The 144,179-nt window shown below is 31.7% G+C and overlaps 1 non-coding gene across 1 annotated transcript; it reads left to right on the forward strand.

The window, feature by feature from the left end:
* The first annotated feature begins 10,962 nt into the window (after positions 1-10,962).
* On the forward strand, positions 10,963-11,069 carry LOC114087506 (U6 spliceosomal RNA). Its single transcript, XR_003581841.1, has one exon. It is a non-coding gene; the product is annotated as a U6 spliceosomal RNA (small nuclear RNA).
* Positions 11,070-144,179: the final 133,110 nt, after the last annotated feature.

The raw sequence follows: 144,179 nt of genomic DNA on the forward strand, positions 1-144,179 counted from the left end.
TAAGTCTATTGATGTGGTGAATAATATTTATTGATTTCCGTATATTGAACCAACCTTGCATCCCAGGGATGAATCCTACTTGATCATGGTGCACCATTTTTTTGATATGCTTTTGTATTCGATTCGCCAGGATTTTATTGAGAATTTTTGCATCTATGTTCATTAGAGATATTGGTCTGTAGTTTTCTTTCTTTGAAGTGTCTTTGTCTGGTTTCGGGATCAGGGTGATGTTGGCCTCATAGAATGAATTTGGAAGAGCTCCTTCTTTTTCTATTTCTTGAAATAGCTTGAAAAGTATTGGTATTAATTCTTCTTTGAAGGTTTTGAAAAACTCCGCTGTATACCCATCTGGTCCAGGGCTTTTTTTGGTTGGTAGTCTTTTAATGGCTTCTTCTATTTCTTCCTTTGTTATTGGTCTGTTTAAATTGTGTGTGTCTTCCTGACTCAATCTGGGCAGCTCATATGACTTAAGAAATTTATCGATGTCTTCACTGTCTTCTATTTTATTAGAATATAGGGTTTCAAAATACTTTCTAATTATCTTCTGTATTTCTGTAGTGTCTGTTGTGATATTGCCTTTTTTATCCCATATGTTAGTGATTTGAGTTTTCTCTCTTCTTCTCTTCGTTAGCATGGCTAAGGGTCTGTTGATCTTATTTAATTTTTCAAAGAACCAACTTTTAGTTTTATAAATTTTTTCAATGTTTTTTTTTGTTTCAATTTCGTTGATTTCCGCTCTGATTTTAATTATTTCTTGTCTTCTGCTATATTTGCTGTTGTTTTGCTCTTCCTTTTCTAGGGTTTTGAGATGTAGTGTGAGTTCGTTTATTTGTTGTTTTTTTCTTTTTTTGAGGAATGAACTCCAGGAAATGAATTTCGCTCTTAAAACTGCTTTCATTGTGTCCCATAGATTCCGGTATGTTGTGTCTGAATTGTCGTTTATCTCTAAGAATTTTTTGATTTCCTCCTTTATGTCTTCTGTAACCCATCAATCATTCAGTAACATATTGTTTATTTTCCATGTGATGCAGGATTTTTCCTTCCTTCTTTTTTCATTGATTTCCAGTTTCATTCCATTATGATCAGATATGGTGCATGGTATTATCTCCACTCCTTTATATTTACTAAGAGTTGCCCTATGGCATAATATATGATCTATCTTTGAGTAAGATCCATGTGCTGCTGAGAAGAACGTGTATCCACTTGATGATGGTTGGTATATTCTATATATGTCGGTTAAGTCTAGGTTATTGATTGTGTCATTGAATTCTATAGTTTCTTTATTCAGCTTTTGTCTGGAGGATCTGTCTAATGGCGAGAGCGGTGTGTTGAAGTCACCCATAATTATTGTGTTGTGGTCAATTTAACTCTTGAACTTGAGGAGAGTTTGTTTTATGAACGTTGCAGTGGAATCTACTTTAGCAGGTGTGTGACTCCCACCCGCATCAGATACAAACAACCGGGAAACTTCAAAATCTCTCCGTGGGCGTGACCGTAAGGGCCAAAGGACTCTCGACCCCCAACTCCCAATACTGCCAGTGACGTGGGCGTGACTGTAGGGGCGGAGGGAAGCAGAGAAGACTCCCCACCCCCAACTCCCCCAACCGCCAACTGAGAGGGCGTGATGGTAGGGGCGGAGGGAAACAGAGGACACTCCAGACCCCCAACTCCTCCTACCGCCAGCGGAGTGGTCGTGATTGTAGGGGCTGAGGGAAGCAGAGGGGATCCTCGACCCCCAACTCCCATTACCACCAGTGGCGACACCAATGGTCTCAGCCGCCAGACTCCGAAGGTGTGCCCACCAAAGGGGTCAGGAAAAATTAAACTATTGACTCCCAGAACACAGCTCCACAGCACTGGGGCTTAGATGAATGACAGAGAGAGTGCTCAGTCGTTAGGGAAATAGAGCACCCAGAGGGGCTGAAATTGTAACCAAATCCTTGGAGAACCTCCTCCAGTGCACAGGACCTGGCTGGCTGGCAGGAGGAAGGGGAGGAGGGGCCGTAGAAGTGAAACAGCTCTGGACCAACAGGATTGAGAGACTCCCAGGAGCCGCCTTACAGGGATTGCTGTTGACACACTGAGGGCAAATCTCAGCCTGGAGGGACAGCTTTGCCTACGGGAAGAGAAGAAAATGGATCTCTAAGACCTAATTTTATTTCTTATTTTATTTTATTTTTTCTCTCCCTTTTTCCCTCTTTCTCTCCCCTTCCAAGTTTTATTGTTCTTTCCATTCTCCTCTATGCTATCTAACTCCCCCTCCTTCTTTCTTTTCAAGAGCACCTTCCTTCCCCTTCCCCCCAACTTTCATCCCAAGCATTACGTCCTCCATTTCGTGTAACTGTCTAAATGCAAACAGGTGAATGTTTCGAGGCCGTCTATAGTGCTCCTAAATACCTAGCTACTACCAACACCCTGATCCAATTGACGGTTAGCATCCCCCTTCAGTAGAGCAATCTTCTAAAGTAGCCAAGACATACTAACCCTTATACCTTCATAGCACCTAACCTAAAGTCCTAAGAACAAAAAACAAATCACTATATGCATACAAAATCCGGAAGCCCTTTATAAATTGAATGAATCAGCTCTAAAGTACAATAAAGCCCAACATCTATAGGCATAATCTCCCACCACAAAGGGAGTCAACTTGAAGCTTTCTTTACTCAGATGTCTGATGTAGAAGCTGATGACTCAAAGAATTCAATGAAACTGTTTGGGAAGCTTCTTTTGCATCCCTCTCTATCCATGTGTGCTTTCTCTCTATGGTATACGTTCACTGTAGTAACTTCACATGAACTGGATTCCTTATATGAAGACTCAGTGCTTTTACGGCATATAATCTGAGGAATCAAAAAGGAACAAACTACCTTTATTCTGGATGAAAAAGTCAAGTAGTATCATTTTGCCACATTTCATTTGATAAAAATAAATCAGCAAAGCAATTTTATATTTAGGGGAAAGGAATTTTGACTCCATTTTTTGTGATCAGAGAAGAGCCAACAGATATGCAGACAAGTCCAGCATCTGATTAATTCCTAACATGTGGGAATGTGGAAATATTGCCATTTCTGCTGTTACAACCCTAACAAAAATGTTTGAATGAAATGAAAAGTTGTCTTTTTATTCAATCAAAAATAGAGAAAGAACAAAAGCCAACAATGTATTCAGACATGTAGGGAAAGATGAAGACCTAAGTAAGTGTGTGGGAGAAAGAAACTTTTATACACTGTTGGTGGAAATGTAAATTGGTACAACCACTATAAAATCAAAAAGGGGACTCCTCCAAAAGAAAATAGAACTACCATATGATCCAGCTATATGCCACTCCTCAATATTTACCTGAACTAAATTTAGCATACCTCAGAGATTCATGCATCTCATATTTATGGCAGCACATTTATGAATCAGATGAAAATACTATTTGAAAGACTATAAATTTTCCAAAATTGATATAAAAAATTAAAGTACTCACAATTGAAATCCCAGCAGATTTCTGGAGCATGGGAATTTAGCAAGTTTATTTTACTTGTGTATATATGTACAAAAAATGCCACAAACAGGGGATTGTGCCCTATTATATATGAAGTTTTTTATTTGTTTGTTTGTTGTATTTTTTGTTAGGTGGCCACATTGACAAATAAAATAATGGATTTAAGGAAGAACATGGGTTCAGATAATTGAAAGGGTTCAAGAAATTCTGTAAAAAGGCAAAGAGTATGGTAAACTAGAGATGGCCTGCCCAGTCAAACATTAGTGAGGACCACAGCTAACAGGATAATCTGAGCATTTTCCCACTAGTGCAGATCATACATGATACATAAGTCAAAGGAGGTGAACAATCTTATTCCGGGAAGGATCTTTCGTATACCTTCTTGTCCAAAAGAAAACATGGCTGACATACCAGACTCAAAAGCAGGGGTACCAAAGTAACAGAAACTAAGTGGAAAACATCAGTAAGTAGATTTTCTATTAACAATGCTGATGAGCTGGTGTAGATTTTGACTACTTGATATATTTCAATCAGATTTAAGTGGGTTTGTTTACTACTCCATCTCAAGCATCTAAAATATTTTTAAGATTTCATTAAATAATTGTTGAAACAATACTTAAATGTGTATTGGGAGTGTGGTGTATTTTGAGCACTCAGCAAGTCCTGTTATGTGCACTATATTGTCCAGACACTTCAACTTTGTATGTTATAAAAACTGCTCAGAGAGTTTAACGCATCCAAATGCTTTTAAAATTGGGGTTACTGCTCAGATCTATTTCTATCACAAAAGAATTTCTACTGTTGAACAAAATTTATAAAGAAAGAACAGAAAAATAATTGTTCCCTGGGTATAGTAAATATAATATTTAAATATTTTATTGTCATAAAATTTGGTTTACCATTCATAATGTCGGTTGAACATAGAAATAACTTCCATATTCTTTATTTTTTTTTTACTTTAGTGTTTGTTAGATGATTTTGGAGATAAGTTTTCCGTATTTTCTTGTAAAATGCATATTATTAATATTTTAAAGTGGTTATTTTGTTATTATAAATTCAATTCAATAATATTTACTATTATTTCTATGTCTCTTAATTATAATACCTATCAGTGTTTAAATTCCTATCAATGATTACCTATATATTTAAATACCCTGTATTTTAATATGATTAACACTATTTGAATGAAATACATGGTCATATAAACTTCATCCCTACATACATTATGTAAAATTTATTATACATAACAATAAATTTAAAATGCATGGGGGAAATCATGATTCCAATAATTTTAGTATTTTGTTTTCTTTTTATATGTATAGGAAAACTTGTTGATAGTAAATTATTCGCTGTATATAATTTTAGAAAAAAGGTTACAGAATACACTATTACACATTTCAAAGAACATTCAAATTAATAATGTAATGACTTTGAGATCAGCTGCAATTATATGCATGTACATATGCATGCATGTATTTATCCTGTCTTTGAATTTCATTACTGGTTCATGTTGTTTTCCTTTGGTTTATGAGATTTTATAGTACATTACGATTATTATCTTACCTTCTAGTATAATTATACTAATGTTTTATCAATTTTTATCTTACTACTCTGAGATTTATAAGAAAATGGTGTGCCAACTCTCTTATTTGGAGTTCATATTAATAATTTTCTATTAAATCATTTTCAACTTTCTTAAAATCAGTATAATACTGAATAATTATATATATTTTTTAATCATTACATTTTTAATGCTAGTGTTTTCAGCATCTGCCTTTAATAAAGAGTCTCCAAACAACAGCACCGGATCCAGTTAGAGACTGGTTTGTTTCATGAGTTTATATAAAACTGAGAGTCTAAGAATATAAAGGCACATAAACCCATAGGCATAGTGCCTTACAGGTGGATACTGCACAGAGAGCACTCCAGAGTTTGGCACAGGTTCCTATGTCCTGGACTGAATATTGCTCTACCTAAGAACACTATGAAACTACTGAAAAATATATTCCATGCTTGAAAAATATTTGAAAATGTTAGAACTGAAAATGCCTGGCAGAGCAGAATTGGTGTCTGCTACATCTAGTTCATAAAGAAGAAAATATTGATGAAGCACTAAGCTGAATGCAATAAAAGGGTCCTGCCTTAGATATAGTAAATTATTTGTCATACACTAAGCATTTCCCATCTTTTCTCATAATGCATTATTTATTTATTTGTTTTATTTATTTTTATTTTTTTAAATTTTGAGACAAGGTCTCACTAAGTTGTTCTGGCTGGCTTTGAACTTGTGAATAGTTTCCTCATTCTCCAGAGTTGTTGGGATTATAGCTGTAAGCAACTCTGCCTGACTTATTATAAATCTTAAAAGCAAGACTTAAACATATTATAATGTGTCCAAGTAAATGAAGAATATCACAAACAAAATACAATAATCTTCAAAGAAATACAAAAAATTCTTTCCTCAAGTAATTTGAGTCATTTTCTAGTATCCAACAACAAATTGCCAGGAATGAATAATGCAGGAAAATACAACCACAATTAGGAGAAGAAAAAATTATAATAGAAAAAGAGATAATGACAAAGATGTTAGATTTGTAATTCAATCCATATTTTCAAATTTTAAATAGAGACATGAAGGTATGAAAGATACTCAAATAGAATATGTGGAGAGGAAACTATAAAGTGTGATAGGAAAATACCCTATATTAGATTATTGGATAATTAGATATTGCTGAAATAACTACAAGTTATAGAAAAAAAAGTATCAAAAAATAAACCCAGAGATAAGGGAATTTTAAAAAGCAAAATATGTAGAACAATTTCAAGCAATGTACAATATTTGGAAAAAATGAAGTCTCCCACCAGAAAAGATAAGAGACACAAGAAGTTTGAATAAATAATGCCTTCAAATTCTACAAACTCAATGAAAAATCTATTAGATTCAATCTCAGACACAAGAAATATATGGAAATTACACTGAAGGGATGAGCATATACATAAAGAAGAAATTTCAACAATCTGAGGAGAAAAAAAGATGCCTTAAATAATAAGAAAAAGTTAATAGATAATAGACTATTGAAAAAGGTCAAAGGTTTAAACAAATGGAAAGATGTATAATTCTATTAGAAAACAATATTTAGCAAACATCAGAACTGTCTAATTCAATCAGTGGATTCAGTGCAATCCAGATAAGACCCCAATAATCATTTTTGTATGTGTCAAAAGCTAATTTTAATATATGGAATTTATGCAAAGTGAAATAGCCAAAATAATTAAGAAAAAAGAACAAACAGAACACTCATATTACCCAATATTATCACTTACTATAGAGCTATATTTAACAAAACAGCACAGCACAGGTTAAAACAGACAGACTAGAAGAGAGAACCCAGAAATAGAGATCTGCAAACAGCCAACTAGCTTTTGACAATTTCAAAGATGATTTAGTGAATTAAGAATGATGTGATGATTACTTTTATCTGCCAACCTGAAGGGTGGTTTGGGAAATGATTAACATTTAATTTGGTGAACTCTACCTAAATAGATTGTGCCCCATAGGGAAAATCCATTGAAGAACTGAATAGAAAAGGATACACAACTGGTTAATGATTTCCAGTGTAGGGTGGTGATGCCTAAAATGGGTAAGCACCGAGAATTTTTAACACATTGGCACTTTTTTATACTATACAGAGGTTATGTCATAGCTAAACTCAGAAATTATATGCTTTGCTTTCTGAAAAAAAAAAAGCAAACAAAAAACACATTGTTGCAGGAAGCTAGGATTGACAACAGACTAATTCCATTATCATATTATCAAAAATCTGAACTGAAGTTACAGAATAATAAAAGGCTAATAATATTTGAAAAATATTAGTATTACTGAACAACATAAACCTAAAGAAATAGAAGAACTGTACACAAATATCAGATCCTGATTGATAAATATGTGATAAATATATTTTTCACAGGGGTTTGAGTTAGTATTTCTGTCATCACTTTATATGCATACAAAAAGTACATTGAGTAAAATACATTTTAGAAAATGAGACTCAAGATCATTCAAGGAAAGATGCTGTGAATAAATAATGGGAAAAGACTAAAATAAACCCTTTGTACATGGGTTACTCCATACTTCAATGAGTTTTTGCAAATACATATATGTATATATGTGTATGTATATATAAATACAAGTGGATGTATAGATATATGTAAAAATATAACAGTCTATGATTCTTATATATAGATAAAATATTTTATATATAATAAATGAATAAATATGGACAAAATATCTTAACAAAAGATTCTCAATAGTTGTAGAACACCAAGAAGCTAATAAAGAAGAAGAAGAAGAAAAAAAATTTTTAGAGCATCAAAGTAATCCATTAGTGGATAATCCATGGGTGGATGCTAAAATTTGTAGACAAACTTAAAAAAAGAGATTATTTTATAACCTGAAAGTTTTTTTCTGAAAACATTCATTAATTATTCTGGAATTTTTATATGTGTACATAAATTATTTAGTATTCCTTTTTTTCAGTCAGGAGAGCCTTAATTGTTGCCCCTTGTGTTAGAATTTGTGACCTGCCCCTAATGCTTAGAGCATGAAAGATAAACATAGTAACATACAGGGGCAAAAGATAAGAGATATCACTGTAACCAAGTGATCAAGGTTTATAGCATCCATAGTAATTTCCATTGATATCATGTACTCTGACATGATGAGATGAGAAGTCTATCTTGATCTTTGTTATTTACATTCAAATATATAACCCTAGTTTGCTTGGCCTGTATTCTTCAAAATGTCATGGTCCTTAAAGATAAGGAAACATTGAGAACTTGTCACAGATTGTCCTCTAAATGGGATGTGGAATCTTAAACTGGTTATTGAGGCAAATATTTGGTTGGTAGTAAAGCTGAGAGGATTCAAATAAAGTCTACAATTTATTGAATATTATTGCATCAATTTTATTATTATTTTGACAACTAAAATATTTTTTTTAATTTTTAATTGATTTTTAAAAAATAAATGACAGCAGAATGCATTACAATTCTTATTATACATATACAGCACAATTTTTCATATCTCTAGTTATGTATAAAGTATGTTCACACCAATTCACATCTTCATACATGTACGTTGGATAATAATGTCCATCACATTCCACCATTTTGCTTACCCTCTGCCCCCCTTTCCCTCCCACCACTCTGCTTTATCTAAAGTTTGTCTATTCCTCCCATGCTCCCCCTCCATACCCCACTATGAATCAGCCTCCTTATATCAGAGAAAACATTCAGCTTTTTTTTTTTTTTTGGAGGGGGATTGGTTAACTTCACTTAGCATTATCTTCTCCATTGCCGTACATTTATCTGCAAATGCCATGATTTTATTCTTTTATTGCTGAGTAATATTCCATAGTGTACATATGCCACCTTCTTTTTATCCATTCATCTACTGAAGGGCATCTTGTTGGTTCCATAGTTTAGCTATTGTGAATTGTGCTGCTATAAATATTGACGTGGCTGTGTTCCTGTAGTATGCTATTTTGAAGTCCTTTGAGTATAGACCAAGGAGAGGGATAGCTGGGTCAAATGGTGATTCCATTCCTAGTTTTCCAAGGAATCTCCATATTGCTTTCCATATTGGCTGCATCAATTTACAGTCCCACCAGCAATGTATGAGTGTACCTTTTTCCCCACATCCTCGCCAACACTTATTGTTGTTTGTCTTCATAATAGCTGCCATTCTGACTGAAGTGAGATGATATCTTATAGTAGTTTTGATTTACATTTCTCTAATTGCTAGAGATGATGAACATTTTTTTCATATATTTGTTGATTGATTGATTTGTGCTTAGCTTTTTGAGTTCTTTATATACCCTAGAGATTAGTGCTCTATCTGATGTGTGAGATGTAAAAATTTGCTCCCAAGTTGTAGGTTCTCTATTAACCTCTATTTAATCACAAATGAATATTATTTAGTCTAAATTTTGTAAAAAGGAGGAAAAGCAAAATAATATGAACATTTTCCATATGAAATCCACATCAAGAAACAAATGAGAATTTTTATTCCTAGAGCAATACAATAATTTCTTCATTTAAATTGAGCATAAAAGTTTTGTCTCCTCTGTTATCTTTATGGAACGTGATTAGATAACACTGAAGTCTTTTCTAACTATGACTTTATTCCATGCACACTGACAAATAGAAAATGATTCTTTATCTTCTCTCTCACCAAGCCCATACAACAACTAGAAAATGGAGTTTTTATTTCACTTAATGATATTGTTAGGGATCACTAAGTATCAATTTGTAAATCAATCTTTATTTGTAATTTTTCAACTTTCCTGATATTGATATCACTATTTATGTGTTTAAATACAAAGAAGCAAAATTACGGAAACTGCATTATAATAAAAAAACATTATAAAATGACTCTTCAAAAACACTTACATTTTCAAATATGCTTTTAATTGCTCCACAGTCTTTAGTTATTTATCCTTGAATGATTTTATAGCCAATATCTTGAAAGTAAGAAAGTATTTACTGAATAGCAATTTAAATGGCTCCTGTGTATCATTAAATCAGGTTCTGCTTTAAGAATAATTAATCTTCATGCCCTTAGGATACATTATCAGGTTTAAGGTATATCACTAGTGCTAACACTGTGCCCACACTTTTATTGTTTAAGACTTTGGGTTGATTATCAATAAATGGAAAAGGACATAGAAGCAACATAGTAATATAGCTTTCATTTATTCTGCTTTGGCTATTCTCTCAACAATGGAAGAAAACAGTTCATTTCACATGTTCTCATTTCATGCTGGTGATTGCAATTTATTTACAAGTGAGGGAAAGATATTTTTATGTACAAATATATGAACATGCACAAGACACTCTATATATGAATTCATCAAGTCTGTATATCCTTTCACACATAAACCATAAGAATTTACATCGAAACAAATTAAATAGAGAAGGGATTTAGCAAAATACTGATTTTCTGTACTTGTTCATTGTAAGATAATTTATCTCCAAAATATAAAAAAGCACCTCATATAAAATAGATTTTTGTTTTTTATTTTCTAGTAAACTGTGAAATGCAGTACCTGAAACATCTAACATGCAACTTAGATATTGCTCTATGATGTGACCCTGAAGCATAATTTTATATCTCTTTCAAGAACTATATATCACTATTCTATAGAAAGTGAAAATAAAAGTTGTATGATTGTCTACACAATATTATCAGCTCTACAAATATCTGAAATTAGCTTGAGTTGCTAGTTCCCTGAGACCAATGTGTTAATATTTAATGTTTTTGAGAGGGAAAACTAAAAGACAGATGAAATTGAAATTTATCTCCTTTGAGGGATTTATAACCTAATAGACATTTAAGTAATTTAGGACATGTTTTGGAATCTCTTAGGGAAGAGAAGGATCGCAAAATTGAGATATAATAAAAAAAGTTAGGGGTACTTGCTTTAGCAGCACATATACTAAAACTGGAATGATACAGAGAGGGTTAACATGGTCCCTGCACAAGAATGACATACAAATTCATAAGGCATTCAATACTTTTTTGATAGTGTGATTATATTTCAATAAAATCTTACTTCTTTATTCAACTGACAGCTGCTTTCTTCATTAGATAATGAAAACATGTAAAAGTAAGTTTTGTTCAGAGATTAACAAAGTTAAGAAATTATTATATTAAAAAGGGGAAATCAAGTCTGCAGAATAAAAAAAAATTAGTAATAACACGTGTCCATTTATTTGAAAAACAGTTGAAACACAATTAGCTTAGAACTCATTCATCAAATATTTATTGAATCCCTGATATGTTCCATGTTATATATTGTGAGTACAACATGGAGGAAAGTACACATGGCTTTATGTTCAGTGGAAATTGTCAGATAAAGACAAACAACTCATTTGCAAAATAAATTAATAAATTTGAAAACTACGCTATAAAAATAAATGATTGGTTATAAAATAAATCAAGAAAACAAACACATCAAGTAGTACTTAAGGAAGGAGGTATGTTAAAGTGTTTGCTGTAGGATGTTTACTTTTACCTGTTTCACTCCATTTATTAGATCTAACCAGTGCAATCAGATAAAAAGAATAAACGAAGAGTATCAAACTGGAAAAGAGGGAATCAAATTGTCATTATTTTATTGTGATATGATCTTATACAAAGAGCAATGAGAGAGAAGGAAGAAATTTTTAAAAATCTGAACTGGAAAAAGGAAATGAAATTATAACTGTTAACATATGATCACACAGATAGAAAAATCCAAGAACTCCACCAAAAAAAGTATTAGAAATAAAAAAAAAAACAAATTAAACAAATTTTCAGAATACAAAATTAACATACAAAAATAATTTGTCATACATCAAGAGCAGATTATTTGAAAAAGAAATCAAGAAATTAAACTCATTTATAACAGGTAAATAAATGCCTAGAAATTATTTAAATTCAAAGGCCAAAAATGTTTATGAACATTAATTATAAAATATTGATGAAATAAATTGAAGAGGACACAAGTTAAATGTGGTGGCACATGCTTGTGGTCTCAGATAATCAGGAGGCTTGTGAAGCAGATCATTTGAGCCCAGGAGAGTGAGTTTAGTCTGGGCAACATCATGAAAGACCCCCCGCCCCATATCAAAAACAAAATGAAACACACAAACAAAAACCCTGAGCCCACCTACAATAACAACAATGAAGTTAAAGAATGCACAAAAATAAGAAAGAAATTCTGCATCCATTTTTTGACAAAATCAATATAATGAAAATATTCATATGACCCAAAGCAATCTATATGTTCAGTGCATTCCCTGTAAAAAAGACAATGAAGTTATTCATAAAACTAAAAATACCACATGAACACGTGCAAACACAAACACACACAAACACATCAATGGAATAAAATAGAAAGCCAGGAAATAAAGCCTCACATCTTCAGACAATAGATCATTTACAAAAGTACTAACTACACACATTAGGGGAAAGGATAGTCTTTTCAAAAACGGTGTTAAGAAAATTGGAGTCTACATGCACAATAATGAAACTAGCTACCTGTTTCTTACCATTTGTAAAAATCAATCAAAATGAAATAAAAAGTTAAGTTTAAAACATGAAACTCTGAAACTACTAGAAAAACATAAGGGAGCCAGGTGCGGTGGTACATTCCTGTAATTTCATCTACTTGGGAGTCTGAGGCAGGAGGATTGCAAGTTCTAGGCTAGTCGCAGAAACTTACCAAGACCCTAAGGAACTATTGAAGATCCTGACTCAAAATAAAATTAAACAATAAATAAGTAAAATGAGGCTGAGAAAATAGCTGAGTGGAAGAGCAAACCTAGATTTAATCACAGTACCAAACAAAATAAAACAAAACAAACAACAAAAAAAAAACAACAAACTGAAAACAAAGGGGAAATGCTTCAGAACATTAGCATGAACAAGAATTTATTTGGAATAAGACATGAAAAACAAATAAAGCAAAATAGCCAGATGAAATTACATATAGCTACAAAGTTTTTCACAGCAAAGAAAACAATCAACAAACTGACAATCTAAATTCTAGGAGAAAAGATTTGCTAAATATTCATGCGGCAAGAAAATAATCAGAAAACATAAGAAACTCAAATAATTCAATATAATAATAATAATAATAATAATAATAATAATAATAAATGAACAATAACCTAAATAGGAATTTCTTGATAAAAGTTGTACAGATGACCAACTGGTATATGAAATAGAGTTCAACATCACTAGTTACCAGGAAAATATAAATCAAAACTGCAATGAGATATTATCTCCCTCCAGGTAGAATGGCTGTTAGCAAAAAGACAAAAATAAAATTCTGAGGAGGGTATTGAGAAAAAGGGTCCCTTATCCATTACAGCCATTGTAAAAAACATTATGAAGTTTCCTTAAGTAATTAAAAATGGAACAATGGTAAGACACAGCAATCCACTATTGAGCATATATCCTTAAGAAAATAAAATCAGTATGTTGAAGAAATATCTATAATTCATTGTTCATTTCAACATGATTTTAAACAGCCAGGAAATAAAAGAACTTAAGTATCAATCAACTGATTAATGAATAAATAAAATGAGATATTGATGAATAATGAAGTATCATTCAGCTAATGAAAAGAATAAAGAATTAATATTTTTAACAACATAGAATCGGAGGATAAACCAGGCACAAAAACACAAGTACAACATGATCTAATTCATATGTGAAGTTTGTGATCTCATAGAAATTAAAAATAATATGAATCTCCTAGGGAGTGGGATGAGGAAAGGATAGAGACAAACTGACAAATGAGTATCGAGTTTGATAGGAGAACTCCATTCTGGTCTGTTGAATAGCTACTTTTACAGTTGTGTGTTGGAGTGATAGCATAATTGAATCTAGGTTTAGTCAAATTTTTCTGTATTCAAACAAGAAATCTCAGGCCAACAAGCCCCTACCATATATTTGTGTTCCAGGATGCTACTTCTTTCAAATTAATCTAAGTGTTTTTCTCAATTTCAGTCACTGAGTTTCTTTCTTTTCTTTTTTTTTAATCTTTCTTAAATGTGAAAATTTCCCAATTACTATTTTAGCTCCGTTATGTCTTCCTCTATGCTCAATATCCAGTCCAAATAATTCAATATACATTATTTATTGTGTAAATATGAACAGTTCACATCTATACACACTAGTTTTGAATTTTGTTCATGTTTGTCTAGGACCAGTTGAACAATTGTCTAAAGGTATCTTCATCCCTTTTCTTTGACATAACAAAATATCTGAGACTGAGTAACTTCATGAAGATGAGTGCTTTATTTAGCTCACAGTTCTGGAGATTCAAGGGCATGGCACCAACATGGGTTCACAACCGGTGAAAAACTTGTGGTTGATGGGAGCACAAGGGAGTGGAGACAATATTTTAAAACAGGAAGTCAGAGTAAAATTAAGGGCTCTGTTGCCTTGAACTGCCCAACCGTCGATTCAAGTTCCCAGGCTGGGCAGTAAGGGGATGGAGAAAAGACAAACAGACACACAGAGAAAAACTAAGTCTAGGTAGTTGACTACAACCCTGGTAGGGGAGTAGTAAAACACAACAAAATCAGCACATTTATTACATAGGTATAAACTTCAAAAGAATTTATTGTGAGAAAGTTTTTCAGTGTAAGCAGAACCAAGGTCAAGAGTATGAGCAGCTTGATTATGATTATCACCTTGTGCCCATAACTTTCTTCTCAGGAGCAGCTGGCATTTGAATCCAAGGTCAAGAACTAAATAGCTCCATGGTTGGCACAGAACTTCCTATGGAACCAGACATCACATAGCAAACTGGGCAGGCTCAAATGGATGGTTTCTAACAGAGATTTGCAAGAAAGGCATCACCTCTGTCACAGAACAGTTCAAGACCCATATATAATTCAGATGCTGCTCCTGACACTCAGTATCAAGTTTTTGTGATAAACTGCACTCTCATAAGAATTTATTTCAGAAAATCTGCCTTTTTTTTTTCCAAATGTCAGGTTTTTCATTGACCCTTGGAGGACAAACTACATCTTAATCATGGCAATGGATATTACTGTTTGTCCACAGGTAATACTAAAACAAAATTAGCATATCTACACTTTTTTCATCTACACGTCCTCAGTGTATGCATATGTGGTATGTGCACATATGGGCATATGCGCTTGCACATACACACACACACACACACACACAAGCACATGATTTTGCTCTATTTTATTTTCAGGTACTGCCATGATTCCATTCTCCAAAAAAACTTCTAGCAGCCATTCTAAATTCTTACATCTTACTTCCTACCCTTCCCCATGCACAAGTATACACACCCATATTTTTTAAAATTCTTAACTAGTGAAATTACTATTAAATATTTCTGATTTTAGTTCTTAGTATTCATAAAGAAAAATTATTATAATAAATTTAATTGGGCTTTCTGCTATGACTTCTTTCTCCCATTCTCTTACTTACCTCTAATCAGCAATTCCTTTACCAGGCAGTGTAATATTTTCAAATGTGAATCTGATAATTGATTTCATGTTTACTCCTTGGATAAAATTTTATATATTATCATCTGGTTTAGAGAGATATAATTGAAATGATTAAATATACATTATATATTTATATAGATTATATAAATTATATGATTAAAAATGCTACCAACTGCTTTGGTCTTAGAATAAAATGTTTGAAATAAATAAATAAATTTACATATTAAAATATAATTTGTATATTTAAATATACTCCAAATATATTACTATGCAATATATGGTAGGATATGTCTTACTATATTATATATTGTTTGTGAAAATTAAATTTTTAAAACCTTAATTTTAAAGGTTGAATCTATCTGAATAATCATACTTTATTATTTCATGTATTTCTCATAGTTCTAAAATTTATTCTATAACACTAGATGTTCAGATTTATAATGCAATAAATAAAAAATTGAATACTATGCACTGTGTCACTACAAAATAAATTATTTAGAGTTGTTGGAAGAAAATATTCTCTCAGTTCATTATTGGATATTTATTCATAGAATTTGCTTCTTAATGCCATAATTTCAACAAGTATTTAATAAAATGCTTTTAAAAACCTCAGAAGTAAGTGAAAATTTGAATACAGTATTCAAAATAGATTGTTTCTATTTTTAGGTATTGTTATGCTTTGGATCTAGCATGTACTCCAAAGTTCATGTGTAGTAGGCTTGATTTCCAAAGCAGCAGTGATAAGACTTGGGAAGAGACTGAATCATGAGGGTTCTAAATAAACTCAAAATGGATTAATCTCCCAATGGAGTCATAAATTAACAATCTGTTGGGAGGTGGTAGAAACTTCAGGAGATGAGGCTTACTTGAAAGTAGTAGGTCACTGGAGGGCAAGACTTTTTAGGATATATCTTCTCCACTGGTTTCTGCCTTACCCTCTGCCTTCTTTTGACTCCCAGTTTCCATGAGATGAACATTTTTTTTTGCCAAACCTTTTCACCATGATATTTTATCTCATCACAAGTCCAAAGAAATAAAGCTAAGTTATTACAAAATGAAACTTCCAAAGCCATGAGCGAAGATATAACTTTCTTTCTTTAAGTTAACTTCTTCAAGTATTTTCTCACTGAAAAGCTAACACGGATACATATACAATAAGAGGTATCGCAACAGTTTCAAGTATCTTAGCTACATTTATAATATTAACTTGCAAAAAATAAGAGAACCATTAAAAATTATGAGAAAAATCACTGAAAGCACATCAAGATATGAAGACTAACACACAGAGACAAGCCCATGATATAATCATGTGATATTCAACTAATGTGCCAAAAACATATGTTGGAGAAAGAAAGACTTTTTAACATCAATGCTGGCAAAACTCTATATCCATATATAAGAGACTGAAACTAGATTCCTTTCTTTCACCTGTCACAAAAGTCAAATCATTATGGATCAAAGATCTAGGAATTACACCAGAAGCTTTGCAACTGCTAGAATCAAACAAACTACTACTGTGACATACTGACACTGGCACTGACTTCTGTAACAAGACCCCTAAAGCTCAAGAAATCAAGAATGAATAAGTGAGATGGCATCAAATTTAAAAGCTTTTACACAGCAAAGGAAACAAGAGCATGAAGAGATAGCTTACAGAATGGGAGAAAATCTTTGCCAACAAGGGATTAATATTCAGAATACATAAAGAACTCAAAAAGCATAGCATCAAAACACAACACGAAGAAACAAACAACAACAACAACAACAAAAAAAAAACAGTAAATAAATGGGCAGAAGAACTCAACACATACCAAAGAAGAAATACAAATGGCCAACAAATATATGAAAAAAATGTTCAACATCCCCATCAATCAAGGAAATGCAAATCAAATCTATATTGAGACTTCATCTCACTCCAGTTAGAATGGAAAGCATCAAGAGTCAAAATAAAAATGAATGTCAGTGAGATTATGGCAGAAAAGATACAGTCATATATTGGTGGGACTGCCAATTTTTACAATCACTTTGGAAAATTATAAAAATTCCTCAAAGAATAGGAATGGAACCATAAGACCCAGCTATCCTACTCCTTGGTATTTATCCAAAAGAACACAAATCAACATACTATAGAGATACAGGCTCATTGATGTTTTTGGCAATGTAATTCACAATAGCCAAGTTATGGAACCAGACCAGGTGCCTGTCAAAAGATAAATGAATAAACACAATGTTGTATATCTACAAAATGGAGACATAAAGAGGAATGAAACTGTGGCATTTGCTGGCAAATGGATGGAACTGAGAATATCATGCTAAGTGAAGTAAGCCAGACTCATAAAGGAGAGGGAAAAAAGTTTTCTTTCATATGCAGAAGGTGTAGCAAATAAGGGGAATAAAAGGAGGGTTGATTCCGTGAAAACAGAAGAGAGATCAATGGAGTAGAGGAAGGCTATAAAGAAAGAGGGAAGAGGGATGAAAAAAAAGGAGGAACTGCAGAATAATATAGACCAAATAATGCCATGTACATATAAGAATATACCACAGTATATTTGATCTTTATGTACGTCTATGAATTGCCAATTTTAAAAAAAGAATAAGTAATTACAAAGAAGACCAGTAAGATAGAGAAGGTGAAACAGTGAGTGGGAGAACCTGAGGGAAAGAGGAAGTACTAGGGATTTAAATGGAGTCAATTATAGTTCATACATGTATGAAATGTCAAAATGAACCATACTCTTACGTATTATTACAATTCATTAATAAAGGGCTGAGATTGTGGCTCAGGGGCAGAGTGCTTGCCTCACACATGTGAGGCACTGGGTTTTATCCTCAGCATGACATAAAATTAAATAAACAAAATAAAGATATTGTGTCCAAGTATAATTAAAACTGTAGTTTTTTAAAAAGACATAAAATAGGATTGAAGTTTACATTTCAGTGTAATGGTCCTAAAGAATTTTTCTTTATTTTGCTAAGAGAAAGTCTGAAAAAAGGGTAAATCAGAAGAAATAGCACAATAAATTAACTTGATATGAAGAGGAGATTGGAAACAAAATATTTTGTATTATCTCATAAGGAAAACTATATATTTTGGAGCTGTAAACAAGAAAAAAAGATCAAAATAACTCTTTTCATATTAAATGATTAAATATTAAAAATAAAGTTTTGGAAGGCGTTTTTGACTAAAAGAATAAAAGTATTTTGTGAGGACAGTTAAACAGCATTGAAGACAGTTCAAATATTTTAAGCTAAGTTTTATTTAATGTATCATATTTATGTTAATAAATTAAAATATCTGTAATGTACAACAATATGTCTTTATATATAAATGTATAACTAAAAGTAAATGAATATATATATATATATATATATATATATATATATATAGCACACAGAGACACACATACACACACAATACACACATACACATATATCCTTAATCCAAAGGCATCATCTTGCAAATGTAGGAAATGAATATGTCATAATTTGAGTTATAGAATACTGTAGATTATAGTTTACTGTTGGATTATAAAATATAATTATAATGGATATGGATATAAGCTATAGTAAATATAGAATATAATCACACAACATACTATAGTGGATTACAGAATACTATAGATTATAGTTCTCATGCTAAAGTTGTACCAAAGCAATAGGTACCTCCATAGTTAATAATAAAATAAAATTAAATGCTTAAAAATCAGAACTCAAATTTTAATCTTTTAGAATATGTAGATAGACAATATCTGTATATATGAGTGAACAATTAAAACATCAATGATAAATACTAATGTTGCATTAATGTTTAATGTTGCATACTGGTATTTGTTAATTTATGCACTATATAGCTGGGTTTGAATGGAGTATAGTTTTATTCAGAATGTTAAATGGAATAATTGCAAAATTATCATAAAAATGTACCATGAAAAAATATACTCTGAGAATATGAGTATTACACAATAGTGTAATTATAAACATTTTATGAAAATACTAATCTAATTATCCAATTAGAATCATGTTAGAGAAAAGGTCACTTATTAGACCATGATTTTTTTTTTTTTTTACTTTTTCCAATTATTAGATAATTTTCCACATATGAAGAATGCTTAAACTCCATGGACATTGGGAGTCAAGCAGCAAACTTTTTCTCATGAATTATCACCCAGTCCCAAGTCTTCCTGAAAGGTAAAAGTATTTTAATGTGTTTCCAACTGCAAGAAGCCTTATAGCAAGGTTAGAGGCAATCCTCAGAGTTGCCTATAACAATCTTCTCTTCCAACTTGCTGGCTAAGGCCTGACTGCAGGAAAATTGTGGTTTTGATGAGAGAAAGCAGCTGTGTTCCCTTGAGGCACTGTCAGGAAACCTTGCTAGCAGAGGCAATATCTTATCTCCTAGGACAAACCCAGAGAACACTACTTTCAATGTATGGCTTCAAGGATTTTAAAGTTGTCTTAGAATTTACATATGCATAATATTTTTCTTTGGAAAGTCCAGTTCTATAAGTAGTCTATTGTTTTGTAAATTACCAAATATATAAAATAAAGAGGGTGATTTAAATGCCACATAAATTAGTTTATTCATATTAAAAATATGTGTAATAACACCTATGTTATTAATTGATACACAGAAATTGCTCAGGATATTGCATGCACATATTAAAAAATAACCCATTATTATTAGTTATTGCCATAAATACATGCACTGTATATATTTATAATATACGTGTAATATGTGGGTAGTAATATATATATAGGTATATGACACAGCATTGGTTTATGAATAAATCAGTAATTTATAGAATATAAAGCAATTTCAAACAGCCTATTAAGACAAACATGTTTATAAAAGTTCTTAGACTGCGATAGAAAAAAAGTTTAAGAAAAATAATAAAATAGTTAAATTGTTTCTTGGACAATTCTATGAGTATAGAATTCCAAGGTCCAAGGATAGAATCCCAATGTCTCATAGAAAATAGGTAAGATGAGGCAAGGCATAGTGAACAAAGTGTAGCACTAGACAGGTTACAAGGTTATGGACTGAAATTAACCCAATGTTTCAATTCAGAGCACATTTACTGCAGTTTGGAGTTATAAAAGTCTTACAAGTTTGTTTCAATCAACAAAATGAAAAATATCATAAAATCTAAATTTACTTCAATACTAGGAATGGCTGTTGAACCCACATTTACAGCAAGTAGGCATGGGGACTCTTTATACCTCCAAGGTCAAAAATCATCTTGGGTCATGAACTGAGGAGATTCATTTTCAATTTGGCAAACTAACTAAGGTAAACTATGAGAAAAAATGTTTTCAAAAATTAATTTCTTTTCATGAGTATTTTTTGAACTAAACATGCAATTATATCATCGCTTTTATATTTATTTGTAATTTACTGAAGAAGTAGCTGGAAAAGTGATTCAGGTTTGCTTCACAAAACAATCAGACAATAGACTTCTATAAATGTCAGGGTAGTGACATTAAATTAAATCTTTCATACTCAGTATCAAAATGTACTTAAACTTTGTACCTAACATTTATGAAATAGCTCTCTAAATGTCTTTTCATTCTAGGGTAACATGGTGTTCTTTGTAAATAACTCCCTACATCAGACAGAGGATTTCAGGTTTAGCCTTCTTCATGCAATTGAATTATTATTAGGATGAGTGGTGTATTTTGAAGCAAATATTTTGTAGGTTTCACTGAAAAAATGTTTGAAGTTACAAAATGTTAAATCAGTTTTTCAAAAATGTGTGTATTTCATAACAATTTACATTTATTTCAATTAATTTTTTATTAAGATCCCATGAGCTTTGAATTATAATAGTAGCCATTATCTATGACTTTGACTCAAGGAATTCTACTTATTTGAAATTCTAGATTCTATTTTCTAATCTTCTTTGAGGACTACAAGGGAGGTTTATAAGTTAGGAAAATCTTTCTACTCCCTTTGCCCCAGGGTTTTGTCTGTCAGGGTAATTTACTTTGTTTTGTTAACTAAATGAAGAAAGTAAAACAATTTGTAGCACATAACAAAAATCAAAATGAATCTTCATCAAATATTGAAGTAGAATCTCAAATGTGGTATGTTTCTGTATGAAGTATATGTATGAGAAATAGATGATTTTTGAATATTGTTTGTTTTAGTTTTTTAGCATTTCAAGGCTGATAAAATGCCTATGAATAAGAATTGTGGCTCAAATAATTAGTAGAATGCTATGATTTGGATATGAGGTGTCCCCCCAAATCTCACATGTAAGGCAATGCAAGAAGGTTTGGAGGAGAAATTATTGGCTATAGCCTTAACCTAATCAGTGAATCAGTCCCTGGTGGAATTAACTGAGTGATGACTAGAGGCAGGTGGGGAGTGGCTGGGGAAAGTGGTTCATTGGGGGCGTGGCTATGGGCTATATATTTTGTATCTTGAGAGTGGAGTCTCTCTGCTTTCTGATTGCCGTCTGCTTCCCTCTGCCACACTCTTCTGCCATCAGCCTTACCTTGATCCCAGAGGAATGGAGCCTGCTGTCTATGGACTAAGACCTTTGAAACTGTGAGCCCTCAAATATACTCTTCCTCCTCTACAGTTGTACTGGTCTGGTCTTTTATTCACAGCAGTGAAAGAGCTGATTAAAACATAATATTTCTAATTATTTGAGCCACAAACATAATTAGAATATAGGTTTTTACCAACAATATCTCAGATCAATTTGTCAAGCTCAATGATAGGTAAGAGTATGTCAGAGATATAAAGATATATTGAGAAACACTAGTTTTGAAGTGAATGGACTTGTGTTAAATTTATTATTCTTTTAAGCTATGAAACATTTTGATAATGTATTTCAATTTTAATTTCTTTCCCTATCTAATGTGAAGAATAATTTAGCTTCAGTTATTATTATAATTGTGATAATTATTATTCATTCCAGTTTTCTAGACCTCTTGTAAGCAATGGTCAATGATAAGCTAAAATGACCTTTCTAATTTCATGGCTCCAAATAGTTGTGCCCAATCTGGACTTTTACTGGGCAAAAAAAGTGGCCTAAGGGGATTGCTCTTGTCTTAAGCCACAGAGCTAGTTCATTGCTGGAAGATTATAAACCACTTAGATGAATTACAAAAACAAGAAACTTAATAACCAAACAAGTTTTTTCAGGGAGAACTGTATTTTTTCATTGCATCAAAAAAGGGAACATTACTCCTATTTCATTAGCATAGAATTAATATATCTCTGGTATAATGCCTCTTGAATAGACTGGCATATTTTCTGAAAAGACAATGTGAAATGTATGATCTGGATTATAATTACTTTATAAATGTAATTCCAAAACTGGGCCACAAGTGGACCTTCTGTTGTCATCACAAAGGAGGACCTTGTTTAATCTTTTTGTAATGCTGTATGTCAGCTTCAGTGGATGCCTTTTGCTGAATACACCAAATATAACTGGCTATATCAATGGTGCTCAAATATTCAGTTGCCTGTTGGGTTTTGATATATTTATTTGAAAAATGTCACACAAGGTGAACCATAACTAAGGCCAGCAGGGCAAAGGCAGAAGTTTTACATGATGACATTAATGTAACAATGAGACATCTGCAGTGATTTTATGGCTCTAGAATAGAACTAAATTCTGACTTTAAAAAAGCAAGCAAATTAAGGGCATATTTAAACGATTCAATCTGACACATTAAACTGTATAAATTAATACTTTTTCAAACTAAGATTTATTACTTGTGCATTGAAAAATTAAATATATGAAAATTTCTGTTCTTAATAAACATTTATATAATAATATTCATTAATTATTACTATTAATGTAAGTGGAAAAATTATTTTAAATATAATAAGTATTTCTGGAAAACAGGCTATGAGTTATAGAAAAATATACACAATGGAATTTTCTCAGCATTAAAAAAGAACAAAATCATGGCATTTGCAAGTTAATGGATGGCAAAGGAGAAGATAATGCTAAGTGAAGTTAGTCAATCCCAAAAAAACAAATGCCGAATTTTTTTTTTTTTTTTTTTTTGATATAAGGAGGTTGACTCATAGAGGGGTAGGGAGGGAGAGCATGGGAGATTTAGATTAATTCTGGATAAGGAAGAGGGATAGGAAGGAAAGGGAGGGGGTTGGGGATTAGCAAGGATGGTGGAATGTGATGGATATCATTGTACAAAGTACATGTATGAAGACTTGAATTGGGTGTTAACATACTTTATATATAAACAGAGATATAAAAAATTATGGTATATATGTGTATTAAGAATTATAATGCAAAAAAAGTACATGTATAAAGGCATAAATTGACGGAACATACTTTTATATACAGGGATACAAAAAATTGTGCTCTATATATGTAATAAGAATTGTAGGGCTAGGGTTGTAGCTCAGTGGTAGAGCACTTTCCTAGCATGTGTGAGGCACTGGGTTCGATTCTCAGCACCACATATAAATAACTGAATAAATAAATAAAGGTCCATCAACAAGTTAAAAAATATTTTTAAAAAAGAATTGTAATGCATTCCACTGCTGTAGTGATTTAAAAAAAAATATAATAAAATCAATTAAAAAAGAAAAATAAACCCAGAAATGAAATGAATTTTTAAGGAGAAATCAAAGAAGTATATATGAAACTACCAGATAACCATTGTCATATATATAAAATAGCTAAAAGAAAAAATATATAAATCATTGTTTAACAAACTACCCCTAAATCTAGTGGCTTTAAATGATAACTTATTAATTCTTCCGGTTGACCTAAGTTACCTAAATAGTTATTCTACTATTCTTGCCTGAACTTACAAATGCACCAGAAGGCACCAGAGGTTGGCTATAGACTGGGATTGGATGGCAGTATTCAATTGAAAAGGTGAGCCTCTCTCCACAAGTTCTATTCTCAGTATGTTTCACATTCTAGCTAGTATTTCTCACTGAACCTCAAATAGCAATGAATAGGACATCTTTAACTATAAATGGTCCTTTTCTAATGAAGACAAAAGTGGTAAACTTTGAGCTACTTAAAACCATGAGTAACATCTACGATTGATTAGATTCTATAACCCCAGCATGGATTTATGTCACTGTGTATAACATTATGTTTTTTTTCACCTGAACTCAAAGTTATAAAATCTATCACAAAAAATTTCAAAACTTTAGTTTTGATGAATTTTAAAAAAATCATTCAAAGTTGGAAAGGCAGTTTTGGGAAGGAAAAAAACTGACACCAGGTTTGGGCATTCTGCTCTCAAAGAAAATCATTAAATATAATTACATTATAAAAGAAATGTATTCTGAACTATCCTGCATATGTAATTTAGTTGCTTTCTCCCAAAATTTTTGAGAACTTTACTTATTCTCATACAAATCTATATATTATCATTCTTGATGTATGATATTATCATTATCACTCCATTTCTGATTAATCTAATTTGAAAACTCAGATTCATAATTTGGCATGTACCAATTTATAGAACAAGTAAAATAACACATATGAGATAATTTTTGAAATCACATTGAAATATTTAACATTAAAACTTGTTACACATAGAATAAATAATTAAAAACATCCTAAAATATTCCTGTTTTTTTTTTCTTTTGGCATAAAACCATTTTTTTTAATACAGTCATGAAGCTGCAAAGGAAGCCACTATTGGCTAATAGAATAGACAGTAACTGGGAATCAATAGTCATGGGTTACAGGCAGCAACTTAAGCAATTTTATTTGTTTTTATGAATTCAAATTTCTTTTTATTTTACAGTCCATATAGTCACTTTTTTTCCTTAATAGTGATTTCTAAAATCAAAAGATTATGAAATTTCAAAATATTCTGAAAAAATATAAATCCATATTAAGTTCATTTCAATTACTTTATTGAAATTACTTTTACTGCAAGGTAGAGTTTTCATAAAATATTTATCATTCAGGAATAATTTACACCTAAGCACAAAAAGTACAGTCACATAAAATTCTGCTCACTTTCAGTGAGTAAATAGAAAGGTACCAGGAATTACTTCATAAACTTGACAGATCACATAATTTCTTAAAGCTTTAAAATTAATATTTTAGTGCATTTTTATTTGCTTGTATAGGGTTTATGGGTTAAAGAAAGAAAAGACAGTTTATTGATAAGGAGCCTACATAAATGTATATGTATGAGGTAGTGTGTGGCAGAACTGGGAAGTGGGGAGACTCAAATGAGGTGGGTTGAAAAACGGGAGTGATGGCAGCATGGATTGTTATTTATCTGGCAAAATATATTGATTCTTATAATATTATAATATTATTATCAGTTATATTTCTAAGGAAGCTTGGGTGTGTGAGGGCAGTTTACCAAATGAGCTTATCTAAAAGAATTATGGAAACTTAAAACAGTTTACGTACATTTAGAGTAAAAGTTTAGCTGGTAATGTCTAATTTAAGGAAAATTTAATTCATTTGAGAAAGCTTATTTGGGGGGGAAAAAGAAAGCTTAGTAATAAAGGCACTAATTAGAATTTCTTTTTCTTTATTGATTTTGCCAGGAGAGCAAGAAAACAATTTCTGCCTTCTTAAGATTCTTTTATAAGAATTCATACTTAATAAGTAAAAACAAGTCTATTTTCATCTAAATAAAATTTGCCCATGGCAGAAAATGCACTTATAAAAACAGTAACACAATTATAGAAGCCACTATATTCAGAGTCACTTATTGAAAATTGCACTTGTGTGTTTGCTGGATTGTAGTGCAATTGAGCAAATATGGCTATAGAGTTCATTATCATTTGCTTTATAGGCTTTAAAGTTGCTAGGCTCCTTTATTACATATATCAGCATGCATTATTTTCCTCTAGCTTGAGCTCATGATGGGGTACCTGACAGAAATCTACAAATTGCTCTTAGTATATCCTAGCTCCCCTGAGGTCTGTTCTTGGCAGTTCTTTTACCATATCCAAGACACTTCAGTTACAGTAGTCCATCAATTGAACCTAATCTTGTCCATTTAGATTTAAAAGATTATCCATTAAAAGCAATAATACCAATAACAAACAATTTTAAAGTAGACACTTCAATGCAAAGAAGTTCACCAGTAAATATTTACTCCATCCACTATAGGACTACTTTATTTTTTATAACAATTTATCAAAACCTCTCCTCATAACCCATACATGTTAAAAAGATAAGCACATGTTTTACCCAATAAAACACCTTGGCTCTGTGCAGAACATATTTTTTTTTCACATAAGAAAATACAGAATGTTTATTAAAATGTTGGTTAAATAAACATTGAACCTGGAAAAACATTGAACTTGTTTTTTTTGTGTTTGTTTGTTTTTTGTTTTTCCCTACAAAGTAGTAAGTCTGTAAAGAGATGCCTACAGAAAAAACAATAGCAGAATATGCACTAGAAAGTAAAGTTTCCCCCCTCAGTATTTACTAAACATGAATTGTGTTAAGTGTGGTATATTCTTTTGTTATTATTTGTAGTGAAGTTAATTTATAATTATTCATAACTTGGAAGAAACTGTGAAGATCATCTCATCAGACTTCTCACTTCTTGCATTGATTACATACACATTGTTCAAGTGTGAAATTTCAAAATGAAGGAGAAATTTACAATCTCAAGTTACAAAGTGTTTCATATTGTCATTTACTCAGTCCCAAACAACTAAATGCTCAGAATTGTTTCAACTATCATCAAAGTCATAATCACAATAGAGGCTTCCAGGGCTCACCAAATGTGTTTTTCTCTAAGTGCAGGCAAAGGGAAAGAATGTACTTCTAACTCTTTCAAAAGTGGGCAGGACCATATTACATTTTCTGAGCAGTAATAAATTAAAATATGTTTTACAATCATTACCAATATTGGAAATAAGTTATATGAAATCATAAGTATTGAAAAGGAGTATAGAAGGAAGCTCTTAAATTCTCATCTACTTGAAGGGGCGTATTCAAGAAGGGGGTTAAGTTAAAATAGTATGCAAAGAACAAGTTTATTTGCTTCTTAGTGAATCAATGCAAAAAGTGTATGTATATTAAAGAATCAAGTAGAACCTTAAATGTATACAATTTCTACTAGTCAACTATACTCAATAAAACTGAATAAAGAGTAAGTTGTAGAGACAATAGGATGGAAAGTGTAGGGCATTTCATTTTAAGGAATACTACAAACAAAATCATAACAGAACAAGAATTTATGGCACATAATGAAAACAATAATACTGCAGGGGTGCTAGAACAGTGAGTTCCAGAGGTTCCAAAGATTTTCAAGGGAAGGATGCAGAATAACAGTGAACTGGAAAAATTAAAGGTAAACCGTATAAACACCAATAATAAATTACTTTGTACAGACATTTGCATCCAGTGAAAGGTATTTTCAATTTTTTTCTATAGAAAAAAATTTTGTGGAAAAGATTTATCATTTTACATTATTTTCATTTTTATCAATGCATGTAAACAGAAGTACTGTTTTTTTATGTATTTAAAATCTAGTGTGTGTCCAGAAAAATATTCCAATTCTAGGGAGAGATCATAGATTTTTATGAAATCATTCTTGCTCCTATATTAATGTTATACTTTGCATTGCTTAAATTGTCTGGATTGTGATCAGAAGTGTCTATTACAGTGTACAATAATGCAAATGCAAATTTTCTGTTTATTGATATGTTGGAGTATAAGAAATAAAAGAATAATTTAAGAAAAAAATTAGAACAAACAAGAATAATCATAAAATGCTTAACAATGCTCAAGAAATTAAGAAAGACAACGTCCTTTTTTCAAGCCCTGCAATTCAGCTTTTCACTTTAAATTTTTTAAAATATATTATGGATTTCATCAACAAGGGCATTTGCGGTGTCACTGTGTTCAAATTAAAGGAAATAATGTACATGATTCTTTGTATGTTCTATTTAAGAAAAGTGACATGCATAATTAATTGGAGAACAACCTGAAGGTTTGAATTAATTGAGGAATAAAATGATATGTTTGACTTAATTATTGGGTTTTGAATATTTTATCCATTTTTTATATTTACAAGAATTTTATTTCAGAATATCTATTTTCAAGAAATATGATTTTTACATGCATTTCAAGATCACTGGATACATCTTGACACATATTATTAAAACAGGCCATGAATAAGGATCTTATATTTCACTATTAACAATTTATATGGTGCAAAATTAAGAAACAGATGTCTCATAATTGACCAAAGGGAGCTGCTCATTCTGCTTCATCAAAACAGTAACGCTACTCTCCAAATGAAGAGAGGCTATGAAAGAACAAAACTAATCTGTATAATGATCTTTCTGTTAGGAGATAATTGTCCCCCAAATAATTAATCTATGTAATGACACTTTAATTTAAACAATATACAACATGCTCAAGAACCATGAGAAAGAGAAAAACAAATTAAAGGCATTGCTGTTTAATTCTAGAGATTTTGAAATTAGCCATAAATTATAAATTTACATTAAATGTTAAATACTGCAAAAGATTGAAACACAGTCCTTTCTGAATTTATCTATTTTAAAAATAACTAATACTTTAAGTTTGTCCTAGAAACCAGGTTGTAGTTAAAAATGATGGGCTTCCATTATAAAAAAATGAAGAAATTTGTCTTAGAATTAACATATTTTTATTATATTATTTCAAACAGGTTTATATTACACACAGAGCTATGGTCCAGTTCTATTTTAGCCAGATCTTACAAATTAACGTTGAAAATGTCTAACAAGTTAGTTTAGGTACTCTACATTCTTTGTTTGCTATATGAAACTTTGCTCTGTGTATGTATATGCCATTTATAAATGACATGTTCTATATTGGTTATATTTTTAAATTTTAAATTATATACTTGCATAATGCATACAATTATCATAATATTTATTCATATTTCTAGTCAGATATTTTTACATATTTTCCATAAATGTTATTTGCTAATTTAATTTTTTATTTTGCCCACACACAGAATTGAAAATCAATTTGTGTACGGATGAGTCAGCAGGAGATTCTCATGGCATAGAGATATAGGAGAAAACTGGAAATCTCAGAAAGAGAAAAAGTCCAGATTGGCTGCACCGATTTGCAGTCCCACCAGCAATGTATGAGTGTACCTTTCCCCCGCACATCCTCGCCAACATTTATTGTTCTTTATATTCTTGATAATTGCCATTCTGACTGGGGTGAGATGAAATCTTAGAGTAGTTTTGATTTACATTTCTCTAATTGCTAAAGATGTTAAACATTTTTTCATATATTTGTTGATTGATTGTATTTCTTCTTTTTTTAAATGTCTGTTCAGTTCCTTAGCCCATTATTGATTGGGTTATTTGGGTTTTGGGTGTTAAGTTTTTTGAGTTTTATGCTGGAGATTAGTGCTCTATCTCAGGTGCATGTGGTAAAAACCTGAAATGGAACCACCATTTGACCCAGCTATCCCACTCCTCGGTTTATACCCAAAGGACTTAAAATCAGCATGCTACAGTGACACAGCCACATCAATGTTTACAGCAGCTCACCTCACAATAGCTAAACTATGGAATCAACCTAGATGACCTTCAACAGATAAATGGATTTAAAAATGTGGCATACATATATGTGATGGAATATTACTCAGCCTTAAAGAAGAATGAAATTATGGCATTTGCCAGTAAACGGATGGAGCTGGAGAATGTCATGCTAAGCCAATCCCATAAAAACCAAAGACTGAATGTGTTCTCTGATAAGCAGATGCTAATTAACAATAAGGGGGCAGGGCTAGGGAAGACTAGAGTTACTTTAGATTAGGTAGAGGGGGGTAAAGGGAGAGGAGGACATATGCGGAGAGGAAGGATAGTAAAATGACATTATTATCCTGTGTACATATATGACTGTAGGAGTGGTGGGAGTCTACATCATGTATAACCAGAAGAAGGAAAAATTATACTCCATTATATGCAACATATCAAAGTGCATTCTACTGTCATGTGTAACTAATTAAAACAAATACAAAAATTTTAAAGTAAAAAAAAAAAAAAAAGAAAGAGAAAAAGTCAAAAGACATACTTTTTTTCTAAGACAAATCTGCACCTGTGATATTATAAAACATAAATATGTAATGTTTATAGCATTAAATATGTCTACAATATTGTTACATTTCATTAAGAAGAAGGAAGACAATACAATTTTGGAGAACTGTTCATTATATTTAATCACATGCTTTATATATTCTTAGCATCAAATAGAAATATAATGAGTATTTCTTTGTGAATAAAATTCTTTATTGCTTTATTTATTTAGTTACTGGCACTAATGATGAAGACAGTTTATTATTTCTCAGATCTTTGAAAAGGTTATTTTTAATAAATTATCTGTGATAGTTATATTAAATCAGATTCATATAATTTTAAACACATCATTATAAGCCTGTGACTGTGTATAGGACTGTAGTGTGAACTTGAGAATTTATATAAAGAGTTTGGGTATATGTCAACACTTACTTATTTGCTTATTGATTATAACAACACAGGTATATATTCAGAATTATAATCTATAACCCTGATAAGATACAAATTTATTACCAAGGGCATAATGTTCTGTGTATAATTCATTTTGTCTCTAGTCTGCTAGCTTGTAGCCATAATGCCATTTTCCTGAATTATTTAAATCAGATATATTTTTACTGGTATCCTCTTTAGAAAAGTCATGCCATTCATTTGTAATAATATTAAATAATTTCTAACAGTCTAAAGTTTATCTCTGCACTAACCCAATTGTAGTTGAAGTTTACATGCACTAAAGTTCACTCTTTGTACACTTTGATGGATTGTGATAAATACATAGAAATATATGTTTATAGCAATAGAACCATATATAACAGTTCATTTCCTCTGATTTTCCCTATGCATTTCCTTTGTAGTCAAACCCATCTGTCTCTAATCCATGGGCAGCTACTGATCTAATTCCTATCTCTCAATTTTTTGTTTTCCCAAAAACCATACAAATAGAGTCAGATAATAATTAGTATGTGCATTCCCTCTTATCCAAATGCCTCAAAGCTCATCCATGTTGAATCAAAGTAAGAGGCATGTAGTTGCATGTTTTGGTGAGTGGCCACAGAAGAGCCCTGAAATTCAACTGTAGAAAGATGGGGACTTAGTGAAATCTAGAGACTTAAAATAAACTGTGTACAGAGAGAAACAGAGAGCACCAGCAGCTGGAAAGCCTAGCCAGAAGAGTGGGTGGGAGTTTCCCCTCCAAGGGGTAAAGATGAAAGAGAGTCTCAGTGGTCTGTATTGGTGTAGAAGCTAGCACCTTGCAGACAGAGAGCCTAAATAAATAAAAGAGGGTTGTGGTCTGTATAACTCCAAATGGGAAGAAATTTGTTGCATCTTCAAAAAAAAAAAAATCTCCCCAGAAAGAAATGTCCAGGACCAGATAGCTTCAACGCTGAGATATACAAAACTTTTAAAGTACATCTAACCTGTTAAGATTCGCTTTCTGACTGTGGAGAGATATCATGGTTTTACAAAAAGTAATAGATGGTCAGAGTGATTCATTTCATATCTATTTGCAATGGGAATAAGTAAAACTTAAATGCAAAATTATACAATAGATCATTTTTAATATTCACATCAAACATTTATACTAAAATCCTAATTCGAAGTTGTATACCAGTCATAAAATAGTTTCCTAAGCATACCTGAATTCCACTTAGATTTTACAAATGAATCTACTTATAGATACTTGTGAATTTTTTAAATAGTATTTGAAAGATCTTTTCATTTTAAAATATGTGTGCTGTTGCTAATGATGAAGTTCCTATGGTTACAAAACTAAAAATTATTACCTATTAAGAATAAATAAAGAATGATATAAGGAAGAGTGAAGAAAAATATTTCATTTACAATTCAGAAAAAAAATACATTGAATATTATACTTAATCATAAAGTTTAAGATGAAAACCAAAAGTACTCATTCAACAGTAATTCTAAGTAAAGGATAATAAGCCTGATCATATATTATATTTATCTTCTATGTATTTGTTAGTTTAAATAAGAATCTGATATTTTGAGGTGACTCTTTTAAGGTAACTCTCAAAGAAATTAAATCTATGTGCCTGATTCCTGAAGGCTTTATTTTCCACGATACAGCAATTGTACACACTTGTAAGATGTACTTATCCATTTTATGATGTCATAACACATTTCTCTTAACATCAATTGTGAGGTTGCAAAGAGCCTTCACTATTGTGAGGTTGTGAGTCCTCCATTTTAGAAGAAGCATGAAAGTGAGAAACCGAACAGCCTCTAGAATTTCAAGTTTGGCTGTAGGAGTTCTGTGTCTGGGATTGGGTCTCTGATACGCTTTGTGATTGTAGCATGCTTGGTGGCTAGGAAGTTTCTATGCAAAGATACAGAATGCCTGGCTGCTGGGAAGTTTCTGTGCAAAGGTGCAGAATGCCTGGCTAAGGGAAACTTCCATGTCAAAGACATGGGATGCCTGGCCACTGTAGCACCGCTCTTCACAAGGGTTTTGACCTTGATCTGAGGCACATAGCTCCTGGGAATAGAACTTGTTTGCTAGATAACTACAATGTTTCATCAAGCTCCTGTGCTCCTGGAGCTGCCCACCTAATAGTAACTTCAGACAATGGACTTTTTTGAGAATTTCACAAAGCTCCTAACATTGCATATTATAACAGTGAAATGTAACTGCAGCATAAGCAACTTTACTGATCCTCTAAACAATAATGTGGTTATGGTACTAATGACCTAATGTAACCTATAGTTATAAATTAATGAGGCCACTTGGACAAAAAGCCACTCTGCCACCTTCCCTGCCCCTGCACCTTGTCTCTGTGTCTCCTCTTTATTATGATTCTTTACATCTGAACATTTCTAAACATGTCTCTTTGATCGTAAAAGTACCTGAGGACTTCTTATAAGTGGTTATATCCACAATCTTTAATGTCTGTCACTGTCTTCATTTATTGCTTTTGTAGTTACCATTTCAAATTATCAACATACATATCATAAACTTTTGTTCCATCATGTGTAATATCAGAGTTTAAAATGATTTGTCGAGGCCCCTCGCCGGCAAGGGAAAAACACGACACAGGATTCTTCTTTCAGCAGTTTATTCAGGCCTTGATTCAAGTATCATCTTCTAGCAACCCCCCCGCCGAGCGCCCAAGCACAGCCTAATAAAGCCTCCCACATACCAATCTTAAGCTGCCACGTAGATCTTTCTCATAGGGTGGTAAGGGATTGCGCGCCAATTCTCCATGAAAGGAGTTGTTTATCACAGGCCACAGTGGAAGCCGGCGCCATCTTCTAATGGCGGCCACGGTCTATAGGAACGGCTCACCACAGTTCCCCCTTCTGTTTTATAAAACAATGCAGGCGAAAGTAGAGGTCCTATCCCACTGTGCAGAAGTGGCTGCAATGTATGGTTCAGTCCTAAGGAGGGCCCTTCCCTAGACCTGGTCCCATATCAGCCGACGCCTTTTTTCGTAGGGCGGGGCGTGGACGTCAAACCCGCATGCAATAGGACATGCTTTCCTTGAGGTCCGTTGGGGGATCACTCAAGTGCAGTGCCTTGCCTCGCATCCTGCATCGTGACGACGGTGAGAAGTAGGATAATACAGGTAGCCTGGTAATAATGACAAAATTTAAGTTGGCAACACAATCCCTAAGCCCCAGAGGAAGGTAAAGAGTCTGTAGCCGAGAAGAAAGACCAGTCCTGAAACCCATCTGCGTGCAATGGTAACAAGACCTGCAGAGTGCAAGGGCTATTCAGCACTGAGAAAGCATAGGAAAGAGGGCACGCCAATCCCAGTGCAATGTGAAATTAACTTGGGGTGCAATGGCCATGCCCAGAAATCACTGTTTAAGATGTGCAAGCCAGATTTGTGGAGAAATGCCATTTTCTAAGGCCGCAAGAGCCTGCACAATTATAGCTTTTTCTTGCGCATGGCGAGCTTTAAGACGACAGAGAAGCCACAAACAAAGTACAACACCGAAGCAACACATTGCCCCCAAAATGCCCACTCCCACCCATTCCTTAAAAAAGGAAAAGGCAGAGGACAACCAACTGGTGAATTGACCCAAAGTCACTGGTTCGACACGGGTACTATTCAAAACAGCAATCTGAGTTAGTTGAGACTGGATCAAGTTTTCTGCTTCCATGGACCAGGTTCCAGATAGATATTCCCCGATGATGCGGGAGGCATTTCTGGAATCATTAAATCTGACAGAGGTTATACATAAATGTGCACGTTGATCAATACAACCCAAATGTACTAGGTCAGACAATTCCTCAACTTGAGCTTGAAGCAGATCTATCCTTTGATTAGCAGCCAAAATCCCAGATAAAATGTGTTGATTAATTTTACTTTGGGATTCAAATATGGTGGATGTTTGTTGAATAACCTGATTAATAGTGGCAGCAGTTTGTACTTGGCTGGCCATGGCTACTCCAGCTGTAACTGCTGCAGCAGCAGATACCGCCACAGCTGTCACTATAGCTGCCTTAATTCCAAAATCTCTACGGGCTCTAATCAGTTCAACAATAGGAAAGGATTCTGGATCTGCAGTAACTGGGATCGGGACAAAGGTTGGAATTTTCATAACCACTGCCGTAGTCCAGGAGCCATTCCAACACTCAGACAAGTAGCAAGTAACATTAGAACAATTAAGCATCCCCTGTAATGTAACATTAGCCAAAAGAAACAGGAACGGAGATTGGAGACAGACTGCTGCGGAGGGTAATGTAGCATTAGATAATTGTGAATTATTTGCAAAAATTTTAAGCCTCCTACCTCGCTCCGAGTCTTGGGTACTGCCAGAAACATTAAACAGCCAACTTTGGACTCCTAATATTTCCCTGGGGAAACACAAGCGCGGACTAGACTAGCCCAATCTGAGGGAGTCATACAAAATCTAGTAAGTCGTTCCACCTGAGTGAGAGTGAAAGCGGCATCTATGCCATAAGTGCGGACGGATTCTGCCAAGGTTTTAACTATCTTAAAGTCTAAAGGCTCATGATATCTTCCTCTATTATTGTCCTGAAACACCGGGTACGCAAGTCCCATATCTGTATTGACTGTTCTCCAAACTTGCGCATGAAAAGATCTCCCGGAACCTTGGCTCCCCCCACATACGGGGGTGGGGCAGCCGGCACCATATCTTTTTCTAGATATTCTACCTCCTCCTCCTCAGAGTTTTGTTGACCGATATTAGATCCCTCCCCCTTCTTGCAGTAGGCTTGCATGCCTTGTGTCTCCCTTTTCTTCTTTTTTACTTTTATCTTGTGTAGTTGTTGCAACAATATATCAAGGTCCTCAGAACTCTCTGAGTCGCTTGTGTTCTCAGGCGTTTTTAATTCGGTCAAGTCTGGATAGAGCCTTCTCCTATTTTTATCTTCAGGCTCTTTTGCCTTCTCACTACTGTTACTTTTGATACTCTCTGCCACTTCACTATGTGATCTTTCAGATTTTTCCTCATGCAGTTGCTCAAGAACAGCTTGACCCTCACTCACAGCTTCTTGGCATTTACCATCTGTTATACAACCTCTAACTAACTTCCAAAGTGGTATAACACCACCCTCTAAGGTGCCTTGCTCACGAGCGAAATCTAGATCTTTCCCTAATTTGTCCCAGCTAGGAATCGTAAGACTTCCTGAAAAGGCAAACCAAGGAGCTGCTATATCAGCTTCTTTCAAAAATATCTGCAAAGTGCTCTGCTTTACTTTAAGTCCTTTTGAACGTAACAACCCATCTAGGGCCAACAAAATTGGGCTTGAAGAGGTAGCGCCCATAATGTTTTTAGAGCTATAAAGAAAGTGAAAGTACAAAAATCCCCGCTCTCTTCCTTTTACAGGGGAGCGTCCCTTTTTATGAATTCCCCGCTCTCTCTTTCTTTACCGAGGAGCGTCCCGCTATTAGCTTGCGGATTCCCACTTTACCTGGGAACTTACCGGTGCACCACCCTGACTGCTGAAAGTTCTGGATCCTGGGTTCGAGGAATATAATTCCCCATACGGGCCACCAACTGTCGCGACCCCTCGCCGGCAAGGGAAAAACACGACACAGGATTCTTCTTTCAGCAGTTTATTCAGGCCTTGATTCAAGTATCATCTTCTAGCAACCCCCCCACCGAGCGCCCAAGCACAGCCTAATAAAGCCTCCCAAATACCAATCTTAAGCTGCCACGTAGATCTTTCTCATAGGGTGGTAAGGGATTGTGCGCCAATTCTCCATGAAAGGAGTTGTTTATCACAGGCCACAGTGGAAGCCGGCGCCATCTTCTAATGGCGGCCACGGTCTATAGGAACAGCTCACCACAATGATTAATAAAATTACTTGATATATAATGCTTATATATATAGATATGTATATACACACATGTTACAATATATTTATAATTATAGGATATATATCCTATAATATATATACATTTATAATATATAAATGTATATAAAATATATATACATTTATAGTGATTTTGAATATGAAGGGACATATACATGAATTATTTAAAATATAGCATTGGTTTTGTATGGACACACTTTAAATTTATGATTAAGCTTAATATATCTATTTTTCTCACTCATCATTTGCTTTTATAATTTTTATTTTTTGAGAAATATTCCTATTGCTGAATTAATATTCAATTTTATGTCTTACTTTATTCACCATTTTTAATCCAACACTAATGGTTTCCTAATTTGTCTTCAATATCCCATATATAATAAATAAATAAATAAATAAAATAAAAGCAACACATGCACTCATTTTCGATGCATGCAATTGTCCATGATGCATAGTCTGAAATTAGTGAGTCTATCAAAACCCATGCACATAATTATGTTTGCTATTTTTTAAATTTATATATGACAGCAGAATGCATTACAATTCTTATTATAATATAGAGCACAATTTTTCATATCTCTTGTTGTATACAAAGTATATCCACACCAATTCATGTTTTTATACATGTACTTTAGATAATAATGTCCATCACATTCCACCATCATTTCTAACCTCATATTCTCTCCCCAAAATGTTCATCATTGCTAGCAATTACAGAAATGCAAATCAAAACTACTGTAAGATTTCATCTCACTCCAGTCAGAATGGCAGCTATTATGAATAAAAACAACAAAGAGTGTTGGCGAGGATGTGGGGAAAAGGGTACACTCATGCACTGCTGGTGGGACTGCAAATTGGTGCAGCCAATATGAAAAGCAGTATGGAGATTTATTGGAAAACTGGGAATGGAACCACCATTTTACCCAGCTATCCCTCTCCTTGGTCTATACCCAAAGGACTTAAAAACAGTACTACAGAGACAAAGCCACATCAATGTTTATAGCAGCACAATTCACAATAGCTAAACTGTGGAACCAACCTAGATGCCCTTCAATAGATGAATCAATTAAAAAATGTGGCATATATACACAATGAAATATTACTCAGCAAATACATTCTTAACAAAATCTGTAGTTTCATTTTTTTAAAAAGTGTTTTTTAAATGTAACATTATAATAGAAAGCTTTTATTTTTTCTTATTTAATGAGAATACCTTTTTAATTTTTCTGAGATTGTCAAATTGAAGTAGTATTTGCTTATTGTACTATTATTATTTTAAATTTTTAAGCTCTCAATAGAGTGTGATCTTGATGACAGGAATATCAAAATCATTTGAGCTTTCCTAGCATCTATCATTGTAGCTGAAATTTTAGAATTAGCCAATGAAATTTACTAATTGAATGTTTATGGATAAATTAACTACTAAATATCAAAATTTATATTTTGATATATAAAAGCAAATGACCCTGATTTGCTTTTAGTTGAAGTTTCTTCTTCTCTAATTCTACTTAACTTAATGACAGTAGACTTAATTATAAATATTCTAGTTTCACAATCACAAAAAGTACATTACCTCAAATTTATATTTTGATATTTAATATCAAAAATCTGTTGAATCTGAATAAAGTTGGTAGTTGATACTAATTTACCAAGATTTATTTTTTTGAATTATATATTTATCATGTCATGTAAGGCATTAATATGAAATCATCTTTGGAAAGATTGTGAGAACCCTATAATCTTCTTACAACAGAATATTTTAAAATATATTTTAAAATATATATAAGAACACTTTAACAAGAGACTGAATAATGTTCTTCTTTCTTTTATTTCATATGGAAGTACTAAATATGTAAAATAGTCAAGTAACTTTGTAACAATTAGAAAAAGAACAATGTTCAAGAATTTATTCTAAAAGATTTGGGAGCTCACTATAAAGACACAATCATCATGACTTTGTGTTATGAGCTAGGGATAGTAGAGTGCTTGCCTAAGATGTGCAAGTATCACAAAACAAACAAACATAAAACTGTGGTATACACATAAAGACAGAAAAATAGATCAATGGTACAAAATAGAAAAAACTTAAAAAATAGAACTACTGATCTTTGACAAAAATTCAAAGGCAATTCAGGGGAAGTTATTTGCCTATAAAGCAAATAATGCTGATGATTTGATAATCTTCTACAAAACAAATGAAGTTTGAGTCTATAGACCTGTTGTTTACACCCTAAAATTCATAAAATTTCAAAGCACAAACCAAATAAAAACTTTGAACTTTAACATTAAACCAAGATTCTCTAGAAAAGACATAAAATTGTGGTGCATGCCTATAATCCCTGCAGCTCAGGAGACTGAGGCCAGAAGGATTACAAATTCAAGCCCAGCCTCAGCAACTAAATGAGGACCTAAGCAACTTGGTAAGACACTGTCTCAAATTAAAATGAAAGGGCTTGAGATGTAAGTCAGTGGTAAAGCATCCCTGGGTTCAAGCTCCAGTACAAAAAAAAAATCTTATTTTATATATATATGAATTTTTTTATACACACACACTGACAAATTGGATTGCATTAAAATTTTGAAATCTCTTTACCAAAACACCTATTAATAGAATGCAAAAACCAAAAACAGACTCTGTAATTACATTTTCATATTACAATTTGCTAAAGGGCTTGTAATTAGAAGAGGGGATGTGTATATCAGAAAACCAGATAGCAAATGTTTTAGTATTCACAGACCACATGGTCTTTGCAAGACCTCTCAGTTCTGCCATTGTAACATGAAGAGCCTTAGAAAACAAGAAAATGGCTGGGCTTAGGTGTTTTCAACTTTTCTAGAAAAGAGGGTGGAATGTTGGATTTAACCTATGAACCACGGTTTATTGACATCAGCACTACATATAAAGATATCACAAATTAATAATAAATATACAATGAACTAGAATAATGAAAATGTCAAATTTGCAGTCCACCAAGAACATTAACAAACTTTTATTGTTTTGGTGATAGTATCTGGCAAGAGCTCTATTAACTGTTCTCTTTGCTTTGAAAAAATGACCCTGATTTGCTTTTATTTGAAGTTTCTTCTTCTCTAATTCTACTTAACTTAATGACAGTAGACTTAATTATAAATATTCTAGTTTCGCAATCACACAAAAAATATTACCTCAAAGAATTAAATATAGGTTTATTAATTGGGGACAAATTTAAGTGCTAGTGGACTGGCTTGTGCATGGTAAGTAATAACAGAACTATTTATGACAAACCAACTATTAAGATTTCTGTGATAATATAGATATAAAAACAGAAAGGTTAAATTCAAGTATTGAAGTCAAAGATTTTTAATTATGGCAATTATGTGCATTTTAATGACAACCTTCATATTTTGTTTATAATGATAAAAATTGGAAAAGTTCTAAAATAATAGGTTTATTTCCAAAACCTTACCAAAATTATATTTTTTTGAGATGAGTAAAAACTATCTTTAAGGTATAATTAGCTAATATCTTAATATGTGCTTCTTTAAGTATTTCTTGGTAATTATATATTGGGGTATGAGAAGTACCAGTAATGAATAGAAAAACTCTGCCTTAGAGCATAGATAAAACCTAGGCTACAGTACTATTGTCATTTATTTCATGGAACCTCAACAGCAAACTATTAATTTATTCTCTTTAATGGATTCATTTTTTCTATTCAACCATAGATCCTTTTTAGTTCTTTCTGATGTATTCACTAGACTGAGTTGTACACAACCAAAGCAAACAGTTTAGATCCCTATGTAAATATAGCTTTAATTTTTATATAACTTTATTATTCCATTGTATTTCAATTTCACCATTTGTTCATTCTTCAGAGCATGTTTTTATCAGAGAGGAAAAAGATAAAAATTTAGTGAAGAGGATTTGTGTATGAAACTTATTCCTGAATTTAAATTAGACATAATACTATGAATTTATGGTAGCATTTTTGTCTTCCAATCTACCTAAATACTATGTCTTTTTATATCAATGTATATACATTCACCCGAACAGCTATCAATTGGGAACATAAAGAAATAATATGACAATTAATTACGTGTGTTCTATTGCCTTAATTTTGTCTTAAAATACCCCTTTCCACAAACTTGAACTTCATGGAGAATCATTTAACTTTATTTCTGTGGAAGAGAATGTATAAGAGTTTGGAAGAATTTGGTATGATGGATGGATAGAAAGTCATGAGTGACTCCAGGGATTATGTCAAAAGGACTCAGAAGCCATAGAAGGTTCCTATTGGCATTATTTCTGATTCAAAAAGGATAATAACTAGAGTAGATAAAACACTTTAAATATATTTTGTGGAATTGTGAATTCACATACTAGAAAATAATAAACAAAACCATTTAAACAGAATATCAAATTTGGCAAGTAATAAAACAATCAGTAGATTTTAAACCAAGGCAGAAAAATTCAATAGTTTACCCTTTCCTTCTTATACAAACTGCTCTGAGGTAGAGTGAAATAAATTTTGTTGGGACTGGAGTTGTGGCTCAGTGGTGGAGTGCTCGCCTATCATGCACAGGGCACTGGGTTCGATCTTCAGCACCACATAAATATGAAATAAAGATGTTGTATCCACCTAAAACTTAAAATAAATATTTAAAAAAAATAAAAAATTGTGTTCATATGCTTATTTTGACTAACAACTGAAGGAAGAATATGATAATAATTCTTTCAATTGTTTTTTGGTTGAGGTGGACACAATACCTTTATTTATTTATCTTTATGTGGTGCTGAGGATCAAACCCAGTGCCTTACTTGTACTAGGTGAGTGCTCTGCCACTGAGCCACAACCCCAGCTCTGATAATAATTCCTTTGATGAATTAATATTATAAGAAATGAGTACATTACAGTTGGTACTATTCAACTGATAGTATCACCAAAATGGTCAACTGGTTGGTGGGGAAGCAAAAGTTTTGTAGATGTATATCTCCATATATATTTATAGACTCATTTTTTTCTTTCAATAGAAAAGGGTGATTTTTTATATAATAATAACCACTTGGGACATGACTTCAATAAAACTGAGACAGTGATCACATTGGTTTTATGTGAGTTTGCTGGAGATTAGAAACTTTAGAGAGCTTCAATATGGACATTTCTTTCTAAAGTTTACTGACTGATAAAAGCCCATTTATTTTTCAAGATATGAAATTTCTTTAAGCTAACCATATGTCTTAGATTTTATCTTTATTATATTTTAATAAATAAAAACACTTTTCATTAATAACACTCAAAGAAGTTAACATTCAAAAAGATACCTATTAATTCATAAATTCTTTAGTAAAACTTATACACAGGCTTAAAAAAATTAGGATGAAACTGAGATTCTGATTAGTCAAACTTCAATCAATAACATATCACAGGAATTGTCAATTCATGACACTATTACCCCTGCATTGACAGTGTCAATCATCACTGTCACAAACATGACTGCTAGACAAAAGAACACATATTTAGTCTTGCTACCAAAGAGTGCCTTTAGTCACTCTTTCTAGAGTCAGATTTTTTTATAGAAATGCCTGATTGGTCAATCCTACATCACATGTCTGCATATATAATAATTCCTAGGAGGGAGAGCAAATTAATATCTATTTATATTTTATTCTGAGGTGAAGGAAGAACTTGCCTCCCTTGAATATGTATCCTGTAGAGAATCCCGTAATCCTGTGATTATGTTTCAGTGTCTACCATAGGGACAAATTCAATCTTTTATACCAATTAAAGAGTTTAAAATGAAATACAGAAATTAAGTGTAATTTCAATGTTCTTGAATGAGGATAAATCTGGTGACAGAATAGCAAATAATTAGAGGATGTCACTAATTTGGTAACCAGAGCCTGAAAACTGAATGTATTGGATTATATCACAGGGAAAGCCTTGATTGTAAGAAAAGCCCAACACAAGTGATGAGGGAGAAGCAGAATGAAGAAGGCAATGAAGAGAGCACCTGAGATGACATGAATGAGATGGGTAAAACCCGCAAAGGGCAAGGAAGAGTGAGTTTGGGATTTTTAAATTTATACTATATTAAAATGAATAGCAATTCAATTATTTAAACACAAGAGCCATATGAAAACCTATATATTGCTTGGATCTACATTATGTTGACTTATCTTATGATTAATATTGCTTATCATTTTGAGAAATTATTGTTCTAATTCTAATTTGCTCAGCTTCTGATCAATGCACATTGAATGTAATCAAAGGCCGTTTTAATATCTGCTGGGAATATCAGGATGTTTTTCTTATTGGATTGCTCATGTGGTATATATAAAAATACATTTCCTAATGTTAATCAATTTTTACTCTTCAGAGTTCTGGGAAATGTCTGCTCCATAATAACACCTTAAACTTTTAATATGTTGTTAAATTCTATTTGTTGGTATTTTATTTTGGGTTTGGACATCTACTATATTTATGACTGAAATTGTTCTATAGTTTTAAATGTATTTATCAGTTTCTGTTAACATGTTCAATTGATATTTACAAGATGAATCATCTGTATTTTCTACTTTTTTATTTTTCTGTGAGCATAAGACATTATGCATCCTTGAAACTGCATAAACATCCTATCAAAATAAAATAAAATATCTGACTCTTTCTCTAATCTTTTAGTATGTTTGATCAGATTTCTTCCATCGCCCTTCATAACTAAGTCTGTCTTCTCTTTTTTCTTATGACCTCATGTTTTTCTTGATGATCAATAAAATTGAAGCAATTTTTTTTCACACTTCTTCTCTGCTGGAAATTTCTTATTTTCACTGTTTCTTATCCCCAGATCCAAACTATCACTCCTTTCCTGCATCCCAAAATTTTTCACTAATCTATCCAAGCTAAACAACCCTTATGTTAACAAATACTCTTTTTCTTCATACACACTATCTTAGAATGCTTTCACTGATTACTTCTTAAATCTTCTGTTCTTAACAAAATTTGTATATCAACTAAATGTGTTGGCTTCACCAAAATTGTCTTACTTTACCTGGCTTTTATTTTAGTGTCAGGAAATAGGATATATAGTTCACTTGATTTTTAATGCCATTTATTTATTATTCTACATTCTTACTTTTGCTTGAAGCTTCTTCCACTCATCTCCAGCAGCCTCCATTTATGAGGTATATAAACCGCTGCCGTCTGAGAAAATTTCCTTTGTTACCTTCACATTTTTTTTTCTTTTGCATGTGATTTTTTATTTAATACTGCCCAGACTCCAAAGGGACTTCAGGATTCTCATGAACAATACATCCCATCATCTAGTTTCTCCTCAAGTCTTCAAAAAAATCCATTCTTTACTTGGTTTCACAAATATCTTCTACAGTTACATATTTCACCTTGTTTTCAAAAGAAATGATTCTTCTGAATTACTTTCAAAGCAAGCATTCTAAAATTAAAATTCAAGGGTTTTACTTACAAATTTTCCTTGCTATTTGTCCCTTTTGATCTATCTTGCTTCTAACTTACCCTCATGAATTCTTCAAGGTCCATGACACACTATATTATATACTTTTAATTAAAATACTCCAAGATGCTTTAAATGACACCTGTTTGCCAATATTCTATCACATATGGATGCTGACATTGTCATCTTTTTACATATAGACAGATAAGTATTTATATTACTGAAAAAATGTCATATTTAAACATATATAAATATAATAATTTATATGTAATTATACAAACTGACTTTCTGCATGTGATCTCTCAAAACCCCTAGGAGATATTGATTAATTGAATCATCTCCATCTGTCTCACAATAGAAAACTCAAAACTTTTTAATTCTTCAAATCTGACCCACGGAAGCCCTTTTCTACATTCAAACCAAAATGTAATTATATGATATGAACTTTCAAATTTTCATCAACTATCCCTATTACTATCTATTCTGGACCCATATGTTTTAAATCACACTGAACTAGCTTAATCCTCCCCCTCTTAATCTCATTCAATCTAGTTTCTCAAAAGACCATATACTTGGTCTATCTTCTTATCTTTGTTTCATATTCATCTTTCCCTCTAATTTTTTGCTATAAATATTAATGTCAACACAGCTTCTCCATTAAAGTCATAACCAACCAATGAGCAAAACTTGAGTCAGTGGAGGTGACTGTTTAAACCTACTTTCTCTTCTGCAGCTCCTATCATTAACCATATGACTCTAAGGTAGTTTTTATAACTCCAACTTGTCTACAATTTTGAAGGCAACACCTGTTGCTAAATCCAGTAGATAAAATATAGTCCTCACTTTACTTCACTTTTCAAGACTTCATTATGTTTGGCCTACTACTCCTTTATGGAAACTTGTTCTCCCTTAGTTTCTGTGATGCCACAGGCACAAATATAAATATCATTTAATTAAACTAAAGTTGTATGTATATAAGACAAAAATTATTAAACTATAAGCTTAAACCAGGTGTGTCGTGCACACCTGTAATCCCATGTGACTTGGGAGGTTGAAGCAGGAGGATCTCAAGTTCAAAGCCAGTCTCACCAAAAAGCAAGGTGATAAGCAACTCAGTGAGATCCTGCCTCTAAATTAAAATGCAAAATAGGCTGCAGATGTGGCTCAGTGGTCGAGTTCTCCTGAATTCAATCCTTGATACCCACCCCTGCAGAAAATTATAAGCATAAAACATTATATGGTTACCTCTGAGTGAACAGCATATGAATTGTACATGAGGTTAAGAGGAGACATGTGTATGTGTGCAAATATGCCCCCATGATTCGAGAGAAAGGCTTCAAAAGAGCTAGTAAAAATCATATGCCATGAGCTAAAATTATAATTACCTCCATCTTCTACACATAAAATACTAAAATGATTTTACATTACCATATTAAAATAAATAGCTATACATACAATGATAATTACCAATTCCTAAAAAATAAGTTAGCATATCGTTCAGAAATGGCACTTTTAGAAGATCTGAAATGATCCAAACCAATTTCTTAGTAGGGATGAAGTAACTTAGTAACTAATTCTCAGAACAAGTTTATTCATGTAATTTTAAAATGTTAATGCCTAAATTTTCATATAAAGCAGAGCTAGATAGCTATATTATAGTTATCTGAAATATCAGTTAAGGGATATTGAAAATGTTCAAAATCTAGAAGTTGCTGATATTAATATAGGGAAACCACATATTTAAACTAATATAGTACAAGAATTAAAGAGGAAGAACTCCTTAATCATCAAGTATGAATATGTCTTTAGGGGTGATATATGGAATTGAATTTAGTTTAGCAAGAGTAAATTTTTCCCAAATGATTGGAAAACTAAAATGTAGATATTTTAAAAAAACAAAAGCAAATTAACATCTTACATATGGATTTTTTTTTGTAAAACATGATTGTTAATATCTGAGAGGTATTGTTTTGTGAAAGCAGTTTTTTGATAAATTTCATTATCTTAAAAGCCATATTAATAACAAAATTAAAGTCTTGGATAGATTATTTAAGCAAATATCAACAAATTATATCTAATGTGATGTTGGAAAACTAGAAATGGAAATATTTTTGTTATTACTATTGATTCTTGATAAAAACTTTAACTTGCTGTAAAAAAAATAAAATAAAGAAAGAGCTCACATTTATCGATCTATTTTTCCATATCTGTATTCTAAGAATTTTGCATGATTTAATCCATTTATAATTTCAAATAACCCAATGATATGTTTTTTCTTATTGTTATTATTCACAGGTTACCTGCAAGGAGAATGAATTATGAAAGATTAAATTACCCAAATTTATATAAGAACTGCAGTAGTTAATGTGGAGCTCAGCTACAGAGCACAATTCCATAGCCACTGTACAAGACTATCCTCATGAATTCTTCAGAGACCAGGAAAAAAACACTATATATGTATAAATTAAAAAAAAAAAATTCTGTTTACAGCATAGTACAGAAATTTTATTTTATAAAAAATGTGTCTTTAAGATGAAAATAATTTTTTGTATAAGTATATAGACGAGTCATCCTGTGTGTAGACAGTAGAAAGACAGATAGATTTGGAGAAAATGTGTTTTAATCATTTTTTAACCATTGTGACAAAACCACCTAATAAGAACAATTTTAGAGGACGAAAAGTTTATTTGGTGGTTCACAGTTTCAGAGTTCTCAGTCCACAGAGGAATGACTTCATTGCTCAGTTCTCAAGGTGTGGCAGAAAGATGCTGAGAGCCATAGCTGAGTCGGAATGACGCATGGCATTTTTGTCAGAAGTAGTGGTTGAGAGGTGACGCCAGCGAGCCATTAAGATGATGAATTTTTAGTTCTCGCGGAGTTCCCATTGAGTTCTGGTTGAGCTCTAGCGGGGATTCCTGAAGAGTTTGCATTGGTTGGTGAAGTTCTGGTGGTGGGAGTTCCAGTTGGTGTGTGGTGTGTTGCTGGAGGAGTGGCGTGGGTGGCGTTCGGGAGAGTTCCCATGTGGTGTGTGCAGTGCTGGTGAGAGTTGGGGAATAAAGAGTTGCTGTTTGAATCTACAAGGCTTTGTGGCGGCTTGGTTATTTGTGCCCAGCCAGACTGCGGCATTCATTAGCCCAATGTCTCCCTTTACAGCATCCTGGACAAATACCCGGTATTCTACCCCTTTGATACCTAGTTTTGTTAAACCCTCCTCCTATGGGGCATTTCTTTTTAAAATGTCCTGTTTGTTCACAATTGTAGCATGTTTTTGGCCTGACATCTAAAGCCTGTTGTACTGCAGCTGCCAGGACTTGCCCTTGTTCATTAATGTCTCTACATAATTTGATATATGTGTTTAAATCTCCATGTTTCCATGGTCTAATGGCCTCCTTGCACCATCTGTTTGCTTGCTCAAAGGCTAGCTGTTTAATTAATGGCATTGATTGCTCTGTATCCCCAAAAACTCTGGTAGCTGTTTGAATAAGCCTATCTACAAATTCAGCTTAAGGTTCATTAGCTCCCTGTATTACCTTAGATAATTGACCTTGTAAATCTCCATGTCCTTGTAAAGTCTTCCATGCCTTAACTGCATCTGCAGCAATTTGTGAGTATATAGCAGGATCATATGCAATTTGTTGCAGCTGACCCTCATAAGGTCCTTTTCCTGACAACATATCTAGATTTCTCTGAGGATAACCAGCTCCTGCATTTCGCCTAGCTGTCTCCATGCAAAATTCCTCATTGGCTACCTTCCATAACAAATATTGCCCTCCATTTAGCACAGCTTTACACATACTAGCCCAATCTGCTGGCGTCATGGATTCGACCATGCTTACAGCGAAGGGTGCTTGGGGACCATAGGTTGTTACAGCCTCCTTTAACTGCTTCACTGTTTTGAAATCTAAACCACGGTGAATTCGCTGCCCTCCTGCCTGCTCAAGTACAGGGCATGCTAATCTTTGAGGTCCTGTCTCAGGATCCCATCTATCAACTACGGGGGTTGAGGGCCACTCAGCATATGTTGTCTCCATAGGCGGAGCTGGTGGTTGGACACTTACGCCCTCTGGTGATAGAAAGGTGTTAGTAGCAGCCTCTTGTTGTAACTTTTTCCCTGATAGCCCCTTTTCCTTTAAATTTTCTTCCTCTGTCTGACTAGCTCGAGAGACCTTCTCTTTTGCTTGATCTAAAATGTCTTCTACCATAGTCTGAATCTCTAACAATTTACTGAACACTCTTTCAGTTTGTTTTTACTAATTTCTGATCTACTATAAACAAAACAAAACCGAAACAGAATGAAACAAAAACGGAACAAAAAATCATTGTATCAATTTTCCTATTTTCTTGACATGTGCATTTGTGGTCTATTTCTTTCTGTTCCTCAGGGGCGAACAACTTCAAACCTTGAGCTAACCATTTTTCCCAGTTAGCCTGAGAAAGTTCTAGGGATAGACAGCTTGAAACAAAAACAAAACAAATCAAAACAAGAACACATTGTTTTTTGAAATGGTCACCCATTCTCTCGCCTTCCCTCAGGGAAGAGCAATTTCACTTACCTCCGAGCTTCAGGCATTCCCAGCCTGAACCACCAAATGCCGCAGTCTGGCTGGGCACAAATAACCGAGCCGCCACAAAGCCTTGTAGATTCAAACAGCAACTCTTTATTCCCCAACTCTCACCAGCACTGCACACACCACATGGGAACTCTCCCGAACGCCACCCACGCCACTCCTCCAGCAACACACCACACACCAACCGGAACTCCCACCACAGGAACTTCACCAACCAATGCAAACTCTTCAGGAATCCCCGCTAGAGCTCAACCAGAACTCAACGCAAGAACTCAAAGTCATCATCTTTTTTTTTTTTTAATTTTTTATTGTTGGTTGTTCAAAACATTACATAGTTCTTGATATATCATATTTCACACTTTGATTCAAGTGGGTTATGAACTCCCATTTTTACCCCATATACAGATTGCAGTCATCATCTTAATGGCTCGCTGGCGTCACCTCTCAACCACTACTTCTGGCAAAAATGCCATGCGTCATTCCGACTCGGCTATGGCTCTTAGCAACAGAGGAATAACTTCATTGCTCAGTTCTCAAGGTGTGGCAGAAAGCAGTTCAGGACATTGTACTAGAAAGAGGAGAAAGAGAGAGAGCTCCATTCTCTGGGGACAAAATATACGCCAAATTGACACCCACCTCCTCCAGCCACACTCTAACTGCCCTCAGTTACCACCCAGTTAATTTATGAGAGAATTAATGCACTGTTTATTTTAAGGCTTTAATAACTCAAACATTTAGCCTCTAAACTTTTTTACATCATTTCTCAAATGAGCTTTTGTGGGACAGCTCATATCGAAACCATAATAATGTGTCAGGATATATGATGAGTTAGTGATAACAGCATTTAAACAAGTTTCACAAGTTTATATTTCAGTGATCCTTACATATGGGGAAGATTTATATTAATATTATATTTTTATAAACTAAAATAATAGTTATACAAAAATCCATTATCCCATACAATGTGTTTTCACACTGCTAGAAGAATTGATGCAAAATCAAATATTCAGCTGAGAATGTTAAAATTAGAATTTAGCTTTATCAAATTATTTTACATACATATAGTCGTTGCCCTTACATATTCCAAGATATTCCACCAATGCCTGAGACTATGGATAGTACCAAATTCTACATATATTGTTTTTTCTTTTACATACATACATACCTATGATAAAATTTATTTTCTGAGTTGTAGCCAAAGAATAAAACTTGCTAAAAATGAAATACTTAATATGCTTTATAAATGTTATTTAAAATTTATGAGTATTTGTTCCTGGAATTTCCTATTTAATATTTTCAGACTATAGTTCACTACTGCTAGTTGAAAGTGTGGACAAAGTAAAATTGTGGATGTTAGCAGATAACTGTGTGAATGTGCATTTGATTTGGGTTGAGCACTTTCAAATGTACTAGTATAAGCAATTGTGCACATTAGTATGAGTAACTAGAACATAAGTAACAAGCATAAGTATATTAGGTGAATTCTCTAAGTTCTCTAGTATAAGTATATTAGGTGGATGATCTCCAAATAGTTTATTTAGTAATGGCTATTTAATGTGGAACATACCAGTAATGTCAGATCTTGTCTTTAATATCTAAGTGTAGATTGTATTGAGTCTAAAAAATTATCTAGTGAATAATGATACTCTTTGATTACATAATATAGGAATGATCAAGTCAATTGAGCTATAATTTAGCACTAATAAAAATAATCATATTTTATAAGGTCAGTTCCTATATGAATTGATGGAGGTTACTAAGAAATCAATGGCAAAAATAATATTGAACATGTTAACAATTAATCAGTGTTGTTTGCCATGAAACAAAAATCTATGTCAGCTCTGAGTGAGCTTGGAAATATTCCAGACTCAAAAACATTAACACTCCACATTTTTACTTGAAGTTTGGAAATTTTTAAAATATCTCTCTGCTATACCTACCATTATTTATTTAATTTTCTCAAAGTATTTGACATAAAAAAGAGTTATTTAGGGGTAATTTCAATGTTAAATTAATCTAAATCAGATGATTTTAAGACTTTAATTGTGAACAAATCTATAGTATAGGTACCATCATGATTTTCATTTTCATAATGAAGACATGTTTTAAACATATTGTTGTCTACATTGAATGTTTATATTTTAATAAATTGCTGTTTTGTTAGGAAAATCTTAATAGGTTCATTTTAATTCAGCACACAATGTTTATATCTAATCTATTACCACAAGATTCTTAGAAGGATTTGAGATGAATTAAAAGAGAAAAGTAATTTCTCTGATCTCCACACATATTTGCAAAGTAATTGGATCCTGCTTTTGTAGGATACTTGTATAAACCAAAATGGCTATACTTAATAAATATGATAAAATAATATTCTGTGTGCATGTAAAAGTAATGATTTAATTATACTTCACAGTTAAAAGGTTAATTGTCATCAGACTTACAAATTTTGAACCACAGCCCATGTTTTTAAAAAATGAAATTGTGTGGTATTTTATTCAAATCTTTTCTCTAAGCACCAAAATATCGAACCTAAAATAGCAATTTTCATGAAAAAAATGTCTCTTTGTTTATACCTGAGAATTTTACCACATGATAAACTGGGTATTTTTCCAATTGGATGAGGAAGATAAGCAATGTCACTCTTTCCTCAGATAACCCAGGGAAATGGAAAGATTTGCTACTCAAAGCATAATCAATGTTCTATTATTATTAAACTCAAGTATTATATCTCTCTATAATCAGTAGTCCTATGTAAATGTAACATTATTCAAAAAATTATATTTTGCATAATATTTAGGTAAGAAATAAATTAGTAATTGTTAACTAATCATATATACCACATTTCAAGAGTAAGAAATTTTGCTTTTATGTTTTCAACTTAGAGACATAGTGATTTCCAACTGAGAACAAACGAGATAAAAAATATTCTAACAGAGGTTTAGTACTAGAATTCTATTTACAAAATTTAATAAACAGCAATTTATTGAAAAGCAATAATGGGAAACAAAACAACAATGATATTTTTTTTCAAATGGTAAATTGTATTTTACTGCTATGATTTTGCTAGGAATAGGGAGAATATTTATTGGAAGTTCATTCTATTTAGCTAATGCCAAGGGAATCTACTTACAATGTTTATTTTATGAGGTTTCTCTGAAAGATTGCTGAAATTGTTACTGGTAAATTCAAGATCCATAATTGTATAGTGAAGTACCTCCAGAAATGCATTGGTGCATGCATAAAAACAACCTCTGAAGATGTAAGTTCAGAATGTTTTTGACATTCTGGATGTGGGGAATCTTTTTATTTTGAAGGAATGTTTATAGCAGAATTTTGCTGTAACTAAATCATTATGACTGTGGTTAATGTAAAAATTAGGTTAAGATGAAAGCACCATGTATGACATAAAAATAAAAGTAAAATTTTTACCTTGTATACAGAATTTTATTTGAAAGTACTACTTAAAACATTTAACAATGCTCATTACTTTATGATCTATGATACTATCCCCAAAACAAACATAATCAGAAAAAAAATCTAAAATTTCATCTTAGAAATAAATAGATACTATTCTGTGATCATTCTGATCTTCAATGAGTTACATTTTCATTAAAAAAATATCTAGAATAAGAAGGGCAAAATTCATTCATTATCAAAGTAATTAATTTCACAATTTTTCATTCCTTCAGTCAAGAAATATAGTAATTACACAGTGAAATTTTACTTTCTGAAGGAGACACACTAATTTATAATTGCTTGTGATATTCATTTCATAACTTAATTTCTGCACTGTGCTCATGCATTTCTTCAGCTACAAATATAATATGTAAAATAACAAATTCTAGACATAATATAGTCTATATTTTCTAATATCATTTTGCATTAAGCTATTTTAAACAAAGATCTAATTTTTTTGTCTATCAACCATTTTTTTCCATATGAGGAAATGTTCCTCTATTTGAACTCCGAGATATAAGACATTTATTTATTTATTTTGTGGGGGGCACCTGGGATTGAACTCAGGGTCACATGACCACAAGAGTTACATCTCCAGGACTATTTTGTATTTTATTTAGAGACAGGGTCTCACTGAGTTGCTTAGCACCTCCCATTTGCTGAGGCTGGCTTTGAACTCATTATCCTCCTTCCTCAGCTTCCTGAGCCTCTGAGATTACAGGAGTGTGTCATGCACCCTGCAAGACATTTTAAGTATGATACTTGGCACAAATTATAATTGACATAAATGCAAGATTCTATCCATCTTCAAATTAAAAGATAATATGCTTTTAAACATAAGCACATTTAAACTGTACACTGTGTAAAATACACAAACACTCCTCTTTCCTTTTATTGGTCCTGAAAGCATTCACCTAGCCTATAGCATCCTCACTCAAAAACAAGAAAAATTAAGGAAAAATTTTAAAAAAATTTTTTGACTGTAAGAAGGATGCAGAAATTGAAAGAACAATTATTTCCAGTTTTATTGTAAATGAGTCTTTATATTTAGTTTTAAACTTTCTGAATTTTTACAAGAGTAATATTGAAATTCAGTTTCTCATTTAGTCTGTATCTGCCACTGTTCATGTTGAAATAATACTAATTTCTACTAAAATAGCTGTTAAACAATAACATATATCAATATTAAATTATTTGAATCTAATATTGAAAAGTAGTGATGAATATTGATCAAGTGTGACATATTCACTTTACACCATCGCTACTTCTTTCTATCAGTTGAAATAAACAGGGACAAAACATTTAATTTAATATAGTAAATCATTTCACTTCTAGCAAAAAAAAATATACAGTCTAGGCACTATTTATTTTAAACTAAAGCTAGTTTTCACTCAAATCATGCATCTTTTGCAAAATTACTGGTCATTTGATGACTAAATTGTCTTTTGCCATGTAAATTGAATCTCTTACTAACACAAGTCAGATTTCTTTAACTTAAAACTGTGTGTAGGTAGGCATAAGACAGCAAATAAGAATTTCTATGTGAGCACATTGAATAATTAGTCCAAAGATTTCGATAAAGTTTCAATATACTGGGTTCAAACTCAACTGAAATTTTTATTACTGTGAGAGAATCGTACTTACTTAGACAGATTTACAATAACTATTTACTGCTGAAATTAGAATTAATAGAACATATATTAGATGGAAAGAAAATTTTAAAAACAACTACTTCATTTCATGGATGTGTTATTGAGCATAAATAAGTAAAAGAAATAATGCAAACCAGATCTTAGGATATTGCACATTGTAATAGTTTCACTTGTCACTGTTCCAAAGGGATCTTTATAAGAATGCAAGCCAAAATATCACTAATGAATTGTATTTCACAACAATGAGCAAGAAAAATAGTGCATTTATCATAGGAATTTTATTTAAGCATCGTCAACATATGTCATGAGCTTCACAGCTCTACTAAAATAAGAAAGTACAAAAAGTAGAATTGGTTTGCATAATTTAAAATAAAGGCACACGCTTTAAAGAGTGGTGATCTTATGTGGGAACATCGTGAAAATGTTAACCAATAGACTAATGAACAGTAGACCTACACTTAATTGTGTGAGTGTTTTTAGATAATTACTTGAAAATACGTTTTGCAGCATACTATTGTGGTAACATATTATGGAAATATATAGTTACTGAGTTTAATTGCTTCAAAAATTTCCTTTGATCATATTTTATATTAAATGCTATCACATTAATAAGTTCAAAAGTCAGCTTTGGTTCACACATTAGACACAGGTAATAAATATACATGGGATTTGCCTTAAACATAATTTATAAATATCATACTGATATCTCCTGGTTACCTACTTGAAATAATGACTTTATTATAAGCATCACTGTTATGCTATAAATAGTTCTATGTGGCTACTGTTCTGTTTCACATTGACTATGTAAAGTAAACTCATATCACACATTTAGTGCATACTGAGTTCCTACAGCACTGAATTTTACATGCTGAAACCAGTAACCAGTAACTTATCAAAATAGTGAACTATACTATCTAGTGACTCTTCTTTTTTTTTTAATTTGTTCTAATCAGTTATACATGACAGCAGAATGCTCTTTGATTCATTGTTTGCAAATGGAGCACAATTTTTTAGTTCTCTGTTTGCACATGAAGTAGAATCACACCATATGTGCAATCATACATGTACCTAGGTTAATGATGTCTGTCTCATTTCACCATCTTTCCTATGCCCACACCCTACCCTTTTCTCCCTCCCCTTTGCCAAATCCAAATTTCCTCTCTACATCCCATGCCCCACCTCCAATTACGGATTAGCATCCACTTATTGGAGAAATCATTCAGTCTTTGTTTTGGGGGGATTGGCTTACTTCACTCTGACTCTCTTTTTATGTTATAATACAGATATAGATACATTCAGAGATATCAGATATAAATAGAATCATATGTTTAGTATATATTATACTCTGTTTTTTTTCCATTTATATGTTTGAAATACCTTTGATATAAATGCAATTGAAATGTTATTCTAAGTTTCTCTTATTTTGAGAATTACTAAAAATATAAACTAACTTATTATTAAGTGTTTTGTTTTTTGTTTGTTTGTTTGTTTTGTTTTGTAGTCCTGAGGATTAAGCCCAGGGCCTTGTGCCTGTGAGGCAAGCACTTTACTGAGTTATATCCTCTATAAAGTAATTTTTTCTCACGTAAGATGAAAAAAATCAGCTATTAGAAATTAATTATGCAATGATAAGTTTTATATCAGAAAAAAACCCAAAGAAAGAAGGAAGTAAAATAGTAGCTCTGAATTTAAGAATACTGTAGAGTATCCCCCAAAATACAGTAGGTACAATATTATTGGGGAGAAGTACTTATTGAGATTTTTATTTTAAAAGATGAGAGTAGAGCACTTGACTAGTATGCAACAGTCCCTGGGCCTAATTTTCAGTACCTTCCAAAAAATAAGCAAACAGATAAATACTAAGAAATATTTTTTTAGATTCTGAAAAATAGAATAATTCTAGAATTTTGCTTTGTCATAATACTAGGCTATTTTATACAAAGTTATATTTTCTTCTTTTAGCAAACTAGATAACACTCCCTGTGAACATGAAAGAAAACCAGAGATTCCACCTTGTCTGACAATTTTTTTTTATTAATATAATTAAAGATTTAGAATATCCCTAAGGCAATGTATAATTTTTAAATTGTTCAATGCTTTAATTATTAACAGATGAAAACTCCTGAAAATAGGTTATTCATAAATACATTTATTGATTCCATCAAAAATATTAATTACTGATTTTTTTTTTTTACACTATCCTCTGAATTTCAATCAGGTCTTCTGCTTTTGTGAAGCCTTTTGTATTATACAAGCACTTTTATGTAAACACAGGGTGAAACTATATTCAAATGAGCTTTGTGCATGTTTATAAGAGCAATATGCATAAAAGATCAGGCAAAGCTCAATCAGATGATTAAAAGAGTAAGAATAAAATTCTTGAAAAGTAGATTTTAAATGTGATGAACAAATATTCTAAGTTCTTTTTAGTATTGTATCTCCAGTAATACAAGAGGATTCAGCACTTCATAGTGGCTCAAAAACTATATGAATGAATTTTCTGGGTACAGTATGCATGCCTGTAATCCCAGCAGGTCCGGAGGTTGAGGCAGGAGGGTTCCATGTTCAAAGCCAGTCTCAGGAATTTAGTGACGGATAAGCAACCTAGTGAGACCCTGTTTCTAATCAAAAAATAAAATAAAAAAGACTGAAGATGTGACTCAGTGGTTATGTACCCCTGGGTTCAATCCCTACTACAAAAACAAAAACAAAAACTATATAAATGTATGAATGAATGAATGAATGTATGAGAGGATAAGAAGTAGCAGCAAGCAACATGGGAAGATAATTCACACAGACAAAATAGCATATTTATATTTATAATGAACTTCAATGTAATACAAAAATCCATTTAGTATATCATAGCTTATATTTATATTAGTTTTTTTTTTCATTATAGCATTATAATTATATATAATATTTGGGTTCATTTTAACAGAATCATACATGTAAGGAATTTGGTTTCAATACCCATTGCTCCCACTTTCCCTTCTTTCCTTTCTTCCCCTAGGCTCCTTCCTCTAAAAAACTTTCTTTCTTCTATATATACATAAACATGAAATTCTCTTTGATATCTTTATACATAAACATAACATAATTTTGTTAAATTCATTCCATTTATCTTTCCCTTTCCCTTCTTTTCTCCTTCACTCTGGTACTCCTTTTACTCTACTGATCTTCCTTGTATCTTTATGATATCATACCCCCTTATCAACTATCTTTTATGCTTTGTTTTGCTTTAGGTTCTGCATATGGCAAAAAAAATAAACCATTTCACCCTTGATTTTATAAGTCTGGCTTATTTCACTTAGCATGATTTTCTCCTTTTCCATCCATTTGCTGACTAATGGCATTGTTTCATTCTTCTTTATGGCTGAGTAATACTCCATGGTTTATATATACCACATTTTTTAAAATTAATTCATCTATTGACAGTCTTCTGGGTTGATCCCATAATTTGATATTGCAAATTGTGCTTCTATAAATATTTACATTGCTGTATCTCTATATTATGTTTTTTAAAGAACTTTGGCTAAATAGAGAGGAATAGAATAGCTGGGTTATGTGGTTATTCCATTCCTAGGTTTTAGGGTAATCTCTACACTAGTTTCTAAAGTGGTTTTATAATTTGCAGTCACACTAAAAATGTAATACTGTACCTTTCCCCTCCACAACCTTGCCAGCACTTATTATCACCATATTTTCGATGATTGTCATTTTGACCAGAGAAAGAAAAAAATCTTAGTGTAGCTTTTGGTTTGCATGTTTCTTAAGACACCAAATACTTTTTCATCTATTTCTTGGTAAGTTTTGTTTCTTCTTTTGAGAAATTGGCTTAGTACTTTTACCCATTTATTGATTGGGCTTTTTTTTTGGCACTGTGATTTTTGAGTTTTTATATATTATGTATATTATTCCCCTGTTAGAGGAGCAATTGACAAAGACTTTCTTCCATTCCATAGTCTTTTTTCTTAATCATTCTCTTTGCTGTACAAAAGCTTTTTAATTTGTTAGCATCCAACTTATTGATAATTGGTTTACTTATTAAGCTTCATGAGAATGTTGAGGAAGTTTGTGCCTTTACCTATACAATGGGGTGTTGACCTTATGTTTTCCTCTAGAAATTACAATGTTTCTAGTCCAATTTCTGTCTTTGATTCTTTTTTTAATCAATGAAATTGAAACAAAAGAAACAATTGAAAAATTTTTTTAAAAGTTAGTTCTTTTAAAAAATAAAGGAAATTGACAGACACTTAACTACACTAATGAAGAGAAGGAGAAAGAAAACTCAAATTTCTAGCATATGTGATGAAAAAGGTAATATCACAACAGCACTACAGAAATACAGAGAATAATTAGAAATTATTTGAAAACTTATATTCCAATAAAAAAGAAGATATTGAAGGCATCAAAAATTTCTTAAGTCATACGATTTGCCAAGATTGAATCAGCAACCTATACACAATTTAAACAGACCAATAACAAGTTATGAAATAGAAGATGCCCTCAGAAGCCTACCAACAAAGAAAATCCCAGGACCAGTTGTATACACAGCGGAGTTCTACAAGACCTTTAAAGAAGAACTAATACCAATACTCTTCAATTCATTTCAGGAAATAGAAAAAAAAAAAGGCAGCGCTTCCAAACTTGTTCTATGAGGCCAATATCACCCTGATCCCAAAACCAGGCAAAGACATATCAAAGAAAGAAAACTTTAGACCAATATTTCTAATGAACATAGATGCAAAAATTCTCTATAAAATTCTGGCAAATCAAATACAAACATAAATTTAAAAGATTGTGCACCATGATCATGTGGGATTGATCTCAGATATGCAAGGTTGATTCAACACAAGGAAATCAATTAATGTAATTCATCACATCAATAGATTCAAAGATAATAATCATATGATCACCTCAAAGATGCAGAAAAGTCATTTGACAAAATATAGCACCCCTTCATGTTCAAAACACAAGAAAAACTAGGGATAGCAGAAACATATCTCAACATCCTAAAGGGTATCTACAATAAGCCCCAGACCAATGTCATTCTAAATGGAAAGAAATTGAAGACATTTCCTCTAAAAACTGGAATAAGACAGGCATGTCCTCTTTCACCATTTCTATTTAACATAATTTTTGAATCACTGGCCAGAGCAATTAGAGACAAAAGAAGTTAAAGGGATACATATAGGAAAAGAAGAACTTAAATTAGCCCTTTATGCTGACAATATGATTCTATACCAAGAAGACCCAAAAAAACTCTACCAGAGAACTTCTAGAACTAGTAAATAAATTCAGCAAAGTAGCAGGATATAAAATCAACACCCATAAATCAAACGCATTTCTGTACATCAGTGACAAATCCTCAGAAATGGAAATGAGGAAAACTACCTCATTTACAATAGCTTCAAAAATAAAATAAAATACTTGGGAATCAACTTAACAAAACCAGTGAAAGACCTATACAATGAAAACTACAGAACCCTAAAGAAAGAAATCAAAGAAGACGTTAGAAGATGGAAAGATCTACCTTGCTCTTGGATAGGCAGAATTAATATTATCAAAATAACCATACTACCACAAGCACTATACAGATTTAATGCAATTCAAATCAAAATCCCAATGACATTCCTCATAGAAATAGAAAAAACAATCATGAAATTCATCTGGAAAAATAAGACACCCAGAATAGCTAAAGCAATCCTTAGCAGGAAGAGTGAAGCACATAGCATCACTATATCAGACCTTAAACTATACTACAGAGCAATAGTAACAAAAACAGTATGGTACTGGCACCAAAGCAGATTGGTAGACCAGTAGTACATAATAGAGTACACAGAGACTAACCCACAAAATTATAATTATGTTATATTAGAAAAAGGCACCAAAATATGCATTGGAGAAAAGATAGACTCTTCAAAAAATGGTGCTTGGAAAACTGGAAATCCATATGCAACAATGAAATTAAACCCCTATCTCTTTGATACATTTTGATTCAACTTTTGTACAGGGTGAAAGATAGGGGTCTAGTTTCATTGTTCTACATACAACTATCAAGGTTTCCCAAAACCAAGGCTGTCTTTTTTCAACATATGTTTTTGGCACTTTTGTCAAGTATCAGATGGTTACAGGTATATAGGTTTGCCTCTGAGACTTCTATTCTATTCTGTTGGTCTTCATTTCTATTTAGATGTCAATAATATTCTGTTTTTGCTACTCTAGTTCGGTGATGTAATTTGAGATTGAGTTTTGTGATGATTCCTGCATTCCTGTTCTTGATCTGAATTGCTTTTCTATTCTGGGTTGCTTATTCTTCCAAGTATATTTTAGGACTATTTCATCTAGTTCTGTGAAGAATGTTATTGGTATTTGATGGAGATTTCATTGAATGTGTACGTTGCTTTTGGTTATATGGCCTTTTTTGCAATATTAATTCTGCCTATCCAAGAACATGAAGGTCATCTTCTGAATTCCTCTTGAATTTTCATCTTCTGAATTCCAAAATAAAATAAAATAAATAAGTTTATTTTATTTATCCCATCCTCTGAATTCCTCTTGAGTTTCTTTCTTCAGTGTCCTTCAGTTTTCACAGTAGAGATTTTTTTTTACTTCCTTGGATAGATTAATTCTTAGGTTTATTATTATTAATTTTTTGATGTTATTGTGAAGGGGATGTTTTCCCTGATTGTTTTTTCTCAAATCAATGTTGGAGTGTAGAAAAGCTACTGATTCATGAGTGTTGATACTGTATCCTGCTACTTTACAAAATTTATTTATTAGCTCTAGAAAATTTCTGGTAAAATTGTTTGGATCTCTAGATATAGGATCATAACATTGGCAAACAGTGATAGTTCAACTTCTTCTTTCCATATTTGTATCTGTATAATACCCTTCTCTTGCCCAATTGCTCTGACTAGAGTTTTGAGAAATATTCTGAATAAAAGTTTTAAGAGTAGACATCCTTATCTTGTACTTGATTTTAGAAGAAAGGATTTTGGTTTTCCTCCATGAGTATACTGTTGACTATTGGCTTGTCATCTATAGCCTTTATGGTATAGAGATAAGTTCCTTCTATCTCAAGGTTCTCCAGTGTTTTATGTTTTTTTGTTTGTTTGTTTGTTTGTTTGTTTGTTTTTTTGTTTGATACTGGGGATTGAACTCAGGGGCACTCAATCACTGAGCCATATCTCCAACCCTATTTGTATTTTATTTAGAGACAGGGTCTCACTGAGTTGCTTAGCACCTCACTTTTGCTGAGGCTGGCTTTGACATCAAGATCCTCCTGCCTCAGCCTCCTGAGCTTCTGTGATTAAGCATGTCACACTTCACCCAGGCTTTTCAGTGTTTTTAACCCAAATCCTTGCAATATATTGTAAAAGGGCTTTTCTTTATCTATTTAGATGATTCTATGATTCTTTTTTTCAATTCTACTTAAGTAGATCTTTGGCCCATTAGGTCCTAATGTTTATTAGGTTCATTTTATTTATAATATTATTTAGGTTGGGTATATCTTTATTAATTGTATACTTTAATTACCTGTCTATTGGTGATAAGGGTGAAATAAAGTTAATCAGTAATATTGTATGGGGATCTATCTGGGAAGTACTATCAAGGAGTATTTTTTAATGTAACTGGGTGTGTTGATATTTGATGAATATTTAATTACTATCATTGTATCTTTTTACTGAATTGTTCTCTTTACCAGGATGTAATGATATGCTTCGTCTCTGATTAATATTTGCTTGAAATCAGCTTTATCAGGTATGATGGTAGCTATTTTGGATTATTTTTTACTTTAAATTGCATGTAATATTTTTTCCATATTTTTGTCTATAGCCTGTTACATTCTTTCTGTATGAGATGAATCTCTTGAAAAAAACATATAGTTAGATCTTGATCTGCTATTCTATGTATTTAATTTGAACTTGACATTATTTACATCCAGTTATTATGGAAAATTTTGTTGTATGCTGCCATTTTTTTTAATATTTAATTATATAATTAATTTTCATATAGCTGATTATCTTTTATTGGTCTTCATTTATTTGGGAAACTTGAATTTTTTAGGTTCTTCCTTTGCCATCTATCTTTAAGGATCTTTGTAGTGTTGATTTGATTGTCATGTACTCTTTTAGTTTAGTTTTTTTCATGAAAAGTTTATATTCCCTCTCAAATGTGAAAGAGAGTTTTGCTAGATATACTAAAAACGTGGTTAGAAACTGTTTTCTTTTAGAGCTTAAAATAGCTCATTTCAGGCCCTCATTGAGAAATTAGATTTGTGCCTTATTTGTTTGTCTTCAAATATGACCTGATGTTTCTCTTTTGCAGCTTGTAATATTTTTTTCCTAATTCTCTATGTTAAACATTTTGATTTTATGTGTCATGGAGAACTTCTGATTAGGTGTATTTGGGGTCCTGTATACTTACTATATGTGGATGTCTGTCTTCTTTCTGATATGGGGAAAGTTTTTTTTCTGATCATCTCACTGAAAATATTCTTAATGTCTTGCTAATATCTCCATGTTCTTCTATCTCAATGCTTATCAGGTTTGGTCTCTTGATATTGTCCCAGAGTTCTTTTTATTTTGATTATGTTCTATTATTTTCCCTTTATTGTATTTGATGTACTCAAATTTATTTCCCTGTATTCAAGACCTAAGCTTCTGTCTTCACGAGCTGAAATTCTACTTTCTATGCAAGATAAAGTGTTGGTGATGATTTAAAGTAAATTTTTAATATTATTCACTGAGCCTTTCATTTCATTTCCAATGTCTACTATGTCATCTACTGTATTAATGTCAAAGGAGGGATCTCAAATTGTGCTCTGTGGTTTCTCCTTGGTGTCATGTTTTTGCTTTGGAGTTATCTCTCCCCCTTTCTATGAATTAACATTATATTTAGGCTCAAGTTGGTTAGATCTTCTGTAGGGTGAGATTTACTCTTCTTTGGCTAGATAGTAGGTATTTCTCAGAATCAGAGTCTCAACTCTGTAATCTTGAAGTTTCCTAACCATTTTAGGCCCTCTTAGAGGAAGGGGGAGCTATGAAGAGCTCTAATGTCAGTAATTTATTTACAAAGATTATTATTCAGTGTCCACTTTGATGTCTATTACCTTTATTGCCACATGCATAGCTATAGTGAGATAAGTGATTAACACCAATACTAGTAATACAAAACTCTAATATAGATCAGGCATTCAATTTTAAGTGTCTGCTGTGTCATCCATTGTATTAATAATCACCTAAACATGAATGGAGTATAAATTCTATAAATGATATAATTCTATTATTCACTGGGATTATAGTTTCTTGAGTAAAAAGGAAATAGGCTTGGAAGATGGCAGAAAGGTTGAAATATTTAAGAAAAAAAACTATCAGAGGAGAAGCAGAAGTTAGATATCAGATATCAACTGTAAATAAGAGTAACTGAATGTAATAAAATAAAGAGAGAGAGAGTGAACAGGAAATTTTGGCTGTTAGTTGGGAAAGAGTGTGAAGAAGGTGAAATAAGTAGGGCCTGAACCCAGGTATGAGCAAACCAGCAACTGTGAGATCAAATCAACTTGAATCCACATATACTTGAACCCCCACCTAAGACAAATAAAGTAAAATTCATAAGGAAGTGCAGAAGGAAACCATTAAGGCAAAGGTAAAATTATAATAATATACATATATATATTTTTTCAAATTTATTCATGCACTGAGTACACACACACATACACCCATAAATACATACATAAATCATGTACAATAGAAGAAAGCAAAAATAATATGATACAATCAAATGATATTTGGAAAATTTTTAATAGCTAAATTATTTTAAAAATAATTAAAAATAAAAAAATTGGAGTATGGATAAACAAAAAAAACAAATGAAGAAAAATTAAAATAGAGAAGAGAAAAAAATTTGCTGAGAAATAAGGAACTCGTTTTTGTTGAGGGGATCACAACTATTGTCAGGGATGGAATTTCAATCTTATTTATTTTTGGCTTTGTAGTCTTTCGGTCAAATGTAGCCACCTGCTTTTTTTAAAATTTTTTTTTTATTGGTTGTTCAAAACATTACAAAACTCTTGACATATCATATTTCATACATTAGATTCAAGTGGACTATGAACTCCCATTTTTACCCCAAATACAGATTGCAGAATCACATCAGTTACACATCCACATTTTTACATAATGCCATATTAGTAACTGTTGTATTCTACTACCTTTCCTATCCTCTACTAGGTTAGAAGGTACAGCTTGATGTAATAGATCTGTTTCTTTTCTCCCCAGGTGGTGGGGTGTCACAATTAGAGTGCTGGCACATTGTTTGTTTCTGTGATGCGGGCGTTGTATTCTAGTATTCTACTTTGGAGATAGTACTAATTGGGTGGTCATAACTGAACTTTGAAATTGTATGTGTGATAGTTTGAGAATTATTCCAAACCCCTTATTATGGGTAAGATTCCAGACAGAGAAAGCTATCTGAATTTCTAAGACTTTTGGTAAAATGCACATTTAGGGTATAGGGACAAAACCTCCACAGGTTTTAGCTTCAGAATTATGAATATGAAACACAGGTGTCTGCTCTTCAGTGCATCTATTCCTGTTTTTCTACTATAATGTCAGCAATAAATGTAAATTTCCCATTGGGATCGAGAGTCTGAATGGTCCAGGCATTATTTTCTTTGTGCCTATTTTGGTTTCTCTTGTTCAGATATTTCCTGGGATTTTTTTTTTTTCCTTTTGTAAAATCAGCTGCAGGGGTTCCCAAATTCCTGTCAATGTCAGAAGTTGTGCTGGGCACATGCGAGGTGCCAGAGGTGATTTTTCCCACTGGTGTTCATGCAGACTGTGGCAGTGACCAGAGGTGGTAGTAGTGGTAGTGGCACTTTTCCATCAAGTATGTACATGGACTGAGGCATATTTTCCCACGCGGGGTGTACACAGAGAGCATGATTACTGTGGTGGATGCTTTCCTGCACAGATGTGTAGGCAGAGCTGAGGTGGTTTTTCCAGCTAAGCATTGAGAGTGCTGTTTCCTCCTTCCTTGCCAGGCCTGTTTTCTGCCCAGAGCAATTCCAATCTGGGAGAACTAATTTTTGTTTTCCTTATTCTAAGCCACTTCCCCTACCAATCCTGTCCATAAAATCATCCTTCCTCTCTTAAACATAGGCTTCCCCAAGCCATTTTTTTCTTTCCTTTGCTTCCTTCTTTTCTCCCCGCCCCCCTTATTTCTTTATCTGTTGGCTAGTCCTTATTATTATATAGGTTTCAACATCAATGTGATTCATTGTAAGAATGTTACTTTAAAACACAACCAATGTCAAAAGTTTGAACAGCCCAATTATAGTCATCAGCTTATGACCGCAATTCTCTGCCATGGAGAGTTTTGTGTTTGAACCTTAGGTCATGAATTGATAAACTCTGTGAGTTGCACAGAATCCCCTTTGAACACAGTGTCAACAGCGACTAAGCAGTCTCAATGGGTATCTTTTCACCAAGAGTTCTCAGAAGGGCATCACCTCTGCCTTGGGACAGTTCAATGAAACCCATAATCCATTCACCACTTCTGCTTCTGACAGTGGGTGTTTCTACTTACATAAATTGTGCATTCACTTATTATTTCATTCATCCAAATCTTGTTGAAAATTTACCATAAGTCAGCTAGCTACACATGTCATGTCACAAAGTAGACAAAGTCAGACACACAAAAAAATATTGCTACAATGAATACTAGTGGGAGAGAGAGGCAATGGACACCATTAATTGCATAATATGTATAGTGTTTCAGAAGGTGATAAAAATAGTAATTTTGAGAAATGACAGAAGATAGGAAATATATTCTGATTAAGAGATACTGATTTTTAATAGTATAACATGCTTCATTGAGAAGGTGACAATAGAATAAAGGCCTAAAGGAAATGAGAAGGAAAAACTTATAGGTCAACTGAGAGTATTTAGATAGAATAGCAACTGTGAATACTTTGTTAGAAGCCTCTTTTATGCTTGTGGAATAGGAAGTAGATTGCTGTACCTTTATCAAAGCTAAGAAGGAGTAGAGTATGAGATGAGGTCAAGAACAGGGATTCTATGTTCTAGACACTTGCCAGGCATTGCAAAACTTGACATTTACTCAGAATAAGATAGAGTGACATTGGAAAGTGTGATTAAAAAATGATGTGCTACAGTGAACATTGTAACATAATAGTTTTGATAGCTTTTATAAAACTGCAGGAGAGAAAGAAGGACAGAGTAGATTTATAAGCTACAAGAATATTGTAGGAGTCACAGAAAAAAAAATTAGTGGCTGGGACATAAATGGGAGATATAAAAAGAGTCATTTTGCTTCTGTTTTTTATGTCTCTCCAGCAGTTTTAGTTGACTGGTTAATTGTGAAATCCTAGAGGAAGGAAAAATCTTTGCCAACACAAAACAAAGGAAAAGCACTTCTACCAATGGTATGGTCATATAAACCATAAACATTCCCAACCTTTTAACATCAGTGTGTCTTCTTATATGACACTTTCATTTTATTCTTTTTAAGACAATGAGACAACAATGGTTCAACTAAGAAATATGGAAAGACTCAAAAAAGATGAATCAAATATTTTCATAACCATTTTAATTTTTGTTTTCATGATTTAAAAGTATATAATAGATGAACTTTATACATTTCAGTAAGAAAATAACAAAAGTATGTTATTTGAAATATTGTAAATATTTAAATGTTGCTATTAAAATAAGATAGATAATCCTGGTCTAAGGAAAACAGATGTGTGAGTTCCCAACTGCCCATTATATTTGAATACTTTCCCCATAATATTAAAGCATCTGTTTCATACAATAACTCTAGTGAAGTCAGTTTTATTGGCACATTGTTTACAACACAACTCTAGAAACAAAATCGCTATTGTAAAAGAGTCATTGAAACATATTATGTTTCATTGGAAATAAAAGGGGCAATTCTTAAACTTAGAGAATTTCTAAATTTTAAAAGAGAATATTTTAAAATATGTCAACAAGAGAAAAGACAAGGAAAGAAAGAAAATAACAGTATATTTAAATATGTTCCTAAACTTGAGTTTTCTCTTGGTTACAACTATAGTTGAAGAATAAAGAGCTTTAGTGTGTATATCCACATTGAAATACTCCATTATTGCTATAAAGCAATGTTTTCTGATTGTTTTATTTCATGTTTTATACAGTCCTTCTCTGATTTCAAAATAGTTCATTATAATCAAACCACTTTTAAGTGTCATGGTAACCAAAAGCAAACATCTACAATAGATATACCAAAAATAATAAGCAAGGAATCAAAGCACACTAGGAGAGTAAATCACTAAATCACAATGTAAGACCAGAACAGAGTAAGAAAAAAGAAAAGAATTACAATAAGACAAAGAAGTTAAAAAATGACTAAAGTAAGACTTTATCAATAATTACCTGAAATGTCAGAGGATTAAATTCTCCAACCAAAGAACTAAGTGAGTCTGAATGAAATCACTGTTTTAAAGAAGGACCCAATTACATATGACATATATGATTCTGACTTCATCTTTAAGGACATACATAGAATGGAATTGGAGAAATGGAATAGGATATTCCAAACAAATGGAATCCAAAAGAAAGCCATAGAGAGGAAGATGACAGAGTAAAGAAAAGAAGCAGGACTCAGCAGCTCCTCAGCACCACACTTACAATGCTTGAAGACTTCTCCTCTGTCAGGTGAGTAACAAGGGAACCTCACTAAAGCATAATATTGATTGTAATTTTAAAATTTTTATAAAGCTAAAGAAATTTGGTAACTTGAGCATAAGAAAAAATATCGTAGAGACATAACAACTCCAACTGCCAGTGGAGTGGGGCAAGGAGTCCAGACGAAAGAGATGCATAGCTGGTGAATAAAGAAATATAAAGAAAAATTGTAGGTAAACCTGTAGCTTACAGAGGAATGCTGACTTTAATGGGCACAGAGTTGGTAGGGTCCCTTTCTCAGTGAAAATAAATCCAAAGCTATCTGTTGGCATGAAAGCATTCCATGGGGGCAGTGAGTTCAGCCTGAGCATGATGTGGAAAGACACTCTCCCTTCAGATAGCCCTCTGCCAGCACAAAACCTATTGGCAGGTGCAGAACACATTCCCAGGAGCTGAAAGTTACCCATGCAGCTATCATGCCTGTGAACAGACAGGGGATTGGAAATTCATAAAGAAAGTTACCAGTAGCTGACAACAACCACAACAAAAAAATTCCCAGAGAGTACCTGAGTCAGAGAGACTAAAGCAAGCACAAAGGACATTTTACCTGAGCCATTCAGCCCCTGGATCCCCAGGGAGAAAAATTCCATAATAGCTGTCACTTGGTAAGATGCTTACTGTGGCCATGCAAGTGCATCTGCACTCCAGGGCAGATACTGGTCAGGTCTCATCCCTTGACATTTACTAGTGTGTCAGAAAAAAGAAATCACAGAATAAATAAGACAGTTACACAAAGAACATAAGTAAAAAGCAGAAAGGTGAATATACTTCAATGCACAAGTTTACACTTCTGAAAATACTAGGAAATAAGCATACAAATCTCTTCCTAAAATTCACAATCCCCCAATAAATGATCCCAGTGACAGTGAGGTAGATGCAAGTCCAGAAAAAAACATTATAAAATACTAATTATTAAAATGTTCAATGAATTAAATAAAAATCTGAAAACGGAATCAAGGATGCAACTACAAAAGATAAAATACCACTTCAATAAAGAAATAGAAACAGTAAATAAAAAACTAATCAGAACTTCTAGAAATGAAAGATAAAAATCAATCAAATTAACAATTCATTTGAAAGTATCACTAACAGATTATATTGGGTAAAAATACAGTGTTAGCCCTTGAAGACAGAACTTCTGGTCTTGAAGACAGAGTATATGGACTTGCACGCACAAAATGCACAAGTGAAAAATATAAAGAGAACATGATAAGAATTTACAAAAACTCTTGGATAACATCAAAAGACCAAACCTGAAAATAATTGAGATAGAAGAGAACCTTTTCAAAAAGATAGTCACAGAAAATATTTCCCATATCAGAAATTACATAGACATCCATTTACAGAAGACTGACAAGACCCCAAATAGACACATTCAAATGAGAAATTCTTCAAGACATATCAAAATACTTAATGTAAAAAAATAAGGAAAAGGGCTGAGGATATAGCTCAGTTGGTAGAATGCTTGCCTAGAATGCTCAAGGCTCTGACTTCAATCCCCAGCACCACCAAAAAAAAAAAAAAAAAAAAAAAAAAAAAAGAATATCAAAAGTTGCAATAGAGTAATATAAGGTCACATTAACAGACAAACATATAAGGCTCAATTCTGATTTCTCAATTAAGACCCTAAATTTGAGGAAGGCCTGTAATAAGATATTTTACACTAAACAACAACAACAACAACAAAACATGAATCAACTTTGCTACACCCTGCAAATCTCAGTTTCAAATTCAAGGGAAAATAAAAAAAAACTGTCCATGGGAATAATAATAAACTAAAATAATACATGTCTACCAAGCCATCAATATAAAAAGAAAATTCCAAAGCTCCCAAATAGAGGAAGATCAATATAAGAGTAATTCACTACATGAGAATCAAGATAGTATTCAATACAGCAAAAATCAAAATGGCAAAAAATCACTAACACATATACATACTAATATGGAATGCTAATGTTCTCAACTCCCCATTTAAGATTCATATATTAGTAGAATGTATAGAATGTATCAAACAACATCCAACTATATACTGCTTACAAGAGACACATTTTATAGGCAGACACCCACCAGTAGTCTCAAATGGATGGATATATAAATATATGTATTTCATGCATATGTGCTGTGCAAACAAGCAAAAGCAGCTCTTCTCTTATATAACAAAGCAGATTTCAAGCAAAAATTAATTTAAGAGACAAGGAAGGCCACTCTTATCTAGTAAAGGGAGAAATGCAACAATAAGAAAAATGATAGCAAATATTTATGCCTTAAATGTAGCTATGTGAGCTACATAGCTACATTAAAAAATAAACAATAAAAAACTCCATAAAAATAGATCACAGATAGACACCCCCAACACAATAACACTGGGTGTTTTCAACACACCTTTATCACCAGTAGACAGGTCATCAAAATATAAACTCCACAAAGATATATCAGACCTAAACAATATCAAAATGGAACTAACAGATATCTACAGAATATTTCACCCCAAAGCAGCCAGATTTACCTCTCAGCAGCCCATGGAACTTTTTTCCCAAAATAGACCATTTTCTAGGTCAAAACATAAATCTCAACAAATACAAAAAAAAATGATATAATCCCATGCATCCTATCAGATCATAATAGAATGAAGCTAGAAATTGACAGCAAGAAACCCACATAAAGACATGTCAAAATACAAACAACCTAACTTAAAAAGAGCAATGTAGCTAAACAGTTATTTTCACAGAAGATGCCAATGGATACCAGGTACATGAAAAGGCATTTAACATCAGTGGTCATCAGAGAAATGCAAATCAAAAATACAATAAAATACCATCTCACACCATATGTAATGTCTACTATCAAAAATATCAGAGATAAAAAATGCTAGCAAGAATGTAAGCAAAACAAAACAAATAAAAACAAACAAACTTACACTTCACAGGCAATAATTTAAATTAATACATATGTTATAGAAAATAGTAAGGATATTTCTCGAAAAACTAAAAATAAATTTACCATACTTTATTACAATCTTACAATCTACTCCTAGTAACATATTCAGTTTTTGTTTGTTTGTTTGTTTTTGTTTTTTGGGTTTGTTTGTTTGTTTGTTTTGTAGTACAAGGTATTGAACTCAACCACTGAGCCACATCTCCAGCCCTATTTTGTATTTTCTTTAGAAACAGGGTCTCCCTGAGTTACTTAGCACGTCACCATTGCTGAGGCTGGTTTTGAATGAGAGATCCTCCTGACTCTACTGGCCTCCAGGGCCTCCAGGGCCACTGAGATTACAGGCTTGCGCCACTGCCAGACTTCCTATGTACAAATACAATGGAAATGAAATTAGCCTGTCATCTGAATTCTCATGTTTACTGTAGCACTATTTACAATAGCCAATTCATTCATCTATGGAAGGGCATCTAGGTTGGTTCCACAGTTTAGCTATTGTGAACTGTGCTGCTATAAACATTGATGTGGTTGTGTCCCTGTAGTATGCTGTTTTTAACTCCTTTGGGTATAGACAGAGGAGAGGGATAGCTTGGACAAACAGTGGTTCCATTCCCAATTTTCCAAGAAATCTCCATACTGCTTTCCATATTGGCTGCACCAATTTGCAGCCCTACCAGCAGTGTATGAGTGTACCTTTTTCCCCACAATCTTTCCAACACTTATTGTTGTTTGTCTTCATAATAGCTGCCATTCTGAATGGAGTGAGATGAAATCTTAGAGTGGTTTGAATTTTCATTTCTCTAATTGCTAGTGATGGTGAACATTTTTTCATATATTTGTTGATTGATTGTATATCATTTTCTGAGAAGTGTCTGTTTAGGTCCTTGGCCCATTTATTGATTAGGTTATTTGTTTGTTTGATTGTTTTGTGTATGTATTTAGCTTTTGGAGTCCTTTATATATGCTAGAGGTTAGTGCTCTGTCTTATGTGAGAGGGGTAAAGATTTGCTCCCAAGATGTAGGCTCTCTGTTCACCTCACAGATTGTTTCTTTTGCTAAGAAGAAACTTTTTAATTTGAACCCATCCCATTTATTGATTCTTGATTTTAATTCTTGCACCAAAGGAGTCTTATCAAGGAAGTTAGTAAAGAAAAACATGTGGCATATATACACAATGGAATATTACTCAGCAATAAAAGAGAATAAAATCATGGCCTTTGCAGGTAAATAGATGGAGTTAGAGAAGATAATACTAAGTGAAGTTAACAAATCCCCAAAAAACAAGTGCCAAATGATTTCTCTGACATAAGGAGGCTGATTCATAGTGGGGTAGGGAGGGGGAGCATGGGAGAAATAGACAAATTCTAGTTAGAGCAGAGGGGTTGAAGGGGAAAGGAGGGAACATGGGATTAGAAATGATAGTGAAATGTGATGGACATTATAATCCAAAGAACATGTATGAAGACACAAATTGGTGTGAATATACTTTGTACACAACCAGAGATATGAAAAAAATGTGCTCTATATGTGTAATATGAATTATAATGCATTATAATGCATTCTGTCACATACAAATTTAAAAAAATAATTAAAAATAAAACAATAACCAATTCATAGAAACAAGAGACATGTCCATTAACTGGTGAATGAATAAAGAAAACGTGGAATTCTATTGTATATATGGCCTTATGTATCTTGCATATATGGCTATAAAAAGGAAGTAATTCCTTTTATTTGGCACAGTGTGGATGGAACTGTAGATCATTATGTTAGGTGAAATAAACCAAGAACTCTATGACAGGTACTGAATGATGTTGCTCATTTGTGGAATATAAATGGTAGGTCTTATTGGGGTTAAGAGTGGAATGGCAATTACCAGAGGTTGGAAAGGAATGAATGGAGTAAGACTGATCAATGAGTAACAAGCTGCAGGTGGACAGGGTTAAGAATTTGTGGAGTGCTGTTGCACAGTAGGTAACTCTAGGTAGCAATTGTATACTCTACATTTCAAAAAGCTAGAAGAAAGAATTTTAAATGTTTTCAACATTAAAGTTATAAATGTTTTCAGATTTACATGTCAGTGTTAGAATGTGTGGGAATTTTCCCAGTGATTCCTCCTAAGAGATAGGCCCAATCTTTGCCTTCAGAATGGATGCTCTAAATCTCTATGAGGAATAAATAGATATATAGTCAAATAATTTAAAAAGAGAGACAAAGTAGATACTTTCTTAGCCTATCTACATTTGATCTCTAACCAATGAACTATTTTTCTTTTGTAAATAATAAACATGATGTGGTTAACTCCCATATCATGCTAAATGTTTATGGGTAGAAAGTATTCTCCACTGACTCTGCCTATTTCTCCTCTACCAGAAGAACTCTACTATGAGTTACCTGTGTTGTCCAAATCTGTTTATGTCAGTTATAGTTGATATTGTGCATTTATAACTTAGTTTAACATTATGTAAATAAATAAAATGTATGGAAATAAAGTCTGTTGTTTCTTAAAAAGACACATTTATAAATGTTTTAGGAAATGAATTTGTTAGATACGATTACACAATACATACATATATTGAAACCTAACATGGTACCTAATTAATATATAGCTTTGTGCATTTATGTATCAGTTAAAATAATAAATTTATCTTAAAATTGTTTGGAATATTAACCAAATATTTAAAAATAAATTGATTCTGTAATTATTTCTAACTCAGTGCTATTTATGATACACATCTTTATGTATTATTTCCATAATAATTGTATTAGGCAAATATTGACATCTGCATTTTCCAAAAAGAAAACTAATGATCTTTTGCATGTATATTAGTGAAAATGGTGCACTTACTTAGCCTAACTTTTTCCAACATTTAGTTCTCACAGTTCCGAGTAAGAGAGAGAACTTGGACTATAGCCAGAGAATGTTTTATAAAATCTATGTGATATCTTCCTATTATAACTTACAGTTTATAGACAAAAAGATATTTCGCCTAAACTTTAGAGGAATATAAATGGTATATTATAGTTTTAAAGTAAAATTAGATTTATTAGCATGAATTATCAGTCTAAATGAGTTATTGAGGTAATATTTTTCTTATTAGTGTTTACTTTTTTTATAAAATGCATGTTCAACTTTTTGATTTTGAATAATATAATTTATGAGGCTATTTCCAAGTAGTCTTTTTTTTTTTTTTTTGATACCAGGTTTTGAACTTAGCAGCACTAGGCCACTGAGTCACATCCCCCACCCTATTTTGTATTTTATTTAGAGACAGGGTCTCACTGAGTTGCTTATCATGTCACTTTTGCTGAGACTGGTTTTGAACTCATGATCCTCCTGCCTCAGTCTCCCAAGCCACTGAGAGCTACCACGTGCAGCTCCAAGTAGTCTTAAACATACGATATTTACAGCTACATTTATGGAGAAGATATTTCTTCCTACCACTTTAAATGCTTTTCACTTCCTGGTATGTATAGCTCAGTTAATCACATTTACCTTTTAGAGTCTTGATTCTATAGAACTAATTGTCTACATATGATAATATGGTAATATTGAAATGAACTGATAATATTCAAAAATATATGTTTAGGCTAGGCATGGTAGCACATTCCTATAAACCCAGCAGCTATGGAGGCTGAGGCAGGAAGATTAAAAATTTGAGGCCAGCCTCTGCAACTAAGCAAGACTATAAGCAATTTAATGAGACCCTGTCTCAAAATAAAGCAAAAACAGGGCTGGGAATGTTAGCTTGGTGGTAAAGTACACCTGAGTTCAATTCCAGTACCAAAAGTAAAACATAAAAAGTATGTTAAACACAATTAGTAATATGTAAATAAATACATATGTGATATGTTGAATATAATATAAAAATATGATGTTGAATGTATAGAAAATCATTATTTTTATTTTTTTTACCTCTAAATGAATAACAGTTAATCTCTGACTCATGTAGGTTCACACATTATATATTTCCTTGTTTGAGTAAATAAATATCATATCATATAAAGAAAGTATAAATTTTTTTCTGTTGATTTCTTGTTCTCGAGCTTGAAAGTATTCATAATGGACTTGAAATTAATATTCACTCTTCCTTTTCCTCTTGATATTGTACACACATGCCTCTGAGTAAAATTTTCAATGTATATTAATTCATTCATTAAACACTTACTCATTGATTACATAACTTTACCTAGTTGGTGGGACAAAGGTTTGATTTTTGCCTAAAACTGCTTCTAATTTACTTTTTCAAGATACTATTGTAGCCCTGTAATTTTTCTATTCATATTTAAATGTAATTACTTTGCTCTGCCTTCTATAATGCAGAGCAATCTGCCTCCTATCAAGAAAAATTACATAGATTCATTCTCTCAACACCATGCTGATTCTCTCTCCCATTTATTGCAAAAACTGAAACAAAACAAAAATATCTGTGCACATAAAGACACATATATAATCCCCCTAAGCTAGTATAATTTACGATAGATAAAAGTAGAAATGCTATAAATGTCCACCAAATATAAATTAATACATTATGGTATGTCCATGCTTTGGAGTATCTTTCACTAATTAGAAAGAAAAGACCACAGGGACACTCAACAAACAGGGTGAATATCAAAAAATAATTACTCTGTGATTAACTGAAGAAAGATTCATGAACAGCTACATTTTGTATGATTCCTTTTGTACAGAACTTTTAGAAAAGATACAAAACAGAGCATGGATTGCCCAGAGCTTCTGGAGTTTATCAATACAGATTGAAAAGTGAAGAGGGACATTTGAGATTAAGAAAAGAGTTTGTAATCTGGACTCTGATGATAAGTGTATTGTGTGTGTGTGTGTGTGTGTGTGTGTGTGTATATTTTTTTTTTCTAAAACAAATGGATTTGTCTATTTACCATGGGTATGTTTTACAGAATGTAAGGTTTTTTTTTTAATCATGTAAAATTATTTAAAATAAAAAAAAATCAAGAAAAATGCATGCCATGTCAAAAGAACACAATGGTTAGCAAGAAACAGTTCCCAGTAGCCAATTTAATAAAATGTGAATTTCAAAGTAAATAATGAGAAATAACAGATTTCAACCTACTGAAAAAGAAAGCACACAATAACTCCATGATTATTCTATGGTAATATTCATAAATAAGTCAATGAATAAATCATTGTGGATTGGGTTATTTATAATTTCTTAATACACAGCCATCAATAGAAGTTAATCACAGGAAAACACAACTTTGCAGTCGAAATATTTAGAAGATATTATTTTAGGTGAGTGATACATGTGAACTTTCTCAGCAAACAGACAAAAACATGTCCTGCAATGATAAGACCAGAGTATCACGTCTGTGATATTCCTCACAGAGAAGCAACATCTGTATCTAATCATGTTATAACATGGGACACAGTAAAAATTATGGAATGTTCTGGAAAAAAATGCTACCATATCATTTTTTAAATTGTCCAGATCATAGAGACAAGGGAAGACTCAGAAATAGTTTCAGAATAGATATATGACTAGTAAAGATAAAATTATGCAAAAATGTACTCAGATAAACATTAATGGAATGATTGACAAAGTTTGCAGGGTTTATATAAGAATTAGAATGGAATGTGGCAGAAAAGTTAATTTCATAGTTTATAATTATATTGTGATTTTGTATGGGAATATCTTTTTATGAAATGGACACTATGTGTTCTAGGTTAATATGGTAACAAACTGACAACTTTCAAATGTGTTCAAAAATATTTTTGGACTGCACTGTAATATTTATAAGTGTGACTCTGCACCAAAAATTTACATTATTATTGTTATTATTATTATTATTATTTCGTTCTAGGGATTGAACCCAAGACATTGCATATTCTAGGCTAAGTGCTCTACAAGTGAGATATATACCCTTGGTCTCTGTTTCAAAATTTTGAAGAGAGATTTCTTATTTTAAAATCTATGTTGAAAAAGTTTTCAAACTTGTTTACAATTTATTAATAATAATTTTTTTAAAGCATTGACTTAGGTGTATGGCACATCCCTGAAATCACAGCAACTTAGGAGGCAGAGGCAGGGGGATCCCGAGTTCAAGGCCAGCCTTAGCAATTTAGCAAGATCCTGTCTTAAAATAAAATAATAAGGAAAAAGTATGAGGGGTGTAGCTCAGTGATAGAGCACCCATGACTTCAATCCCTAGTATTGAAATAAATTTAAAAAATATATTAAGGAAGAGGAGGAGGAGGAAGGGAAGGGAGAGGGAAAAAACAAAGCATATACTTTATTCATATGTTTTAGGTATTAAGTCAATGCTGCAGTTCTAATTTGGTATCTTAAATTTATAAAATATATACATAAAATGCACTGTGATACTTTAATCAAAATGCATTGAGTTGACTAAACTTAATAGAGTTAGAGGAAGAGAATTCAAAGAAATCAGGAAAGACTCCAGCATAACACATTTTATGTTACAAGCTGAGGTGTGTGTGGCACTGTTAACAACAGTTATCACCAAAAAATCCTGCAAGAAAAGCTATAATACAGCAAAATATAAACAATTTTAATATCTATAATAGAATAAATATCTATCATCTAATCACATTTCTTAAAGAAATATAATAAATTAAAGCAAAAAATATAACTTTGGTATCCAAATTCCTAAAACAAATTTCTTATTCTTAATACACAATACTACTTGTTATGTATTGAGCCTTTGGATATTAAGTGTAGGGCATGATGTAATGTGGGGCATGTTGCATCAGAAAAGAGGAAACTTAACTTGCTGGCTGCTACTGCTTCCCCCTCCTGGGGCCACATGTGGCTAATATAGCACCTGGCGATTAGCCAGAAGGCATTGCCTTGGGTTGTGATGAAGAATCAGACCACCTCTAGGATAGGCTCAGAACCCTTCTGCCCTCACAGACGGCTCATGTCTCCATTGAGGCCTGTAGGATGGGTGTAGATATGAACCCTCCCCACCCTGCTGACCTTTATCCTGATTGGCTCCTGTACATTATATCAGGTGTGTGTTTTCTCAATAAATGAGATACTGCTTTGACTGGTCTCCCTGGTGCGTGCTCCGAGAGGGAGGGCTGGGTGTGGGCGGCCAGTCGGATCTCTCCTTTCTTGGCTCCTCTTGGTTGGGGTGTGCTTTCCCCATCCCTCCCAAAGGTCAGGAGGAAACGGGGGGGGGGGATCAATTATTTGATCCAAATATATGACAATATATTTTAATAGATACATTGAAAGTAATCTATTTATATCTCATAAATTACTTAGCTAATATGGATCCTGAAGCATATTCACAAATGTTGTATTTTTGTGTGTGTAGGTAAAGAGTCTTCAATAGAATAAGTCCAGTTAAGAAAGAAAGGGTCCCAATGCATTGTAAATTTGCTTTATATTTCATTTTACTCTTTCACTTAAAAATCATACGCTAAAGCCAAGAAACATTCCTTTATCTGTAATAATATTGAAATAATCCATGTTTTCAATGACCTATCTAGTCATGAATCAAATACTTATAATCTGCAGAAACAAAAAATAACATCTGTGGAGACTTTCAAAATTCAGTTGCAAATTCTTGTCAGAGTATAAGGCCATTATATTGAATAGTGCAACAGAATGGTGTAATGCCTTATATGATACAACATCAATTTCTGTCCAAAAATTTAGAAATGCATGAACTTATGTTCACATAACTAAACTGCTAAATAGGTTCTTGGACAGAGTACACTAGATAAAAAAGAAGATGCAGATAAGGAGTAAAGTTTCCATCAGAAAACTAACATATTTTCTAGTAATGAAAGATCATTGTCTTCATTTATGGTAATGAATTACTTATGTGGTGAAATTTCAGTCTTTAAAATAAGAACAAGTTTATAAAAGACAGTAGAGTATACTTAGCATACTTACTTGCAAGATATGGGTGGGTAATAACATAATATTTGTAAAATAACATCTAAAGAGTATTTTAATATGTACATAAGCAAATGTTAATACTTCATGAAGTAATTTTAAATACATTACCATTTTACCTTGACATTAAATCCATAAACTAAGTGAAATAAATTGCATATTGCAATTTGTTGAGAATTTTACACAAATTTAACTAGATCATAGAAATTTAACTGTTAATAAATTTCTCACAAGTGCAATCTTTATTTAAAGATCTGAGGATTTTAATACTGAGGTTCTAGTACTACATTTTATTATGTATTTGTATGCACTCAAAGATAAAATTAACTAGAGTAATATTTGTATGACATCATTGATACTAAATAACATTAACAAAGAAGAAAATAGTTCCATTTAAATAAATTGTAAAATGACATTTGCACTTAAATAATTATTTAATATAATTTGCAGAATTTTTTTCCCAATCTGAAACCAGATAATAGGAATTTTCATAAGACTATTCTCAAGGTAATAATTGTTGCCACAGTTTTCATTGTCATCATTTTATTTTATTTTATTTTTTTAAAGAGAGAGAGAGAGAAGTGAGAGAGAGAGAATTTTTTAATATTTATTTTTCAGTTTTCAGTGGACACAACATCTTTTTATTTTATGTGGTGCTGAGGATAGAACCCAGTGCCCCGCGCATGTCAGGCAAGTGCATTACTGCTTGAGCCACATCCCCAACCCCATGGTCATCATTTTAAATCAAGAAATGACTGTTTCACATTTTTAAAAGTAGCAGGCTAAATTATATAATAAATATAAAATACTAGGAAGATAGAGCATCCTATATGTTCTTTGAAATTTTCAGTTTTAATTTCTGGTTCAGTGTTCTAGGGATTCTCAATTTTCCATGAATTCAAATAATTAATTATATTTATTCATTTATAATTTTCTAATGCCTTCATTTAGTCTTGTAACAAAGGAACTATGTTATTTAATTTCTTTTAGAAATAATTTCATTTTTATATTTCCCAGATCTCTTATATAGCAGTATTTTAATACCAGTGAAGGAAACATATCATTTTATTCAAATATTTACAGTTAGACTAGTGAAATGTTCTACAGAGAAGGAAACTAGCAATTTTGACTCACTGTAACTCTTTGACAATGGAAACACAAGCTCCTCCTTATGAAAGGAGTCACTGATTATTTCTTCCTTCTCTGTTTACTTGTGTACACTTTGTCTTTCACATGTTTATAAAGTGAAATCAAGCATTACCCTCGGGATACTGATCTGGAAGATCTAAGATATTTACTGCTTTCATAGACTAACAGCATTGCAAAGACAGACATAAAGTCAATTCAGAGCATGTGCAGCCCTCAGAGGGATGGCTCATTCTTTAAATATTTACTGAATGGCTATTGTATATCATTAACTGTTTTAGGGTTTAGAGATTCAAAGACCAGATTTCAAAGAGTTCAGAGAAGAAGAGCAGAGACAGGCAGTTAAACAGATCATATCTTCTGATACTAACATCATTGCAAGAGTTTTCAGTTGCAAACACAAAACTTTGTCCATCTTCCCCTAAAGTATTCTTGAGTAAAGAATAAGCTGAGTCTGGCAACCACACTGAATGTTTGCTATTGCCTGGAGAAGTTTTCTACTAAATGAATGATAGAAGAGATGGAATTTAAAATATAGTCTTGATTACTCATAGCATGCCATATGCTTAGCCAGAACAGGCAGACTGTGCCAAGAGAGGTTTGAAGTAATTGACTCCAACAATTATCTATGCATAAATCCCAAGTGCAGAGGCTACGAAGATGAAAACAAAACAAATATACTTCCTTTTCACGAAAGGCATGGGGCGGGGGAAGTAACATGGGGATTTCCCCCTAAAATGAAAGAAGAAACACATGCTGAGAGAGTCAGAAGACAGAATTGTGAACTCATTTCCAGTTAGACCCTTGTATGGTACAAATATATGTATATATTTTAAAGCCCTCATTAACTAACTAAAAAATAACAGAACGTTAAAAAATAAGAAGGCTTTATAAATGATGTGCAATTATTTAAGATAAGGTTATAAGGTTTTGAAAGTCAAGTATTTGCTCAAGGGCAGCAGGTCTCAATTATGGATGCCAGAAGAGACCAGAAATGCAACATAACTTTGATAACAAAGTGGGTTGTAGAAGTGATAAACAATAATTGGGCTGTGAGAAGAAAGATAATAAGAAACAGTCAGATCTGTGGAGACCTGGGAATATAAATCCCTATCTAGAGCGGGAGCTTATACTGACAAACAAGAATATTAACATAGAACAGATTTGTTTAGATTATTAACTTGTTTACTTATAAACAAGTATGTAAAGTTTTCATATAGTTTTAGAATACAGAAATATTTTCCTTCAAGAAAATAACGTCTTTGATAAGTTTTGTGTATACATTGAATTACTTTTTCTTACCTTTGTTATATAATGTGTGTATACCAAAAAATAACCTAAACATTAAAAAATAGTATATTTCACTGTATATATATGACACTTTCATATTTTATGCTATAGTGTATATATTATATACTCTATATCAATGATATTAATGTCAATATGTTAAACATTATGGCATTTTATAAGTATATGTAATGACATGATATATAATAATCTAAGATTATACAACATAAACATTAGATACTCCATGGTGGTAATATTTATTTTACAATTATATATTATATAAAATAAGATATATTATGTACTATAGCATATATTTATACATTATATATTACATTACATTTATATTTATATAGTACAATGAATATAACATATTTACATAATATATTAGCATAATTAATTATATATTAACACCTGTATAGTCATACATAATTACATATCATGTCTGTAAAATACTATGTAAAATTATATATATTATATATGTTCTCATCACATGAAAATGATAACCATTTGAGATAATTCACATGTCTATTGGCTTATTTGGCTACTTCACTGTGTATATATTTATGAGGACATCATGTTATACACAATGGATAAATAAAATTTGATAATACATTCTTCTTTATTAAATTTTGTAGCAGATTATAAATTTTAGATCATATATTCTGGAGTTCAAGCTGGTAAATTTGGGCCAAATTTAGTCCATTGTCCATTTTCATCAGATTACAGGCTAACCCATTTGTCCATGCCTGTTTTCATGTTATGAAGACAATGTTATTTTGTTGCAAAATAGACTGTGAGGCTGGTTGCTAAAATGTGTATTAACCCAATTTACAGAAAAATGTTTCCAACCCTATTCTAAACTATGAATACATATTTCTTGTTACTGTCTATCATATATCCATCCATGCATTAATCTATGTACTGTGTATTGTTGTTTGAGAATATTAATAATTATATTATACAAATATATGTCATTAAAATAAGTATATTTCTTTAATTTTCTACCATTATTCCTCAAGTGACTCACTATAGAAAAACAAAAACAAAAACTTCATGTTTGATGTTCTTTTCTACCATTAACTTTTAAATTCCACACTTAAAAGTAAGAAATAAATCATATTAGCCACTCTGCTTACAATTTTTAAAACCCTTTCATTTGCAATTGCAATGATTTAAATTTTTTATCTTAAGCACAATAAACCAAATATTGCATGGTCACACTCACATGTGGAATGTAAAAGCAATGAATAGGAACAGAGTGTAAAATGCTGGCTACCAGAGGCTGGGGGGTGGTGAAGAGATTATGATGATTATAGACAAAATTTCACTCAGAAGAAATCAATTAAAAGTATCCATTTTATATTATGGTGATTATAATAATGACAAAGTATATGTTAGAAAGTTGCTAAATTGATTTGAGACTTCTCACTATGAGAATATGATAATTATTTTAGGTAAGCTTAATGGCTTAATTTGGTCTTTTAAAATTGCATATGTCTATCAGAACACATAGTGTGCACAATTAATAAATAAATGAATAATGATTGACTTATTTAAATGGATACATTTAATGATTACTTGTCAAAATAATTATTTGAAAACCTGGGGTAAATAATATTTAATAAAATATTTTCAACATTAATATTCTTTTTCTAGTACCACACAATCTGGCTTCTGCAATGCTAACTCATAATGTCTTTTCCAAAATTTCATTCCCCATGCATGCAAAATTCTTTCATTTTTATTTCCTGGAATATTTTTCTTATAAACTTGCCATTTAAATCCCAGCATAAGTTTCACCTCCTCAAAGACCTTTTTGTCTAAGCAGTATAAAATCTATGCTTCTTGTTTATGTGTTGAATTTTTAATTTAATTTCTCCCCCAGAGTAAAATAAAACCTTTATGAAACTAAAATATTGTGTCCATCTTCTTCTTGTACTATCACGAATAAACAGAATAGTCACCAGCTTATAGGGTCTATGAAGTCTATTTTTTAAAAAAAAACATGTAATTTATTATTACATACTAATACATTAACATATATCGATAATTATTCATCAATTATTGCTAATTTACCAATTTAGTACTATATAATTTAAGACATTGAATACTTCTTATATTCTAAAATGTTCCTTTATACAACTTTCTAAAATAAAATTCCATATTTTGGATTTATATTTCACAGATCTAAAAATGTATTTTTCCAGAAAGCTTAAAAGTTCAGTGTAGTTTTCTGCAAAGTGAAAATAAATAACATTCAGAAAGAATGTAGTTGTGAGAAGGGGTAAACATTTTTGTATTCACAAGACTATACTTTTGTGGTGAGATTAATTTATATGAATGTTAAAAAAAACTTTATAATTTTCCTCACTTTAATATTTTTTATCTTTTTCTAGTATGCTCTTCATAATATACTCAGCATAATTAATTTATCTTGTGATGGTTAATTTTATCTGTCCACTTGGCTTAATATTTAAATGTTCAAAGTAGGTACTTTTCCACTTAAAGCATATGATCCATATGTTTTCTTTTATTTTGTTATTTTGAGGAGAATTACAAGTGGATATAACTGTTTTAATAACTACTAGAATTACATTCCTCAACATTGAATAATGCAGTTTTCTTTCTCACATATAAACTCAAAATGCATATTCTAAATTTACTTCTACATTTATATGCAATAAAATAAATACAGGATTTTGTGATTAGAGATTCACTCTCTTTTTCATAGCTTTAATGTACACTGCTATATACTATCTAGTACAATGATCATTCAGTAAAGTTTAACAGTTACAAATATACAGAATAAAATAACTTGCTTGCTGTTTAATGTATTTCTCTATGCTTACATGCAAGTTTTGCCTTCTGTTTTATATTTTCTTAATATCATTTAATCCTTAAATATATCTTCAACATGGGGCTGTTAAAACTCAAGAAAAGATTTACATACATAAAGCCACTGCTATCATTGAACACTAACCTAAGCACAAAGTGGGGAGAGATGGCATACATGAAATGCATGTAGAATAAAATAGAACAAGGCATTTATAATATAAAATTATGTAACTACTTTCTGCCAAAACTATTTAATTAAGCATGAATGATGTCCTTCTGAAAATGAAGTTACATAATTAGCAGATAAAGAAATAAACCAGAGAAAACATAGAGCTAAAAATCAAATTCCTGTGAGGAAGTCTTGATTATAATCATAGTAAGACATTTTCACCTATATAGATCATGGATCTCAAAGACTGAGAAAAAGAGTATCATTAGGTATTTATTAGTTAAAAATAATTTTAAAATAAGAGTTACAAAAGAAAAAAATTAATAACCATATATACTGAACAGACCAATAGACTAGTCATTTTTGTGTAGGTTTATATAATATTGTATCCTGGCCCTTTGCCATTAAACATTTATTAACATAATTTTATAATTCTAATATTGTGTTCACAAAGCAAACTTGCAATATCAATTGCTTGTTTTTAGATTGAAGTGGCATAAGAAGAAATTAGATGTAAGCTGATATTAAAAACAGTAAAAGAACTAAATAAACTAATATTAAATTGTATGCAGGTGTAGATATATATATATATATATATATATATATATATATATATATATATATATATATATGAATGTGGATGTTTATATATGAATCTAGGTCCATACTCCAATCTGAATTTGTCTAGTACACTTAGTAAGTACAAACTACTTAACTGTAAATAGTCTGTAAGAAAATGTGAAATGAAACAGGGCATTAATAATTTGCCTTGGTATAAAAAGCATTCTTAATTTCGTGATTAATTGGTTTATTTTTAATGTAACATTTCAACTAATTTAATATTAAAATATGCCATTCATAAGTCCCCCATGAATCATTAAAAAACTTAATCTAGCAACTAGGATATTAACAGAGAAAATTATTTCCTGCAGTAACAATCATGCATTCTTTGTGAGAGATATCAATGATAAAATTAACCCTTCCGTTACTTTAGCTTCTAAGTGTGATCACAAAATTTCTACAAAAGAAATACCCAATACATTTTCAAAGGTAAGAAAATGCAAAATCACCTTTTCTGTGAGCAATAATGTAATACTCCCCCATTCATTTTCTTATGTGTTAATTTATTGCCAAATTTGGACATTTGAAGATCTCCATCTCATTGAGATTGATTGACATATCTGGCAAAGCAAATTCTCTAGAACATGTCTAGGAAACTTGAGGTAAAAATTCCTAAATTGGACATTTTTATTAACCACTACCAATGCAAATGTAATAACTGTCCACTTCTACAATTGAAGAACATGGAATGAAAATACTGCTGCCACTCACATTTCAGAAATAAGTTGGTTCCCTTTAAGACAGTTTCAAAAAGCAAGCTGGCTGCTAGTATGTAATAAAGTATAAAAAGAAGGCCAGAAAGAACAAATTCTTTGAAATCTGACCCTCAAAGTAAAGATTAAAATATTCATATCAATTTAATGTGAGTAAGGTTGTCTTGCTGAAATAAGATTATAAAGTTTAACATGTTGGTTTCATTGTATACATCATATCCCTGAGCTGGGTAATAATCTAGAATCATTTGTATAAATGACATTAAATCAAAGGTGATCCATTAGTTGTCAAGCAGACAGCCTAGATCTGATTGTGTTCCATTATTTGTAAATAGTTCATCCATTTTAGAGTCAAGGAGAAGATGAAACAATTCCAATTCTCAGACTGTGTTTTCACATTCCCCTTCCTTCATTCACTATAGTAAGAAAGTTATCATAGCATGAGGAAGTTTCTACTTATAAAACTTTGCAGGCTTGTGGATACCTATCATCAACCAAATCCTTTCTACTCAGCAGTATCTGCAAGTAGAAAAATGGCCTCCTGTTAACTCTTGAAATCATATAGCAATAATCACTCACCAGACTTCTGCTTACCATTTTTCCAAATGTCTTAATTCTTTAATAGAGTATACTCAGCTTTCTCTTGTCACCTGACCATGGCTTCTACCTACATGTATAGATTTCTGAATAATTGATGGTTTTATGTAAGTTAGTTTGGGAATTAATGTAACATCAGCCCAGGGAGCCAAGAAACTCAAGGACTCTTCCAGAAACCTTCCCCCCCCCCCCCCCCCCGCTTTAAATACTGCAGCATTTACTTTTAGAAGACTAACTTTTACTAGACAATTATCAAGTGAGGAAATGAAATCTTTTTTCTTATTTCCATCTTCTACTTCTACTTAACCATGTCTTCCAGATCTAATTGTATTTCTTCTAATTTCTTTTATAAGATTTATTACCTATAATAGGCCTCAGGCCTATTATTGGAGGATGAATAGGCACTTCCGCCATCATTAAGGCTTCATGGTGTTTTGTTTGTTTGTTTGTTCTTTTTTATCTTCTCTATCACCAATAGGACTTGACCATACTAATTTATGGATCAGAAGTTTGATGTTGGGTCTGGGGCTGTGGTTCAGTGGCAATACACTTGGCCTGGCATGTGTGAGGCACTGGGTTCGATTCTCAGCACCACATATAAATAAATAAAAGTAAGGATCTATCAACAACTAAAAATATTAAAAAAAAAAAAAAAAGAAGTTTGATGTTGTTCCTAATGCCAATCTGGGACACAGCAAGGATTAGATGGTGACTGCAGACTCAGAATTCAGAGGTTTTGCCTTCTAGGAATCTTTACTATAAAGTGGAAGGAGGAACAGGGAGAGAGACATTGGGGACCTCCAAAGTTGTTCCACAAGTTGTCCCTTATCAGAATAGAAAGAACTCTGTTCAGATTTAGAGATGAAGATACCAGGTAGAATAAATGCTTGCTAAGCTTATACAAATGAGTTGTTTTGGTCACAGCTCACACTCATCTCTATTTAAATATAGTTAGCTCCAAGGTTTATTTGACAACATTCAAAGATCCACGCTCCATAAATCCATGAATCCCAGGTTTAGCAAAACCAACTACTTGGCATTTATTGTACACAAAGGAATTATTAATAGCTGCCACAGAACCTTCTGGAAGGATAAAGAAAGATGGCTAGCCAGAACATATAATCAGAATTTCCTGAATTTTGAAAATCAAAATAACTCATTATATAAAGAAAGTAATGTACTCCGAATTTAGCAGTAGAGGTTATGAATAATTGAATAAGAAGATAGTTAAATGCAGCATATTAACATATGAAATGTAGAACATTTAAATGGCTCTCCAAATAAAATATTGAAATATTTACCAAAAAATGTATTCATAAATCTTATCAATGTGTTTAAACATGTAAAGAAAATAGAGAAGTGCTTTTAAGGACTATTAAAAGGTATAATTTTCTTGAATTAAGATGTATTTGACAAAATGAAAATGGTAATTACTATTATTAATAAACATTTATAAATGCAGTGGGTTCTTGAAAGTCTGATGTTATCTTGCTATCAGTCAAAAATCAATAGGTGAACTGAGGTGGGACTCTGGAAACTTCTCTGGGATCTCCAATAAAACTGGAGTGCAGAAGAGACATACTGTCCTTCTCCTTTCTGAAAAGACTCACTCTTTTCCTTGAGAGTGTTTTTTCCCCCCTTTTCCTGTCCCTTCAATAAAGTCATTCCTGCTACTCTGAGTGACATTTCTGAAATCTTTCTGACTTGATTGTAAGAACTGACTTTGAAGTGTGTGTCTTCAAATCGCCTCAGTTTGCCAGAAGATCCCAGTTCTGTTACAGTAGTATGTCATTCTGAAGATCAGGAAGAGAAGATGATTACTCAGAAAACTCTGCATAGTTCATATCTTGAATTTCAAAATTAGATTCATAAGATATGTTGCACATTGAAGGGCTAAAGGCACAATATCTACCTATACTAGTGTGTTGCAAAACTTAATAGAAGATGAATGCCTTTAGTATTATCACAACATTTTAATTATTGTAATTATTAACATGTATGTTACTGTGCTTTACCAAGCATAGCTACATAAAGTGTTTTATTCTTTTCTTTTCACATTATCAATTAATGGAATTAGTCACAGATAAAGAAGTTTTCTGTTGAAACTTCTTATTAAGTATATGAGTGCAAGAAAGCCAGCAGATTATCTCTTGAAGAAGTTATACTTTCCTCAATCTGCAAGATAATGTCTAACATGCTTTTCCTAGCTACATGACTTTCAGCTCTACATTTCTAATTAAGATTTCTTTGAATTTTAAAGAGAAATACAAATACAGCCAGACTTTCTAACACATCCTGCTGAGATTGTTTTACTTACAATAGCACTTCCCTCCATTCCACCTCCTACCAAAGCACATCTTAATGTTATATTTTTCTTCTTCCCCTCCAAATGAGAAAGGAACAGAAAATGTACTTTTGAAAAGGAAAGAAGAAAAAGAAATCCATAAATCCAAAGACAACATAAAATAATCCAACTAGGATTTCCTATGGTACTTTTCTCAGGCCTGCCACGTTTTGCTTGTAAACTATATCCTAAATGCACAACCAGATTGTTTTTGAAGTTTCAATGATGATCCTATAGGTAAACATCATATAAAATAAGGTATTATCAAAGAAAAATTTCACTGGACACTTGTAAAAAATGGTAAGTAGTGTTTGATTTAGGCTACTGCAGTAGAAGAGAGGAACTTCCATATGTCTGAATTTCACTCCTCTGAAACAAAAGGTAGGAGGTTTTTCAAGCACCAGGGTAAACTATTGGAAAGCTGCTGGAGAAACTTAAATGGAAAGTTTGTCAATGACATTAAGACATTTTTATTTGCTATTTGACTAATAGACACTGATCAAAGTTTGACTTCTTTCCTTCACAGAGTCTGGGAATTAGGAGCACTGTATTTCTTGATAATGACATTTCAAATGAAAGGCACCATGTTCCTGAGAAAGGCACTCCTGGGTTGTAAAACTGACAAGCAGCTGGGAGAAGATTTACAGCAAAAAGAACATAATTAATTTGCAGTAGCAAGCTTTTTGAAGTAAGTAATCTAAGTAAAGGGGAGTCAGGGACCTATCTTCAGCCTAACAAGCCTGTTTAATGTTTACAAAGCTAAGGAGAACATAAAGGCCCTATTTGGTCAATACCTTAGGATACAGATAAGTTAACCCAAGGAAAATCCTATTATTGATACCAACAGATGAATCAGACATTGGACTCCCTAGCCATGGAGCCATGGGTGAGGAGATGAAATAGTACCTCATCCAAACTGTACACCTACTTGCCACTTTATGTTGATGATAATTTTAAAAATGAACCTGAGACAGTGTAATCAATGGAAAAATACTTAAAACTCCTCATGTATTTGAATGTCATAGCTCTTTAATTGGTATGTATGTGTCAAAATATAAAACAAATTGCAACACCCAGGGATTCACATCAGTTAGACCCCATTTTTTACAAGTTATTTATAACATTTTTCTGCTATGTTTTGAACCATTCTTTGAACAAGCCTTTACTTTGCATCTAAAAAAAAAACAAAACAAAACAAAAAACCCTAGATAAGGCAGAAGGATGGGAAGGGAAGAGAGGGGGCATGGAGTTAGAAATGATGGTGAAATGTGATGGACATTATTATCCAAAGTACATGTATGAAGACAAAAATTGGTGTGAATATACTTTGTAGACAATCAGAGATATAAAAAAATGTGCACTATATGTGTAATAAGAATTGTAATGCATTCCTCTGTCATATATAAATAAAAAATAATAATTTAAAAAATTAAATAAAAGCATTCAGGCATGTATAATATTCTCATTATAAAAGCAAACTGAAAAGTATGTTGTATACTACTATGTACCTAATAAATGCTCTGTGAGTAGTTTATACATTAAAAATTACATTTATTTATGAACTTCTGTATTTAGTGGCAAAACTCATTCTATCTCTTATAGGAATTAAGTTTAATGTTTGCCTGAAGTTCAACTCATTAAGAAAAAAAAGGTAAATTTCCTTAATCTTAGAATCATTTTATTTCTAAGTGTCATAAAAATTTATCACAATTCTTCATTGTGGTTAGTAATAACCTCCATATGTTGGCTCAATGAACTCTTAATTTCAAAGAATTGTATTACAATCTTGGAGAAAACACAAGTTATGTGAGTGGTTTTTCAGAATGAAACGGTTGCATGACAGATACTCTCATTTCTATGAATATGGTATTCATGGATTGTAGACATCTTATTTCTGAGTAATTTATGAGCTTGCTCATTTTACATATCTCCTAATAAATAGTACCTGTTTAGCATTTTGAAAGAAATTATGATTAACTTCTTGACTAGCAAAGACAATTATAGCTCAGTAGAAATAATTGTTAATCACAAAATCATATTTAAAAAGTAGTATTTCTCTCTTTGTACATATATACATGTGTATATATATCTATATATAATTAGCCATATATAACTATTTATATATAACTATTTATATGTAGTCATATATATAGCCATATATATGTATAAATAACTACATAAAATAACCATATATAAATAACAATAATATAATAATATATGTATTAGTAGTATATATGTATAACCTAATATACAATACAGTAACACTGCTATCTAAATAGATTAAGATTAACTTTTCTTGCACTCTGGTATTTTCTCTATCATTGACTTTCCATTTAAATGGTGCCTGCTTGCAGATATTATGAGAAACACAAGATACATAAAGGTAAGTACTTAATTACTAAAAAATGAAAAGTTCCAGTTCAGTTTTATTTTCACAGGCCTTCTTTCATCCCTTTATTCTTTGTTTATTTTCTATTTTCTTTAGTCTTTTGTTTGATTGTTTCTCTTTTTTTCTTCTTGTTATTTTTTTTTTTAATCTGGATTGTTCCAATCCTTTTCACTTTCAACACAAACACAGGTTCAAAGGAATTATAGTTTCAATTCAAGATAGTATAAGACAAAGAATACAGCCATATCATTCACAACAGAGCTTTCACTATGAAATTTATGATTTATCACTTAGTTTTTTAGTTTCTTCCATGACATGCAATGTTTTTGTTTCATTTTATATGACACTTAAATATATTATCTCAAGAGCAAATTTATACTATCTTATTTGTTTAGAGATAAGTGTTTAGTTTTCTTATGTATTATTTAACACTAGCCATTTTATGTAAGTAAGTAAATATTGAAAATATCTGATAGTTTTTGAGATAAATACTTTTCACGCATCACCTATTATTAAATGCATACACAAATAAGAATAGAAACTTAGAAATGTTATATGACATGCACTAAGTCACTCAACCAGTACAAGGCCAAAAATATGAATAGAACCAACTTCTGACAGACATGAATCTGATACACTAATTTTCCAATTAAAAAAAGAAATTTCTAAAACAAAAATCACATTATAGGTTGCTCACATAATTTTTCATACTATATGAGTGTATATATTCATTGTATTTTCCTTTAAAAGTAAGGCCTGAACACTTGATTAAGACTAAATGAAATTTATCATGTTGCTTTTGCTGTTAGAAACTGTAACTGGGAAATGAGGGAACACTGGAATGTGGTATCTTGGCTTCAGGTACCACATTCAGGCTTGTTTATGAGATATATTACTGAAGCTCCACTATTTAAGGGAGATAAATACTGAATAGCAAGTCTATGTACCATGGAATCAGGAAGCTAGAAATTCAGCCCATGATGATGGTGGAAAACTGGTGGACAAGCAAGGCAAAGGTGAGATATATAAGCACAAGACAAGACAGAAGTAAAAAATTAAACAGAAGGAAAATTCACAAGAATGAGATTCAAATAAGTTCAGAAGAGAAGTAAGTATAAGAAGGGTCAAATATATTTATTTTAATTTCTCACCTAAATAAATTCATCCTTTACACATCTATTTTCATACGTATCTACAACCATGGCATGCAATCTCCAACATAACTCCAACATAATCTCCAACATATTGTGCATACACACAATATGTGCTTATCTATACAATCCTTAAGGAGTACTCATGGAATGTAAAGATCTCTGATCTGGATACACAAACAATAATCCATGATTTTGTTTAATTAAAATGTTATTCATAACTTTAGAAGTAAATGAATATGATTTTTTTTGGTTTGCATACAACTTCTGATATGATACAAAGAAACCATTTTACAAAAGCTTATTTTTGTGTGCAACATCCTATCAAACCACATATTTTTCCTCTGTTCTATCACTTAACAAACTCCTCACATTTCTCCACACCCAGGTTAAATAAAGTTGATAATTTATTTATATACATTTCAATTCAATAAAACATTGATTACCTTTTTTATAGGGCATTTGTTCTCCTAGTGTCTTTAAAAGTATCCAGAGAGGCAATTAACTGGCTAAGGTGACTTTAAAACACAATTTAGAAATAAAAGCACTGAAAAGATTTTAAAAAGTACTAAATATCCAAAAAATAATTACTATAGATAAATGTAGACATATGTAACGAATTAATTAATCTTTTTATTTTCAATATTTATTAGTGATTTGCTTTGAAATTACTTAATATTCAGAAATTAGTTTTATGGCACTGATTTTAAAAGCACTCTCAGCATAAATTCTTCTCAGAACTGAAGAGAAATCTTAGACAATATTGTAGAAATAAAATAGGGGTATTAATAGCAATGGTAGTTAAGATCCTTGAATATTAGGCCCACACATAATAATACATTAAAAAGAGAAATTCATATGTGAAAGATAATTTTACATGATAAAGAATATGAGTTCAAAGGCTTTTTCACAAAAAGACTTGCATATAAACATATGGGAATATTTTCAAAGTATTTTTGAAATTCAATATACTGTTGCTTTAATAAAGATTTTGAAAAATTTGACAGGCATTCAGTATATTAAGTTCCCTTTATTATAAGACTGATTTGGCATCATTATTTTCTAATAAATGTTCATTCTTATTCACTTCCTTGCCTTAAATAACCTAATAAAATTTCAGTTGCACACTATAATGAATTATAATTTAAGAAACATGTCATGTCTCTAGGCTCAAAAAAAACACTCGCTCACTGAATTTTTTATATGATTAATGAAATTTAATTCATAATACCATGTTCCAATATCTTTATCATCAGGACAGAAGTTTAATGTAGTCCAAAACAAGGTAAATATAACAGCAAATAAAAGTTGATTTTGATAATATAAGAGCTAAATATATTAGTCATAATTTAAAATAGTTAAAACTATTCAATATATAAATACTACAGGATACCACTTCTAGGATATATCTTAAATAGTCAGACTAATAGAAGCAGACAGTAGAAAGATTGTCACCAGGGCCTGGGAGAGCTATTTGAAGGGTACAAAGATTTAGTTATACAAGATTAATAAGTCCTAGAGATCCACTCTACAGAATAGTAATGATAGATAACAATAATGTATTATATAACTAAAAATATAGTAAGGGGTTTGATCTTACCTTGTGTCCTTATCAATAATAATAATAATAATAATAATAATAATAATTAATAAGTAGGTAGAGATGATGAATAGGTTTATGGAGCAGACTGTGCTGATGGTCATGTCTATGTACTCTTATCTTCAAAATAATCAAATTCCATATATTTAATATATGTATAATTATGATTGTCAATAATATTTTATTGAAGGGATTTTAAGTATATATTTTAGCAAATAAAAGAAAAAGAAGAAAAAACAAGCATAGAAATTTTCAGTGTGAGCTAATAATTAAGGATAAAATAGTGTTTGTTTTTCAAATAGCTATATTAACATAGCTAATTATAATTTTAATAGCCTTTAATTAATTATACAATTAATTATGATGCGATGTTATTCTGTTTTCAATAACATTGAAATAGTGACTGCAAAATGCTCCATTAAGCCTGACTTATAAAACTCACTAAATGCAAAATAACCAAAGAATAACAATAGATAAATGTCATATTCCATTATTTTATTCAGAAAAGACCACTTAGAGAAAATTCATAATACTTCACTATAATAAAAATATTTAATAAAATAGTTACTTATAACATATTTGTTTTAAAGTAGAAGATTAATGTATGCTATTAATCATGAACATCCACAGATCACATGTAATTTGTATAGAATTCATTCAGAAAATAATTCACTAATAAAATCTTATAAGATTGATTTAAAAAAAAAGAAATGTTAAATGTAGTTATAATATTCGTTGAGTAACAAAGAAGAAAATAGATTAGGTAAGAATAATGGTGATGTGTGCTATGCAGAAGAATAGGAGGGGCACTGGAAGTGAAAGGAAGTCTTTAAGAAGTGATATCTAAGCAGAGACCCAAAGGATGAATGGATTAGTTTGCAGAAGGAATGAGAACACATCTTGTTTTCAGAAGAAAGGATCTGGAAACCAGAAGAAGAATGAGCATATCTGGAGAGTAAGAGAAGTTCCATTTGCTATTCCATTGAGATCACTGTTCAAATGATCACTGTTTTCCATTTCAGGCTTAAGGGACAATGATGTTTTGTGAAGTACTCTACAGTTATTTACAAGTTAAATGGATAAATATCTTATAAATTTCCATGCAGGTTAAAAACATTAAAATAATCATTCAATAAGTAAATGTTTAGTACGTATTTTCTTATAAGTTATAGAATGAACTGTAGACAGATGTTGACAAAAGAGTAAAGTTCAGTCAGATAATTGTTTGCAGAATTCCAGGTAATGCACTTATAATTTTAGATGGAATGATAGTGAACTTTTTACCTTTAAGATATTTAGTTGTTGTGTTGTGTTTCTCATTATTTTATTGTAATTAATATTGGCTTTGGAATTCAACAGCTCAATTATTATTCATTGTTCCATTATGACATATTTAAGATGTAAAAAGTTTTCAAAACTTCCTCATGCTTCAATCAAGCTACTGTGGACAGTCAAATGGACAGTCAAGCTTCACTGCCTTGTAACAAACACTCTTCACAATTTGTGCTGCCACCTGTTGTCATGGAGGAATAACAAAATGCATTCCCTTATAGTAGCATATTAATACTAAGGATAAATTCCATTCTCATCTTTTTCCACTATAGGATTTACATTTTTTTAATTTGTTATGTAAATTATTTATGTATGACAACATAATGCATTATAATTCTTACTACATTTTGAGTGACTTTTTTTTCTCTATTCATCTCTCATAATCCATCCCACATTGTTTTCCTTCTTGACATATTGTTTTAGTCTAGCCTATTTCACCTCTTTCACTGTCATTTTCTACTAATTTTTTTTTGTTTTCCTGTTCTTTCTATTTCATCCTGATGTATAATTACTATGAAAATAAGAAAATCAAGTGTCTAATACCCACACCATTAATACCATGATGTCTGCTCCTCAAAATAATGGAACTGATCTTATTTTCCCCAAGAGCATTCCTCATTTTCTTTAGAAATCATGAAAAATATTTGAAATCAATTTGCCTCAGTTATCGCCATTGCAATTTTTCTCAGCTTTCAAAATTTTTACTTGCAACAACAAACAACTCAGCCCTAATCCAAACAGAGATTTAGCTTGCAGTCATCAAGTTAGGAAATTTCTCTGCAGGGAACAGATATGACATCTGTAGAACTTCTAACAAGTGAAGAATTGATGCTGAGTATGTCAGTGTGGTTTGAAGCAAACAAATAAAAATTAGTACAGGTGGCTTTCTAATGTTCCAAAATGATTCTAAAGAAAATATACCTTTTACTAACATGATATCTGAGGGCAATAGAATAAGACTTTTCCCAGTCAAGGACAGTCATTTCAGGAAGGAACAATGCCTTCCTGGATGTACAGGCCTCACACAATAGGCTGCTCCAGGCCATCTCTGTTTCCCTTATACAGAGGCCACTCCTGGAGTTAGCTCTCTACCCCTCTCAGGCCCCTCATTTCTATATGGATGTAAAAGGAATCAGATATTCTCTGAAGAGAATGGAAGTTGTCCAGTCATTTTCTATTTCCCTCTTTCCTGTTTAAGGGATTCTTGATCATAAAAGCCTTGGTTTATCTTACAGGAACAGGTCCCTATAAGGGCTGTCACAAATTTGCCCACACATTCCAGTGAGAGGACCTAATAAATTTCTTCCTGAGGCAGGCTTAAGAAGCCCTTTACACGAAAGTGACAGTTTTCCAATCTAGACATTTTCAGAATTATAAACAACCATTTTTTAAAAAAATATTTATTTAGTTGTAACTGAACACACAATATCTTTATTTATTTTTATGTGGTGCTGAGGATTGAACCCAGTGCCTCACACATGCGAGGCAAGCACTTTACCACTGGGCTACAGCCTCAGCCCTATAAACAACCATTTTGAACATCATCTGCTAAACATTTGTGCTCTAAACCTCTCTCCACTGTTCTGTCTTTTGCTAAGGAAAAAAAAAAAAACAGGAATACTTTTGTTGAATAGAATAATACCCTAATCCAATTATTTAGGCTGAGAATATTAAGAGAATAACTAAGGAATGGGATGTGTGCACCTTCGTAATCTTTTCTCACGGAAAGGCAGTGTGGTAGCATGCTACTGTGATGGAAGCTGGTGTATCAGAGCAGTATTTGTTGTTGTGTAGCTGAAGCCTAAGCCTTAGGTCAAAAATATTCCAATATTAAAAGATTGTACTTATGGAAATGTATTTCCACAAGTTCAAAGGCCCAGGCCTAAGTGTAAGAACTGAGATGCTCTTGCCTAAAGAGACATGAGCAAAAAATGTGCTGTATTTATAGTCTATTTAGACCTAATGAGGCAAAGAACTTACTTTTCTGCTTTTTCTATCTTTATTTTTCAAATCTGCATTTACTTCAGGTCCCATGTTCACAACAGAGCATATGTCTCTGGTGTTTTGACTTAAAGTTGTTTGTTCCAGGCTTTGAGAGGCAGAGCTGGTAGCCTCCCTTAGTTTCCACTGTGTTTACAAAAACTTAAAAAAAAAATCTTTTTGAAAGACACAAGGAAACAGATTTTCTAGGAATCTAAAGAGGTTGATAACATGTGTAGGTATCAAGTAGGTTGATAATATATGTCATGAAGGGGCAGGGACAAAATTCTAAGAGATTAACTGAACTAAAAGCTTTTATGCTTTTCTGTGTTAATGAGTTATATTTTAGAGTAGATGTTTCTTGGATACACAAAGGAAAATTATCTTAAAGGCCATTGAAGATTTATGAGAAAGGAAAAATAAAATATATTCTATTTGAAAGAAGAAAACAAACAAATGGAAACTGCACTAGATACTACTGAAATAAGAACTAATTGTTGTCTAAGATAATCAAAGGGAAGAAAAGGTTCATAGTTTTAGACAGCTGACAGAAAAGGCTTCATAGTTGATCTATCAAGGACTAGGATTCAGGAAATTATGAAGATGTGGTCTCTTAAAAAATAATGGGAGAACTAGAGAAAGATTAACAGGGATTCAAGTAAAATATTTAAATAAGTATTGCCAATGCAAAGTAATTTAAGGAGAAAAGACTGAGAAAATCAGTATAGTCACTCAGTAATTCCTGAATAAGCCTCCTGGTGGCAGTTTAATTGGTGGTGAAATTCAGAAGAATTTCTACTGTATCCTGAATATCCGTAGCCAAAGAAAGTATGGAATTAAGACTTTAAGAGAAGCCTGATCAAAGATAAGGCATAAATACACAGAGATAAAACAACACAATAGATTATTTGATGTTGGGTAAATGGCTTAAAAATTCTGAATAGAATTGTTGATCTTATGGAAGTAAAAGTATATTTGCTCATTATAAGTATATTTTCTATGGAAGCTTTACTTATTTATTTGGAAGCTTTACTTTTTATTTATTTAAAAAACTTTACCTTTCAAAAAGGTAACATTGCTAGAAATTTATTATTTAGTATTTAAATATTTATTAATACCTAATGAGTTATATAATATATATATACATATATACATATATATAGAGAGAGACTAACATCCTCTATCTACATACATGTAATCCACTTATTTTAATATTTTATGTGATTTTTTTCAACATCCTAATTTGAATATGTTTCTATATTAAAGTAAGCATTTCTGAACTTTGTGCTGATAAGAAATAAGGTCAATTTCTCTGGTTTCTGGCTCCAGGTGTACTTTATAATATTCTGTCAATTTCTTAACAACACTTAAATGCCGGCAAAGGATGATGACAATATTTCTCTGAATATAAAACAAAACTAGACAGAAATTATATAGCTGAATTTATTGCTAATTTAAGCAAAGGGGAATTTTGCAAATCAGGCATATTTTCTAAGTAGACAACTAATCATACAGGAGTTTAGGAGAGGATAAAATAAAGGTAACTGCAAATGCTAGAGAGAAAAGAGTGGCGTGGTGCCAGCTGTGGAGCTCTAATTCAGTGGATGTCACTGCTGGATCACTGCAATGAGTCCATTCCTGACTGACCCACTTCAGAAATGAAGTCTTTCTGTTTGGCTTACAGATCATGGTCATAGAACATCTTGTTATTTTCATATTTTTACGCATGTTTAAAACTATTTTTTCCTCTGCTTTTTCCTGTGTATAAAAGTAAAAAAGTTTGGCCTAAGATAAGGGTAATTGGTGTAACTATATTTTTTATTTAAATTTTTGTTGTTTTAAAGTAACATATTTATTATAAATTTATTTCTTTTTTGCATTTGCATCACTTGGTACTAGGAATGCAGGGTCATGCACAGAATAATTGTTATTCAGGATATAATAACAAGAGTAGAACTGAAAGTTTTATTGAATTCTAAACTCATCTGCTTCTAAGTTATGGTAGTTGAGAACCAGCAAATGATGGACTTACGGACAAATAAATATTTGCACATAAAAGATAACATCCATGCATTTGAGCTTCCAGTTCCAGTTATCATTGTTGAAATGACTTTCTAGTTTTTGTGGCCATATATTTCTCTATCTTTTATTCTACAAAGTGTATGTCTTAAGAATCTCTTCATCTTTGTGTATCACTTTGCTTTTCACTAAGCCAATAATAATTGTAAATGCAATTTACGTACAACAAATATAATTAAATCAGACACTGCAAAGAGTAGACAGAAGAAGTTTTCCTTCAGGTCAAACATTAATGGTTACCAGTTTGGAGGAACACATGAGGGATAGCTAATGCATTGGATGAGAAAGGATGATGGATGAGAAAGGGCTATGAGCAATAAAATGTGTAGAAACAATACTGTATCACAATCAGTCGGGACAAAGATGAGCTTTAGAAGATAAATGAATTTTAGTAACAATTTAGTGTCTGGCACGTAGATACGCAATGGAATACACACACAATGGGATATTACTCAACCTTAAAGACCAATGAAACTGTAAAGTATTTTCAAGTAATGGATATAGCTGGAGAATATCATGCTAAGCGAAATAAGTCAATCCTCCAAAATCAAAAGCTGAATGTTTTCTCTGATAAGTGGATGCCGATCCATAATGGTGGTGGTGGGGTGGGGGGTGGCAGGGAGAAATGAAGGAACTTTGGATTGGGCAGAGGGTAGTGAGGGGAGGGTACGGGGTGTGGGAGTGGGAAGGCTAGTGGATGAGACTGACATTATTACCCTATGTACATGTATGACTGCAAGACTGGTGTGACTCTGCATCGTGTACAGCCAGAGGAATGAGAAATTGTTCCCCATTTGTGTATAAAGAGTCAAAGTGCATTTTGCTGTCATATAAAACTAACTAGAACAAATAAAGGAAGGAAGAGAGAGAGAGAGAGAGAGAGAGAAGAAAATAAAGAAAAGCAACAATATAAGATATAAGATATGACAAAAACATGAAACGAATTATATTAGCAAATTATATTATATATAATTATATAACTAGGGCCACTTGACCTCTGAGGCACATTTCCAGTCTCACTCCCCTGCCCTTTTTTTTTTTTTTTTTTGAAAAAGAATCTCATTAAGTTGCTTAGGACCTTGCTAAATTGCTGAGATTGGCTCTGAAATTGCAAATCTCCTGCCCTGGCTCTCATGTAGCTGGAATTACAGGCATGTGCCAATGTGACTGGCTCTAATTGATTCTTTTTTGAGCTTAAAATATTTGTTTATTTAAATAAAAAAAAATTAGCCATATTTTTCTTTTGATTTTTTATTCTGAATTTTTTAAAATAAGAGTTTTCTTGTTCTCCTGCTCCGAGGTCAAGATGATATTTACTTACTTTTTTATATTTGATTTAAAAACCTTATTTTTCACATTTTTAAAATCTTGATCCAAAATTAAGACAACTGACACGTTAGTGGACGTTGTTAGTAGAGGAAAGGAACAGAGAGAGAGAGATAAAGAGGAGAGGAGAGCAAATGAAAGAAATGGGGATTCAAATAAAACAAATTATATTCCATGTATTTATGAATAGATCAAAATGAAGCCTGATATTTATATCACTATAAGGCACTAGTAAAATTACTTTTGTTTAAAAAAAGTACTTAATATTTAGTATAGACTGGAGTTTCCTGAAAATAAGTAAGAAAAATACAACAACCCTATAAAAAATGACCAAGATGTACAAGGAAGCAAGAAATAGAGGGAGAAATCATAAAATCCCTCATATATTAAGAATAAGACAATGAAAAATTGAGGCAGTGATGAAATAATTTTCCCTCTGTTAGATTGTCCAAAAAAATTAGCAGTATCTTTACTTCATATTGGAGCATAGAAATAATGTTTTCAGCTCTTAGATATTATGAAGAAACTGTACCTATTACCAGACTCAAAGATAGGGCAACCTGTGTAGCAATGGAAACTTTAAAAGTTGCAAGAAAAACTACATTGGGTACTTTTTCTGTGAACCTTGTTATATTCTCCATTGCTTACATAGGATGTTTCCTATTTTCTGAAAAAGGTATCTATGATATCCACAAGATTATATGCTAATGAGTAGAATAGCCCAGATTAAAAGGAAAAATTCTTGGAAATGTACAGCAAACCAAGATAGAATCATGTAGAAGTAGAATGTCTGAATAGACCTATTATTTATGAGAAGGTTCAATCAGTAATAATATTTAAAAAAAAATCTCCTACCAAAAAAAAAAAAGCCTAGCACCTGTGTCTTTGGTGGCGAATTCTACAAAATATTTACTTGAAGAAGGAACAAAGCCAATTATTCTCAAATTCTTCCAAAAATTAAGAGGGAGAAACACTTTCAAAGTTATTTTATGAAGTCAATGTAATTCATATAGCAAAATTAGATAATGATGCTACAAGAAAAGAAAATTAAGGCAAATAATTCTGATGAATATAGATCCAAATCCTCAAAAAACTGAGTTAACAAACTGAATTTCATTGCATACAAAAGGATAATACACCATGATCAAATGGAATTTATTCCAGGAATGAAAAAGTTCTTTAATATATACAGATCATAAATGTGATTATCATAATAACAAATGAAGGAATAAATGGTCATTTCAATAGCTACAGAAAATGCATTTGACAAAATTCAATATTTTTGTATCTTTGCATGTTTTTGCATAATAATGCAATATAGGTGTAGAAGGAATGTTCATTAACATAATAAGGATCATTCCAGAGATGACTTCATATTAAATGGTGCAAAGCTGAAATAATCTCTTCTAAAATCAGGAACAAATTAAGGGTTCCCACTCTTAGTGTTTATGTTTGCCAGGTTTAGTCAAAGATATTAAGAAAGGAAGGAAAGAGAAAATCATTCAAATTACAAAGGAAGAAGTAAAATTGCTTCTGCAGATGACATGACTTTTGCTTTTGAAGAGGGTGCTACCAGGGATTGAACCCAGGGCATCTCAACAACTGAGCTACATTTCTGAAACTTTTAAGTTTTTTAAACATTTTATTTTATTTTTTTCTAATTAGTTATACACTATAGCATAATGCAGTACATTTAATTGTAAACAAATAGAGCACAACTTTTTGTTTCTCTGGGGGGAGTATTTGTGCAATCATACACGTACCTAGGGTAAAGATGTCCATCTGATTCCATCATCTCTCCTGCCCCAATGTACTCTCCCCACTCTTCTTACCCTTTGCTCAATCAAAGTTTCTCCATTTTTCCCATGCTTCCCCCCCCCCCCCGCCCATTATGGATTGGCATCCACTTATCAGAGAGAACATCCAGTCTTTGGTTTTTGAGGATTGGCTTACTTTGCTTGGCATTATCTTCTCCAACTCCATTCATTATCTGCAAATGCCATCATTATATTCTTTTTTAATGCTGAGTATTATTCCATTGTGTATATACACCACAGTTTCTTTATCCATTCATCTATTGAAGAGCATCTAATTGGTTCCACAGTTTAGCTATTGTGAATTGAGCTGCTATAAACATTGATGTGGCTGTGTCACTATAGTTTGCTGATTTTAAGTTTTTTGGGTATAGAGTGAGATACCTGGGTCAAATGGTGGTTCCATTCTAAGTTTTCTAAGGATCCTCCATACTCCTTTCCTGACAGGTTGCAGCAATTTGTACAACCAACAATATATATGAGTGCACCTTTTCCCCCACAACCTAGTCAACACTTATTGTTGCTTGTATTCTAAATAATTGCCATTCTGAATGAAGTGAGATAAAATCTTAGAGTAATTTTGATTTGCATTTCTCTAATTGCTAGAGATGTTGAACATTTTTTCATATATTTGTTGATCAAATGTATATCTTCTTCTGAGAAGTGCCTGTTCAGTTTCTTAGTCCATTACTTTTATTTTTTTATTTAAAGACAGGGTCTCACTAAGTTGCTTAAGGACTCAGTAAGTTGCTGAGCCTGATTTTGAACTAGTGACCCTCCTGCTTTAACCTATTGATCCACTGGGATTAGAGGTGTGCACCACCATGTCAGGCAGAAGACATGATCTTATATAGAGACAATGCAAAGAATCCACACAATCTGTTATGAATAAAAATAAAACTGATAAAGTTGAAGAATACAAAATTCAAAATACAAAAACCAGTAACAATACAATACACTAACAATTATCTGAAAGATAAATTAAGAAAGCAATTCCATTTGTAGTAGCTTAAAAATATACTACTTTGGAATAAATTCAACAAAAGATATAAAAGTCTTTTACATTGAAAACTATAAAGCACTAATAAAATAAATCAGGAAGACACAAATAAGTGGGAAGAGATCTTGGTCATAGATTGAAAGAAATAACCATTAATATACCCACACTACAAAAAGAAATCTAGAATACATTCCCTATAATATTCCAATGATATTTTTCACATAAATATATAAAAGCATTGTAAAAACATATAGAATCAAAAAAGACCCTAAATAGAGAAAGCTATCTTGAGAAAGAAGAATAAAACTAGAGGTCTATAATCTCCTTATTTCACACTGTACTATAAAGCAATAATAAACAGTATAATGATAGCATAAAAACAGACATAATGAGACAGAAGAAGACAGACCTCACAAAACCCCAAGTGTTTTTATCGTATTTTTTACTGCTGTGATGAAGGGTCCCAACCAGAACAACTGTAGTTGAAGAAAAGATTATTTGGGGGCTCAGGGTTTCAGAGGTCTCAGTCTATAGACAGCAGACTCCATAGACAGCAGAACACCAAGTAGTCCGATTTTTAAAACAGAACACATGATTTTTAAAAACAATGTCAAGAACAAACAATGAGGAAATGATAATCTCTTCAATAATTGGTGCTGGGAATATACTATTCACATTGAAGAAGAAGAAAAGAAAGGAAGGAAGGAAAAAAGGAAGGAAGAAAGAAAAGGAAACTGAAATTGGACCTCTATCTTCTACTACTTATGGAAATTTACTGGGCAGTAATTAAATATTATATCTGAAACCATAAAGATCCTGAATCAAATATAGGGAGTAAGCTTCTAGGCATTGGCCTTGACATTGATTTGCTTTTTATATGTGATACCAAAATACAAAAGCAAAAATAAACAAGTGGGATTACATCAAACAAAAAGCTTTTACACAAAAGAATCAACACAATTAAAATGAAACCTATGGAATGGGAAAAAAAACTGTGAACCATATATCTGATAAGAGGTTAGTATATAAAATATATAAGAATTTATCCAAAAAAATCTCAAATCATACAACTTAAAAATTGGCAGTGCCAGAATAGAGACTTATTCAAAAAAGACATAAGCATAACCAAGAAAGTAATGAAAAGATGCTCAACAACACTAATTATCAGAGGAATGCAATTCAAAACCACAATGGATTAACCCTCAAATCTGTTAGGTGGTTATTAGAAAAGGAGAAGAGGAAACAAGTGATAAGAAGATGTGGAGAAAAGAGAACCCTTGTACATGTTCACTGTTAGTGGGAATGTAACTTGGTACAGTATAGAAAATACTGTTGGGTTTCAAAAAAATTTTAGATATAACTATGACAGGATCCAGCAACTCACTAGGCAGATCTCATAAACTGAAGAGATTTCAGGTCAGAAAACTCTACTGTACCTGAAGGTTAGAAGAGTTCTGAAGCAAAGTGAGGTACAGAGTAAAGAGGAGAAGGACAGAAATTTTGCTTGATAAAGTATGACTAATATAGATAAATGCTAATGTGCTTTCTAGAAAACTTGTGCCATTCTCAAGGATTGGTCCTCTGTTGAGAACCAGGATGCCAGAATAAATGGAGCAAAGGAAAAACAAAAATTAGAGATCTTTAAATATGCATGTACTTATATGAATTGATGGACTCTCAATATTTGGAGAGAGGAAGTGCCAGTATTGATTTTTTAAATTCACAAAAAAATAATTATACACATAAATCTATTAATAATATTTTTATATAAATTTATACATATATTTATGGAATGCAATGGGGTGCTTTTATATATGTTTAAATTGTGGCATAATTAGATCAAGCTGATTAATATATCCATCAACTCACATACCTATTATTTTTTGTGGTGAGTATATTTAAAGCCTACATTTTAACAATCTTGAAATGTACTTTCTAAATTTGAAATCCAAGAACTATTTTTAATTTTATCCTATAAGAGAAGGAATTAATGATTAAAGGAGTCCTCCCAAGGTAATGGACAATCTGGTGTCACAAAATCTTATTATAAGTGATTCCTTCAAAATAATTGAAATTGTTAAATTGTTTATGATTCTCATATCAATTAAATTACCCATGGATTAAAAATAGATCATCGGTTTTCCTTTTTCTCTTTCTAGGTTATCATCTTTCTACAAGATATTAAATCTTTGCTAAGAAAGAGACAATAAGAGAGATGGTGATTTCTTCTTTTTTTTCTTTCTCTTTTAATTCAATGGTTTCTGAAAGTGAGATGGACATAGTGATATTTTTAAGTTATCCATGCCTTCCTTTACTTTCTGGAAGAGTGAATTACATGAAGTTTGATATGACACTGGAAATGTGGAAGCAGACATATCTTTACTGCATGAAATCATCTCAAGCTCAGCAGCTCAGGAGGGTTGCATGATTCTTCACGACCCTGTGCAACACTTTCCCAGGCCAACTACAGATTGGAACATAAAGTGGTAATAACAAAAAAAGACAGAAAATTTGGAGAATATTATAAAATTTACTTCTCCACAGTGACACTCAAAAAGAATGATTGTTTAGAATTGCTAGCACACAATGCTACTAACAATTTTTAAAAATCGATAAGCTACTTAGGTTTATTTTGTGCCTGTGTTCAAAAGACAATGTGTCTCTTCAGTGTCACCAGCTAGGGAAAGGCTATGCTACTGTTCCTCTCCCCTCCCCCTCTTCCCCCTACACCCATTCTTTCCCTTCCCTCCCTTTCTTATTTTCACAGATTTTCTCTTCTAATCTTCATCCTTCTTTTTATGTTTCTTCTAGTCTGTTCAATCCTGTTTGGTCATAATTTCATATTCATTGGACAATATTGTACAAAGGAGTAGGGAGGGTTTCCTGTGTTAAAAGTTATGTACCTTCCTTATTCATAAAGGATACCTTCCAATACCTGCAGTGGGTGCCTAAAACTGTAGATAGTATTGAACATTATCTACTCTATGTTTTCCCTATATATACATACCCATGTTAAAGCTTGTTGTAAATTAGGTACATGAAGAGATGGTGGAATGTGATAGACATCATTATCCAAAGTACATGTATGGAAGACATGAAGTGGTATCAACATACTTCATATACAACCAGAGATCTGAAAAATTGTGCTGGCTATGTGTAATAAAAGTTGTAATGCATTCCACTGTCATTTATTTTTTAAATTTATTAAAAAATGAATAAACAAAAAGATTAATAACCACAAATAATAAAAAATAGAACAATTATAAAAATATATTGTATACTGTCAAAAAATTGTCAATATTCCTACTGTTTAGCTTTGGAGCTATTACTAAATCAATTAAGGGTTACTTATATACAAGAACTTGGGAGCTATTATTAAATCAATTAAGGGTTACTTATATACAAGAGTTGGTAAGAAACCTGAGATGGCTACTAAGTGAATAAATGGCAGGTGACATAAACAACCTAGATACCAGAGACAAAAGACTGATTCATGTCAAAGACAAGAAAGAGTAGAATGATGACATTTCTGCACACTGAGAATAGCAGGCAACTTAATGCAAATCATTTATTACTATAATTTTCCATATTATATTTTAAAAGCACAGTTGACCATAGGTAAGTGGAAGAGCACAAGGAAAACCATAGAGAAAAGCAGACTATGGTGGATAAAAGTGATTTGAAACCTGTCAAGGTTTATATCAATATAGAAAGAAGAATTTTACTTCTCAACAATATTCTCTTTAATACTAATTTTATTGAAATAAGCATGTTTATTTCCACTTATATATATATTTTTTTCCAATGACAAAAGCCTGGGAAATTACATTTGAAAAAATTTTAGTATGAGAAAATGTTTCCGATATTATCATCTAGGAAAGAAAAAAATATCCCAAATTAGAAAATCATAGAAAACAAAATTTGGCCTCTCACCATGATTTCATTTAAACAAAACAGGAAAAAAGGCAAAATATTAAGAAAGGAAGTAATCTAAATTCTGTAAAAAAAATCAATAAAGAATAAAAATTACTAATATTCAATTAGGTTTTCTTTAGAACTTTTACATTTAATTTCTGAAATGTTTCTAATTGCAAGATGATATAGGCTGATGGGTTTAAGCATAAGAGCAGGACAAAAACTTAAACAGAATTAATAAAATGTCCATAATATACTGATGAAACAAACTATGTTTTTAATCAAGTAAGTAATAAGTAACCCATGAGTAAATTTTAATGTTTTAACCCTCTATTTAAGATTATTATAATCTCAAAATTGCACCATCTGTTCTACTTGGTTTAGCTACTTAGAAATATTGCAAACAGAGTTATAAAATACCATGATTTTGTCCCTGTTAAGATTTGTCACTCTGAATACGTTTTTCTACCACTTTGTACACCAAATTCCGTTGGTTGATAGCCAGATATGATTTGTCACTGCTTCTGAATATCGCCTTCTTTTTTTCATTCTATTCTTCTTTAAGCTTTTTTTGTTAATTCATATAGAGTACATTGAATGGCACTTTTAGTAGTCTCAGTATTGTGTTGTAGTTTTACTTGTATATTGAAATATACCTCCCAAACGTGAAAACATTTTTGTTTCTGGGCATAGACTGAGAGAGACCAATAGTATCTCTACAGAGGGATCTAAATGAAAAAAAACAAACAAACAAAAAAAAAAACCTGCAACCCAAAACAAAAAAGAAATAATAGAAGAAAAAATTATATTTAATCTTTCAGCATACTTTAATATAAAAGAAAATAAGAAAAAGAACAAAATATTCCAACAGAAAGTAATCTAAGTGCTGTAAAAACACTATCAATAAAGAATAAAACTTTCCAATATTCAGTCATTTTAGCAATTTCATGTTTAATTTCTTATAATTACTCATGTTTGTTGAAGATTTATACAACATTTGTTGAATACTTATAAAATATGTGTTGAATAAAAGTGAATTTGTAAACGAACACTTGGATTGATACCTCTGTAATTATTCTGTTTGGTATTTAGCTTGAAAATCTTAGTGGTAGCCAAGTCCGCCAAGATTTTTCAGTCATGTCATTCTTTGTAAGCAGATGACAGCATTGTTGTACATGGCAAGGAAATAAGCAGAGACAGAGAAATATTTACCAAACAAAAATCACAGGACAGAAGAAAAACATATGAAATTATTTCAATTTTAAATATGCTTACTATAGCAATGATGTCAAAGGGAAGAAATACTTGAATTATTGTCTAAATCTCCTTAATTATCTTGAAATAGTAATTTCACACATTTCAATTCACTCCAATTTAATGTTTCCCTCTGTGTTATTTTTTATGCATTTGCATGTGGAAAATTTGTATGCTTGTGTATTCTTTATATGTGGTTAAAATTATCCAAGCAAAATAAAGTCTATGATGTCTAGAACTTATGATTTGATTTAGATTATCAGTAGAGAAGGTGAACATCAGAAGATTAAAAAAAATACAACTTAATCATGGTTGAAAATTATTGATCTTGGTTGAGGTGGTCTTGGGAGTCCTTTTTGCTGGTTTCTCTAATTTTATCTTTGATATTTTTCATTAGAAGATGTTACATTTCAATACGAGGTAATATTATTATTAATAATATTTTGGTTTGTTTTACATTTCCTGGTATTTTATCTTCTTGCTTTCAATGCCTAGATGAAATTTTGTTATGCTATACTCTGGGTTCAGTTTCATCTTCCCTTACCAGTCCCAGTATATTGTCATTCAATTCCCCCAATAGTCGTGGAGACCTAAAAAATAGTGAAAATCTGCCTAGTTTTCTACATCCTTCAATAAGTTAGGTTTACCCATATGAATTTCTCTGGTACTTTAATGAAGGAAAATGAGGAAAGATGCTAGTAATCAAAGTGAAACTAAAAGACATTCATTTCTAGCCCTGTCTGTCTAAAGCCTTTTAAAAAATAACAATGAAAGGGGAATTAGATCAGATGAATTTGGGGCAAGTACAAAGCCAAAGGAAGAGTAATAGTGGAGAAATATGAAAAATCCCAAATCTTACTAGAAGAAAATTAATATTGAGAAAGAGAAAAACTGACATTTGACTTTTTAATTCAGGATATAAATATAAAGCATTGCCTTTATTAAATCACATATGCAGTCTCAGACTATGTAAATCCAAATATGTCATTCCTTTAACTACCTAGTAATCTGTCTTAATTTTTGCTTATACAGTTTAATAATAGAAAATAAACCTTCTGTTATACTTTACTAAAAGTAAAAATATATATATATATTGAACAGTGTAATAGGAAGTACATTCATAAGGTTAGAAGCCTGCACCATTAGATTATTTAAAAGTATTAATAATGTGAACTTTAATTCTTAACTTACATATTCACATTAAATTTTGTTTTTTAAATTAGAATACCATAGTTATGGACATAAAGTAGAATAAATAAATATAAGAAAAATTGGAAATGTAGGAACTGGCAAAGAAATAAAAGGAGAAGGAAAGAGAAAGAAATGGTATATGTCTACTCATAAGTAAAATAATAAACAACTGATGCTTTTCTCTTTGGATTGAGAATATCCTCAAGATTATTACTATCACACAGCTTTGGAAATGCTAAACAGTTGCTTATCTTGAATGAAGTGAATGTGATTTTCTTTGTTCAATCAGGTTGCAGGAAAGAACTTCACACATTTGAAGAATGATTTACACATTCTTCATCAAATCAAACAAATACTAAAAAACTAATATATGGAACAGCAAAAATAGAAAATTAAGTGAAACAAAAATATGAAACAAGAAAATTTGAATATAGCACTATAACAGAGTCTGAAATGTTATGAAACAGCAATTTTATAACAAATCTTCACATTTTACTTCATGAAATAAATAAATCACATAATGTAGAATTATAAATAAACAAATCCTATAATGAATAAATAGATCATATAATGTAGAACAAGAATGAAAACAGAAAATAAACGTGCGAGATAACTGTAGTGACCCAAGTTAAAATGATGGTGGCTTGGACCAAAGGAGTATTGGTAAGAGGACATAGAATTAGGAAAAAGCAGAATGCAAATTATAGGGGGATGTGACAATTTAACTTTGAATGGAGTGGGAAGGAGTAGAAATACTGAAAATTTAAAAATGACTCCATGTTTGGGGGCCAAAGCAGATGAGTTAATAAAGATAACATGCATTGAATTTGAGAACATCATTAATACAACAGATTTGGAGAGATATAGAACTAGTTTGGTCATGTTAATTTTATCTGAGTCTTTAGATGTTGAGAAATTGGGAATAAAGATACTTTGGGGAAGGGTATTCTTATGCATGCAGTCTTTTGACCCCTGCTGGGATGAAAATGAATGAGCCTCATTTACAATATCTCCAGTGTGAGAGAGAAAAATGTTGTCATAGCCTGGACTGCAGATATAACCTAGTAGGGGAATATATCTTTCCCTTTTTAAGACTCATCCTATCTTCATTCTGCTTAAACATGTCATATGGCATCTGGCCAATACTATTTCTGCATCGGGGTTAGGGGATGGGGATGAGAATCCTTCCAATGCACACAAGAGACATGTGTGCAGGTCAATAGCCCTGCATAGGTTTCCAGAAAAGATCTGCTGGCCTGAAGGAACTAGAACCCATTATTAGCTGATTTTTCTTTGACTCCTCCATGGAAGAAAAGTTTCTTACACCAAGTGATTGACTGTTTCTTTTTTTGTTTGCTTTTGTTTGCTTCAGCAAACCCAAGATAGAGTAGGAAAAGGATTCACATTTCTACTGGTGACAGAAAATGGAAGTCATTTCGCTGACAGAAAGATGGAGTCATTTTTGTCTAGTTAGGATTAAAGTTTTTGACTTGGGTGGAGGAGTCTAAGGATGAGTCTTTAAGAGAAAATGGCTGGGTGTTAATAGCACAAAAACAAGATACATAAAAATGAGAATTACTTAGTAAGAATTGTTTCAGAAGCTGAGTGGAAGGAGGAAAATAAAGAGGATCTAATTTGCTGAAGAATAAACATATGCATCATTTCATATGTTTTGTGTTCCTGAAAAATATTGGATAACTGTATGTATCAATGTAAATAGAGATATTCTTTGCCATTTAAAAAATTAAATAATCTTAAATTCTAAAGAGAAGATACAGAAAGATGTTATGCAAATTTTTGCAGTTATACATTTATTTGAAAGTAACCTGATGCAAAAGAGTTATACAATCAGCATATATATAAAATGTATACTAGAAAGTGGCACAAAGAAAGGAGAAGGCCTCTCAAGGTTAGGAAAGATTGTTACATTCTAAGTCAATCTATTCACTATATTTTTATAATCCACATGACTTGTCCTCTCCTAAACATACGGATATTTGGTGGGAGAAATTATGGTTATTTTTTTGTTTCCCCCATCCCAACTCTTTGAATACAAACTTTAATTAGGTATTTAGAGGATTTGTATCTCTAACCTTATCAATCACTAATCATGCTTCAAGATAGGATTTTGAGATTGACCTTCTACTTACAAACCAGTGTTAATTCATAATTTACTTAATCCTATGGAATTTATTCTCAATGGAATATGATAGCAAAAGAAAAAAAAATATTTAATGGCAACCATAACAATGTTCAATTTAAAAGAAAAAAGAATTAAGAAAGAATACTGAGAAATGATCCCCAATTACTTAGTTTGGACAACCAGCACTTTTAGTAATACTATTACTAAAATATATATTATTTGGTTTTTCAAACTCCATGATGATATGCTGAAAAGACAGATGATTTACCTAAGAAAGCAACATTAGTTTTGTTCATACTAGTTATTATATTTTTACCTATTTAACTAAGCTTAAACTCTTTATGACAGTTTTCTTAGTCATAAAAAAAAACAGGGAAATTAAGCATAAAATTAAACTAATTACATTAAGTTAACACATATATGTTAAAATTTAATGTGTCTTTAAAATTTTATATAAGGATAGGTAAAAATAATCTGGATACTAAAATACAGCAAAATAATTTTCCGATTTTTTTACAACTTCTTAAATGAATTTGTATTTCAGGCACATGTTTTGATCTATATATGCCTGATTTCATACAATAATGAGTGAAGTCCTAACAAGGTCTTATTTAAATTTTACCAGGAAGAGTATTGTTTGTTTCTAATTAGATATGCATTTCCTGGTAGTAGGTCATTTCTTACAGTAGTGTTTGAGATCACATAATAATATGTCTTAAATCTGCTTGCTCTTGAAACCACTGATTTTGTTTTTATGCTTCTCATTTGCAAAGCATATAAGCACAGATAGGTTCATTTCAATATATTTTGTTATCGAGAACGTAACAGATTTCTTTTCCACATTTGAGGCTTCTGAGAAAGCCATTGAAAAATTATGCTGCTTTACAATAATAGGATAATCATAAAAAACAATAAAGTAATGAAAAACTGCATACATTTAAATGATTCAAGTGTATACAAATGTTAATTTGAAGTATTACATAAGTTTAAAATATGTTTTTTTGGTTTATTTCCTTATTAGAAAAAAATGTCCACAAAGTGTGAGTCCATTGCTACACAAAAAGAGAAAACACAATATGAACATAAACAGCAAAAAATTAATGAAAACTACTTAATATCAAAATATAAAATTTGCTATGGACAAATTTGATTTTAATAAGTGCTGATTTAGAAGTTCATGATTTTACTTTTCAGCTAATACAGATATTGAATTTTATACAGGTCTGCCACTGGATATAATACTGTCTCCCTAGATTAAATATCTATCAAACTATAAATTGAAGTCAACAAAGAAAAGTTATTCAGATAGATTATAAATATAAGAAAAATGAATGTCTCAATTCTTTAATTCACATTTAAAAACATCCTTTGGATACTTACGAAAACTGGAGGTGATTAGAAACAGCAATTGTCTTTGAGGCAATGGTAAAAAAGCAGACCATTACTTCCTAATGAAGACCCAAATAGAAGTAATCCTCATAGAGTAGTTATCTATACTGTTTTTTTTAATCTCACATCCTTAAAGCCAAATAAAAGAGTAGTCACTCTGATATGATTTTACATATGAATATGTTTATAAATCATTCATATTGGCATAGTAATACTGCATGTGCATTCTAAGATGCACTCATAAACTGGTAATTAAAGATGAACATGAGGAAAATATTTTATGATTATGATTTTACATTTATATTAATTCCCCAAATTATTTAACTTTATTTGAGCAACATAATATAATGATGCATTATTATTTCAGATAATATGAATATAACTGTGATACAATGAATCAAAGTCTAATTTTAAGTACAATTTATTTTGATGGTTGATCAGAGTTAAAAACATAATCCAACAGACACACTGTTGGAAATGAAAAATTGCTTTTCTGTAAATGAGAAGCTTTTAAGAACACTCATTTTCAACATGCTCTATCCATACAATGTTCTTGTTTTAAAAGCAGCTCAACTCTTTTTATAAACTCTCCTTTAGCTTAAAGTTATGTATTGTTATTAAAAAAAAAATCTACTAGACAGCATCTACTGACAGTGAATTATTATCAGTAAAGATGTCAGCAAATTTGGAAATGTCTTTCCGTAAAAGAAAAATAGCTCAGGCTTAAGTTCAATATGAGATATCAGGTGAACTTCTCAATGACAGAAAAGCTTTTCAGAGACACCGCCTTGTATATTACTGGCATTAAAATGGACCTATTTTAATTTCTTATTTTCGTAAAAGTGATCATATTAAACTCACAGATTAGGTTCTAAGACATACTTCACATTGTCTTGATGTGCTGAATAAAAATAACAACCAAAGAATAGGTTCACTTTTCTTTCTTGTTATAGATTTTTCTATTTATTTAATAAAAAAAGTGAAACATGGAGTCAGACATGCACTTATTGAGCATGCTGTAGAGTAGTGTATTAAATTTCAGTATTTATTGAATACATGTCACGTTCTATTTGAAAAAATAAACAATGTTAGGAGTTGTAATACTTCCATGGCACATCCCAATGTGGTATAATAATTCATAAATGTTAGGGGATAGTATTTTTTTATAAAAAATATATTTCTTTCTTGGGAAAATTATTTGGAGTTTTTTTTATTTTCAAAACTATGTTGGAGCTTTGTTTCCATTTAAGTGACCAGATTCGCTCTCCTACCTAAAACCATAGTAAAATGAAGTCATATATGAAACATTAGACATTACATAGCAAGACATTGATATCTAAGACAGAAAAGAGAAAATGTTCACAGCACTGCTATTTTCTCAGCTCATTATAGAAAGAACATTTCCAGGCTGTGTCTGTAGGAGGGGAAAAGACAGCCATGAGCTCAATGGACTCCTGAGCTGAATAGATGAACCTGAGAGTCTGGGAGCTCAAGGGCATTGGAACATAAAAGACATAGTTATCACAGAGAAACTTAAACAGGTATATAACTCTGGAATTGTTTAGCAGATACCTCTCAAGCATTCAAAAGAGTACTGATCAGCAAACATATGTAAGAAAAATAACCCAAGGGCATGGAAAGAAAAGTTAAAAAAGATTAGAAGGAACAGTATTATATGCCCACACAAAATTGGGAGTATGCCTATTCTCTACCATCCAGACTGTGAAACCTCATAATTCATGGGGCATTGGATAGACTACTTAAAAGAAAGTTGCCAAAGGAATGGGGCTACCAAATTACAGAATGACTATTCTTAATCAGGAGCTTTTTTCTCTCTAGGGAATGAGTGTAGGACTATTTTGGGGATTTCTTTTGTTTGTTGAAACTCAGGTGGAATAGTTAACTGATAGCTAGGGGCTAGAGTACAAAATCCTCATTGTATAGATCAGCTCCCCTTCAAACACATATAACAAAAAACTGAACAGTTCGACATACTAATAGTGTTGAGATACAGAAACCCCATTCTACGTTCAATATTATTGAGATTCTTACAATAAAACTGTAAGATATCTGAAGAGGGGCTGAGTTTGTGGCTCAGTGTAGAGCACTTGCCTAGCATGTATGAGGCACTGGGTTCAAATCTCAGCTCTGCATATAAATAAATTAATTAATCAAAAAGGTCTATTGTCAACTAAAAAATGCTCTTAAAAAAGATATCTGAAGAATTCACATTATTTCCAACTAAATTAAGTATCACCATATAGAATGGTCTGATATTAATAAAACTAATATAAAATTATTAGTATTCAGCAAGATAAAATGCATGGTATTTTCTATTCAATAAAATAGTATCAGCTTATTAAGAATTAGAAAAATACAACCCATGTTGAAGAGAAAAAAATAGTCAATTCAAGCCAACTCAGAACCAACGCACTATTAGAATTGGTCAAAGAGGTCAAGTAATTATTATTATAACTATATTCTGCACATTCAAAAAAAAAGTAATCTGGGACATGGGAGTTGTAAAAAATACACTGAATTTTAGAAAGTCAAACAATAATATCTGAGATAAAAACTTTATTGAATAAGATTAACAGCTTATTAGACATTTAAGAACAAAAACATGAATAAAACTACACCAAAACACATCATAAACAAATTGTTTAAAAGTTATCAATGAGGGGGGCTGGGGTTGTGGCTCAGTGGTAAAGTGCTTGCCCAGCATGTGCGAAGCACTGGGTTCGATTCCCAAAACCTCATAAAAATAAAATAAATAAAAATAAAGGTATTGTGTCCAATTACAACTAAAAAAAATTATCAATGAGCAAGTATCATAAAAGAAGCGACAGGAAAAAATATATAGTACATACACAGGAAAAGATGACAGCATCTGGAAAACCATGCAAGGGAGAAAACAGTGGAATAATTACTTTTTAGTGCTGAAAAAATCAGGGACCCTAAAATGTGTCCAAATACCTGTAATTCATGACATGGAATGCTTTTTGTCTGACTATCAAGATGGCAAAACAGAACTCTTGGGAGCCAGTCTCTTCCTCTTATGATTCTTGCATAGAGCACAGTAATAAGTGAACTGAGACTTGATTTTTTAATCTATTTATTTTAATTACAGATATGTATGACAGCACAATGCAACATGATTCATTGTACACAATATTGCACAACTTTTCATTTCTCTGGTTGTACGAGATATAGCATCACACCCTATGTGAAGTCTTACATGAACCTAGGGTAATGATGTCCATCTTGCTCAACCATCTTTCCTGCCCCCATGTCCCCTCCTCCCTCCCCTCCCTCCCCTTTACTCAAAGTTCCTCCATTTTTCCCATGCTTCCTGCCTCCCCATTATGGACAAGCATCCACTTATCAGAGAGAACATCCAGTCTTTGGTTTTTGAGGATTGGCATATACTCCAGCTCCATCCATTTACCTGCAAATGTCATGATTTTATTTTCTTTCAATGCTGAGTAATAGTCCATTGTGTATATATACCACAGGTTCTTTATCCATTCATGGATTGAAGGACAGCTAAGTTGCTTCCACAGTTTAGCTATTGTGAATTGAGCTGTTATGAGCATTGATGTGGTATGCTGATTTTAAGTCCTTTGGGTATAGACCGAGGAATGGGATACCTGGGTCAAATGGTGGTTCCACTCCAAGTTTTCTAAGGCATCTCCATATTGCTTTCAAGATTGGTTCCACCAATTCGCAGTCCCACCAGCAATGTATGAGTGAGTGTGCCTTTCCCCGCCACATCTTAGCAAACATTTATTGTTGTCTGTGTTCTTGATAACTGCAATTCTGACTGGTGTGAAATAAAGTCTTTGAGTTTTGATTTGCATTTATCTAATTACTAGAGATGTTGAACATTTTTTCATATATTTGTTGAACAAATGTATATCTTCATCTGAGAAGTGTCTGTTCAGCTCCTTGGAACATTTATTTATTGGGTTGCTCATTTTTTGGTGTTAAGTTTTTTTCAGTTTTTTATATATCCTAGAAATTAGTGCTCTATCTGACATATTTGTGGCAAAAATTTGCTCCCAAAATGTAGGCTGTCTGGTAACCTCATTGATTGTTTCTTTTTCTGAGAAGCAGCTTCTTAATTTGAGTCCACCCCATTTACTAATCCTTGATTTTATAATAAAAAGCTATTGTAACAAAAAAACATGGTATTGGCACCAAAATAGATATGTAGACCAATAGGACAGAATAGAGGACACAGAGACAAACCCCCATAAATACAGTTATCTCATACTAGACAAAGTTGCCAAAAACATACATTGGAGAAAAGATAGCCTCTTCAACAAATGGTGCTGGAAAACTGGAAATCCATATGCACCAAATAAAAATAAACCCCTATCTCTCACCATGCACAAAATTCAACTCAAAGTGTATCAAGAACCTAGGAATTAGTCCAGGGAAACTGAGCCTAATAGAGGGAAAAGTAGGCCCAAATAATCATCATGTCAGATTACATGCCAACTTCCTTAAGGAGACTTGGTTTTTAATTTCTATTTGCTCATTTTCCTAAATGACCACAGTCCTATAACCAATGGATGACACATAATGTTAAAATAAGTCCTTTAAGCAGAAAGAAAACTCTACCAGCATCATTAGAAATATAATTGTGCACCAAAATAAAGTACAAAAGAACAAAAGCATATATGTATAAGGATTTTTTCCTTAACTTCTAATTCTACTTAATAGAAGATTAAAAGTTTTAACGAAAATAATGGTCTTCAGTTGGGTTGCTTATTCATATATAAGTAAAATGTTCAATAGCAATAGAAGAAAGGCTCAGAGAAAAGAAGGGAAAATAGACAATTATAAGATATTTTACTACACATAACATGTAATGGCTCAATATTCTTTGAAATTAGACTGTTATAAGTAAATTTGTACACCCTAAAACTTTAAGTAAACTAACTACTGTAGAAAAACAGAATTATAGCAAATATGCTAAAACGAAAACATAATCTTAGAAAATATTCAATGAACAATTTTAAGATATTTTCTGGGAATAGAAATATAGCTCTACAGTAGAGCATGTGCTTAATATATATGGGCTCTTATTATCTAATGTCCAGCACAAAAAAAGAAAGAAAAGATACAGGATATGTACTGATAATATTAAAAAAGGAAAAACAAATTATATAGTTATGGAAGTAAATTTCACAACAAAGAAAATTATGAGGAATAATAATTAAGACACTTCTTAATGACAAACTGGTTAATACATTAAAGGCTCAGCACAATAAATCTATTTAGGAACATACTAACAAATAAATAAAATACATGAAGCAAAAAACCAACAGGCTTTCATGAGTAGTAGATATATCTACAGTAGAGTAGATTGAATAGAATGTTTCTTTCAAGAATTCACAGGAAAAAAATAAAAATTAATAAATATATGAAATAATTGAACAACACTATTAAACAATTTGACCTAAAAGACACTGATAGAACACTTGATAAACAATAACAGAATTCATAGTTTTGTTTTGCTTGTTTACTGGTTGTTTGTTTTTTAGGTGCACACAATGAATCATCTTAAAAACTGAAATGTTTCCCCCAAGAAGAAAAAAAGGAAAAAAGATTCTAGTTTTACCCTTCAATTTCACGTATTGCTCATTGTAATATGTCAAGAAAACAGATTAAAGACTTTCAGTAGAAAACTAAATGAAAGGCACTCAGTTTGGAAAGGAATAAGGAAAAGCTCTTTTATAAAATGGCACTATTATTTAGGAAAAAATGTGATATAATTTAAAATCAATGAATTTAGAATAGTTATTGGAACCATTTTACTATAAAATGTGTGTATATATATAAATTTTATGGTAATATATATGTGTATATGCAAACAAGAGCCACAAGTGCTAAATGCTATTTAAAATTGTAAAAGTATAAGAAATACTTAGCAATAAATCTGCCAAAATGACATAAAAGAATTTCAACAGATAATTCAACAAAATAAATATGTGGTTAGCAACTAGGCACAGGAGATTCTCCATTTCATTAATCTTTTGCTCAAATTAAGCTATCTTTTCATTATTGTAAAACATTCTTAGATAGATAGATAATTTTGTTTGTTTGTTTTCTTTTCAGAATTTGGCACTTACCTTGGAATATGTTGCTTTCCCTGTTTTATCTGAGTTCAGGAGCATGGACACTCTCTATTGTTGCAGTCCTATTTTGCTGAACCAACATATATTTAGGAAGTCCATCCCATAAGCTCTATTTCAGGATGAAAAATCTCTTTTATTTATTCCAAGTTGGAGTTTGCTATTTTTTTTTTTATTTTCCATTACTTGGGTTATTTCAAAAAAGAAGAGAAAATTTACCTAGTAGTCAAAAAAGCCCTGAAAATTCAAGAATAATCAGTTTTAAAGTAGAGAAAATTAAGGCAGAGTTAGATTCAAGGCTATGCAAGACATGTAAAGAAAATTAGAGGTAGAGAACCAAAGCACATTAATTTCAGATTACAAAAGAATAAGATTTTTTTTCTCACAAAGATAAGTATGTTTAAATTGAAAATAAAATTACAAGTATTTGGGTATTAGACAATCTGCAAGTTTTTAAAATATAGCCATTCTTCTTCAAGCTTTCAACCATTGCCTCATTTAAGAATTAGACTATGAACAATTAAAACATTTTTATGAGCTTGGTTTATCTTACCTTAAATATGTTATCTGAACTTGTAGTGAGAAAGCTTGAAGTATAACTGTGTATATGGCCTGCTAAAGCTATTTCGGTGTTTTTTATTGTTTACAGAATTCATAATATAATAATTAATATGCAATTGAGATATCCACAAATATGCCAACAAGGGTTAATATACAATCAATATATCCATGAAGCTACCTTTCTTAAAATCTTCTATATCCCTTTACACTTAACCTATCCCTGCAGTATAATTCTTGCCATCCTAGTACACCACATGCTATGTTATACCTCTGTGTCTTTAATTATGCATTTCTTCCTGCCTAGAGTTCCCTCAAATGTTTTTGTTCCCTAATTAATTATTACTTATCTTTAATGACTAATTTCAGGCTTCATTTGTCCCTGAAAATCTTGGCTAAATGCATCTTCTTTGTATTATTGCTTACTCATGTATGCCTTAAACTTAATAGGGTACTTATCAAAATATCTATCAACATCCTTTTCTGAATAGATATCATGTTACATGAGGTTGGAAAATGTATTTATAGTGTTTTGTCATCTGCGCATGTATAATGTGCTTTTTTATATAAACTAAGTCCATACTTTTGGCAAGAATCTCTGAGAACAGATTGGACATGTAAAGATGAATAAGATATCAGCTGGATTAATTAGAAGACAAATATTCATTATCAGAACAGTAAATTTTTATCATATAGTACAAATTGAATGGGTTGTGATTCAGAGATACCACTAGATAATTTATTTAATTTGATAACTTCTAGAATAGTTATTTTCTTTCATGTCACAGGAAGGGTGAGATTAGCCAAGCTTAGAAGGTTTATTCCCCTGAGTCAAATGGAGTATGACAGAAAGAATCATAATGTCCCACTTCATTTTCACAAAATATGGTAGCTTCAAATGTTCAATGGTAACACTGGAGTATCACTTTTGGTTAGCATTGGAAAAACAATTTCTTTTTGAGTTGTCTCAAATAAAAGATAAGAAAATGCTAGGATATAGTCGTTGGCAGAGTATATGATGAACCCACAAGCTCTAGAAAATATTAGTAAAGGAGACATTTTAAAAATATATTTTTAAATTATAGATGGACACAATAACTTTATTTTCTTTATTTATATTTTTATGTGGTACTGAGGATTGAACCCAGGGCCTCAAAAGAGCTAGGCAAATGCTCTACCACTGAGCCACAACCCTAACACCACTGGAGAAATTTTTACATCACACAGAGAAGGGTCCTACTCACTGTAAAACAACCATGTGCTTACAAATGAATATTTTTTAATTGTTAATATTTTATTTTCCTGATAGAATGGAAGGAGACCCATGGACTAGGAAATATTGTGGGTTTTTTTTCCTATTATTTTTGTACTTCATGTTAGAAGTGATTGTTTTCCTTGCTGAGTAACCTTAAAAGAGTTTGAGAAGCACCTAGGAGGCCAGAATATATTAGAGTTGACAAAAAACAAACTTCTCAACAGAATGGTATACAAGAGTTTTGATAATAAAAGTTCATATTTTACTTAATTTTCACTTTGTGGTCATGGCAACTTGTAGATGTTAATGATGGAGGTTATATGACATATGAATGTTTAAACATTTAATGAAGTTATGATAAATATAGCTTTTGACATAGTAATAATTCAGTTACTACAAATCATCCTCATCTCCACTGAGTTAGGAAATAGGTGCCAATGGAGTTTAAAAATACATCTTATTATTATCATTACTGCTTTTCTTTTCTATTAGAAGCAGAGTGGCTTACAAGGAAGTATGTTAAGGATTAGAGTAAAAGCTCAGTTTTGGTCTAGTTCTTACTTTAGTAAATAATATTTGAGACAAATAAAATAAATTCTCTAAAAGGCTTCATTTTCTCTATTGTGTAATATAAGTAATGTCTATCCCATTATCCCCAGAGTTCATTATGTATTATATTTATACAAATTTATAAATACAAAATATAGTTATTTCTATAATACTTTCAAAATCTTAGAACTCTATATTTGAGGACAAATGAAGACATATCTTAAAACATGAAATAGATAACTTATTAAGTGAATGTTATATATATTGGAAAACAAGGATTTTTAACTCTGGAAGATAAAGTACTTACAATTATTAAAACTAGGCATATGGGGAATGCAAAGAAATAATAATTGTTTGTTACCACATGTCTAACCATTGAACTTAGAGTAGAAATGAATCATTGACTTTGGTCAGAAGTTCATAATTGCTACACTTCATTCTGAAGTAAAATGTATAAATATCACTATATCAATTTTTATTATTAGTCCTATTGTTTACATTTAAGATGGGTCACAGTGATACAAGATCACAAGTTGCCATCTGGCAGCTGTGTGCCATGTGCCAGTCTGTGTAAAATAAATTTTTCATCAGCTTCAAGTTCTAAGTGGACAGATGGTCATACTGAACAAAGACCATGATGTTTGTAACTAATTGATATCCTTTCTAGGAGATTCAGCTGAGAAACCAAGGATGGAACATATGCTGAGACTGAACTATATAGATAACCTATAGGAACAACCTAGTTATATATAACACATTATCTAAATACGTGATTGCAGAGAATTGAGAAAGCTATTTTTTGAAATTAATGTTTTTAAAATTAACCAAAAATATACATATAACCACTTACTAATCAACTATTTATAGTATTTAATAGCAATAATCTAAAAATGTTTTATTAAAACTTTTAAAATCACATATATTAATCTTATACTTAAAATAATTTTAACCTACTTATTCCATCTCTTTTTTACTTTATCATTCTAATTCTTAAAATACTGAATTGTTATAATTAAGCAAGCTTTCTTATCCTTCCCAACCTCTTAACATCTTTGTAAATAAATAGCTAGTTCTTTTGTCAACACTGAGTTCTTAGCTACCTTAAAAGGATATCTCTGTAGTTCCCTATAGAACACTAAATCAAATTCAGTGTATAAGTCTTCTGTCATAACAATTTTGTCTATAACTATTTATCCTGGAAAATATCTTTTAGTCTATTTTCCATTTAACATTTCCCTAGAGCAAGGAATTTTTAAGATAACACTAGAAGCTGTTTACAACATAAAAAAAATGATTATGGAACCAAATTTCAAAAGATGTTTCTGAATAGTAATAGATCTCTACTCCTCAGGAGAGCTATTAAATTTGGAAAACTAATTAGATTTTACTATAATGTATACCATTGCTTTAACTTAAATAAAATCCTTACATATTTTAAATTGATATATCTATACTTCTTGTAGCTAAAATTGATTTAAATAAAATCTAGGCACATTTATTGATTTAGTTAAACCATCCACATTTTACCTAATATATGGATTTTACAAAAGTGATCTCATAGAAATTGATGAAATGGTGGGTTTGGTTATTTTCTGTAAAAGTATTCTGATTTCTTAATAATTGAAATGTTTGGCAGCAACATAAATATCAAATGCCTTAAAACATATGTGAAATAATCATGCCAATCAAATTCATTAAAACTATGAAGCTGTATGACAATAAACTAAGGATGACTCATAAGTTTATTACTTTGAGAGAAAGGTCAATCTAAAAGAATTACATACTACATGATTACAATTATATGACATTCTGAAAAATGATAAACTATAGCTATAAGAAAAAAGGTTTGGGGACAGGTGAACATGTTGAACAGGTAAAATAACAGTGGTATTGTTAGGGTGGTAATGCTATTCTATACAGCCCAGTAATGGTGAACACAAGACATTATGCATTCACAGTCTACTGTATGTTTAGTAAATTTAAGGGATGGAAATTTTAAAAAATTCCATTTATTATACAAGAAGGATACCAAGATAGAATGTATAATGTGACAAAATTATCTAAATGTATTAAAAATGTATGAAAAACTTCACTGAAGAAAATGACAGGATAAAATAGTAATCTAAGCAAGTTTTATAATAGGAAGACACAATAACTTTTTGAGATGACTATATTTAATCTGATTTAAATATTATACCAAATATACATACATTGAAACATCGTGTGAACTCTATGAATATGTACAATTTTTGTTTTTATGTATCTGCTAAAAATTAAATCTATTTTTTAATGAGATGAATTCCATAAGACTAAAGGCAATGCAGTTATGGTGGTGCATGCCTATAATCCCAGTGACTTGGGAGGCTGAGAAAGGAGAATCACAGGTTTGAAGCTAGTCTCAACAACTTAGTGATCCTGTCTCAAAATAAAAAATAAAAAGGGTAGAGGATGTAGTTCAATGGTGAATCATCCTTTCACCCCTAGGTTCAATCCCCAGTATCTCATACTGAAAAAAAAGGTCAAATATATGCATATGTGTGTGTGGAGGGGGAGATGTCCATGAGATAGCTTTTAATAATTCTGAAACTCTGAAATTACTATATATGTACAATGAAGTTAAATGGTTAAATAAATGAAAAGAACATGTTGAGAACCATATTTTTCACTGTTGGAGAAGAAAGTTTCACATAAGGGGAGAAGCTATATGGATATATGTGGTAAAAATAGAGTAGGAAGCATCTAGATGAATTTGTAATTTTTTAATATTGAAAGACATGGGGGTACATATAAAAGTACTAATATTTATGTCTGCATAGATTAAACTCGAGTTCCTAAACTCTCATGTATTTTCTTGCTATGTCATCTGTGGGGTTTTGCATCAACAGTGTTCTTTCTAGGAGTCCTCAGCAGGCTTAACTAAATTTGGTTTTAATACCATTTTCTTTTGTTATATTTTTTAAATATAATTTTTAAATATCAGGAACCAGATCACTTTATAAAATAAGTAATTTTATGACAGTAACAGGAAACATGAAATAAATGTGGAGCATCTTGTGTTAGCAACTCTATGAAGGAATGAATAACATACAACATGGAGTCATCAATGGTATCTTCTGGGGAGGGAGATGGGGGGTAAACTAAAGGATCAAAATAATGCATGGTCTTTCATTGATAATAATTTTAAAAAAATAATTTATTATTTTAAAATTAATTGTAACAAATATAACATGCCAATATATGATGTTAAAAATAAGGAACACAATGTAAGTTATACAGATACTCTCTACACTAACATTTCAATAATTTCATATATCTGATACTGTTCTAAAACGAGATTGTTAAAAATAAAGGTTAAAACTGTGCATTGATTTGCTAAGATTACTAATATCTATATATATCACATGATTAATAAACCATTTAAATATTTTAAAATATGTCTAATAGAATAAAATATTTTAATATATGTCTAATAGAATAAAATGATTTTTATTTCTAATGAAGTAAAATGTTTTATGTACATATTCATTTTAGAGAAAAAGTAAAAAAGTAATATGTATCTAATTCTGGAAATATTATGTAGAATACACTATGTATATACTTGATTGCTTTGGCACATAATTTTTCAGACTTCTATTATTGCATCACCCACCCTCAAATGGCATATGCATCTGCATTATTTTAAGTATAATTTCAAAGTCGGAGAATAGGATTCTTTCAAACTTCATATTCCTCATCTAACACAGTTCATGGTGTGTCAATGAAGCAAAATTTATTGAAATTATGACCAAATGAAAAATTAAGAACCAATTTTCTAGGCATGTAACAGTGAAAGTAATATCAAAACATGATCAGAAAGGATTATGAAGTTGAAATTGTTACTAAACAAATTTCTTTCAACGTAAATATCAAGAATATTTTCTTATATCTGCTGTCATGTAAAAATCTTAGTTTCAAAATTAACAAAATAATGGAAACCAAAACAATTTCAAAATATCTATGAAATCAAGATCAAGGAAAGGATACAAATTTTAAAAATAAGATAGGTACATATTTCAGATTATTACGTTAAAAATGGTACTTAGAATTTCTATATCTGCCAAACATTACCTGCAAATATATATTCAACCTTTCTAGTAGGCAGTTCAATTCTATAAATTTTTTAAAATTTATAGTTTTAGTTAAGTAAAATCATATCATTTTCTTGAGCACAATGTAAAAAAGTCAAAATATTTTTATGATAATTGATTAAACAAGATATGTTTGATGATGGGCTAGGGTTGTGGCTCAGAAGTAGAGCACTTTCCTAAAAATAAAAAATAAATAAATAAAAAATAAAGGTATTATATCCAACTACAAATAAAATAAAATATTAAAAATAGATTTGATAAATTAAATATCTTTATTTGCATCTTTTAAAATAATATAATGACAATTTTATAAGATGATTTTTTTTAAGTTTTAGCATGTAAAATATGACATTGGTTATGTAATTCAGTCATATTAATTAAAAAAGAAATCAACAGGAGTGAAACTCAGTGTTTGCTTCGCATGATTTCAATTAACTTAGCAATACATTTCAAATTATCAGGAAAATGTTTGGATTTAATGCTTCATGTAATTGTCTATAAATATTAATTCTCTCAGTATTTCTTTTGAAAAGCACTGGGAGATAAAAATTGAAAGACTTAATACCCAATAAGTACCTATACTATAACTGGTCTATGTTACTACTCAATAGAATAATCAAATGCTTTAATAATTAGCTGCTTTGGTAAATTTAAGAGACTAAAAACACACAATTAAACAAAGATGAATACTATCAATTTCTGAAAAAAAATGCATTGTACACCAACTTTAAAAAAATAAGATATGGAATTCCAATATCCTTGATTTCTATATGGTAAAGCATAGAAAAATGAATATAGCATAGAATAATAATAAAGATATGACTTAAATATCAAGTATCCCTAAAGTAATCAGAAAGCATGAATATGTGATCAATTTGTTTATTGTACTCCTTAAAATTATTTGAAAAAAATACATCTAGGAAAACATTTTAATTAGTTTCCTATCTGTTGCTATCCATAAGATTTGTTTGTGTTAAAGAAAACCTTCAAAAATTATTAGAATCATATAGATCTGTTTATAGATTCTGTTAAAAAAAGACTACTGATAGTAAACAAAGACAATTTATGATTAAAGAAATCATCTCTATATAGCAGTTTTTCACAAGGGAAGTTCATATAATCAGTTCATCCTACAGTGGTTGCCAATATTTCAGAAACTAATGACAAAGAATGGAGGCTGAAATTTATTTCTGTTTTAACCTGCCTGGAAATTACCCTCTGATTTTTCAAAAGAAAATTACTAATAACTGTGTTCTTATATTCAGATTCCTGTCGATGTTCAACCATCAATCCTGTGGTTTAATCAGTAACTTGATTGGCACCCCTGAATTATTCTTCCTATCATACACAATCAAAAAAGCCACAAATTCAGATTTTATTTTCTTCCACTGACATCTAATATTGAAGCAACCTTCCTTCTTTTCTTTACTATTGCATATTTGACTGCACTTTTTTCCAAATGAGGGGCTCTATGAGACAAAAGAGCATATCTCCCTCACTATATTTACCTGAACAGATGGCAAAAGTTATGACAATTTTAGTTTTAAATGTTTGTTGAATTTAAAACAAATCATCTCCTATCAATTCCAATTCATTAATATCATTACAATCTGCTGGTCTTTCTCCACCCCAGTATAATAACTTCCATTGTGATTCTGTCACTTCTGGTCTGACTCTTTTCAGTCTCTGTTTTGCAGCAGAGTGATTTACCTAACCTGTATCTCTTTCCTTGCAACTTCAGTGATTCACCAACATTCTTAGGATTCAATTGTGGGTTTTGGTGATGTTATTATCACAAACCAGAACTGTTTATTTTGCCACCTGGTTTACACAACTGTTTTACTGTTTTTATATTTACTACTAGACCTCCGCACTGCACACCTAATAAGTCACTTTCATGTACTTGAACATGCCATTTATTCATTTACCTCTGAGTTTTGCAGAGACTCTTCTGTCTGGAACACCCTTTCCATAAGCTCTGCATAGGTAACACCAAATATTCTCCATGTCTCAGGCTAGGTACATAAAATAGAATAAATATAGATGCAGTAAAACTTTATGCTATGATATTAATGTATGTGTCTTTTCAACAGTCATATGTTGAAAATTAGTCACCAATAGGAGAGTGTTAAGAGGTGGGTCCTTTAGGATGTGGTATTAATCCACTATAGGTTAGTATAACAAAATTTCCGAGGATGAGAAATTTGTTAAGTAATAACTGGCTAGAAATTCTAGAAGTTCAGGGCCTGATGCTGGTATTAGTTTGGGTCTGGTAAAAGTCTGATAGTTGATGGCATCAAAGTGGCATGAGTGTGTGAAAGAAACACATGGTGAGAAAGAAAGCCAAACCCTGGGGCGGGGTCATGCTCCCTCTCTTAATACAATGATGTCATGAGAACTAACTAAGGATCCCATGAGAACTAGTTTTTATTAATTTCCAAGAACAGTGCCCTAGTGAATTAACCAATTTCCAAAAGGTCCAATCTCTTAAAGGTTCTGCCACCTTCATACTTGAGTGCTGAAAACAGAGTTTCAACACCTGAGCCTTCGGGAAAAAAATCTACATCCAAGTGATAGATGAGGTGATTAGGTCATGAGGGCTCTGTCCTCATTAATGGACATTAAGACATTAATGTCCTTTAAGGGGACTGTAGATAGATATCCCAGTTTTTGTCCTTCAGTCCCTTACACCATGTAAGGACACCTATATGACACACTCTATGAAGAATGAGCCTTCTGCAGACACCAAAGCTGCCTGTGACTTCATATGGAGTTTCCCAGGTTCAGGATTGTGAGAAATAAAGTTCTGTTATTTCTAAGCTGTTTAATCTTAGACAAATTAGTTTATTATAGATACAAGATATTCTATATATGCCCAATGGTAACCACAATGCCAAAAACTATAGCTTGTTGAGAGCTGTCTGTGGGCTGTGTGTGGACTATATTGTGTATCTCAGCCTAGTGAAAGGATAATCTGCTCTCTGGAACTTCCAATGGTCCTTTCCTCTGGTTGACTGTCCAGACACATTGTGAACCCTGTTCAAGTTCTGCTAAAGGTCCCAAGACAGCACAGAGATGGGGTGACCTGATGTAGCCACACAGCCCTTCGGAGATGTGTGTGACATGCCAAGATGCCAATCAACCTGCTAGGTGCAAGACATCAGGAAGCAAGAGTCCGCCCAGTCACCTTATTCTTGCTTTTGATGTACCCCCTTAAAACACACACACACACACACACACACACACACAGACGGACCATTTTCTAGTTGTCTAGCTCCAGCTCCCATATGGACTGGACCTATTAGGGGCCTCAACTTTTGAAAATATCTTTCTGACTTTATCTTTTATTCTTCACTAATTACTCTAGAATTTAAATTCTAGGTGGCTTACACTTTCCTTGGCAGGAAGAAGAATCCCCTAATGAGATGCTGGCCACCTCCCCATATAACTGATATGTAAACAATAGTAAAGAATCAATATTTAGCTATACAAAGTAACAAAGGTAGACAATAAGAGTGGAAGAAATAAACAAAGTACTATTAAAGCAACTGGAAAACAAATACCACAATTTCAGAATGTACTTATATATATCAATAGTGAACTTGAATGTAAGTGGATTAAACTCTCTAATCAAAAGGCATACAGTGCCTTGGTGGTAAGCAGCAAGTCACAGGGTCACCCTGGATCCCGCTCTAGAAACCATTCTTTCTTGGAGTTTCTGGAACCCTGTCCCAACTTCGGGAATAGCAGCCTGGAAAGTATCCAAAATACATTTCAGATCCTTCTTCCATTGTCTTGTTAAATACCATCTATCTTCCTTCCATCTGCACTAATCCTATCAAATGGTTGTTTGACCACAATAGTGGTATTCTCTGTCAAACATAGCAAAGATTCCACACACAAAAAACTTGTTAAAATAATAAATCCATTAAAGTTACAGGAAATAAAAATCAACATTTAAAAATCAATATAATTTTATACAAAAATAATGACCATGTTAAAGAAGACATAAAACAACCATAGGATACTGAAAAAAATATAAACACACACACACACACATACATATATTTAAGAAATAAACTTAACCAATACAATGAAAGATTTGTCACTGAAAAGTCTGAAACATGGATGAAGAAAATTAAAAACACAAAGATATTAAAAGCTTAGCCTATGGTAAGAGTTCCAAGTAATGTTAAAATTACCATACTACTAAAGTAATCTATAATTCAATTAAATTTCTATCAAAGTTCCAATGATATGGTAATAACTGTGCAGGTATTCTATGGACGTATGGATACCTCTACCTAGATTTTAAAAATGCCTCAGAGAGCCTTACAATCTAGGCAGAGTATTGTAAATGGGCAGAGTATGTAGAGAGTTCTTAGTAGGGCAATGACCAGCAAAGTTTTGGGGTTATGGCCACTCCTGATACCTGAGGGGCCCAACTTCTACCTCAGAACATGGTCAGGACCTGTTTTCTTTTCTTCTTCACTATTTTTCCTTTTGAAATGGAATATCTATCCTATGTCTATTCCAAAATTTTATTTACACATAACTTGTTTGCTTTCACAGATTGACAGATATAGAAAATTTTGCCTCAGGCTTAATAGTAGTCTATTCAAAACCCAATAGGTAAACATAAAGTCATCAGGCTTGAAAACAATCTTTGAATCCATGTTCTACATTCAAGATACATAGTATAGGGCAATTCAGAATATCAATTTCTTATTTTGTAAATTTTGTAAGTAAGCCTCCTTTTACAATGTGTTTATCAATGTCATCTAAAATAGTGAGTCTATTTGTATAATGTTGCCCATAGCATAGAGTTACATGATTTTAATGTCTGTAATATATTTGGTGATACTCCTCTTTCAATCTGTGCACTGGTAGTTTCTATATTTTTCCTTCTTGATTATACTGATTAAATGTTAGTCAATTTTAGTAATCTTTTAAGGTAGTCGAATATTGTTTTATTAATATTGTGTATTGATTTTCTATTTCATGTTCACTGGTCTTTTATTATTATTATCTTTGAAAGGTTGTAATGTTTAACATTAGATCATCTTAACCTCTTTACTTCTAATATAAACATTTGAGTCTATAAATGTCACTCTAATGACTACTTAATAGCAAGCCACACACTTTGATATGTTCTGTTTTATTATCACTTAGTTCAAAATATTTTCTATTAACCTTTGCATTTAATTATTTGACATTGATTTTATTCTGGAATTGTTGATTAGTTTCTAGATGTATTAGTGTTATTAATTTATTATTTGCTTTTGTTGCAATAAAAACATGAAACAAATTACTTTTATTATATCAAGACACTGACTTATCTTTGCAAATGTCTAATGGCAATTGATGAACACTTGAATGTGGACATTCCACTTCCACTTATTGAAGATTTTATTTTGAATAAGGCCTTATTCCATTGTGTGATTTTATAACAATACACAAGAGAATTGGTAATTTACAAAGAAAAGAAAATTATTCTCCCTATTCCAGAGGCTGGCGAGTGCCAAATGAAGTTCTTGACATTTGTGAAAGGTCTTCGTACTACATGATATTTTGGCAGAAGGCAAGAGGGCAAGATAGGGAAGAGAGGGAGCAAAAGAAAGTCAAACTAGTGTTTTTACAACAAACTTTCTTTTTATAACAGTATTAATCCATTCAGGAGTATGGAGCTCTCATGACCCAAACATCTCTGAATAGAACCTACCTCCCGCTACTGTAACTTTGGGGATCCCATTTCTAATGCATGAAGTTTGAGGGATAGATTCAAACCATAGTAAATATAAGTCAATACATTCATATGATGCTGTTGTTTAGATTTTTTCTGTATCTCTACTGATTTTTCCTATTTTTTATCATTTTATAAGAAACAAGTTTGTAAATTTTGACTTTTTTACTTTCCTATTTTTCCTTTTAGTTCTGTTAACTATATCATGTATCCTGAAACTTTGTGTAGATGCATATACATTTATGATTAAATAACTTTTTTGACAAATTAAAACTTTTATGTTTTCACTTGTCATTTTGTATGGTCATACTACCTGTCCTGATGGCTACTTGATTACAATTAATAGAATCACCGAGTTTTTGACACCTATTTGACCATGGTATAAGCTTACCACTGTCTTACCTCAATCAGTCTTTCTTCATATTCACAGTGCTTCTATTATTACCAGGATAAAGTCGGTCTTTAAGCAATTCAAGACTGACAACCCATTGCTTTTATTTGCTGTTTATTATATTCACATTTAATGTGAATATTGATGAAGTTGATTTTAAATCTTTCATTTTGATATTTGCTTTTTACCTGACTCCTCTTCTTTCCTGACTTTTGTATAAAGGATCAAATTATTTTTAGGAGTGCATATTATCTCTTCTGTTTTCTTATGACTATGTTTCTTTGTATTAGTGGTTTCACTGGATAGCATAGTGTATATTCTTAATTTGTCATAGTCTACCTAAAATAAATTTTATTTCATAAATAAAATAAATGACATATTTAGAATATCATATCCACCTCCCTTTTCCCAAATCTTTCATTATTTCTAATTTTTTAAAATCAAGGAAAATTATAGTTCCATACAAAAGTTAAAAGCAGTGAAATACAAGAAATAAAGTTTTATGTTAATGATATGTGTTTAGCAAAATGGCTATCAATGCTGAACAGATGATATGATCAAACAGAATAACACAGGTTTTGTATAAATACTGTTTTAGTCAGCTTTGTTGCTGATGTGACTAAAGGATCTAACCAGCACAACTGTAGGAGAGGAAAAATTTATTTGAGGGTTCATGATTTCAGAGGTGTCAATCCAGAGAAGGCTGGTTCCATTCCTTGGGACTCAAGGTGAGGCTGAATATCATGGCAGGAGAGGGTGATGGAGGAAAGTAACTCATATCATGGCGATCAAGCAGAGAGAAAGACTCCAGTTCCAGATACAAAATATATACTCTAGAGCCATGCCCCCAATTATCCACTTCCTCCAGTCACACCCCACCTGCCTCTAGTTACCACTCAGTTAATCCATTAATTCACTGATTGGGTTAAGACTCTCAAAATCCAATCATCTATCCTCTGAAAATTTTGCATTGTTTTATATGTGAACTTTTGGGGGAAAACTCATATCCAAACCATAACAAGTACTGATGTGTGTGTATGTGTGTGTGTGTGTGTGTGTGTGTATGACATATATACACACACACATATATATTATACAAACACATACATATATACACATATTCATACACACACACACACACACACACACACACACACATTTTTTTTTTTTTGGTATGGGAATTGAACCTAGGGTCCTTAACAACTGATCAACCACCCCAGCCCTGTTTTCCTGTTTTTATATTTTTATTTAGAAACAGGGTCTTGCTCAGATCCTTAGTGCCTCCCTAAGTTGCTGAGGCTAGTTTTGAAATCTCAGATTCTCTTGCCTCAGCCCCTTGAGCCTCTGGGATTACAGGCCAACACCACCACGCCTGGCTAAATAATAGCTTACATATCTAGCATAAAAAAATTCACCTATTTTTAAAACAAATTGCAGAAAAATACACTATCTATTTTTACTGGTATAGAAAAAATGTCCAGCATACAGTAAGTACTAAATTACATTGCTCCAAATGTATACTTCATGCTTGAGTATGCACAGAAAGAGATGGGAAGTGTGCATCAAATAATAATTGTAATGATTATTAATAACAAAATTTAAGAAGCTTTTGCTTTCAAAAATGTACTTTTATATTTTTGGATTTTCTACAATTAAAATAATAGAATATGTAACATTTTTGACTTAGAGTAAAGTCAGCGAAAGAAAAGGAAAGAAAAATGAAAAATTAGAGGAAAAATGGCTACATAAAGCATAAATTATTTTACATATATTTTAGAATATCAGGAGTTTCTGTTTTGTTTATAGTCTGAGCAACTACAACTGGTGATGTCAAAGACATAAAAGGATGTAAGATATATATTTAGTATCATTTCTAGTTTTCCAGATATCTTTTTCCTTCAGAGGTATATAAGGAATGATCAGTTCATTGATCAGATTGGAAATTATCCAGTATACCACTTCTATGATGGGAAGTAGAAGATATCATCACATTAATTTATTTGTAAATTAAGGTGTAGAAAATAGAAAAATAAAGGCATTGTTATTAAATGATTTCAATTTATAAATGAAAAATTCTAGCTCATCTACAAATGCTGGGGTTAAATCCTGTTAGAGTATTAAAAAATAGGTAAAGATCTAGAATAACTAACAAGAGGAAAAAGGAACTAAAATAATAAGTAGCAATTAGTCAATTACAGATATGACAATATAATTTTCAATTAATCTATTATTCTGGTGCATTCTCTAGATGTATAAAAAGCAATATTATTTCCTCAGATTTTAAGTTTAACCTTTCACTTCCCTCTGTCTTCCTTTTTCTCTTGCCTTTTGTAACTTCTGGAACACACAAGGTTAAAATTTCCCAACATGAACTTCCTGCTGAAGGGTTTTTTGTATTGTTGTTGTTGTTGTTTGTTTTAGGAAAAAAAAAAGAAAAAAAGTTGAAATACTGTAGCCAATAAGTACATAATGCTAAGCTGTATGTGCATTTTCCCAGTAACATAACTTACACATATTATGGCCAAAAGGACATCATACGGCTTATACTTTTAATGCTGTTGGAAAGCAGAGAAGGTCCTGTTCTTTGAACCTACCTCAGATCAGAGAAAAGTATTATGACTTTCTATTACTAAGGCTTTTTACTTGTCTCCCAAGGAATGTAATAAAGTTATTTCTAATATTTCTCATATTAAAAACAGTTATCTCCGGTGTATTTGAAACACTTTAAAGTCTTCCAGAATAGGTTCCTCAGAGAAATGTTAAGATTTTGGGGAAAAATCCCAACAGTTGAAACAATTGTTGTTAATATTTTATTAAGGCCTAATAGTGTTCTGGACAGTGAATACAGTGTCAGGAGAAATACCCATGAATTGCTCTCTGTGTACTAATATGTGGACTACTACAACAGAGCAAAAATAGTTCTACTCCAAATTTTTTAGACTTCCCTGACTTTGGTAAGTATCTCATACTCTTGCCATCTTTATTGTTTTAATTGCACATCTTCATTTCTAAGTTAAAACTAACTTTTTCAATTAAGGACATTAATTTGAAGTACTTTTTATAATTTTGACCTCATCACTTCCACAGTGATGTAGCATTTGTTTTTCACTTACTGGCTGGAAGTTGATCAGTATCTAATAGTTATGAAATTAAACTACTGTGGGCCTCAGACTTAGCCCTTCAGTTAAAGACTTGGGCAAGATCAGATAAGGATTCACAGCACATTTATTTGCATCATGGAAGAGATAGCACACACACAAAAAGAGTCTCTCTTTACGATTACCTCTTCTAAATGCTCTACCATCTGGTCATGTGTATTTATTCATTAACTCTACTAATAATTAAGTGAGCTATTTATGTACAATGTATCTTTAAGCAGTTCATAGGACAAGCAATTTTTCCATTTAATGAGGATGAGGGAGACAATAAACAAGTAAATAAAAAGGCATGTTATGTAATATCAGGTAGTAATATCTGCTTTGAAATGGTTGAGAAGATGTATACTTCACTACATACTACTACCTTGTGTATCAATTCTCTATAAATGTAAACATTCTTACAATGAAATATTAAAATATCATTTTTGAAAAAGAAACACTTTTCAATAATTTGACCAGCAAGATCAATCACTGGAAATACAATTGTATCTGCCCAACTCTAAGCTCCCTATTTTTACATTCCCATACCAATCACAATTAAAGAATTTAACTATTAATTTGGGTATATCAATCTAAATGGAAGTTTAGGGCAAATTTCACCATTGTCATGATAAAACTCCAATTATAATGAAAACAGATATCTTCTTGACACTGAATTATTCTGCAATAATTAACTGCATCATTATAGGTTTTTGTACACATTTGATACAAATTATGAAGCCAATGATCACTTGAAGACCAGTCTATATTAGAAGAGTCATGTTCTTTAATTTGACCTGAGTAATTAGTTTAATTAGAAGACTTATTGTTATCTTATATTGTCAACTAATATCTCCACATCCACTCATGTAACTTTAAATTCCTAGTTTTTTGTTTGTTTATTTTTCACATCAGCTCATCTTTTGTTAGTTTTTCCAGTCCTACACAAAATACAATGCTTATATGAACTATGCTTTATTAATTTCTGCTGGGATAGTCCAAAGTTTCAAAATATTGAGATTTTTTTTCTTGACAGTGTTAGGCTGAATACTAGGTACACATTTTGCGTTTTTGTCATATTTAAATGAGCAGTAATCCAGTGTATTGAAAAATATTAGTAATGACATATTTCACTGATAGAATTCTGAACATCTTCACTGGTGGTTAACCTAAATTATGTCATTTAGTAAACTATTGATTTGGATTAGGCTTGAAGTTGTTTCTTGGAATCCTAAAATACATAGATCAGCTAATTAGTCTGAGTAAGTTATTAATTCCAGCGTCTTCTATGAATGCATGTCAGTGTAGATTTTTAATGCAATATATCCTAGAGAAAGTATCTAAAAAAACAACCATAAATCAAGTCCTGAACGAACTAGCATTAACCAACTCTTGTTTTCTTACAATGGGATGTAAATTTGAGACATCAGGTGAGTTCCAAAGATCTTAGGAAGAATGACAGATATTCACCAGTGTCAGTTGTTTTCATGTCCAGATCTATGGAAGTACACAGCTTTGCTAGATATAATGGCAACCATTTAGTTTAAGAAATATTCAAAAAATTCTGGCAATATTAGGTTTTAAGATGCATCAATGGGAGAGCCAGAAATAGAATCTAATATATATATATATATATATATATATATATATATATATATATATATATTTCAAATTTTCAAACCACTAGGTCAGGCATTACCTTACTATATGAATTAGTCAATGAAAATGATATACTCATTCAATGAGAATAATAAAGACATTTTTAAATGGAGATAAATTTTATGCAACATAAAATTAAATAATCTTAAATTTTAGATCACAGGTTTTAACAGTATTGTATAATGACCACCTATTTCAGTTACCAAAATATTTTCATCACTCCAAAAGAAAATCCAATATCTATTAAGTAATCACTCACCAATTTCACAGTCTCCTAGGACTTAGGAACCAGTATTTGACTTCTATCTGTATGGACCTACCTCCTCTGCATATTTTATATAAGTAGAATCATACAGAATGTTATATCTTGAGTCTGCCTTCTTTTATTTTGCATAAAGTTTTTAAAGTTCATCGATGTTACAGCATGCATCAATACTTTATTCCTTTGTGTGGTTGATTGACATTCCATTCTGTGGATATATTACATTTTGTTTATCCATTTTCTTACTAATGGATATCTGTTTGGAGTGTAGGTAAATTTTGGTTATTTGAATAATGTTGCTATGAACATTTGTGAGTAATCGCTTGATTAAATGTCCATTTTAACTTATTTGGAGCATATACAAAAGACAAAATGCTAGGTACTATGGAAATGCTGTGTTTGAAACTTGAGAAACCACAAAATTTATTTTCTCAGCATTGTACCTTTTTTTTCCTACCATAGTGTGTGAAGGTCCAAATTTCTCCATATCACTTGTCCATCTTGTAATTTTTACTGCTACTTATTATTGTAGTCACTCTAGTGAATATTTTGTTAGGTTTGATGATGTCCCCTGTGTCTCATAGGCTCTGTTCATATATTGTTTTCAATGCTTTTCTTTCTGGTTCTCTGACTGAATAATTTCAATAATCCTATCCTCGGGGCCAACTATTTCATTCACTTAAATTTACTGTTGATCTCCTCTAGTGATTTATTTTATTTCAGTTATTGCATTTTGCAGCTGTAGAATTTCTATTTGGTTCCTTTTTATAATTTCCATCAGTTCACTGGTATTCTCTTTGTTGAGATGTTATACTTCAGATTTTCCTTTAGTTCTTTCTTCATAGTTTTCATTAGCTCTTTGATCATATCTTGTATGGTTGATTTAAAAACTTTATTAAGTACAATGTCTGTTCTTTCTCAAGAATGGTTTTTATTAATAGCTCATTTTAATGGGTCAGTTCTACTTTCTTGTCTCTGGGTGCTTTTTGGTTTTGCTGAAAATAAGACAATTTAAATATTATAATGTGGTAAATCTGAAAATCAAATTGCCCTACTTCAGACTTTTTTCCCCTGTTCTCAATTACTCTGACTTTAGTTTTATAGTGTTTAGTGACTTAATAAGTTCAGTTTATTTGTTTGTTTTAGTTTTAGTGATTTTTGTGGGGGGGGGGGTTGAGGGGGTGGTCATCATCATTTTGTAAGTTGTGGTCAGCTAGTATTTTTAGAAGACTTCTTTGAATTCCTGACATCAAAATAAAAGTGTAAGGAAAAAATGAGAGTCTATAGAAGAATACAAGAAAGAGAGTAATGAAAAGCCTCTCCAAGTTTTTGTACATGACTGCTTTTGTGCGTGTGGTGGTGGGGCACTCCAAAGCTTGCTTTGTCATACAAGCTAAGCATAAAAACTTATACTCTTTTCTGAGTTTGTGTCCTGCCCTATGAACCTATGAATGCATTCTTTTTCTAAATTCATATATATATATGAAATACCCTAATTTTCCAAAGAAACACTCTCCCCACTTTTCCTTCTATTTGATTTTGGTTCCACTTTTTCTGCTTCAACTCAAAGTTTTCACTCTAAGAGCAATGGGTCGTTCCTTTGCTTTACAGTGTGTTCAAGGAATACCCTCCTCAAGCTGCTCTTTTATTCTGTTCTGCTCTAAGTGAAACAAATGGAATTTCTTGCATAGTCTCTGCGGTTAGCTTCTAGACAGATTAAAACAAACACAATTCTTTGATAATGTGATCTGCCCTGTTCCTTCCAGAGCCCATAATTAAGGTCCCATAGAGAAATTATCAGTTGGCATCTTCATGATTCTACTGAACCAGGAATGGAAGTGTATAAATGAAGGTAACAGAGTTGTAAAAATTTCTTCAAGTTTTAGTTGCCTTTTCATGAATCAGCATTGTCTATAAACCATATACTCTTTTTTTTTAGAGTGCTAACAAATGGGATTCTGGCAATTTTTGCTTGATGTTTCAATGTCTGTAAAGAGTCTAGCACTGGGAAATATCTATTTCACCATCTTCATCTTTATCCACTGCACTTGAGTTGTAAGGTGCATTTGAATAATAGCAGGTTCTAATTACTATTAGCACATTTACTCCTGTGCATTTATTTTGTACATACTTTGAAATAATATATATTTGGCCTCATCGTTTGGAAAACTTAATCAGAAGATTAGCCTGGAAAGTTAATATTTTTATAGCAATTAAAAGCCAAAATAAATATGAACACATGCTATTGCCTATTTACAATTATTTTCAAACTCCACCTATGGTAATTGCTGTCATGTATTTTAAAAATTCAAAAGCACAAAATCTTATTTTTATTCTTATTTTAGTACTAGGGATTGAACCCAAAATATTATGTATGCTAGAAAAGCACTCTATTACTGAGATTAACCACCAGCTTGTAGACTTTTAATAAGTCAAACAAATATTTTAAATTTATGTGGTTTTAAAGCTTTCCTGAATTTATCATTACAGTATTCTAGAGTAAACTGATATTTGATACTTAAAACTTTTCACTTTCTATACTTTCTTTATCTTGCTCTTTAGAATTTCTGAATAATTTCAATCTATCTTTGGTTATGGACATTTATCATTAATATGAAAATTACATTTTTAAAAATCCGAAGTTATGCAATTTTATTTATTAAGTAGTTAGTGAGGAGTTACTCTATCAGATTCTGGATTAACCACTGGGAATTCAGTGATGACATGTAAGATGCCCTGAAAGAAGGGAAAAGTGAAGAAAATTGTGAACTAGTATTGGTTCCAGGGAGAAAAATCTGGCACCTAAAATTTAAGTAAATATTTGAGAGATGCATTAAAATGTTTTTCTCTCTACATTCCTTGCCATTATATAATGGAAAAATATATTATATCCAGTTAGTATTGGTTTCCAGTTCCTAACCATTGTAATTCTGTTGGATTTTTAAAAATGAGAATGTAAAATAGAATATTAAAATCAGCAATGCACAATTAAAACCCATATAGCATATCTTATATTTTAAAAATTCTTTGTAATAAGACATGGAAAAAAGTTGACAAGCAACAATGTCCATGAATTAACATACTATATTTTGTAGTGATTAATTTTGTTAAGTTAAAAAAGACCTTTTTCATAGCCTTAGACTAAATGCAATGTTCTTGTTCTAAAATTAGGGAATGACAATTTTTTATTTCATTTCAGAGAAAATTAAAAAATAAAATGTAGTAAAATTCAAAATTCTTTTTTTTTTTTGATTCACAGATGAGTAGTGTAAAAATGTCATAACTCTGCAAATTCCAATGCTGGCTACACTTTTTAACTGCATTCACTTTCTTCATAGCAATATTAAATAGAGAAAACAGTGGTAACGCAGAACTAATTTACTTTATAATTTTTAAGTTAAAACTTTATAAACTTGTGCTGTTAGCATCACCTCTGAATCCACAAGTCTTTACATATTTTAATTTTCTATATTTTATTCTGTAGAATAATTAATTTCCTGTCTAATATTTAGTGGATAACATATCTAAATGTAGCTTGTCATTTGCCAAATTACTCTTCAAATCTTCCAGGCATTAGAGAATAGTGAAATCGCTCATTTAGGTAAAATTTTATATGAATCAAGTTCAAGAGCCCAAAGAAGAATTGTGCAGTGTGTCTAAAAGCAACACTAAACAGAACATGCTTGATAACTTATCAACATTAATAAAGATTAGTAATTCTAGGATGGGGTCATGGTTCAGAGGTAGTGCTCGCCTCACTTGTGAGAACCACTGCGTTCGATCCTCAGCACCACATAAAAATAAATAAATAAAGATACAAAAAACAAAAGCAATTCGTAATTCTAAAATAGAACAAATATTCAACAAAAGAGAAAACTCTTCTTGCCTAAACAATTTCAGCTGTTACAATTAAATCATATCTTTCTTTTTTGTCATTTTTCTTAGCTATGGATTTTTTTCTTTTTAACTAGAATTATTTTTTTAGGACAGCTCTAGGTTCTCAAACACAGCACAAATGCAGGGTTCCTATATAATTCTGACTGGCCATGCATACAGGCTCTCCAACTATGCCCAAGCCCCACCAGTGTGGATAGAGTCGTTAAAAATGTATGTGGGAACTTGATTTTCAACATCTTTTTTTTCATGAGGATTTTATTTCTGCAAAAATGTCTAGATAGTTGTAGTTTGCATCAATTAATAGAAGTTTTGATTATAATTGTGGTTTCTCATGCAGTTTTCCTTTCGCATTAAATCCATTTCTAAAGTGAAAATTGCCTATACTTCATGGAAATTATGTTAAAATGTATGATAAATACAACTTTTCACAAAATAATTTAGATTTTTATCTCTTTTATCTTCTCAATAAAATACTTTTGAAATCCTGCAAAACTAACATAAGAATAACTTTAATTGCTCTATTAAATATTAGTATTTAAATGATGACTTACTTTCTTCATTACATTTTCATCTTTGAAGCTACCCATGCATGTAAGCACTTAATAAATCTCATTGCTTATATTACTATTTATTTATTTTTGTAGTACTGGGGATTGAACCCCAGGCCTCACACATGATAGACAAGCACTCAATCACTCAGCTGTATCCTGGCCTATAATTTAAAATGCAATTATTATTTTTTTTTGTAAAAGAGGCACATACATTTCTTCTAATAACCATTTAAAATTTCATTTCATGCTATAGGTTTGGCTTAATTAGCATTAATATAGAACACTTCCCTTGGCATACATAATTTTTGCTTACAAAATAGGCATAAAATATCCAGTAAGATTTTACTCTATGTAGAAACATCTTTTACAACATAATAATCTAAGTGCATTTTTTTCTTGAGATATCAGTTTAATATTAGGCAATCTGAATGATTTTATATACCTTGTATTTGACTGCCAAAGTTATTAACATTTTCTTATATTTTATGCATTAAAACTTGATGCTTTGAATAGAAAATTTTCACTTATTTTAGAAATAACACCTATTATTGTCAGAAAGCCATTCCTTCTCACTTCTTTTATTCTGCTTTCGAGTGAAAGCTTATCCACATTTGTCTTGGTATAAAAAGTGTTTACAGAAACATATTTGAACAATTTTTATTAAACCAAGCATAATATTTTAATTTAAATGTTCATATGGAAACAATATCTCTCTCTGTAAGTGTTCAGAAATAATAAATGTGATCATGATGAACTGATTGACTTTAGATTTTTCTTCAATGGATAACATGAATGCAGTTATTTTTGTTTTCTAAAAACCCTAAATTGAAGTAGTAATTTGATGACATATACACTACCATTACAAAATGTTATTGTTTTATGTTAATAAAAATAATTATGTTAAAAATTAATGTTAATAAAAATATTTTTATGTTAATAATTTCTAAAATATTGGCCATTTAATTCATGCTTAAAAGATTTTATTGTGCAGATATTTATAACATTTTTAGGATAATGACATAAAAATTTACCCAAACTTCCAAACATTTTGTATTTTTGTTGATTTCATTCAACAATTCTGCAGTGAACTAGTAATTGTGAACCAGGCATTCTTCTGACTTCTAGGGATGCCAACAATGAACAAAATGAAACAAAGCCCTGTATTCAGAAATTTTGTTGTTGAGAGGGGAAAAAAAAAACCACACTATTATCACCAAAAGGTGAATAATGTACCATGTTAGATATTGAAATGTACTAAGGAGAAAAAAAAAGTCAGGGAAAAATCACAGGCAGTTTTGGGCAATTGGAAGGTTTAGTAGTTATTTTTCATAGGGAGTTCAGTTTACATTATACTGAGAATAAAGTAATGTTTGAGGAAACACCTAGAGAGTTTAGTGAATGTATTGTGAATATCTGGTACAAACTTTTAGTTAAAGACATTACCATGGCAAAGGACCTGATGTGTGAGCACATCTTTGATGTTTAAAGACTGTGAAAAGGCCATCTTTTGCTCACTGGGAGGAAGATTAGTAGGAAACTTCATCTCAGACAATTGGATGGATGACAGAGAATAAAGAAGGTCTTGTATGTAATTTGTCTTTTTGTTGTGTGTAATGTGGGTTACTTGCTAGTATTTTAAATAGAATAATATGATTTGGTGATTTGATCTAAGCTAGTAACATTATTTTAACTGACATTCTGAAAGCAGGCAGGTGTTGTGGTGAAGCCACTTCTTTTTCCTAGAGCTCAGAACTATAGGCTGGTTGGTTGGAGCATGGCTTGCGTGGAGCTTGCCATGTCTGAACTACACCCACTCCTGCCCCAAGACTTATGTGTGGCAAGCGGTGGCCAAACTGAGCAAGGGCACAACAACCTGTCACGCTATGGTGACCCTTGCTAGGCCTGTGAGGATGGGGGAAGACCTGAATGGATGTTCAGAAGAGTTCAACAACAGCGTTCCAAACCGCTATCAGCGTGTTTGAATCAATAGTGTTGACCTAAGTGCTACAGAAACTCTTAAACCTGCCCACTCAGGGGCAACCCCTGTGGGGGTCCACTGTTGCCCTTGTAAGAATTGTATTTCTCTTTTTCACACTTGACTAAATCCTCCTTTCACTCTGACCTTCTGTTGTCACTGATTTTCATTCTTGGGATATGCAAGACAAGAATCTGGATTTAAATTTTTGATGAGCTTCTGTAGTCTAGTGCAGCGCTGGAGGGCACCAATCCCATTCAAATCTACTGTACTGAGCGCAGCAACACGCCGCTCAGTGGTACTGGAGAAGGACCGAACTTTCTCAGCCAATTTACACAGACTCCACTGGCCAACGGAAGCAACAAATCGAGTTTCATCTCAAACTTCCATTTCAGTGGAAAGGCAAAAGTTACAGTACAGAAAGGGTAAAATGATATTGAAATAATTATGGAAAGAGATGATAATCACTCAGATCAGCATATCATGGATGTGATGGGAGGGTTTAAATAAGAGAGAGATTTAAGACAAAATTAAACAATATTCTAGAGGAAAATCTAAATATATAATTTATTTTACACTAACATATAAACATATGAAAAAACTAAAATGACATATTTTATATAATTCCAATTTCCAATTTTCAAACAATCTTCTCATACAATTGCAAGGAGTGTTTCAGATGCTCACTCTAGTTTTAAGATAACGTATTATTCTATTCTGTTTCTCGACCTTTATCATCCCATGCTAATGGGCTATAATAATATATAAAAACCTCATTTCTAGTTAAAAGTTCAACATAAGGAGATGTTGTCTATGTATGTAGTTTTTAACCACGACCCATATAGTTCAGTTTACATAAAAATTAATTTCCATCGAATTTACTGATTAGGCAACTTTCTCTCTGCCAGTGTTTTAGGTTGACTTATTGCTGATATTATTCGTTGCATAGGTCAAATTTTTTTTATTGTTGTATGGCACCACATTTCTACCTATTTCTTACCTAAACATATTCTTTTTATATATTTTGTGTAGATTGTTTTTGAAAAGCAACTACTTCATATTACATTTTGGAAAGATTATATTCCATATATTTTTT

The sequence above is a fragment of the Marmota flaviventris genome, chromosome 4 (genome assembly GCF_047511675.1).
Source record: "Marmota flaviventris isolate mMarFla1 chromosome 4, mMarFla1.hap1, whole genome shotgun sequence".
NCBI classification, from domain to species: domain Eukaryota; kingdom Metazoa; phylum Chordata; class Mammalia; order Rodentia; family Sciuridae; genus Marmota; species Marmota flaviventris.